The 144,179-nt window shown below is 38.1% G+C and overlaps 1 long non-coding RNA gene across 1 annotated transcript; it reads left to right on the top strand.

Annotated features, from left to right (window-relative positions):
• Positions 1-41,361: 41,361 nt before the first annotated feature.
• On the top strand, positions 41,362-103,246 carry LOC117680236 (uncharacterized). The gene is made up of 4 exons (XR_015729238.1): positions 41,362-41,445; positions 61,383-61,525; positions 95,444-95,536; positions 103,037-103,246. It is a non-coding gene; the product is annotated as an uncharacterized LOC117680236 (long non-coding RNA).
• Positions 103,247-144,179: the final 40,933 nt, after the last annotated feature.

Genomic DNA, 144,179 nt, shown 5'->3' with positions numbered 1-144,179 from the left:
GTATGAAACTGTAAAAATACCACAAGGTAGAACTATACTCGGTAGTAAGTGGATATATAAACTAAAGATTGGTATAAAAGGTGAACCAATATATAAGTTTAGTTTAGTTTAGTTTAGTTTATTATATTTGTATACCGCCCTTCTCCCGAAGGACTCAGGGCAGTGAACAGCCATGATAAAAACAATGTACAACAAAAATTAAAAGCTTATTAAAATAATTAAATTATTCGGCCAAATTTAAAACATCCAACTAAGATCATTTTAAAACCCCTATCAAAATTTAAATTTAAAATTTAAAAACCTTTATCCTGTCAGTCCAGCTTGCTGGAATAATAGGGTCTTCAGAGCGCGCCAAAAGGCACAGAGGTCAGGGATCCTTCGTATGTCTGGGGGCAGTTCATTCCATAGGGCCGGGGCCCCCATAGGGAAGCCCCCCCCTGGGGGTCGCCAGCCTACACTGTTTGGCTGACGGCACCCTGAGGAGGCCCTCTCTGTGGGAGCGTATTGGTCGGTGGAAGGCAATCGGTGGCAGAATGCAGTCCTGTAGATAACCAGGTCCTAAGCCATGGAGCGCTTTAAAGGTGGTAACCAACACCTTGAAGTGCACCCGGAAGACCACCGGGAACCAGTGAGCTCGCTCAAGTTGGGTGTTACATGGGAGCGACGAGTCGCCCCCATTGTTACTTGCGCGGCTGCATTCTGGACCAGCTGGAGCCTCCGGGTGCTCCTCAAGGGGAGCCCCATGTAGAGAGCATTACAATAGTCCAGCTGGGAAGTGACGAGGGCGTGAGTGACTGTGCGCAGGGCATCCCAATCCAGAAAGGGATGCAACTGGGAGATCAGGCGAACCTGATAAAAGGCCCCCCTGGCCACGGCCATCATATGATCCTCCAAGGACAGCCGTGAGTCCAGGAGGATGCCCAAGTTGCGAGCCCTCTCTGAAGGGGGTAAGATCTCATGCCCAATAGCCAGCAATGATGTCAGCTGGCTATATCAGGCTGTCGGGAGCCACAGCCACTCAGTCTTGGAGGGGTTGAGTCTGAGCCTGTTCCTCCCCATCCAGATCCACATGGACTCCAGGCAGCGGGACATCATATCAAGGGCATCATTGGGGTGGCCTGGGGTAGAAATGTACAACTGCGTGTCATCGGCATACAATTGACACTTCACCCCAAAGCCAACGATGATCTCACCCAGCGGCTAGGCTGGTAGCTCAAGGATTTAATCAATCTCCTGAAGATTATGATGAGGTATTCGCTCCAAGTTTAAAAGCTATTACACTAAGAGCAGTGTTGGTATGGGCAGCTAGATATAAATATATAGTTAATCATTTGGATGTAGAGACCGCATACCTACATTCACCACTACAGTACGAAATCTATTTAGAAAAACCTTCAGGATTAGAGAAGAATGGACATCTGACTGTTGGTTATTAAAGAAAAGCCTTTATGGGTTAAAACAGTCAGGGTACGAATGGAACCAGTGTATTGTAAGAACATTAGAGAAGATTGGATTCAAAGCAGGATTAGCAGATCCATGTTTATTTAGAATGGAGAGGGATGGTAAAGTGTCATTATTACTTCTTTTTACTGATGACATAGCTTTGATTACAGAAAATGAACAAGAGACCAGCAGGGTTGTTGATCAATTAAAAACTCATTTCAGAATTAAAAATCTAGGGGAGATACAACAATACCTGGGTTTATGAATTGAAAAAACCAGGGGAGGATTTAAATTATCCCAAACTGATAAAATCAATAATTTATTAAAACAATTTAGGATGGAGTTATGTAAACCATCAAAGACACCTATGGTTCATGACTATTGTAACACTGATGTAAACAGTCTGTTTGATAAAGGGATTTACCAATTGCTGGTTGGCAGCTTATCATATATCAGCAATTGATCTAGGCCCGATATTTCTTATAGTGTTAACCAATTGGCTAGGTTTAACAAGGAACCTACAGAAAGATACTGACAGGGAGCAAAACGTATCCTAAGGTATTTGAAATATACCATGCATCATGCATTATATCTACAACCATCAGAAGATTTACCCGTAATTGCTTATGCAGATGCTAGTTTCGCAACAGATGTGAATACAAGGAAATCAACTTCAGGAATTGCTATATTTCTAGGAAAGTCTTTGATATGGTGGCGTTCAATTAGACAGAAGCATTTGAGTATGTCTACAATGGAGGCAGAATTTTCTTGTTTATCTTTATTATGTACTGATCTGATTAGTATTAAGCAACTGATGCTAAATATAGGAATAAATATAAGAGATCCTATAACAGTATACGAAGATAATCAGGCAGCGATTCAAATGGCGACGAATATAGCTGTGAAAACTAGAACGAAGCATACGGATCTTCGGTATCTAAATGTAAGAGAGTGTATAATGAACAAGATGATAGAACTTGTATATTGTGCATCGGAAGACAATGTGGCTGATCATTTTACGAAAGCACAAGGAAGTAGGAAACATAGAGATACATGTGAACAATATGGTTTGAGATTGTAAATATATTAAGCTACCCAAAGAGGAGAATGTTGGATATTTATCCTACGGTTGGGTAGGTAATATATAGAAAAACTATGTCTGTGACTTTAAATGATATAAGAAAAATGATTGGCTGTGCTATTATCAGGCAGCCATAAAAGTAGACAGGAAGCCCGGGAGCTCCTGCTCCTGCTATTTGATGATTGATCTCCTGAAGAGGGACTGTGTGTGACTGAAAAGAACTGTAAGCAAACTATGTTTTGTGTTGCAGAGTGATTATTCAAAGATGTGTTATCATTGTTTTGAGAAACCAAGTTTATTTTTTCACTAAGAGTAAAGAATGTTTTTTTTTTCCACCGTTCAGAGTCTGTGAGTATCTGTGTGTTTAACCAGCAACGTATCTCTTTGCTGTCCAGTCCGTTGCCTACTATGCAGAGGGAAGTTTTACCCTCAACAAGACAGCCAAGCTGTCTCAGGAATTTTGGGAATTGAAGTCCACAGGTTGTAAAAGGGCCACATTTGCCCACCCCTGTACTACTGTAACATTTCTTCCTATGCTTCAGTTAAGTATAATATGCAAACTGAGTCAGTGACTGGCAGTAGTTTTGCAAGGTTTTAGACTGGAATATTTTTTTAGGCCTTGTTTTTTTAGAAATGAGATACATGTTATTCTGAATTTCCAGCATGTAAAAACCAGCATCACTGAAAAGTTGCTTGTTAAAATAACCATGGCTAGCTAACCTAAACATAGCTAGATCTAAGGAATTCATGCCCTCAGAGTTGTTGATTAACCAGCTCAGCAAGAAAGTCAAATGAAATGCATGAACAAGTAGAAGAGAGGGGGGAAGGAAGGAAGGGAGGGAGGGAGGGAGGGAGGGAGGGAGAGAGAGAGAGAGAGAGGGAGGGAGGGAGGGAGGAAGGAAGGAAGGAAGGAAGGAAGGAAGGAAGGAAGGAAGGAAGGAAGGAAGGAAGGAAGGAAGGAAGGAGGGAAGGGTTTGCAGTGGAGTGTGAGGGGAGATCACAATTGTTACAAATTGCAAGTTCAAAAAAATGAGGGCAGCTCTGGTGTAGCTGATATCACAACCCTTACAAACCATTCAGTATGCACTAATTAATATTTCATTCTTATTTAAATTATGCTGGAGTGTCTCCTAGAACTCTGCTTGAGAGATGTGTGCAAATGAGATTAGAATCATTGATTACAACGCTTATGCATATATCTCAAGGGAAACTTTTCTTTTGATTTTAAATTTCACCCCCTTCCACTTCTGAATATTTTTCATGTCAGCTTGAAGGAATGTCTTTTCTCCTAGATGAGGCACAGAGAAAAAACTATGTGTTAGCCAAATACGTCTCATAAACTAAGAGATTTTTCTCTGTGGGTTTATACTTCAACCTTGTTTGATTCTTCACAAGAGGCTGGCCTTTAACAGCATGACTAAGCTGTGGTTTCTGTGCTGAAACATGTTGCTATGATAATACTTTAATCAAGAAAAGAAAAAGGAACAAATATTGAAGGAAGCACTTTAGAAAGTACTCCGGCCTGATTATTTCTGAACAATGAAAAAAATCATTCATAACAGATAACAGGGTAATGTACTTACCGCTAGCCCTACAATTCTTGGGAGCAAAGAATGATATTAAAAATTGCTGAATTAAATTAATTATTCAGGTTGAAATGTATATAGGAATCCACCATGGATTTAGTCATGAGTTTGTTTGGAAAAAATAGCCTATTTTATTGGATCTTTTCTGCAATGGTTTATTACATTTGTATGCCTCATGTTTCTTCATAGATATGGTAGCTCTCAAAGCAATCTCTTCTATGGTACTATTTTCATATTTACCCATCCTTCCTTAATAACAGAGGTCTCATGATTTTATCAAAAAAAGGAAATAAGCATCTTAGTGTTATGAATCAAGATCTGGCCCCTTATATATACAGTACATGAGTCATGTCATGACACATATAAAGGTGGTGTGATGCCTATTTTCACATTTTCGCACAGACAAACAATCTTGCTATTCAGCAAGATTGATACAAAGTATGTCAACTCCCCTTTTGTCCAAATTCTGTCATTGATCCCAAAGTGCTTTTGGAGATATTATAATTCAGTTCACAATAATAATGGTAGCAAAGCACTCCATAGGTATTAATTTCTAGGGACAGGAGAAAACACTTTCATATGAAAAATGAATGTTTTCAAATGCATATTTTCTTAGTTTCTCAGGACAGATTATCAAAATTCTTATTTTCTGCCCACACATATTTTCAAAAGCAATTCCCATAATAATTATAATAGTAAATCCCCACCAACCATGAGGAACACATATCCTTTTCCTTACTTCAAGCAGAAGAAACAAGTAAGGTGAGCAAATGGAAGGAAGGTTTTTTTGGCCCCTCCATTGGTGTAGTATGCTATGCAAAGATAATAATAACAATAATAATAATAATAATAATAATAATAATAATAATAATAATAATAATAATAATAGGAAGAAAGAAGAAGAAGAAGAAGAGGAAGAGGAGGAAGAGGAGGAAGAGGAAGAAGAAGAGGAAGAAGAAGAAGAAGAAGAAGAAGAAGAAGAAGAAGAAGAAGAAGAAGAAGAAGAAGAAGAAGAAGAAGAAGAAGAAGAAGAAGAAGAAGATTGTAATTGGAACCCTTGGAGCAATACCCAAAGGGCTACCCCGCTATTTAGAAATTCTAAATTTACCAGACTTGAACATTTTGACTCTACAAAAAACCACCTTACTCGGAACAGCTTACATCCTCCGACGATACCTTAACAGTTCCTAGGTCCTTGGTTAGGACTCGAGCTGCTGAGCTATTAACCAGTCTCAAAGGCTGTAAATCTCACTAAAGATTAACCGTAATAATGATAATAACCTTTATTGTCACTGCACAACGTATGTACAATAAAATTGGTGGAGCTCCCTCAGCACACACCCCCAACACAATACAACTCACAATGAAGACAGAAAATCCCTAACCCAATAAATCATATTAACAAACATCCAGTCCTATTGCACCAGTGTGAATATGTTATACATTGCGTCCGCCCTGCAAGTCCATCATACTACGTAGTTATGATGTTATTTCGCATTCAGGAGTCTGGCAGCCCACGGATAAAAACTGAGACAATGAGTGGTGTAATTCTCTGAAAGGCTGTTGCAATTACTCTCAGACTGAACTGGAAAAATTTTCCCACATATTTCATTTTGGAATAATAGCACACAAAATTAAGATTCGGTCTGTGATTTCAAAGAAGAAAAACCAAATAATTGATGGTCCTTGGAATAGGCTTATCAAGTATCCCAGGAATGAGAATTTAGTGATTTTTAATTTGATTAAAAATATTTATATATTTTAAGATTTCTGATTTTGTTGTTTTATTTGCTATTTTCCTTGTCCATTTCACTGTGGCTGGCATTATGTCTCTCCTTTGTTTTACAATTAATGCCATGAGAGAATTTAATCTGGAGGATCCTGAATCCATTTTTTTCCAAGAAGCTTCCATCGGTTCTGGCAACATAGGAAAGCAAACCCATCAGGATTCAGCAGCCCATCTGCATTTGAAAGACAAAGGTCATTCTTTTGAAAACAGCAAAGTCCACATTTTGGATAGAGAGGACCATTGGTATGAAAGAGGGGTAAAAGAGGCTATTTATGTTAACACTGAGCTGCCGCCATGCCTGAATTCGATGGGGTGGACGATTGTTTGTATACTTGGGTATACTGACATGCATTCAGCTTGAAATAGTTTGAAGCTGAAGGGGAGAGATAGAGCCTTCAGTAAAAACAGGATTCCTAACGGGTGAACCAGCCACATTCCAACTCCTGGCTGACCGGAGGAGAAGGAAGAGATATGTAACCGAGCAACCAGCTCCCATCTTGGTTGGACAATGTGACCAATGTTTTGGAAACTTGAGAAACTGAGAACTGATATTGAAGTGAAAAGACCAGGAATGTTAGTACTGGCTTTTCACTAGAAGCACCAACATGATGTATCTAAATAAATTTAATCTTTGAGGAAGAATCATGCCTTGGAATTAGATTTATTATGGGTGCATTATTTGGAGCCTAACAGCTTCCCTCTCTCAACAGAGGGCTAAGACACTGCCTGTCTCCTGTCTACAACACAGTCCTTTTAGCAGTTCAAAGAAAATTCCACACCCATTTGCACTCTGATATAGGTGATACTGAGGAAACAGATAAACCCCCAAGTGACCTCAAGAGCTCTCAGGGAGAGTGCTAAGACCAGATTCCTGAAAAGAAATATGTTCTTTTCAACACCCCCCCCCGCCCCATCCTGTCAGATCCCTCCATAGCCCCCACCATTCTGCCAGAATTGATGAAGCTTATTGGATGAAAAATGAAACTTCTTCTTCTTCCTCAAAGAAAAAACAATCCAGTTGCCTTTTGAAGACAACTTTTGAGACAACTACCTTGTTTCCCCCAAAATAAGCCCAATCAGGCTTTTGAGCGCATGGCAATAAGGCCAAGTGCTTATTTCAGGGTTCAAAAACATATAAGACAGGGTCTTATTTTCGGGAAAACACAGTATGACCTGGATGTAGATGGGCTCATTTTTAACAAAACATGTTATTGTACTGACAATGCAATAAAAATATTGTCAATTGACACCCTGTCTCCAGCTTGATATTCGTAATCTTCAGGATTGAGACAAAATAGGAATGAGAAAAATCAAACACTGGAGCCAACTATGAATGTAAGTTGAAAACTCAGTCTTGAGGTCTGTGCAGATCAGTCACTGTCCCTTTTTGAGGCTCTTCACCATGTTGTGAAGTATGGTGAGGTAAGTGTGCTGTGTGACGTAGGTGTCTCACTTTGCTTCAATATGGTCCAGTGCCTTTTGGAGGCAACTCAATTCACCTCCACAAAACTTTGAGATGAAATAAATATGACTGCATCATTCACTTCTGTGCTACAAAAATGTTTAGCAATACCCATTTTAGTGAGATTGCTACTTAATTTCTTCATTTTTTATTATTAAAACATCCAATTTAGCGTATGTCATGGTCCTTAGAGACAGACAAAAGTGACATCAAACTAAATCTTAATTGCTTTGCAGGAATGGTAGCTGTTACAGCCAGTTGATAGCCAATGAAGGAGAGGGAACAGTAGTTTATAATTTACAGCTATTCAGATTTCAAAGCTTTTGTGTTTTCTTGCAGCATTATAAAAAGATGCTTTGAATTTCTTCTTATCTCCAGTCCTGTTGATGATGGATGCTAATTTTATTTATTTATTACTTTTTTTAAAATTCAGCCTTTATTACTTTATCTCAAGGCAGTGAACATACCTAATACAACTTTCTCCTTCTATGTTCCTACAACAACCGCCTTGTATGGTGAGTTGTAGTGAAAGAAAGCCAGCTTTCATGCCTAAAACAGGACTAGAACCAGGGGTGGGATTCAGCTGGTTCGGACTGGTTTGGGTCAACTGGATGTTAATTTTAATCTGGTTCGCTGAACCAGTAGTTGCAAGGACTGGCTGACCCCACCCACCCCACCCCACCTCCCAGGAGTCTCCACATGGCCCGTTTTGGATGCCAGGTAAGTGCAGGCTCCACACAAAGGCTCTGGGAGGGCAAAAAATGGGCCTACTGGAAGTACCGAAAGTCTGGAAATGGGTCCGTTTCTGGCCTCCCGAGGGCCTTCGGAGCCTGGGGGACACCGTTTTTGCCTTCCTGGAGCCTCGAGGAAAGCCTGCAGAGCTTGGGGAGGGCGAAACCAGGGATGGGTTCTAAATTTTTTTACTACCGGTTCTGTGGGCGTGGCTTATTTTGTGGGCGTGGCTTGATGGTCATATGACAATTATTTAGGATTTAGCAGAGGTACTGGTCTTCCAGGCTTTTAACTGCTTGCAGAGCTGTACCGATCTACCATTTATTTTTTGAAGGCACTGATCTACTCATGTATTTTTGCAGGCACTGATCTACTCATGTATTTTTGCAGGCACTTCTCTACCCATTTATTTTTGCAGGCACTGATCTACTCATGTATTTTTGCAGGCACTGGTCTACTCATGTATTTTTGCAGGCACTTGTCTACCCATTTATTTTTGCAGGCACTGATCTACTCATGTATTTTTGCAGGCACTGGTCTACTCATTTGTTTTCTTTTAACACTGATCAGCTGTAGGGCAGCCCTTTGAAGCCCCGCGGCAAGAGTTTAAACAGTTTTTTTTCCCTCTAGCCATCAGCTAGGACTCAGGAGGCAGCAATAGATTGGGGGTGGGGCCAAATAAAAGGTAAGAATAACGCAAGGGGGGGCAAGGGGTGTGGGATGGCACGGGGGCAGAACCAGTTCGGTGACGTTATATCATCACCGCTACTGGCTCGGGAGAACCGAGCAGAACCGGGAGGAACCCACCACTGGGCAACCCCCTCCCCTCACCATGGTGCAGGAAGCTGACTAGGCCATGCCCCCATGGCCACACCCACCCAGCAACCAGGCAAAGAACTGATTGCTAAAATTTTTCAATCCCACCCCTGACTAGAACTCATGGTTTTCTGGTCTCCAGAGCTGTTCTCCACATTCTTGCTTTCCTATTCAGATTCAATGAGGTGTAATCTTGCACAGTCATGCAAATAAACATGTGGAATGCTATGCTAATGAATAAATGAAGTGGCAGAAGAAAATACTAGTCATTTATAGCACTATAAAAATCCAGCAGTCTGTGCACAATTGAAAATTCAGCCTATGTAAAGTCCTAAGAATAATTGCAAATTTTAGGTTAGGCCAGTTTGCTGAAAGATGAAGATCAAATGAAATTCTCTTCTATCTCTCTCTATGTTTTTCTCATCTAACCACCAGCTGTTCTAAGGATTTGATAGATGATCCTTATGGATTCTTTCAGCACCATAATTTTATGATTCTATGATGGCATGCATAGGTGCAGGTTTCTCTAAAGAAAATCCAGAGATGGCCTTTCAGACTCTCAAATTTTCTTCTATAATCTGAGTATTTCCCCAAATCTCTTTCATACAATATAGAAAAAAGATCCCTAAATACAATAGAAATTTTCCCTATTGATCTAAACAATTAATATGGCACTTGCTCAATCAGAAAAAATTCTCAGTTATAAAAAAAAATGTGCTTTTGTTTTAATTTAGAGTAAGAGGTTATTTTAGTACAGTAGAACCTCTGGTCACGAATGCTTCTGACCACGACCAAATCAGGTTCCGACCAAAAAATTCACATTTTTTTTTTCATGGCCAATTTCCCCTATCGCACCATTTATTTATTTTTTATTTATTTATTTTTGTAAGCACCAAATTTCCAAAATTAGGTTCAGGTTACAACCAAATCAGTTTGTGACTAAACTTATGGAACAAATTATGGTTGTGACCAGAGGTTCTACTGTGTATCTTTCTATGTATACTGAAGAAAGAAGTTCATCTTCTATTTACTGTTTATTTTTCTTGTCACTTTCTAACTTTTCCCCCTTTTTTGATCCCCTCTGCCCATTTTTTCCATTTTTGTTATTTTGTATTTTCTCTTTAAAACTAAATAAAGTTGAATGAAAAAAGAAGAAACACTCAATCATATTTAGCTTACCTACCAAAATGCTTTTTTAAAATGTATTCAGACACATCATACAGAATCATCTTTAAATATAACCATTAACATTGTAGCAGCTGTTCTGTATCAGACTTTAAAATGAGATCAATATATTACCTGTCAAATTCGTCTTGTGTTCTACGAGCCAGTCTGTACAAATTATCAAGTTGAAATGCTGGCAGAATATGAGAATTCTTCAGTAAAAGTTGAATCATGAGTATAGACAGATAGTACCCACCATTGAGCAGAGAGATAATGTTACACTAATATCACTACTTGCTTGGAAAGCTCTATTTCTTTTCAAAAAACTGCATCTTTTTGTACAGCTACCTATAATAACACAATAGTAAGAATCTGTACAAAGATGGCTTGCTGCTTTCTTATACCATCCATTTTGTTGCATTATGTATGGTCAGTGATATATTGAACTGGGTATTTGTTTGTTTGTTTATATTTCATATTTCCAAACCACCCATGTGTCTCAAAAAGATCTCTGGGCAGTGTACGACATAATATAACTAATAAATAAAACAACGTATAAAAATTAACATTGAAATTAAAATTAAATTAGGGGGGAAAAATTAAAATTATAAAATAATGACAATTAAACATCAAAAGGGATGTCATAGGTGGGAGAGACTGTCAAGGAACTAGTCAGCCTCATGGTTGTATGCCACCCCCACCCCCCACCGTGCCTCCCATGGAAGGCTGCAGAGCCAAGTTTTGGCCTCTTTGGGAAAGGCTAAGAGATTGGGGGCTCTCCTAACCTCTGCAAGCAGAATGCTCCACAAAGTGGAGGCAACGGCAAAGAAGGATCTCTTCCTAGACCCAACTACTTAACCAGCATTAACTCCAGGCTGTTAAAACACATGCCATCCTTGGCCTAATTTCAAAACCCCTTTGCAAACAAGTGAGAGGGGCCAGTGGGAAACAGGAACAAGGACTGCATTTAGATTACCAAACAGCAAAAGTGCTGCCCAATTTGATTAAAAGGGCAAAAGTATTCATCTCATGGTAGGAAAGAAATTCAAATGGAGACATTTGGTCAGCCATTAAGCAATTTAGAACCAAGAAACCATGTTGTTGCACCAGCAAATCCATCTGCAAAGAAAAAGCATCTACTAGAATTTGCAAAATCTGTCTTGATGGAACTAAGGAAGCTTTTTGGCATTAAATCTTTCTTCTGTCCATCTTTTTTCAAATTTACCACTCATCCTCTCATCCAAAATTCATGAGACCAACACATTGTCAGGTAAACCTTTCCCCGCTTTCTTACTCTCTCTGCTTGATTTTTACTCAAGCTACTTTCTGTAAAAAAAAAATGCAAGTAGAAAAATACGGATCACCTTTCGTGGGAAGGTAACAGTGTTCCATACACCTTTGGCATTTAGACATGCTGGCCACATGACCGCGGAGATGTCTTCAGACAGCGCTGGCTCTTCGGCTTTGAAATGGAGATGATCACTGCCCCCTAGACTCAGGAATGACTAGCACATATATGAAAGGAGAACCTTTACCTTTACCTTTTAGGGATAGGGATAGGGATAGGGATAGGGGGAAATATCCTTTCCTATCCCATTAAAACCTCCTCAAATAACACCTTCCCCCTGAAATTGCAGTCACGAAATGTGCATCTTTATAACTAAACATCACTTATCTTGTGGGAAGGGAGCACATGTGACCTGCCTATTACGCACTCCTACGTCAAATTCTTAACTCTCTGTTTTAGTTTTTCCTGTCAATGTTATAAATAAGGAATATAATGTAAGGATAAACTGAAATCACAACTAAAAACTCAGAAGATGATCAAAAGATAACAGCTTTCATAAATTGTTAAATGGAAACAACCTGACTTTATTCATTAATCTTGCATACAAAATTGTAATTAAGCAAAAATCAGAGTCACGAAGATAGTTAAACGTAAAGCAGTCAGTATAAACATATACAGGTGAAATATGCAGTGGGGAAATAGAGATGGGAAGAAAACAATTAAATTAGATAAATCAGTAAACAGCACCAGCAAAAAGAAAACATTGATATAAATCAGAATAGACAACCCAAACAGAGACAAAAAGAAAAGTGTAAAATGCCCCAAAAGTACTCAGAAGTACTTTTCAAAAAAGTAATCATAAAAAAAAATTATGATTATCAACAGTTTATTTTAGAAATCAAACAGAATGTTAATTCAAGCTGTAAATCTCCCTCTAAATAATTAAATGTAAAAATGCATACCTTGGCTTACAAAATTTTTCTTCCCTTTGGAATTTTTATGCCATTCAAAGCTAGATAGCCTTTTCATTATTTGGGTTCAAATAATGGGACCCAAATAGAAAGATTTTTTTAAAATTCTTCCTTTAAATGTATAGTGTAGCTTGAATAAAATGTAGCTAATAATCCTAGCAAAAAGTGGGATGGATGTTTTTCTTAAATCAGCACTGCAGCAGTATGGAATGCAAATTGTGAGACACCATTTTTCCTCTGAACTCTTGATATTGCAATAGTACAAAATAATTTTCTACACAAGTTGATACTTAGGCAATTTTAGAATGTGCTAATTTATTTTAAGTGCTGAAGGCAGATTTCACATCTGTTTTCTAACTTTTTTTTTATTAACCCTTAATTTATCGAGAAGTTACTATAAGGACATCTGACTAATGATGCCATAAAAGTCATTAAGATGGCCCAAATAATATGATCAAATTTTCACAGGTAAAAAGGTGTAGGACTTCAGTCACACATAGACATTGAGGTCAACCTCATTTGTTTTCCCACTTCCACAGATGTTTCTGGGTTGTTCTCTCTTCTAACTTAGTCTTCCTGACTTCTAAAAATTATAGATTTTACACATAGTCTGAAATCATTTGGGAGATATTATACTGATCTATTTAATTATCCTCTATCTCCAAGAACTGGTTGGACATAAAATGTTGTAGATGTTTAATTCTGACTGAAATTTCAAAAAACTTTAAAATAAAGCAACCCTACAATAAGTCTCAAATTTCTGTTTTGAGTCTTCCTGAAGTGCCAAGCTGAAGCTGACAATTTCTTTCTCAACCATATTTCAGTAAAAACACAGTGTCGCTTCAAATTTCATAGCAAGTTTGTAAGCTCAGCTCCCAGCTGTGTAATACAACTTGCATGGACTTCTTTTGAGTAGTTGCTGTTTGATGTAATATGGAATCAATGCTAAGAGATTCCTCCCTTCTGTGGGTAAGGTAGAATGTGTTACATGTCTCTTCAATACTTTTAGCATTTTAACATTTGGAACTTACTCTTAATATTTTATTGTGTAAGATGTTACTGTCCTACAAGATTTTTTTTTCTCTTTAAACATTTATAATCCCTGGATAGTATGGAAGGTTTTTATGAGTGTAATTTTTTACTGTCTAATAAAAAGGCAACTCTGAATCAGCGGTGAATTGATACATCTTTTTGTGAGGTTATCATGACAGTAAAATAGACCTTTTGTGTGGATAATACAAATATAAAAAACTTTGTTGTCTGGTATTTTATTGTGAACCACCTAGAGTGGTATTTCATTCATTCATTCATTCATTCATTCATTCATTCATTCATTCATTCATTCATTCCTTATTTATTTATTTGGTTTTTATCCCACCTTTGTAACTTTATAAATAATTCAGGGCAGTGAATATATATAATACTCCATCCTCCTATATTTCCAACAACAACAACTCTGTGAAGTGGGCTGGGCTGAGCAACATTTTAAGATAAGTGGCCACCAAAATCTTTTAAATGAATAAATATATTTTTATTCTGCATTCAATCTGTTAAGAATAGAATTCAAGAGTAAATGGAAGAAACATTGATTGATCGATTGACTAGTTGGTTAGTAGGTTGATTGAATGATTGATTGATTGATTGATTGATTGTCATCAAGTCAGTTTTGAATCTTAGTGACCACATAGATGGATTCTCTCCAGAATGATCTACCTTCAACTTGGTATGTTACATCATTCGTGTCCTAACTAAACCCCACATTATGGACTTCTCAGGGAAACTGGGTCTCTGTATCATATCTCAAAAATGATGCAGATATAAGTGTTTTAAGTGAGAATTCTTGCTTAATAAGCTATCCTATGTTTAAGGATAGACAGTTAAGGATGACTGTCTATCCTTAAAAGTCTTCTCCATCAATAAGAAGGTACATTAATAACCTTGTTCTTCTAAATCTAGCTTCATATCCACAGATTGTCATAAGAAAAAAATCTCATAAACAATTAGAATTCAAAAAGAATTTTTTTTCCATTTAATATTTTGTCCTCTCCTGGTTCTTCCATATCATAGCAATATTTATTGTTTATTGAAAAATCAAAAAGTCTTCTGTTTAGCCTGCAAATAGCATTTTATTTCTATTTACAGGCTAATAGTAAATAGAAAGTCATATATTTCTTTGTAGGCAGGTATTTTCTGAAAACCATCTGCAAATAATAATAATAAAACACTTTTTCCCTGCTTGCTGAATTGAATTTACAAAGTTAAATGAATACAAATAAATCTCTAAACACAATTACTGCTGCATTGTATTGAGTATACGTCATTGTTGCTCATCCGGGTAAATGAAAATGCCTTGCATAATGAAAAAGCACTACTGACCCCATAGCATGCTCCAGGCTTCTAGATATGGCAGGGGTGTCAAATTCAGGTCCCAGGGCTGGATCCGGCCCACGGGGTGCTTAGGTCTGGCCCACAGGGCTGCCCTGCAAGCAGCAAAGGACTGGCCCAGAATGCCTCTGCCAGTAAAAACGAAGCTTAGGAGGGCCTCCTGCAGCCTTCCCGAGCTCCATTTTCACTGGCAGAGGGTTGCAGGAATCTGTCGCAGCTAAAAACAGAGCTCAGGAGCCCATTTTCGCTGGATGAGGACTCTGGCCACCACAGGAGCCCCCAACACTAGTGACATCAAGATGCCCACGCCCACCCTGGCCCCGCCCACCCTGGCCCCCCAAGGTAAACACAACCCTGATGCAGACCTCAATGAAATTGAGTTTGACATCCCTGAGATATGGGGAAATTTTGTCTTTGTGGTGTATAATGTGTATTCCTTGCATATTTTCAGATTGTACCTTCAGTTCACCGAAAAGCAACTGAAATGCTTTTAATCCAATAAGAAGTTTAGGCCTGACCTGGGTGATTGAAACAGAAGACTACCTCATTTACAGGATCTGCTCATGCCTTCCCTGCTTGGCTCTGCATGAATGGGTGATTGGCTCTAGATGAAGAGACAAGGTGTAAAACTGCTGTCATTTGCTAATAAGTTCCCTGAATGCTTTGTTTCTCTGTAGACTTCCTAATTAGCAGAAAACAGTTCAATTAACTTCTCTAAAAAGATTTAATAAAAGGACATGGGCCACTGATTTCTCTTTGCAATTTACAAAACATGCCAACGGGGAACATGACAAGCTCCTTTTAGCCTATCATGGCATCAAGTCCAACTCATAAAGAGACCCAAATAAATAGTTTCTGAATGGAAACCAGCTGCTCACTATTAATACATTTTGTATTTCCCAACCAACAGCTCTAAATGGAGACATGTAATTCAAAAGAAGTGTCCAAATAGACAGTACTACAAATCTGCCAGCATCCTTTGAAAAATTACTGTCTAAGACTTTAAAACCTATTTACCAGCCCCGCAGATGCACATTTTTCAAACATCTTTTACCTATACATTTTTCATGAATTATAGTTTTAGTCAGTGTCAAATTTGTTCATTGTCTTCATTGCAGTAATTACTAAAAACAGGAATTTCCTGGTGCATAGCTCTGACTTGAAAAAACAAACAGGAAAAAAAATTGATTTCTTACTGCCACAATAATTTTTCATCGCAAGAGAAAGAAATGTGTAATTTGACTTTTTAGTGCCATTCTCTTAGGCTTACTAAGTACATAACAGATGAAACTTTACTATGTGTTTGGAAATCAGAAGAAGGAAACAAATCCCTGTGTAAGGACTACTCCCCAAATCAAGAAAGTACGGACTCTTGAAACAGCAGCATTTCAAAAGGAACCTTTTATTGAAAGGAAGTGATTGCAAGACAAAAGCAAAGCAGGCTCTAAGGTCTCCTTAGGCAAATCTGGAGTTAGAAACCCCTCCCCTCAGTTCTATATTGAATGAACCAATCCACAGGTGTGAAGATGTTGTGAAGATGGTCATTCTGGAAAGGAGATAAGGGATTGTTCCCAGGCGCTTCTTTCAGGAGGCTTCATAACTGAGACAAAACAGATGGCCCTCCCCCCCCCCTTACACATTCCACAAAGGTAAATCAAAGCACAGGGCAGATAGGTGTCAGAGTTATAAACTAAGGGATTACAGGATATGTAGGAAACAGGAAGAGGGTAATAAGTGAATAAATGATCCAGGCTCCCTCCCCACAGAAATGGCAGTATCACGATAGGGTACGCTGAATACAGAAATATATAAACAACCCTCTAACAGCTCAAGCATACAGTACATCCTGGTTACCATATCATGTAGAAACCCCACTAGTTGTTTTCCTGAGAACTTGGCTTCAGCATAAGTCTTCAATATCTTCATTAGTCTATGGATCAGGCAAGCTGAAGTTGAGTTCACATGTTCCAGCATGAAACAAATGTTTATCACCTTATGCTGGTGAAAGACTTCCCATACTTGAATTCCCATATTCTCAGTTCTGGCCAGAAAAAGTTGATAGTTCCTGCAAAATTACCCCACTCTCATCAATCCACCAGGAACTGTGTTTCCATGACCATTTTGCTGTGGCTAGTAGAATGGCAGGACATTTCACCAGTGTAACCTTCTCCTCCTTCTCCTTTTTGTGTTCTGATCATGGGAATATCAACCTTGCAGAAGATATAAGATAAGTCTTATAGGAATTCAATATTTTTATTGGAAAATAAAGTCTCTTCATAATGGCCCTTATCTCTCAGCTATTCCACATAGTAAAAATAATTTTTTAAAAAATTTAAAAATGAAAATAAATTTCAAATGAAAATCGGAACAAAATGGCTCAGGTTGCACTCTATAACAATAGTTCCCAGGTTTCTAGTTCAAATAAATCGTGTATTCCAACTTTTTATCCTCTTATCCCCACCTGAGTGCAATTTCCTAAGTTTTCAAGATAAATAAGAATGGTGCCTTTAAAAAATATGTTTCAGATCTATGAGGAATCATTCTTTCAGAGCTGAGATGGTGCAGTGGTTAGAGTGCAGTACTGCAGGCTACTTCAGTTGACTGCTAACTGCAGTTCTGCAGTTCAAATCTCACCGGCTCAAAGTTGACTCAGCCTTCCATCTTTCCGAAGTGGTAAAATGAGAACCCAGATTGTTGGGAGCAATATGCTGACTTTTTAAACCACTGTCAAGTTCCGGATCAAGACAGGAAAGGAAACACCAGACAACTGGGTGGAGGTTATTGTAAATGTTATGTATTGATACTTTTGAGCGGGAGTTTCAAACCTGCCTACGTTTCTGATTGGCTGACAGTCCCTCCAGGATTGTATATAAGGAGGGCTGCAGCCTCTGAGTTTTTGCTGAAGTCTCACTGTAAATTAAAGAGCTGTTGTCACTTGCTTGGTTGTGCCTCTCGTTATTCCCGAACCACTTCATTGGCGACAAAGGTGGGATAGAGGTCACAACAAGCGAACCAGTGAGACCATGAGCTTCAGCTAGGCGACGAGGCGAACTACAGGAGACATACCGAACATGTCTGCCTACGTTCCGCCCAAGCCTTTTGATCCGACCCGCGAAAAATGGGTCTCGTACCTGACGAGGTTCGAATGCTCGCTCGAAGCCAGCGACATGCAAGGGCTCTCCGCTAATCGGAAGAGGGCCCTCTTCCTAAGCCGCTGCGGACCGGACGTGTTCGAGTCACTGTGCGAGCCAACGCCGGTCCAGACCGTTTCTTGGGACACCCTGATGGCCATGCTCCGGGCTCACTACGCTCCCGTGCCCTCCAAGTTCGTGCAACGATACCAACTCAGACAGCGCGTACAGCGAGAGGGAGAACCGGTCAGCGCATACATGGCCAGCCTGAGAAAAGCCGCAAGCCATTGCGACTATAGAGACTTGGACGATGCGTTGCTTGAGCAACTCATCTGTGGTGTCCGGGACATTAGGCTGCAACGGCGCCTGCTCGCCAAGCCTGATTTAACGCTTGCTGGAGCCCTAGACGAGGCCAGGGCTCATGAAGCCTCCACAAAAGCCGCAGAAACGCTGCAGCGTCCGCTGACCAGCAAAGACAACCCCAAGTCTGCCCCGGTGCACAGAGAAGACGCCGGATCCAGCTCGGAGTCCGAGTCGGATGAAGACGTCTTCCGAATGGAGCACCAGAGAAAGGACACTGGCAGCCCCCGGCGAAGCTGTCCCAGCTGTGGAGGGCACCATGACAGACTGTCCTGCAAATATAGGGAGGCTATTTGCAGGCGTTGTGAGAAAAAAGGGCACTTGGCGCGAGTCTGTAGAGCCATTCTGCCCAGAAAACACCAACCACGTGAGCGCCGCAGCCAACCAGAATCAACGCGCCAGAAACAACCAACGAGAGAAGGCGGCGCGAAAAAACGGCGCGAATTTGAACCTCGAGATGGCCGCAGCATTCACATAGACCAGGCCAGCGCGGAAATCGAGGACAAAGTCAGCACGGTGGTCGAAATCAACGGCAAGCCATGCTCAATGGAGATCGACACCGGATCAGCTCTCTCCATAATGTCTTGGGCAACCCTAAAGACCCTCCTGCCGTCGTTCCGGAAGGACCAGCTCTCCAGACAGAGACTGCGCATCCTAGACTACCAGGGGAACCGAGTCCCCCTCGAAGGCATGGGCACGTTCCGAGTCACCTACGGAGACTACGAAAGAGACCTGCCACTGACCATCGTCACGAAGCAGCTTCCCAGCCTTCTCGGCATGGGGTGGTTCCGAGCCCTCGGCATGGGCTTCACCGGCGTCCACCAGATGCTCAAGTCATCGTTAAAAGACAGTCTCCTGACCGAGTTCCAGGACGTTTTCGGGGACACGTTGGGCAAGTATGTGGGGACCCCTATCTCCCTTAATCTAGACCCCAACGTAGCCCAAATAAGACTCAAGGCCAGACGGGTGCCTTTCGCATTGAAACCAAAGATCGATGCGGAACTGGACAAACTGATTAAACAAGGGGTGTTGGTTCCCGTTGACCATGCAAAGTGGGAAACCCCTATAGTGACCCCAGTAAAGTCTGACGGCTCAATTAGAATCTGCGCCGACTACAAGTGCACGATCAACAAGGCTTTGCAGCCGAGCGCCTATCCGGTGCCGATCGTGCATCATCTACTACACTCCCTGGGGCCCGGAAATTTTTTTGCCAAATTAGACCTGGCTCAGGCCTATCAACAATTACCAGTTGATGATGCCACGGCAGAGGCACAAATGATTGTTACTCATAGGGGTGCATTCAAATGCACCAGGCTCCAGTTTGGGGTGAGCGTCGCACCCGGCCTGTTTCAAAGCACCATGGAGCGCCTTCTACAAGGGCTTCCCGGAGTGGTGCCCTATTTTGACGACGTTCTAGTCAGCGCTCAGGACGAATGTCAGTTAGGGGACAGAGTAAGGAACGTCCTGTCTAGATTTAGGGAAGCGGGACTACGGTTAAAGAAAAATAAATGTATGATCGCTGTCCCCTCCATTGAATTTTTGGGGTACAGGGTGGACGGCACAGGCATCCACCCTACCGAAAGCAAGGTGAGAGCAATTAAGAGCGCACCTGCCCCCAAGACCAAAGCTGAGCTCCAAGCCTTCCTTGGACTGCTCAATTTTTACTCAATGTTCCTGAAAGACAAAGCTACCGTCTCAGATCCCCTACACAAACTATTGGGGAGGAATGTACCATGGGTCTGGGGGAAACCACAAGCAGCCGCTTTTGAGGCAGTTAAGAGACTTCTATCAGAAGACAGTTTCCTAATCCAATACAACGCAGCGCTACCGCTTGTATTGGTTTGTGACGCCTCCCCCGTAGGAGTTGGTGCCGTCCTGGGCCATAGACTTCCGAATGGCCTAGAGGCGCCCATTGCGTTTTACTCTCGCACCCTGTCAAGCGCAGAGCGAAACTATAGCCAATTGGACAGAGAGGCTCTGGCTGCAATTGCGGGGGTTAAAAAGTTCCACGAATATCTCTTTGGCCGGCAATTCGAACTTGTGACTGATCACCGGCCCTTGCTAGGACTTTTGGCAGGCGACAGGCCCACCCCCGCTGCTCTGTCCCCACGCTTGACTAGATGGGCAATTTTTCTTTCAGCCTATTCATACCAGCTTGTACATCGACCTGGACGGACCCTGGGTCACGCGGATGCCCTCAGCCGCTGTCCCCTACCTGACTTACTGACCAATCCAACACCTGAGGCCTCCGTCCTTCTACTGGACACATTAACTTTGGGACCTATTTCCTCTGCCGAAGTGGCTAAAGCCTCAGCCAGGGACCCGATCATTCGTACTGTGATGGGGTGGGTGCTAAAAGGGTGGACGGTCAAGGTGGACGGGGGGGACTATCAAGGTTTTGTAAACAAACAAAACGAACTGTTTACGCAAGGTGGTTGTTTGTTGTGGGGTGATCGGGTGGTAGTGCCAACAAAACTACGAACGAGGGTCTTAGAATTGTTGCACGAAGGGCATCCGGGCATTGTCAGAATGAAGAGTTTAGCCCGCAGTTACGTATGGTGGCCCAACATGGACCAAGTTATCTCTGAGTGGGTGGGGAAGTGCAGACCCTGCCAGGAGTCTCGCCCCGATCCCCCGGTAGCGCCCATCCGAGAGTGGGAGAAACCAAAAGGGCCATGGGGGAGGATCCATATTGATTTTGCTGGCCCCTTCCATGGGCAAACGTTTTTAATTGTAGTAGATGCCTTTTCGAAATGGCTTGAAATCATTCGAATGCCGTCTACCACAGCCGAGGCTGTTATTAAAGCCCTTCGCAAGCTGTTTGCCACACATGGCCTACCGGATACCCTAGTATCTGACAACGGCCCTCAGTTCACAGCAACCCTGTTCGAGGGATACTTGGCCGGACTGGGCATCCGCCATGCCCTATCGGCCCCGTTCCACCCGGCTTCTAACGGATTGGCCGAACGTTTTGTAAGAACGGCCAAAGAGGCCCTATCCAGACTAGATAACGGGGACTGGCAGGCCAGGATAGATCAATTCTTAGCTGTCCAGCATGCCACACCATGCACGGCCACAGGGAGAAGCCCAGCAGAGCTCCTCATGGGCAGGAAGCTCCGGTGCGTATTAGATAGGCTTCACCCCAACTATTCGCACGAAAATTTCAAGGGAGAGACCTCCGGACTAAGACAGTTTCAGGTGGGGTCCCCGGTGTTCGCTCGCAACTATGCCAGCGGACCTCTATGGGTTGCAGGAACCATAGTGGGCATAACGGGCCCGAAATCTTATACGGTAGACGTTGGGGTAGACAGACTCTGGAAGCGCCACATAGACCAGCTGAGAAAAAGGGTAGTAGGCGAAGCAAACATAAATTTAGACATATCCGAGCCTAACTATAACAACTTTCCCAAAACAGCTAACTCAAGCCCAGGTTCGCGAGAATACTTAGCTGACAAGCCCTGGTTCCAGCGCCGCCCCAGCGAGTCGCCACTCCCAACCGGGGATAACCACGCCCCGGACAAAATCCAGGAGGTGTAAATTTTTGAATGACAGTGCCTTCTGGGAAGGGAGGGGTGTTATGTATTGATACTTTTGAGCGGGAGTTTCAAACCTGCCTACGTTTCTGATTGGCTGACAGTCCCTCCAGGATTGTATATAAGGAGGGCTGCAGCCTCTGAGTTTTTGCTGAAGTCTCACTGTAAATTAAAGAGCTGTTGTCACTTGCTTGGTTGTGCCTCTCGTTATTCCCGAACCACTTCAGTAAAGTTTTACCTTCTGCGATCCGGCATGCTTCAAGAATCACCCAGTGCAGTTTCAGTGAAATATTGTCAGATCTAGCCTCTCTGTGCTCCCACCACCATTTTAAACCTATCGTGCCCCACTCTGCTTCTCCACCCTTGACTCAACCCCTAACCCCTGCCTCCCATGGAGGGCTCCAGCTGCATCCCTTCTAGGCTAGCAAGTCGCAATCAGTCCTGGGCCAATGGGGCCATTGAGCCATACATACTCTCAGCAAGCCCCAATTAATGCTGGTTAGTTTGGCCGGCTTGGCCTCTGCGCAGGCGTGGTCCTGTCTGTCTCTCAGCTGAGGGGCAGTAGTGTGTTCCAGCATCAGTGGGCAGAAGAGGGGCCCAGCGGCTGTCAGCAGGAAGAAGCAGGAAGAAGCAGTCAGACACAAGGCAAGGCTTCCTGGGCAGCTGGAATATGGAGCGGCATGATCTGTTTGCCTCCATCCCTGCAGGAATGGCAGCCCCGGTGAAGTGGGGCTGACAACCACTTAGAGAGGGCTGTAAAAGCACTATAAAGCAGTATATAAGTCTAAGTGCTATTGCTATTCAGGCAGAGTCGACTTTATGCTTCTTGAATTCCTACCTTTCTCTTGAGAGCTTACCCTCTTGTTCTCTACAAAAGCCCTTAAGCAGCCTTTCTCAACCTTTTTACTCTGGAAAAGCCCTTGAAATAATTTTAAGGTCTCAGGGAACCCCTGCATGAAAACGACAAAAGACATAAAAACTTCACAATACAATTATCTTCTAACTTACAAAATCCACAAGTGGTATAACGGTTTATACCACTTATTAACAAATGGTAACAGCAAAGTAGCAGGCTGGCCACTGAATCATGGCATGTAGATATTCCTACCAATACAAACCCTAGCATTGTGGAATGTGCAAAGTTAAAAGCAACTAAACTTATTCTTTTTTTAAAAGTCAGAATCTCCCATAACACCCCTAGTGACCTTTTATGGAGCATTAGTCAAGAAAGGTTACCCTGAGTAGACCTTAAATAACAAAGATTAAGGTATCTGGTCAAAAGTTCTAGTGCATGGAATTGATTACCATACCACAGCTTGACCCAAAGTAGCCTAGACTGATTAGCTTTCCAAGCACATTTTTCCAGCCTCCAGTCTTTACAGATTATAACCATTTATTCCTTGCTTTTTGGATGTTGCAATGAAAAATCCAGCATTGCCAGGGACTGAGATAGCCTTTCACCATTTCCAGACACCCAGGCCTACTGATCTTACTTACTTTCTTTCGAACTGCCGTTCTCTTCTCCAGCACTGGCTTGCTCTCTGACTATCCTGGCCAAATCAGTTAGTAACTGCCAACACAATAATTTATAATAGAACAGAATTCTTTTAGGGCACCAATTGTATTTGCAGGTAGTAGCATTGAATGGGTCCATTGCATAGAAGCATTACAGATAGGCTTTGAGATAAGTGCTTTTAATACCAACTTACTTCCCTCCAATTTATGAATGAAATTAAAACATATTGCTATGTACTGGTTGCTTCTTGGCCACCTGGAGAACCACTAGATAGAAGTCAACCATACCAAACATATTTTGTTGCTATTAATAATTGGCAGGTTAAACAGTCAAATGATTGGCCTGTTGTTATGATATTTTTTTAAAAAATAAAAATAAATCAATTGATAGTACAGTGGAAAAGAAAGTTGCAATGAGCAACTTTTCTCTACTCATCTGAGTAGAGATAATACAGAACCTGAAGAAACTAGAGAACCTAGTTTAATGTAGTGTGGAAAGTTAGCTGGATCCCTTTACTCTCTGGTTTAATATATTCCTTGAAGCTAGTTGGGTGAAATAAAGTAACATAAAGAACTGCAGAAAAAACAATTACTACCAACCTGCCTTCCATTGAGGACCTGTATACTGCACAAGTCAAATAGAGGGCTGTGAAAATATTTACAGACCCCTCACATCTTGGACATAAACTGTTTCAACTCCTACCCTCAAAACGATGCTATAGAGCACTGCACACCAGAACAACTAGACACAAGAACAGTTTTTTCCTAAACGCCATCACTCTGCTAAGCAAATAATTCCCTCAACACTGTCAAACTATTTACTAAGTCTGCACTACTATTAATCTTCTCATCGTTCCCACCATCCATCTCCTTCCACTTATGACTGTATGACTGTAATTTTGTTACTTGTATCCTTACGATTTATATTGATATTGTTTCCTGATTGCTTATTTGTACCCTATGACTATCATTAAGTATTGTACCTTATGATTCTTGATGAACGTATCTTTTCTTTTATGTACACTGAGAGCATATGCACCAAGACAAATTCCTTGTGTGTCCAATCACACTTGGCCAATAAAAATTCTATCTTCTATCTATCTGTAATGTAAACTTTATATTTACTTATAAAGTTATGTTCTATGAGGAGTCCTTGGTCACTCTGAGCTTGGTTGTTTTCTTGCAGATGTTTCTTTGCCCAAACAGTTATATTCCATTCATTCTAATAGATATGCACAATTTACAAGAATATGAAAGCCTTTTATAGGCTTTCTTCTAGTAACCTTTTACCTTAAATATAATTAAGCCTGGAGATACTGGAAAAGTACACACCAAAGAAAAGTCATAAAATTCATCATATTGGAGATTATTATATGTTTATATAATATAAAATTATTATATTATTAAAATTATTATTTTTACATTTATTATGTACACAACAATATGAAATCACAGCTGCTAGTCCTTAAGCTGGAGTTGTCCTTCATACGCATCAAGTTCTTCCCAAGAACCCAGTGCAGATGTTGTCATGTATCAACATTGTATACGTGCAGATCCAAGCAGTCTTATATACATATACAAGTTTTGTATTTGAGTGATGAAAATGCTGTCAATGCACAGATTTTCTAAGACCTATCTATAGTACTTGGTCTTGCACTCAGTGTGCCAATAACCACTGGGACCACCATGGTTGGTTTGTGACATAATCTTTCAACTTTGATTTTCAGATATTGATACTTTCTTCTCCAGTTCTTTGTCTTCTACTATTCACTGGTATTACCGAATTAATTAATCACATTGGGTTCTTTTTCAACTACTATTAAATCTAGTGTGTTATAACCTAAGACTTTCACAGTTTGTATTTGGACATCCCACAATATTTTAACTTGCTAATTTTTTACTACTTTTTCAACTATATGAAAAAGTAGCACCAATTTTTCATTACTGACAGATGACAATTCCTACAGATGTTGCAATAAATCATTTTGGCAACTATGTTATGTCATTATTTATAAGAAATTTGGGCAATTTTCTTTTACAAGAAACCGTATATGAAATACTGTTTCTTCGGCTTTTCTGAACAATCTGCACTTAAATAATTTGATGATTTTTTTTTCAATTGTGCCTTTTGCTCTTGAGCAGTCAAAATGAAGCATTTAATTTCTTTTCTTAATAATCTAGTTGTTAACCAGTCATAGCCTTTATTTTTAACTAGTTTCTCCTTCATCTTTTGTAGAAATTGATCATATGATGCTTTTCCTTACCAGAATTCAGTTTTGGTTTAACTTATTTTCAATTTCTATGTTTTGTTTCCTGTACATTCAGCAAGTTTTAAACTTGTATCGATGCTTATTCTTGGCTGCCTCATATATAATCAGTCACTGCATGCTTTTCTTCTTCAACAGTTTGTCTGACTTCAAGTAAACCTGTGATTCCATTTGTATGGGGCAAGTATGATCAATCAATAATGCTATGCGAATGTCATGCATGGTGAATAGTCTCAATTTTCTTGTTTTATGGTCTAAATTGTCTAGTTAATAATTCCAGCAGTGTATTGTAACACAGGTATGGCCCATATATTGATGGGTGTGATAGTGTTTCAATCTTGTCTTTAGCAATTTAATCTTGACTTTAACAATCAAAAAGCTTTGACAAAATCCTTACTTCAAGGGATCCTGAACAAGTTTAACAGCCATGGGATAAAAGAAATGGCTGTTTCATGGATCAATGGACAGTTTTTGTTATTTGTTACTATGAAAAGTGCACTTTTATACAATAAAGGCAAGCAGAGATTATATTATAGGAAGGTGGAGCATCTATACAATGTATATACAAAATATCCTAGCTGCTTGCTTACTAACATGATTTCCAATTTGAGCCACTTTTAAACTTTGTCCCTTTGCATTTCTAAATTTTATTATTTTTTTAACCCAAAGAAATTTATCTTAATTTTAGTCTGATTTCAGTTTTAACCTTAAAATTTAGCCTTGAAACTATTAATTAAAGCTTTCTCTACACTTCAGTTTCACTTCCTGTTCTTACTCATTCCTGATTATTTGTGTCTGTTAACATTTTCTTGACTCTTTTATTGAGTTTCAACTTAGCTCTTAAACTTTTATTTGTTAATTTTATTATGTCTCTTTGTCTCCTGCCTCCTCTTTCTGCCGAATCCCTTGACTTAGTTTCCTTTTTCTAGCCTCTGCCTTCAAGCCAGGAAGAACTTTATGGATGTTTCTTTTCTTGTTATATACCCTTCTCATTTTAACATCTCCAGATTAATTCAGACTAATCAGGGAGGCAGAATACAATTTACTGAACACAATTTTGCTAGCATGTATTCCCCTAAGGTTTGCAAAATTTTCAATATTTGTTGGCGTAATTACATTTTATCATTCTGGGTACAAGCCCTTCTCCAGTACTAATTTGGCATAATGGAAAACAAAAAGTTTCTGAGATATATCAGTGAATCTTTTCTTGCAATTGATCCATCACAGCCTACTGAGGAGAAAGTTTGGCAAAACTGAAAACAATACACACATGTGGACAAATGCTTGGATGGGTGGGCAGCACTGGAAACATGTCTGCTTCACTTTTTGTGAAGGGGGAGTGCAACATGTTTTTAATTCATGCATCACTGGATACTCTGAAGGCAATAAACTTACTAATTGACAAATCTGAAAAAGACAAAGTATGCACAGATTGGTTGGCATTCTCTGCCTTAGCTCAGACTGAATATTATTCTGTATTCATAAGAGACAATGCAATACAGAAAGTGTCTTAACTGCCCATAAGGACAATGTGAATAAATTAGAAGTTAAAATTAAATTCCTGGAGACATGATAGAGATATATAAAATGGTACAGAAAATGTGGATAAGCATTTTTTCCTTTTTTCACAATAATAGAATAGGGATGTGTTGACTAAAACTAATTATGAAGAGCTTAAGATCCAATGAAAGACATTTCTTTTACCCAGTGATATTGTAGTTCTATTATGGAATTTGCTGTCATCTAATATAATAAGGAAGGGCAGATTTAATGGTAAAATTCATAGGAAATATTAAAAGTAATCTTGCTAAGTTATATTTTAAATCCCTAAAGCAAATTTAATTAAGACTTCATTGCTAAGGAACAACATAAAAAGAGCTATTAACCTATTGTCTTGTATGTGAGTTTTTGTTTGCATATAGTTTTCCATGAAAAATGTTAAATTAGCTAGGTCTTTGGACTGAGATGGCAAGCAGGAGTCTTGATTTGTTATAATGTTTTCTTAGATGTGCACCTCTACCATTGAATTACAGTACTTCTATCTTATCATCTGCACATTAGCAAAGTAGGAGAATAAAATTTTCAGACTCTGTTATAGATATTATGCAGAATTTTACAGTATTTCTAAAACTACTTTCCAAGATCCAGTCAAAGCTGGTCAACTTAATCGACATATGTTGAAAGCAATGTATTTTTTAATACAATGAGATCTGATTCTTAGATTGATAGAATGTCTGGTTGCTATTTTCAAAACAATTAATAAAAAGTCCGATCCTTCTTTGATTTACCAAAGAAATAGTTCTTCCACTTTAAAAAAAAAAAAAAGCATGAATAAAAAACTAGTCTCTTCCTGACCCAATTTGCTTATGTAGAGATTTTTCATTCGAAAGTAGAGCACTTGCTGGAATTCTTGCATTGTTATTTTAATCTTACTTTGCTCATCAGAATTTTGACAAAGTTGTTTTGGGATTAACTATTAGTCCAGAAGTCTGACCAATTCAACCAGACCTATGAGTTTATTTGTCCCATTTTTGGCATCTGTCAAACACAGGAGGTTGAATACTTGTCAGAAAAAAAAAATCTAAGGATACTTAAATAAATGTTATTTCAAACAAAACTATCAAGAATGTGATATTCAGAGGTACCAGCACATTTCAAAGTATTTCAGGTAACTTAATAATTTTATTGGCAGAACAACCTCTGCAGACTTTTTGCTGCTTCTTCTTTTACAGGCCTGTTGCAGCTAGCAGCTTTGCTTGGGTGACATTCATTTTACAAAATGTCAACTGTTACTCATGTCAGCATCTGTTCACTCATGTGATAACCATTACATTAGAGGAGCAGGATTTCAGCCATTTGGAAATATAATGGCTGTGACATTGAAAATAAGAACTACTGTGATTAATGCCAGGTCACACATGAATATATTATTTTAAAAAGTGCAAGGAAGAAAGTCAGCCAATGGACATAAATTTTATTTGCAATAATGGTGAATATCTGTAGTTCAGATGTAGGATGAGAGTGAAGGTTCATTCTTCGAGCTTGGGGGTTGATTTCTGAACATTTCATTACCAGACTAGGTAACCACTTCAGCAGAGTCTATGGGATGTCAGTGTCAGTGTTCTTCTGTTTATAAGGGCTTCAGATGTGGGCGTGTCAAATAAGGGTCTTGTGATGGGTCAGGTGTGAGTCATCAATGAGGGTCTTGTAATGGGTCTTATGATGGGAGGTTACATCAGGTGAGGGTCATTGGGAGGTGAATTGGTGGTGGGACTTGCATGTGGGTTGGTTGGAGGTCTGTGCTGTCTCTTGTTGGCTGTGCGATTGATTTGGATTCTGAGGAGTTCATAAGCTGGTTGTAGGTCAGTGTATCTGTTGATGGAATTGCTTGTGGAGTATCAGGCTTTGATGAACTCACAACACATTTTTGTGTTCCTCCAGTCAAACTGGTGCTGTTTGGTTGTCCCTTCCAACTCTGTTATTCTGTTATTATAGGGCAGAGACTGAAAAGACATTGAATGGCAGTAGTTTTATATCTTTTACTTTGCCTAGTTTTCTCATCTAATAGTTTGATTTATCTAGAATTAAGCCACAGTTGGATAGTTCTTTTAGCATAACAAACTTTATTTTTTATAAACTGAAAAGTGAGAGATACCAAGTGAGAAAATGCATATATAAATAATGGTAATAATGGTGAGCATTATTGACAGGAACACTGCTCATATTTAATATAGCCTTGGCAAACTAATTATTTCCTAAACTTCCTTTATTCAGCCTTAAAGCTAAGTAGTCATGGGTCCATATGTGGATTTATGTGGAGCTGTGTTACCACTCCAATAATAATCCACTTAATTATTAGTATATATCTGAGCAATCCACATCTTCTTTTTAAAAAAAATAAATACAGGAATCATTTTATGTAGGATAATCAAGGACAATGGTGGTATTGAAAATACAGACAATAAATTGTTTCTAGAATACAATATATTGTTTCTTCCTTCTATAATTCCTTCTGGAATAATTAAGCTACAGTAGTTGTTCTTGGGAAGAGTTACTTGATGGTTTCATCTAATAAAGAGCTTAATCTTACTTCTAACTTGTAGCTCATTAATGTAAGCTAGAGGGAAGCCAAAAGCCTTCTGAAAGTGTGCAGTCAATGTTGATGAAATTATAAATATCATAATCCTAAATTATATTGAAATCAGAATCCAAGAATCTTCATATCTCAGTTTTGTAGTTAAGAGTTAGCCAAACAGTGCCGTGGTTGAAGCTACTGAAACTTCTCAATTTTTAAAATGCATGTTATGCTTTTATTGGAAATTGCCTCAAAAAAATGAACAGAGGTGTTAGAGTTGTGTCTGGCGTCCTAGATAGACATAATTTTCATAATTAATTGCAAAAATGAGGTACTTTATTAGAAGTGTCATATAGTTCCTCCAGATTCTTTCGCAATGAATTTGCTGCTGCAGAAAGCACGTTCTAATGAGCAGGTATTGCACATCTTCTGTAAAAGATGTGGGGAAGAAAATACCTACTTTTTAGTGTATAAGATGCATTCCCCCCCCCAAAAAAGTGGGTGGAAATATGTGTGCATCTTATACAATGAATGTTGCTAAAGCCCCGCCCACTTGCCAGCCCCCACCCTTCAGCTTCTGCCTCCCAGCAATTTGCCTCCTTGCAGCAAACAGCCTAGTCAGCTTCAGTACAGCCTGGTTTATCATGAGCAGCTGATTGGCGGTTGGATCTGCCTCCCAGAATACCGCCTATCAGCTGTTCCAGGCTGCTGGGGTCACCACCGCCCATTGCCGCTGCCGCCTATTGCTGTCTCCATGTGCCCAATTTTCGGGCTCTGCACATCCCTTTTTCAGTGTTCACGTGCCCCATTTTCAGCCTGTTCCAGGTGGTGGAGTTTGCCACTGCTGCCGCCTATACCCACCACCTGGAACAGGCTGAAAATGAGATGCACAGAGGATGAAAAAGGGGCACATGGAGGCCTAAAATGGGATGCATCTTATAGTCCGGAGTGTCTGAAAAATATGATATATAATGTATATTTTCAAAAGGAAGTACATACCTGCCATAAACCAATAAAGCAATCAGTTCAAATCTTTTTTCTTTAATTCAAGTCAAAAGTATAAAAATGTCAGGGTGAAAATTTATTGTGATACAGCAAATAATGTGGGCTAAAGTGGGCTTGATCTATACATTCCTACTTCTGAGTATAAATGATTAGGAATAGTTTATATAGGCATGGAAACTGAACAGAATGGAAAAGATGATCCGACCAGTAGTATTCATCTTTTTAAAAAAGACAAAGATTTCAGTGGATGTGTTTCTAACAAAATGCTTCATTTTCTTTGATATTGGTTTAAGCCCCCAAAGACTCCTTTCACTGATCAAATATATTTGTTATTTCCCCAAACATCCAGAAGTGTTCAGTAACAAGTACTTTTTTCTCTGGATCACCTCAAGAGAATAGTCATAAGCAAGTTTATGTAGAGTTTATCTTAAAGTTTATCATAAAGGAGCTTAAAGGGAGCTATTAGCATTTTAGCACCTTGCAATCTGTCCTCCCTTGCCCAACCTAGCATAAAGGTTAGGCAGTTTGAAAACCAGTGACAGAACTGTGGCTTACTTATCTTTTACTTTCCTAGTAAAAAAAGAGGAACAAGAAACAAAAATTGGCAAGAGGCAGAATAATGCTTTTTTTTTTTCCCAAGTAGGTCTTGTATTTCTAAGCAAGAGGCACGATGACCTCTTTTAAGCCAATTTTCCAGGAAAATTAGTGTAGTTCTTTCTTATTTGTAGTGTTATTCCCTTGGGCCTATTTGCCCGTTTCACTTCAAGTACCTTTACCCTTTCATTATGAGACTGTACTCCTCTCCCAGCACAAGCCATTGAGGTTGTCAGAGGTTAGGATATATCAAGAGTTCCATGCTGAGCCATTAGGTTATCAGGACTTCTGCTATTATGGTTCCTTTCCACATAACATATATTTAGGGTTGTTGGGCATTTTTTTTTTGTTCTCTTTCTCTCTTGTTATTAATGCACATGAGTTCCTGGTGGAGCCATTATCAATTTCTCCAGTTTGGAATTTTTTTCAGCTTGTCAAATGCCACAACCATTATAGTATGCTATTTTCAAGGATATGGACTTCTGAAGTTGCAAGACACCTGCAGAACCTTTAAGAAAAGTACCTGTTAAACAGATGTGTGGCTAACTCCCTTTATATCTGCCTTTCATTCTTTTCTCAAAGAAAATTCTGAAAGCATAATAGTCAAGCAAAGATTACAAAGCAGAATTACAAAGCCGAGTACACAAAGGCATGTACGCATACAAGATGTCTTCTTCTTTCTGTTAAAAATGCATCCCATTTAGAAGGAAAATGCATGCTGTGTTAATAGCTATCAGTACTACTTCTATCAACACATATGCAGTATTTGCTATCTTCATTATAGTACGTAGCAGTATTGATGGTCAGCTGGCAGAGTATGCTAGAATTTTACTGGCAACAGAACAAAAAACAACCAAGAAGAATTAGATGTTCTGACCATCCATTTCTGAATTCACATTTGTCTTGAATTGTTCATATAAGCTTTATTCATGTTTTGCAGCTCATGGGCGCCTGAGGCCTGAGCTGAGTGGATAAATTGAATGAATGACTAAATCTAACTGGGATGTAGATTTTCCATTTATATCCACCAATGTCACTGTACTTCTAGCTACTGACTTGATTTTTACACTTTCAGTTTAAGAATCTACCAAGAGTTCATGAGTGCCAATATGGTGTAATTGTTAGGGAGTGGACCAGAACAAAAAGATCTGAGTTCAAGATCATTGTTAGGCATGAAAAATTGGAGCAGTTATTCTCACACTCAAGAGTTGATGCTATGGGAAAAAATGGATGGTTTGAAAGCCTCTTGAATTCTTAGGAGAAAAGTAAGCTTAAAATAAAAGTGTTGTTAGGCACTTAAAGGTACTTACAGAATACTTACAGAAATGTGCAGTCAGGAATCCTGATGAAGGATACTTTTCAGCCCAATACACCTTTAAAAAATTTTGTAGATAGTCATATTCAACCCATGAAGCAGTTAGGAACACAGAAAACTAAACCACCCTGTTTCCCCCCAAATAAGATATCCCCTGATAAAAAGCCCAATCGGGCTTTTGAGCACGTGGCAATAAGGCCAAACGCTTATTTCAGGGTTCAAAAAAATGTAAGACAGGGTCTTATTTTCAGGGAAACATGGTAAAGGTTCAAAAAGTTCAGAATATATTGAGCGGCACACATGCAACTGACTGTACTTACGGATTACAGATAGTGTTCTTCTGAAATGCAAGACCATATAATATATAAGACCAGAATGTCAGTTTCTTAAAGCAGCTGTGTCTTTCTTTACACATTCATTGGAGCCTACAAAAAGGGTAAGTTTCTTTAAGGCCAGAAAGGAAAGTGATCTGGCTTTTGCCTTAGGCACTAGGTCAGAACAGAAGGTGAACACAGCATTTTGGTCTTATAAATGGGATTGTTATGGTGCTTGATGGTATGAGGGTTTCTTTTAGGATTTTTTCTTTGTATTTTGTTATTTGTATATTTATTGTTAGTCATACACACAGTTATTTTATATAATATGACCATCCATACAAATCTTTTCAATAAATACAGAGATAACAGATTGCTGTTGTGATTTCTACTATAGCTAAGATACTTTTCTAGTATAGCCAGACTGATACACAACACAGTAAGTGTATCAACAAAAGTGCAAACATAAATGTTGGATTCATTGTTTTGCTTATCCCTATTACTTAATTAAAAGGGATGTGGTGGCTCAGTGGCTAAGATGCTGAGCTTGTCAATCGAAAGGTTCAGATCGAAGATTCAGCGGTTCGAATCCCTAGTGCCGCATAACTGGGTGAGCTCCCATTACTTGTCCCAGCTTCTGCCAACCTAGCAGTTCGAAAGCATGTAAAAAATGCAAGTAAAAAAATAGGGACCATCTTTGGTGGGAAGGTAACAGCATTCCATGTGCCTTTGCTGTTTAGTCATGCCGGCCACATGACCATGGAGACGTCTTCAGACAGCGCTGGCTATTCATCTTTGAAAGGGAGATGAGCACTGCCCCCGAGAGTCGGGAACAATTAGCACATATATGAGGGGAATCTTTACTTTTACCTTATTATTTAATTAGTATTTTAAAGCTGCATACATATGGTGCTTTCTGGACAATTAAAAATGTTGCTCAGTCAGTGGAACCATATGGGCTTGAAGCTCTGCCTCTGTTAGACAAATAGAAAAGAAAGCCAGTAGTTGTGTCAGTAGTAGCCAGGTCTTCATATTTAACTGAATGTGTTGGCACACTGCCTGTTGTTATATCTGTTTCTTTGTGCTCCAAAACAATTCACTCCATATTTTTAAAAAGTCAGCATAAGCCAAATGTAATCTGACAACTAATGAATAAAGTAGCTCTTAGAGGCAATATATTTTGCAAGCTATGAAATCTCCATCAGACAGCTAGTCAAAGTAAAATGTATTTTAAATGCCCAGTAAATTCATAAGAATAATTCTCTGTGATATTTTGGTATTTCTGTTATTAGCAAGTTCCCATATAATTCAGCTTGAATTAGACTTCCACATGATTTAAGAGCAATGTTTGGAAATGTTGTATGATGACACTCAATCTTAAAAGCCACTGCAATCTACTTTGAAAATGACTTTTGAAATGTTAAATGGTCAATCCATATTTAAATTCTCTGATGATTGTTATATGATTTGTAACATAGGAAAATATGGTACCACAATAAATCTCAGGGGCCTTATCTTTAGTTGTTACACTTTTAGTATCAACAGAGCTTTAATATTTTGAAAAATGTGAAATTTTATATGTATGGGAAGTATATCAGCCACTAAATATTAAATATTAGATTATATTAAATATTGTTTTAATTTTAATATATTAAATATTATTTTAATTGCAGCCTATGTCAGATTTAGATTTGGTTTCCTGCTCTACTTTATTCTACAATGAAGAATATCTATAGGATAATCATCGATAATGGAAATATCTTACAAGCTCTCATTGATTTCTGGTTGAAAAAAGTTAAATAAGAAAGTCCAATGAGTAAACTTCACAACATGGATCCTTAAGGCCAAACCTCCTTCACATTATCACTGTCAGCTTAAAGCATCTCTTGAGAAGAAGAAGAATCACCAATAACTTTGCTCCCAATCACATGAGTGAAGTCCAGATATCATGACCAATCATATTAAGGGAAGCTGAAAGGTCAAGCAAAGAATAAAAGCTTATCAGAGGGAGTTCCAACCTCAAAAGAAGGAGAATTTCCTGACAATGAGAACAATGAATCAATGGAACAGCTTGCCTGTCCAATTTGTGGATGGTCCCTCACTGGAAGTTCTCAAGAAAAAAATAGACAACCATTGTCTGGGATGGTATAAAGACTTCTGCTTGGGTAGGGGGTTGGACTAGAAGATCTCTAAGTTTCCATCCAGTCCTATTATTCTAGGAAGCAGGACCAGAAGGACCACAACTCCCATCCCATTTTCATCTCAGCTTTATATGCGTCCTTAATCCCACAGTAAACTGTTTCAAGATATGTTAAATCTGACACACTTCATTCCCCATGCTGATGAGAGCCCAGTTTTTGGACCCATAAGGCACGATCAGCTCTGAACCTATTACACTTGAAGTTCATACATGTATGTTCTTTCCTGTACAGGCACTGGGAACCAGTATTTTCCTTCCTTTCTTCCCATCCCCTTCCTTGGAAATATCTAGAAAGATATCAACTTTTCAAAAATCTGCACTTTTCGAATGCAGGAGAATATATCCTATTGATTATTGTTTATTTTGTGATTACAAAACAACAGAAGAATTGGAGAGTATATTTGTCCTCCCTTGTTTTGCATGCAGTAAAACATCAGAGGTCAAATCAAGTCACCTGTAAAAATAAATAAATCATCATCTAACACTATTTAATGCATAGCCTGCATTGTTTTGGAGGCTTTCATGACAATGATGACATTCAAAAGTGTGGACAGTAGCAAAGCTAGAAAGTTAATCCATCTGCTTAGCTTAATACAATCTGACCATGTGAAATCAAGATATCATTGGGTGCATACTTTTCTGCTGCCACCAGGAGCAGCTGCCATCCATCCACCAGGGTGGCTAACAATTTAATCTGCCAATGTAGAAAAGGACTAAAGAGAGCCAGATTTAAAGAAATAGGGCTGTTTTATGAAACCACTAACCATTTACCAAGTAGGTGGCCTATACTTATGTGTGCTTTTAATTATTGAAGGTTGCCTTCTGAACCTCCCTCTCCTCCCAGGGGAACTCTGAAGCAGCCTTGGAGCATAAAAGTGCTATTCTATTACATCATCATTTGCATATTCTGCCAAGGCAGGAAGCCACTTGATGGTCTTGTTAGCAACATCAGGATTATAAAACAACTTAATGAGAAGCTCTGATGCAAAGAATGTTGCCAAGTTCTTTTAATTATATTGATCCTCAAGTACCTTTCTCCCCAACTAGAAAAAGTGGGTTTTCTCACTGTTATAAAATCCATGCCAAGTTTTCAGACAAAAGCTTACTGGCATGAATAGAAAGCCCTTGACTCCCTCGGAGAGACACTGATTTTCTCTCAGTTATTTTATATTTATGATGCAGTCCATAGCCATGAATTAAAATGAACTAGGCTTTGGGGGGCATCAATAGGATGTAAGAGACTGGATAAACTTGTCAGTGTCACCAGCATTTACAAACAGTTTTTATGTCTATGCATTTTGCTAAAGGCTTTATTGGCAGCACTTAATAATTTCTTGGTATCCTACATTTCCTCCAAAGAAAGCATCAGTTTCATATCAGTTTATCTGTCAGACAGGAATGGAAATTTTCATTTCAGAAAGATATTTAAAAGTCACTTTTGGATAATGCAGTCTCGTAGCAAAACAGAGTTTTTGAAAAAAGCATGACAATTGTTTAAAATTGGTTGAAATCTATATATATATATATATATATATCCCAGGGGCCAGAACCAAAGATATGGCTCCTATCCTCCTTGTCAACATATCTTATTCAACAATAACATTTGACCATTTCACAATCAATGTAAGACGATGGGAGTTCATTGCTCCTGACTTTATAAATACTCACCAATTCTATGCAGGAACTGAAAGTACCTAGTTCTTCTATACAGCCTGATTGAGTTTTTAATTAGGCAAACTCTAATAAACATTTAATAAAAGAAAGGCTGAATGCTCTGCAGTATGATGCTTGGAAGTATTAAGGAACTTGTAGACTTCCCTTGACATGTACCTTATAGGATCAAGTGGCTTTGGGTGTGTGGAGTTTTTGGTCTGGAATTTTAACGTATTTAGTTCTGTGTGGGGTTGCACTGCATTATGCAATGCATTATGCATTGTGTGCATTATGCACACAATGCATAATGTAGGAGGTTCTCCTGGACTTACAACTCTTGCTCGAAGAGTCATGGCTAAGAGAGCCTTTGCAGAATTTAATGGTTGTATGTTAGTTATACCCTTATCTGGATTGGAGGTCCTTATGCTCAGTCACTCAAGTGGTCATGTCACAGTTGTACTGTTGCAATGTGCTGTACATGGGCTGACCCTTAAAGAGTATCTGGAAGCTACAGCTGGTGCAGAATGCAGCTGGGCTGATTGTTCTTGGGACTCCTAGGATGATCCATGCTACAGGTTACATGCGCTGCATTAGTTGTCAGGTTGCTTCCAGATCCAATTCAAAATGTTGGTTATCACTTTTAAAAACCTTCATGGCAGGAGGAAAGAGTATCTGAGAAACCATCTTACCTGATGGGGCTCACCTGCCTCACCATACTGATAGAAGTGGCATGCTATGGACTCCATCAGTCAAGGAATTCCAGCTGGTGGGGTCCAGGCAAAGAGCATTTTCTGCCATGGCTTCTGCCCTCTGGAACATCATGCCCCCTTTGCACTCACTATTTTGATCTTCTGAAAGGGCATGAAGACATGGTTCTACCAACTGGCCAGGCCTCAAATGGGGGCATGTCATTCTGGAGGTGGTTAATCAATTAGATAAAAATCCCACATCCTTCCCATGTGCACCCTGCTCCCTTCCTCTCCATGTCTCCATTTTAATTCAAATGTAATGTCTCTATTGTTTTAATGTTTTATTGATGTTTTTGTCTATTGTAAGCCACCTTGCCTTCAATCAAATGCTTGCCTTTACATTAACTTTAAGGGAAATAAGATGACTGGAAACCCTTTATGAACTTTTTCCTGAAATAAAAGAAAAATGAACTTGTGACTTATGGTTTGTGATTTGAAGTTAAAAAAAGGATAGCTCATTGAAAGAAGAAATAATGCTGTAACTTTAGAGAGAGAAGACAATATATAAAGGTATTTATAACTACTGTCAAGAAGATTGGAAGATGCTTCTTTCTTTTTTTTCTTTTTATTTACTTTTCTTTCTCTTTATTGCTTTATTTCTTTCTTCCATTTTATATTTCTTTTTCTCTTTTCTCTTTACACTATTTGTCTTTATTATCATTATTTTATTTATGCTTTACTTTGTTAAAAATTGATTCAATAAAATTATTTTAAAAAATGAAATAAGAAGAGAAGATTTTATTCTTCCTCTTCAATCCTTTTACTACTATACTAGCATTCATTGCAGTATGTGAGGAAAAAAATCTTAAGGTCTATCAGAACACTGAACACATGTCACATTTCAGTCTCATCTACTGCAAGGATTGGAGATTGTAAGCAAGATTTCAAGTCAGGATGTTGTGGACGCCTGCAGAAATTGTTAAGAAAAAGCATATCACTCCAGTATTAGAAGCAAAGGTGCAAATCATATGGCTCACAATAAGCCACTTAAGTCTTAGCACAATATGTAAATCAAGTCAGAACCCAGCTCCAATCCTTGATGAAATCTGATCAAACCTATGAAAGTTCATAGCAATAGACAAGAGACATTGTTTTCCAATATGTGGAATATTAGCCGTGCCTATTTCTAACATAAACTGGAGCAATATTAACCCTATTTGTATCTTAGTCCATTGCATCTCAGCAGGAGCTTTCTGGACCAACATAATGAAACATATTTGCAGAGTGAAATGTACATGGTAGATTCACTGTTAGTGTCAAAGCAGTCCTGAGCATCAAAATCTGCAGCTAGAAATGCAGGTAATGGTGCAAACTGCTGCTCAAAGGAGACAGAAAGGATTAATCATAACCATCCAGTCTTGTTCTCCTTCTGTGAAATGCCAAACCATGGCAACAGCTGTCAATCAATGAAGCAAAATACATTAGCAGATTGATTGGGTTTGATACAGTGGTAGCCATCTAGACTTCAGAGTACTCTTTAAAACAATTTTTATTGTGCGATGCTGGAGAAAGCCAACAAATAATAAACCTGTCAGAGTGCTCACCAAGTGCTCGTAAATATAAAAGCAGCCTTACAGCTGCAAGAGGAAATGGATTCCTGATGCCAGCACCAAAAAAGGCAATTCTGCATCTGATATCCATTCCACTATAACTTTTGTTTTCTTTGTGTAATTTGTTCTCAAAGAACAAATTACAAACTTGCATGGATGAGTTTACAAGGTAAACTTAAATCTTAATAATTTAAAAACAAGGCAAACTTCTAACAATTGATTATTAGAAGCTCAGATTATAACTTTCAGACTATTCCTGCACCTGACAGGCTCATCTATGAAGGAAGTTTCCTAGAACTAAGAAAACTAAGCTTGGGCGACTTCTGCTAGCAAGAGTAGGAAAGATGGGGATTGGTTAGCTGATTGGGATTTTGTTTCTGTTTTTAATTATATAACATTATATTAACAGGAAAGAAATAACTAACCAAGCTATGTTACTAAGATCCTCTGCTACTTTTCTGTGGAATGAAACTGATCCCTCTGCCTACTTTTGGAATTAACTGTTTGGGGATCTTTATTGGGCCTGAGTGGCCCTTATTTTCTGCCACTAAAGAAGCATTTTACCACCAGAGATGCCTACAGTCCATTCTAATTTATATGGAAGGCTTTTAGGGAGTTCGTGATTGCTCTGTTACTTGCCATTTGTCAAGAAATAAAAACTAAAATGGTTGCTAGTTCAACATCAAGAAAAAGACAAATGAATCACACAGAAATTGTTCTCTTTCATATTTCCTTCCAACCTAAAGCATAGCATTTGTTCTCTTATTGGTGATTAAACTAAAGATTTACTGATCAAAGAAGTCAAGTCAAGTAGAAGACTTCCTTCTAGTTTATTGCAGTATGAACTTCCATAGAATCATAAGATCCACACACACACACAAAACACCTTGAAATTTAAATGTAAGTTGAAATTGAGTACAGTATTAGGGTCAGCAAACTTTCAATTTGTTTAAAAATAAAGACCTCTCCAAGATCAAGTTCATTCTGGAGTCATTGCACAGATACAGCCATGTAATTTTCATGACAGTAACACTGAGACTTCTTAACATTTCTTCAAGAGTTAGACTACTAGTTCAATTTTCCCACAACTCTGTAATTTTGTTGGACTAACTGTCCCAAAGTTACCCAATGACCTTCTAAACTAAAGGTGGACTTGATCCAGGATTTATTTAGTTCTAGTCTAGAATTTTAAATACTAAACCATTGCCTTCTTCCAGGATATTTTTTCCAATTTACCTGTTTAGACTAAAGTCCCGGGCTTTTCTAATGGTGTCTCATCCAAATATTACTTTACTTTACTTTTATTTGATTTATATACCGCCCTACTCCCAAAGGACTCAGGGCGGTGAACAGCCAACAATAAAATACATACATACAAAATTTAAAAAGCAGAAATAAAATCAAATTAAATAGTTTGGCCCAAACAGATTAAAACCCCAATCAATTTAAAACAAATTAAACTTTGAATATTAAAAATATTAAAAATATTAAAAATTATTTAAAAAGAGGGAGAAAATTAGGCCAGGCCCGCCTGGTGAAATAAAAAGATGGAAGGTGCGCAGATCCAGGATCCTCCGTATCTCCGGGGGGAGCCCATTCCAGATAGTAGGTGCCCCCACAGAGAAGGCTATCCCCTGGGGGCCGCCAGTCGACATTGTTTGGCCGACAGCACCCAGAGGTGAGATTCCAAAAGAAAAGAGCCTTGATAGCACAGGGGTTTAGTGCACCCTGTAATTAACACAGCTGCCTGCAATTTCTGCTGGTTCGAATCTCTCCAAGGCTCAAGGTTGACTCAGCCTTCCATCCTTTCTAAGGTAGGTGAAATGAGGACCCAGTTTGTGGGGGCAATAAGCTGACTTTGTATAAACATACAAAAGAATGAAGGCTATTGCTTAACGCATTGTAAGCTGCCCTGAGTCTCCGGAGAAGGGCGGCATATAAATCAAAAAAAAAAAAAAAAAAAAAAAAAGCTGGAAGGCAGTTTTGACACTGTTAGAGTGTCTGGCATTTGCTCACAACAGGTAGCCAATAACTCCAGCAATTTCCTAAACAAGGTACTTTTTCTCCCATGTGATGTCCTCTTTCCAACCCCTTGCTCTGCAATACACCCTGGAGATATCTACCATGATGATACAGTAAGCTCAAGTGAGAATTCTCAGTTGTGTTTAAGGCCTGCTTAGAATGTCTAGCAAACTGAAGAGATCACCAAGCAGTAAAGCTGTTTCTTCCTTTTAACTGCCAGTGGGGTGTGAACTGATCGGGTGGGAGCTTGGCTGTGTTCTGATTGGGTGGAGGTGTGTTCTGATTGAATGGGGGGGTTGGCTGTGCTCTGATTGGATGGGTGTGTGTTCTGTTTAGGTGGGGGCTTGGTTGTGCTCAGGTTAGTCTGAGTAGCTGGGGGATTTGAGCTGGTGAGCTGTGTTGCTGTTGTTTGGCTTCGTGTTCGTGGCCGTGCTACCTCTTCGTGGTGGGTGTCAGTCTGCTTCATGTATGGATTGGAGGGGTTTAAAGGGACTAATGATGCAGCTGTGGTCTGGCTTCTGGTCCGCCGTTGTGCCTCATCCTCAGTGTGGATTTGAGTCTGCTTTCTGCATGGATGTGTGGTCTTACATCCTGTGTGGCTCTCGTGAGTGTGGGTCTGGTGTCATTCTTTGTGTTAGGGACTCGTTTGTCAATAAGGGCGGGTTTCCAAATGGCTGGTAGGCGGGAGGTATCATCTCGTTTATTCATGCTGTGTGGACGTTTTTCTATCTCGATGGCTTCTCTGATTATTCTGTTGTTAAAGTGTTCGTTTTGGCGATAGTTCTGGTCTTTTTAAAGTCAATATCATGTCCTGTGGCTTTGAGGTGTTGGACCAGGGAAGAAGTTGGTTCCTCTTTTTTGACTGAGTTCTTGTGTTCTTCAATGTGTGCACTTATTCTTCTGTTGGTTTGTCCGATGTATGTGGTGGGGCAGGCGGTGCATGGGATTTCATATACTCCTTGATTTTCTAACTCAATTTTGTCTTTGGAGTTTCTTAGGATGGTGGATATTTTTCGGTTTGTGCAGAATGCTGTCTTGATGTTGTGTTTGTGGAGGATCTTGCTGATTCTATCTGTGGTGCCTTTTATGTATGGGAGGAGGGCTTTGCCGTTTTCTTGTTCTCTGTCTTGGATTTTAGTGGGGGTTTCTTTTTGGATTAGGTTGGTAATCTTATTTCTTTGGAATCCATTGGATGTTAATACGTTAGTGAGAGTGTGTAGTTCGGTTTTTAGGTGTTGTTCGTCAGCTAAGCGTTTTGTTCTGGAGATGAGTGTCTTGGCTACGGAGTTGATCTGTGCTGGGTGGTGGTGTGAGAGTGCATGCAGATAGCGGTTTGTGTGTGTTTTCTTCTGGTAGATGGTGTGTCCTAGGGAGCCATTAGATTTCCTGTAGACTAAGATATCCAGGAAGGGAAGTTGGTTGTTCTCTTCTGTTTGTGATCACAAACTCAAACACAAACAACTCTGGCTCAGATATGTAGATGACACCTTCATAATCTGGCCACATGGGAAAGAAAAACTGGACAACTTCCTTACACATCTCAACAGCCTACACCCCAAAATACAGTTTACCATGGAAACAGAAGAGAACAACCAACTTCCCTTCCTGGATGTCATCCAATGGATTCCAAAGAAATAGCCAGGTTTTACCTACGTAAGCTAAGATGTTCTACAGCCCTGGTTCTGTGAAATCTCATTCACAAGTTTCTGGGCTTTTTGTTTCTTGCTGACAAACAAGTTGCTGTTGTGGCTCACTGATGACACCTTATGAGGCAGAAATAGCTATCTGAGTCTCCCAAAGAGCAGCACAGAGTTGCTGTTTGTCAGCAAGAAACAAAAAGCCCAGAAACTTGTGAATGAGATTTCACAGAACCAGGGCTGTAGAACATCTTAGCTTATGTAGGTAAAACCTGGCTTTTATGTGCATATTCTTTCTAGCCAGGTTTTACCTACGTAAACTAAGTTGTTTTTCAGCTCTGGTTGTGTGAAATCTCATTCACAAGCTTCAGGGCTTTTTTTCTCTGTTGACAAACTGCAACTCTGTGTTGTTCTCTAGCTATCTGAGTCTCCCAAAGAGCAGCACAGAGTTGCTGTTTGTCAGCAAGAAACAAAAAGCCCTGAAGCTTGTGAATGAGATTTCACACAACCAGAGCTGAAAAACAACTTAGTTTACGTAGGTAAAACCTGGCTAGAAAGAATATGCATATATATATATATATGCCTTTCTCCCGTAGGACTCAAGGCGGTGTACAGTCAAGTAAACTATAGATACACAAACATCATAAAATTGCTAATTAAAATTATTATTATAACATAGTTTGGCCCAATTAAATAGAACCTAAAATTAGATAACATTTTAAAAACATTCACATGTTCATGTGTTTAGCCCCGCTTGTTGGAACATCAGGGTTTTGAGGGCACAGCGGAAAGCATGGAGATCAGGGATATTTCATATCTCAGGGGGCAGTTCATTCCAAAGGGTTGGAACCCTCACAGAGAAGGCCCTCCCCCTGGGAGTCGCCAGTCAGCATAATTTGACTGACAGTACCCTGAGTAGTCCCTCCCTGTGAGAACGAACTGGTCGGTGGGAGGCTATTGGTGGCAAAAGACGGTCTCGTAGGTACCCAGGTCCTAAGCCATGGAGCGCTTTAAAGGTGATAACTAACACCTTGAATCACACCCGGAAGACCACTGGGAGCCAGTGCAGCTCGCAAAGAAGAAGTGTTACATGGGCGCAATGAGCTATGCCCATAATCACCTGCGCAGCTACATTCTGGACCAGTTGGAGCCTCCGGGTGCTTTTCAAGGGAAGCCCCATGTAGAGAGCATTACAGTAGTCCATAAGGGAGGTAACTAGGGCATGAGTGACCGTGCACAAGGCGTCCCGATCCAGAAAGGGATGCAACTGGCGGATCAGGTAAATCTGATAAAAGGCACCCCTGGCCACGGCCATCAAATGATCTTCTAAAGATAGCTGTGAATCCAGGAGGACACCCAAGTTGCGGGCCCTCTCTGTGGGGAGCAAGATCTCATTCCCAATTGTCAGTGATGGTACCAGCTAACTATACCGGGACACCAGAAGCCACAGCCACTCGGTCTTGGAGGGGTTGAGTCTGAGCTTGTTTCTCCCCATCCAGATCCGCACGGCCTCCAGGCAACAGGACATCACAGCAAGGGCATCATTGGGGTGGTCTGGGGTGGAGATGTATAGCTGTGTGTCATCAGCATACTGATGAACACTCACCGCGAAACCACGGATGATCTCGCCTAGCGGTTTTACATAAATGTTGAACAGAAGGGGTGAGAGGACTGACCCTTGAGGCACCCCACAAATAAGGTGCCTCGAGGTCGACCTCTGCCCCCCTGCCAACACAAACTGCGAACGGTCAGAGAGGAAGGAGGAGAACCACCGAAGCACAGTGCCCCCTATTCCTAACCCCTCCAGCCGGTGCACTAAGATACCATGGTCGATGGTATCAAAAGCCGCTGAGAGACCTAATAGGACCAGGATAGAGGAGCAACCTCTACCCCGAGCCCTCCAGAGATCATCCACCGACGCGACCAATGCCATTTCTGTGCTGTATCGTGACCTGAAGCCCGACTGGAACAGATCCAGATAGACAATTTCATCCAGGTATCGGGATAGTTGTCGCGCCACCACACTCTCAACAACCTTCGCAACAAAGCGAAGATTGGAGACTGGACGATAATTTGATAATATAGTCGGGTCCAGGGAAGGCTTCTTGAGGAAGGGCTTCACAACCACCTCTTTGAAGGCAGTGGGAAAGACACCCTCACTCAGACAAGCATTTATAATTCCCTGGAGCCAGCCTCGTGTAACCTCTCGGGAGGCCAGTACCAACCAGGAGGGACACAGGTCCAATAAACATGTGGCAGCATTAAGTTTGCCCAGAATCCTGTCCACGTCCTCAGGAGCCACAGAGTCAAACTCTTCCCAGATAATGCTCTCAAGACCTGACCCCGTCTCCTGCCCTGGATCTACCCAATCAGAGTCCAGGACTTCCCGAATCTGAGTGACTTTATTATGCAGGAATTGTACAAAATCCTCAGCTCGACCCTGTAAGGGATCTTCCCGTACCCCGACCTGAAGTAGGGAGCGGGTCACCCTGAACAGCGCGGCTGGGCGGTTCTCTGCAGATGCAATAAGAGCAGAGAAGTAGCTAGACTTCGCTGCTCTTATCGCCACTAGGTAGGTCTTAATATAAGATCTCACCTGTGTTCGGTCAGATTCAGATCAGCTTGTCCTCCAATCGCTCTCCAGGTGTCTTTTCCGACGCTTCATCTCTCTCAGCTCCTCGGAAAACCAAGGAGCTAGACGCAATCGGCATCGGGTCAGAGGCCGCAAAGGCACGACGCGGTCCAAGGCCCCAGTAGCCACCCTGTCCCAGGTGACCACCAGGTCCTCAGTGGAGTCGTGAGCCAGAGTCTCAGGAAATGGCCCAAGCTCCGTCAGGAACCTTTTGGGGTCCATCAGGTGCCTGGGACGGAACCATTTGGTTGGTTCCGTCTCCCTGCAGTGGGTGGAAGTGACTTGAAAGTATGTATGTATATGTATATAAAATTTATATTTCGCTGATAAAGAAATAAAGGGAGACTAGTATAGATAGATATATACCATATATACACGTGCGCACACAGAGTTACCAAAATTATTTTCATAGTGATATTTATTTGGATTGGAAGAACTGCAAATATTTTCAGTTTACTCTCTCAACCAGCTCTCTACTTAAACCATTCAACATTATAAATCATGTATCTAAGAGAAATATATAAAAGCAGTAGGCAGGAAAGAAAGATTATATCTGTAAAGCTGATATAATTATAATGCTATGTACTCATAATAAATTAAAACTCAGAATATATATAACTATAAAGCAAGAAAATAATAATCTGTAATTCTTGACTAGGAGACATGGACTGCTATTCATAAGCAGAATGTAATGTACTTCAGTTTCATTAATATGTTCAAGAAAAATGCAGTTGGTGAATTATTCTCTGCCATTAATCCCAAAGCAATCCATTGCCTCTGGAATCATTTTTAGCGTATTTCTCCAGTACAATATACTGATTAAACATGCAAAGTCCTTAATGAAACATGAAAAAATATGGTCCTGTCATCAATGAGTATGCCTACCTATTTCTATACAACTCTTTTCTATTGGTTTATAAGATGCATTTGAAGGCGTATATTAGAAAGCTTTCAGGTTTATTTCACAACTTTTAGAGAAAGTGGCTAAATTGAGCAATCAGAGGGTCCCAGAAACAGCAACAAAAGTTCTGTGCTGAATATAGTGAGACTCATTAGGAGCAAAGCAGGTGACAAGCTTGTAGCAGATGTCTGAAGAAAACTCCAGAGAAGGAAACATTGAAAGAATGTGATAAGACAAGGTGTGGGCTGAGGGCATTTTTCTTTATGTCTTTCCATATTTGTCTCTACAGATTTTCAAGGAAACCACAGTTATAAGGGGGGCAGAGAATGCTACGAAAATATTACTGGCCACTAAAAATGGAGCTGGGCCAATATGTGGTAACTGGCCTTGGTGCTTCCAGTTCCTGGTCTCTTCGGACTTTCAGGAAAAGGCTGGGGCATGCACAGAAGCAAATTCCTCTTCCAATCCCCCCTCAATGTAAAATGTCTTCTGGGCTTATTGGATGGATAATCACGAAATAAATAATAAAAAAGGAAATAAATAATAAATAATCATGACATACTCTAGTCTAGAAAAGTAAATAATATTTGGAGAACAGGTCAGGTCAGCAGCACCATTTTTGGGATCAGCTCTCTTCCACATGACAAGTGTAGAAGTTTTGCATTTGCAGCCTATATTTCCAGACTAGGAAAATATGGAGGAAAATGTAAGTCTTTCTGCTTGCATGTGGAGATTTGGCAGACATAACATAACATGATGCAAGTAGAGACTATTGTTAGCCAGGTAGGAATAAAATGTAATTAGCCGCTTCATAAACTGGTCAATGATACTGTTCTATTAATCCTGAAGTGGTAAGAAAAATCAGACAACTATAACTACAGTTCATTAGAAAATTAGAAACTGGGAGAATGATAGGATTCTTCCCTTTACCAGCTGGAATAAAACAAGCAATGTATGTGATTATAGGCTCTGCATGTAGCTACCATTTGATAGATGGTCATTTTATTCACTCATTTCTTATTACATGTATGTTTCTCTTTTTCTCTTTGACATTTTCTATTTCTGCTAGACTCTGTGTGAAATCATATGATAGATAATTTTCCATAAGGATTAGCATTTGCCATTATTTTCCCCAGATAGATGCATAATTCTACCTAACAAAAAACTAAAATGCACACCCCCCATGCACCATTATGAATTATCTGACTCCCAACTGTTAAAAATCTAATTAAGGCAGGTCTTCTTGCCCTTTGCATAAACTATCATGAGCACACAAATCTCATTACACCTTTTTTTTTTTTTTTTGCTTGTAGACTACAATTCTATTATTTTGGCTCAAAAATCATTCTCATGGCAGTTCAGTGCAGTTTGTGAATAGTGAGTGCAGGGATTCCAACCATCTTATCCAAAACCTCTATGATGAAAGTGGCCATCTCATTTATTGTGCAGCTCTGTGCCTACTGAATAGGATCATTAACTCTGGCTTCAAAAGAAGGAAATAGCAAATATTTACAATGTGACCATCAATTGCATCTTTTCTTCAAAAAGGTCTTTGCTTGCTTGCTTGCTTGCTTCACTTTACATAAACAAAGAGATATAGAAAACCTTCCAGAATTCCAGGAGACAATGTAAACTGAGTGACAAGCTATTTCCTATCATCTTTGCAGGAGAAACAGAAAGAATTACATTGTTCTCCTGAGATCACACCTGATCACATCTCATTTTTGCAGAAACCCTAATGTTACCGCTTTGTAGCATGACACCAAACAATAGCACACAGGTATCTGGATCAATGAATGTGGGGGGGAAAAAGTGACAAGAAAATTCAAGTTTCACATATGTTACTCTCATCACGTAACAAAAGAGCATCTTAAATTCTAGCTGAAAAGCTGGCGGCAACGCTAAAATGAAGCCTGTGGGGCTATTCACACAACTTCATCAGCTACTTCAATACTGAGATGAATTCAAAAATCAAACTCAGTCCACCCTGGGGCAGGAAAGGGTGAGTTTTGGCCAAAGCCTGGGTTTAGTTTGAGTTAAATATCCAGTTAGTTGTGCTGTGTATCCAATCAAGACTCCCAAGAAAAAATTGAAGACATAGAAAGATTCAGAAACGTTCCCCATGATGTAATTCACAATCAGGACCTGGAAACCAAGAACACAATCCAAATCCATAGGCAGCCTATATTACCAGGCCAAATCCTTAGCTGTCTGCCTACATAAGGAGTATGTTCTGATCTAGTCAATGTAATAAGGTGCTACCAGGATCACCAATAAGGAAATATACCTAAGTTATGTTTGTTATTGTCACACCTTTCCCAGATTGGACTCCTAAGAAAGAAAGACTCTCAACTTCATTTTTGCCAAGGCAGCGGTGGGTTGCCCCAGTTCAGACCAATTCTATAGAACCGGTAGTAAAACTGGTGGAAGGCTCCACCCACTGACCCTGATGTCATCAGAAGCGATCTGCACATGGGCAGAAGCAAGGTGCGTGCGCAAGCAAAGCAAGCATGCGCACACGATCCCGTTGCGAACCGGTAGTAAAGGTAAGTAGAACCCACCGTTGTGCCAAGGGTATACTTTTACTAAAAGCCAAATGATTACAATACAGTACAGCAAAGCCAGAACAAAAAAAAAATACCTGTGAAGGTTTCCTAGTTAACTTTCTCCTTCCCCTTTCCCTCCCCCCTCTGTTATCTCCCTATTGTCCAATTATATTCAAAAGACTTGTTTTGATACAGTCCCTGCATCGGCAGACTAGATGGTGAACCATTACATTCTACTCCCAGGCATCTGGCCTCGGGATGCTGAACCAATGTCATGGGAAAGCACATTGAGTAGTTTCTGTTTCCCCCTCCCAGCAACTTCCTCCTTCCTCCATGGCAGGCTGGCATCTAGCAAAGTGAGGCTGAAGTGCAGGATGACAGTTGTGACAGTTGTGCACTCAGGACCTGGGAGATTTGGCACAGGTGCTCCAAGTGATGAGCTGTTGAACACTTTTTGCATGATAGTTTAGAATGTTTAGTCCTTATAGGATGGTTGGTAGGTTTTCCTGAACAGGAAGGACTGCTAGCATGCTTCTTATTCAGATAAACCAACAAGAATTTCCTGAATTCTGTGTTTCTTTACAAATAAGCTTGAGAGCATTACATTTTTAAAAATGTAATATAGCTTATTTAAAATAATAATACAACTTTCCCCTCTCAAGTCTGTGTCTCCCAAGTCATGCTTCTTTTCTTTCTTGATTTTTCTTTGCTGTATAACATTGTTCCTTTCATATTCAGTATTATGAATTAATCAAGTTGATAGATGAAGGACCATGCAAATCACTTGATGTGGACAAGGTAGAAAAAGAAGAAAAAGTTATTACAGCCATTAAAGATGAGAATTATATGTAATTCTGAATATATAATTGACTACTTTTTAAATGTGTACTCTTACCTATATTATAATCTCAAAAAACTACATGATGGATTTATAAAGTCCCTGGCCCCAGAGGTGAGGAAGCCCCCAGTCTTTTGGCTTTCCACAAAGGGATTAAAATTTAGCTCTGCAACCTTGCATTAGGGGCACAGAAGACCACACAATGATGGGGATGGCTAGCCCTTTGAGAGCTACCCTCACTTGTAATACTCCAACATTAAACTGCCATCATAGGATTTTTGATGTTTATTTATTCTATAAATTTATTCTTAATTTGAATTAAATTTTAATTCAATTAAATTTTAATGTTCATTTTATATGTATTTTATATTTATTTATTTATTATTTATTATTCGAATTTCTATACCGCCCTTCTCCTTTCAGACTCAGGGCGGTGAACAGCCAAAATAAAAACATTTATACATAAATACGATTAAAAATAGATTTAAAATAATTAAATTTGGCCCATAGTTTAAAATTTATCAATTTAAAATCCATATCAAAATTTAAAACCAACCATAAAATCATAAAATCAAGAGAGACCGGCTAACTGAAAGAGATGAGTTTTTAGGGCCCAACGAAAGGTCCGGAGGTCGGAGATCACTCGTATCTCTGGGGGTAGATTGTTCCAAAGGGTAGGTGCCACCACAGAGAAGGCTCTCCTCCTGGGGGTCGCCAGCCGGCATTGTCTAGCCGACGGCACCCTGAGGAGGCCCTCTCTGTGGGAGCGAACTGGCCGGTGGGAGGCAATTGGTGGCAGAAGGCGGTCCCGTAAGTACCCCAGCCCTAAGCCATGGAGCGCTTTAAAGGTGGTCACCAACACCTTGAAGCGCACCCGGAAGTCCACCGGAAGCCAATGCAGCTCGCGCAGGAGAGGAGTCACATGGGAGCGCCCAGTCGCTCCCATAATCCCCCGCGTGGCCGCATTCTGCACCAGTTGGAGCCTCCGGGTGTACCCCAAGGGGAGCCCCATGTAGAGAGCGTTACAATAGTCCAGACGAGAAGTGACGAGTGCTTGAGTGACTGTGCGTAGGGAGTCCCGATCCAGAAAGGGGCGCAACTGGCGTATCAGGCGAACCTGATAAAAAGCCCCCCTGGCCACGGCCGTCAGATGCCCTTCTAAGGACAGCCGTGCATCCAGGAGGACGCCCAAGTTGCGGGCCCTTTCCGTGGGGGCCAATGATTCACCCCCAATAACCAGCGATGGTGTCAGCTGGCTATACCGGGACGCCGGCAGCCACAGCCACTCGGTCTTGGAAGGGTTGAGTCGAAGCCTGTTTCTCCCCATCCAGACCCGCACGGCCTCCAGGCACTGGGACATCACTTCCAAGGCATCGTTGGGATGGTCTGGGGTGGAGATGTACAGCTGAGTATCATCAGCGTACTGATGGAACTCCACCCCAAAACCACGGATGATCTCACCCAGCGGCTTCACATAAATGTTGAACAGGAGGGGCGAGAGGACCGACCCTTGTGGCACCCCACAAACAAGGCGCCTCAGGGTCGACCGCTGCCCCCCTGTCAACACGGATTGCGACCGGTCGGAGAGATAGGAGGACAACCACTGCAAAACGGTGCCCCCCACTCCCAGTCCCTCCAGCCGGCGCAACATGATACCATGGCCGATGGTATCAAAAGCCGCTGAGAGGTCTAACAGGACCAGGATAGAGGAGTAACCCCTATCCCGAGCCCTCCAGAGATCATCCACCAATGCGACCAATGCCGTTTCCGTGCTGTACCCAGGTCTGAAACTGGACTGGAGCGGATCCAAATAGACAGCTTCATCCAGGTACTGTGGAAGCTGTCGCGCCACCACACTCTCAACAACCTTCGCAATAAAGCGAAGGTTGGAGACTGGACGATAGTTAGCCAAAACAGCTGGATCCAGGGATGGCTTCTTGAGGAGAGGCCTCACCACCGCCTCTTTCAAGGCGGCCGGCAGGACACCCTCACTCAAAGAAGCGTTGATAATTCCCTGGAGCCAGCCTCGTGTAACCTCCCGGGAAGCCAGCACCAACCAGGAGGGACACGGGTCCAATAAACATGTGGTGGCGTTCAGCCGTCCCAAGATCCTGTCCACGTCCTCGGGAGCCACAGGATCGAACTCCTCCCAGATAACATTCTCAAGGCCTGCCTCAGTCATCTCGTCTGAACTAACCCAGTCAGTGGCCAAGTTTTCCCGAATCTGAGTTATTTTATCATCCAGATACTGTACAAAATCCTCAGCTCGGCCCTGCAAGGGGTCCTCCCGCGCTCCCAGATGGAGAAGGGAGCGGGTCACCCTGAACATGGCGGCTGGGCGGTTATCTGATGACGCGATAAGAGCAGCAAAATAGCTAGATTTCGCCGCTTTTATCGCCACTAGGTAGGTCTTAATATGAGACCTTACCAGTGTCAAGTCAGATTCGGAACGACTGGCCCTCCAACCGCTCTCTAGACGTCTTTTCCGGCGCTTCATCTCTCTCAGCTCCTCGGAGAACCAAGGAGCTAAGTGAGTTCGGTGCCGGGTCAGAGGCCGCAAAGGCACGACCCGGTCCAAAGCCCCGGCAGCCGCACTATCCCAGGCGGCCACCAGGTCATCAGCCGAGTCGTGAGCTAGAGTTTCAGGAAATGGCCCAAGCTCCATCTGGAACCTATCAGGATCCATCAGGCGCCTGGGGCGGAACCACCTGGTCGGCTCCGCCTCCCTGCGACGGGGTGCGGCGGTCAGAAAGTCAAGTCGAAGGAGCGAGTGGTCAGACCATGACAAGGGTTCAGTATCTATATCCCCTATATCAAGGCCACTCAACCACTGACCAGAGACAAAAACTAAGTCCAGAGTGTGTCCCCCCATGTGAGTAGGGCCGTGAATTACTTGGGTCAGGTCCATGGCCGTCATGGAAGCCATGAACTCCCGAGCTACCTCAGAAGTTTCACCAATGGATGGCAAGTTGAAATCCCCCATGACCAGAAGTCTGGGGGTATCAGCCGCCACCTCGGCTATAACATTGAGGAGTTCGGGCAGGGTCGTCGCCACGTGGCAGGGAGCCAGGTACGTGATCAACAGACCCATCTGCACCCCACGACCCCACTTCACGAAAAGGGACTCACATCCGGCTATCTGAGGCACAGTGGTCTCCCTCGGATCAAGACCCTCTCTTATAATGACCGCCACCACCCCCCGCCCCTGCCCTGAGCTCTCGGCTGATGAAATGCACGGAAGCCTGATGGGCACATCTCCACGAGGGGAACCCCTCCCTCATGGCCCAACCAGGTCTCCGTAATACCTGCCAGGTCCGCTCCCCCCTCCTGAATAAGATCACAAATGAGGGGGGCTTTATTTACTACGGACCTGGCATTACACAACATCAGCCGGAAACTCGGGCCCTGAGACTCTAAGCAGCCTGAGGAACGGGAAGAGCTAAGGGGACCGGGGCACGCAATCGCTCGGAGATAGCGAGTGCGTGCCCCCACCACATGATGCGGCCCCCTGCTCCCGCCATACCTGCCCCTCCCACTCAGCGTATTGATGGAAAAGCCCTCAATAGAGGGCATTCTAACAGTCCCCTTTCCCCCAGAGTCCGTACCCCCTATGGCACCATTAACAGCCAGACTGGCCTCCCTCCCCACCCCCCTCCCCAAACCCCTTAAAAATTTACACAAAGACAATTTTAAAAAACCCCTCATCCCCCTCTTTGCGGCATGCCACCTCTCGGGATTCCAAAATCCGTCATCGAGGTAGGCCCTCGATAACGTGGGGGGCCAAGCCTGCGAGAGGGGGGAATCTCGCAGACCAAGAAGCTCCGCTGCTGTGTACGTCTTGCCACAGGGATGGGGTGACCGTCCCCTAAAGGGTCCATACAGAAAAGTCCGAGGGAGAACATAAAAAGACAGGAGCCACAAAAGGATTCAAGACCCAGTCCACTGTTCTCTCACAACAGAGGCCAAGTCCGTCTCCAGGTCGACACAGTCCAAGGGGGGAGGAAGAATAAATCATACCGCCCTCTCACAGCGGCTTGGCTCGATGGTCTACCCCCTTTACTGGTGAGATGGAAGTAATGGTTCAACTTGCGCACTTGGCACCCATAATATAGGTCCATAATATAGGTCCATATATTACATTACATTACATTACTATACTAATTATATATTATATTATATTATATTATATTATATTATTATATTATATTATATTATATTATATTATATTATATTATATTATATTATATTATATTATATTATATTATATTATATTATATTATATTATATTATATTATATTATATTATATTATATATTTATTATTTATTATATTAATGTAGATTGCCCAAAGCTGCTCTTTGAGGGAGATGGGTGGTTTAGAAATATGAAAAATAAACAAACAAACAAATAGGTAAATAAATTTTATTGATAAAATTATTGTGTCACAAATTCTTTACAGCAATCATTAATTGCTACTTTGTTAATAAGATTAAAAAAATAATTCTGGACATGAGTAGTAGTAGTAAAGAATCAAAATTTGATGGGTTTCACCAAATGGCAAGCGCACATGCTCCATTTCCATGAGCAGTGGGCTCACGCAAATGAAGCTGGGCGTATGTGCTTCCCACTACTCACACAGAAGTATCCCACCCCAGAGCCAGAAAGTCTGGGGAACTCTGTTCTATAGCATAAGAAACAGGCAAAGATGTTCATGGAAAAAAATATTTTGATATTTACCATCAAATAACTGCTGAGTGCAGCAAACTTAACTAGCACAAATGTTCTTAAATCTGTATGATTGTTTAAGGAATGGCAACAATCACATGGTTTAATAATAAGGGAAAGTCTCCAAAAATTTTGTACCATACCAATAGCTCGCTGTCATGAATCTTCTCTTTCAATAACCATTTTTGCTTGATTATTTACCAATTAAAAATGGGGGATTATTTACTAATTAAAAATAAAACAGTTTTCTGTTATCTTAAATTGTAACCTTATGTATAACTTGTAGTACAAAATTTGGAATGGCTATACTCAATATAAATTCTCCATCCTGGACTGTCTGAAATATTAACATGAACACCTGGACTATTCTTTGTTCAAAGTAGACTAGATTACACATTCCTATCACTGCTACATCCATTTGAATAATGCAGTCTATTATTTCTGAAAAATCTGATCTTTTTTCCTCATGCTAAATTGATGTTATGAGCTAATCCAGAATCTAAAACTGAATTTAAAAAACATTGTATTATATGGATGTTGGGCATTATTTTTATGGATGTTGGGCTTTTTACCGTGGTCTAAGCAGTCTACTTAGTGAATTATAATGCTATGTTTTTATTATTTTGTATGTTAAAGAACAAACATTAATTTACCTTTTCTCACCTACTGGCAATATTTATAGAGATAACATTGGTAAGACATGTATTTTTCAATATAGATGTTTAAGAACCAATATTACTTACGGTAATTGAGCAAGTTAGGAAAAGTTTCTTACAGTTGTAGGATCCATAAGGATGATTATAATGAAATGCATTAAACATCCATTCATTATACAAGCACATTAATACTTTTATGTAAAACCTAAATACCTACATATATGCATGTATTATATATTTTTTTCTTTTTGGTTTGATCTATTAAGCTAAATAATTAAAGATAGAGATAGACAGTTTTATTTAATATATAGATTAAGGATTTAGATTAGCAAGCAAGATAGAATATTAAAAATACAAGCATCTTGGAGAATTGCTTATAAAGTCTCTATTGGATGTGTAAAGGTGAAGATCAACATCTTATATTGTGTCTGTTAAAGAAATGGCAACCCCCAGCACAGATCTTTTGATATGGGCCTAATACAATCCCAGTGTAATGTACACATTAGCAACCTGATCAAATGTTTTGGAAATCTGAAGTTTCCAGTTACCCCTCAGATTACTCCATTAGGTAACAAAATGAAGAACTTCTTCTTCAGTGCTTATTTACCTCTGAAGCTTTCAGCTTGCATATTTTGCAAAGAATGTCTGTCAGCGAATATAATAACTGCAGAAGCATAGTCTCAATTAATATGGGGTATTAGACATATTTCTAAACACAATACGATTATAAGCTTCTGACATGACCTTGTAGTTGTTGGGTAGACAGCACCACCTGTTGAAAAATGCTCATGAACTGTAACTGTAACCTAAATTACTTTGAGAGAATCAAATCCATTGGGTTAAAATTTGGGTGCTCAAAAGACATTAAAGCTAGAATGCACCTTATGTATTCTTAATTTCGTAATTGTTATATTAAGAAGTACCATTTCTAGAATAATTGAAGTAAGTGGTGACCTTATTTTCTCCCCTTTTCAAAATGAGAAAATAATTTCTTGGAACTGTCAACATAGCACAATTTACTGAGGAAGTTGTTTTACTTAGTAATTAAAAGAAAAGAAAAAATAATGCAGTAAGGTGGGGGGGGGTTGTACAGTAATAAATAAATATAATTTACAAATAAGAAGAAAATAATTTCCATGTATGACTTTCATGAAAATCCTTGCCTACTTTTAATCGGCAGTCACTCTTTTATAAGGAGGAAAAAATCCCCAAATAATCTGATCTCAGAAAGAACTGAAACATTTTGAATTTATCCTGCCTTTATAAAACCATTTTGAGTGGGAATATCTTCTGTTTTACAGCTATAAGCACCAGATGATATTTTTGTTCATAGTCATTTCAGATAAAACTCAGAGAAAAACAAGTTATCCTCCAATGGTGCTTAAAAGTCCTGAAGTTTTTATAGTATGAAATTAAAGACAACAATAGACTGGCCTTGTTTTCCTTGGCTGCTCAGGTTCATCATTTTGTTTCATTGCTTTTGATAACAGCAACCTTTGAAAACACAGATCAAAAACAGACAAAAGAAAGCAAATAATATTTAAAAGCAACAATGTATGGATATCATACAGGCAGCACTTAGAAAAGATTCTGCTACAAGATCATCCTAGTTTAATGATTAGCCATAAGGTGAACTGGTGGAAAACCTTTCATATAAATCTTTCAATAGAAAAGAATATGTGTAGCTCAGGGTTGAATTGTGGGGTTCTAGGTGTTCAAGTTAGGTTGTTTGCTTGTGGACGTTTCATTACCCAGTTCAGTAACATCATCAGTGTGAGTCCAGTGTGAATTAGTTAATGAAATGTCTCAAACCAAATAACCAAGCTCAGAATTCAGCAGAAAACCTCTGATACAAAGGTTTGTAATGTTTACTTATGAAAAGTCATAAATATTTTCACAGATACAGGTTCCACTATATTCAACAGATCTCATATCTCAGTTTAGTACTATATGAGTATTCTTTTTATTTACATAAATTCAAAATGTTATAGCAGCAGAACTGGATCCCTACTACTGTTCTCACCTCATTTTGTGGAGGATGGTAAATTATTCAGAGGCAAACAGAAGAATTCAGGTTTGCTAGTGAGAGTTTGCATTAATTATCACCCCACTGCCATTTTAACATAGTGATGATCTCTTTCACATTTTTCTAGAATTCAAATGTTGTCTAATGACCAATGTAATAGTATGTAAATGTATCAGCAAGCTGTCCCACAGAAAACTGCTTGCTGATATGTGTTAATGAGAAAGGGTGTTGCCTAGCAAAGCACTCTTTTCCATTTCATTTATTACCAAGAAGATAAAAATCAGTTCCATTTTTCTTCCCTCAGTTTTATCACAAACAGATTCTAAATGTTATACCTTTTCATTAAACATGTGCTGCTGCCATGACCTATTTCTGTGTACTCTAGTTAGGGTATCTAACCATTTTTCTTTGCCTATCTATGGTTTTCATGATTTATAAGTACCGTATTTTTCAGAGTATAAGATGCACCTACCTTTTTTGGTGAGGAAAAGAAGAAAAAGAAATCTCCCTCTGCCTCTGAGCAATTTTGCCTCGTTGCAGCAAACAGCAAACGGCCTGTTTTACTTTCATTTTCGTTTTCAGCATAGTTTGATTAGTACAAGGGGGGAAAAATCTGCTCCAGGAATTTACCTCTTTGCAGCAAGCAGCAGAGCCCTGTATAAAACAGCTGAGAGCAAATCAGCTGAGAGTCGGGAGGCCAATCCAATCAACTTGTGCTAATTAGGTTGTGCTGAAGCTGAAAGGAGCTGTTTTTTCTTGCTGTTAGCTTGCAAGGAGGTAACTGCTGCAAGGCTGAGGCCAAAGGGTGGGGGCCAGTGGGTGGGCAGGGGTACATTCGGTGTATAAGAGACACCTAAATTTTCACCCCCTTTTAGGGGAAAAGGTGTCTTATACTCCAAAAAATACGGTAAATGGTAAAGCACTCTGTATATGTGTGTGTTTGAATACAAAGGATGGATAAAGCCTTTTGCTAAGTCAATTTGGGCATAATGATGTCCATTATCACAATGTGTGACACATGCTTCTCAGCCTCCTTGCCCTACTTATTCTTTTCCCCCAAAAATAAAAAGCTTCAGGCAAAACTAAAATTGGATTCTGATAACCTGCAAACCAGCAAACAGCTTCTTACATCATTTTTATTTACAAGAATGCATTGGAGGTTTATGTGGGCCCCATAGATAAAAGTTGGTAGCTCACTTTCACACCTTTGTTGGACTGGTTCATCTGCCTACAGGAAAAAAAATACTACACCAGGAAAATATGAAAAAGTTTGGATTAAACAGATGACGTAGTATTTAATACAATCAACCATTTAATATATTTTCAGAATCCAAATTTGCCCACTCTTCTAAGATGAATACACACGTTTAGATTAACAAATGCCCACATAATTTCTCCACCATCTAGTTAGAGCTGAAGAAGCTTCCATATGACACGTTTAGTTAAACCATTTAAGTCCACTTAAAATCCACATTTAATCCACTTAAAATAAAAAGAGGCTATGTGGATTACACATTCCCAGCAGGTGATAAATTCATTTTATCCTAGCTCTTGTTTCTTAACCTAAATTGTTCTTATCAGCTCCTTTCTCTCTCTCTTTGTCAACATTCATGTATAAAACATCAGGTATGAAATGAATCTTGGAATAATGCTATAATAACTATAGCATGGACATAATGATATATGTCATATGGTGATCTGGGAATTTTCTTGGACCATTATAGACAAGCAGCTACGTCCATAAATATTGTCTCAAATGTGCTTTTTCAAGAAGCAACTGAACTTTCTTGTTTTTCTTTAAGATGTTTCCCTTCTCATCCATGAAGCTTCTTCAGCTATGACTGGATGGTGGGGAATAGGATTTATACTCCTTTCAGACAGCTGGTCATTTGCATTGTTTTAGAGAGTAATTGAAGACACTTGGAGCTTTTTCTCTGTCCTCAGGGTCACTTGAAAAGTGCAAATGGGTGTAGAACCTTCTTGGAACTGCCGAAAGATTTCCCCACTATCCAGTTAGAGCTGAAGAAACTTTTTAGATGAGAAGCGAAATTTCTTCAAAGAAAAATGAGAAAGTCCAGTTGCCTCTTGAAAATGCTCCTTCGTGACAACCATGAGTTGAATGACTGAAATATTGCAAAAAATAATTAATTTATAGAGTTAACTGCCACAAATTTTGAATGGTATTGAGTCATTGGGATGACTGCCATCAGTTCTCACACCATTACAAAACAGCTAGATAAAGTTCACAAAGTATAAATCTGTTCACGAACAACAAAAAATATCTCAAAATCTGCCTTGATTTTTTTTCAAGTTTTCTTCCACTAAAAAAGACATTCCTGTTTTTCTACATTTATTTTCAGGAAGCTAAAGAATTTCTTTATAATTCTTTCCGTATTGTTTTGTTAACTAATTATACTCTGCAAGGTGGCAGAAAATCTTCCTTCTAAAGTTGTCATTTTTTGCTTTACTTCTTTCAATTATCTTGAAGGCACTGGTCTCAGATTGCTGACTGAAAACCGACTAGCTTTAGGTGGCCCTTCATGATGGTTTTATCTGAGATAGGACTCTATATCTAGCTTATAAATTTTCACAAAGTGTTTGGAAGACTTTTGAGACTTTTTTCCCCTGATACAAGTGAGTGATTCTGATAGGCCCATTGCTGCTGACCAGCTATAAAAATCTAGAAACTCTTTGCAACTGGTCAAACTTTTCTATTTTTAATGTAAGAACTTTCATTAATGAGATATGATGAAACCGGTACTTCACGATTGTGTTATCAGTTCCTCCAGCCTTATTGAAGCCAAAATGTGTCAAAAGGGAGACTGTTCAGCAAGAAACAAACAGAATTAGACAAAATGTGGGCAAACTAAATTTCAGCACTGTCAGAAACAAAGATACTTTGTCTGAATCATATGCTGATATTCAGCTACTACACAGATTCCTTTTTTCACATTACTATATGGGTACAATTTTCTTCTCAAGAATTTAGTTTCAAGTGACCCAGGCAACCTTTATTTTGACTGATGCAGCAAATTTGCTTTAGGCATTTCTAACCTATCAACATCTAATAAACACTCAGAACATCAGCTACTATGTTCTAAAGGGAAAAACACTCAAAGAGTTTGTATAGTTGCAGATTCAATGTTTTTTCTCCAGGTCTTATTTCACTTACAGCAAGCCACAGTAGGTATCATTCTTATCAAGAAAGTTATATTCCTAATACAGAATTCAACATTTTGTAAAAACATTAACAGATTTCATTTTATATACTGTATCTTTGTTGTATTATCACAAACTTCAAAATGACCCTAGCACTATACATCATAGAAACATAAATACCATGCTGTTATCATAAACATCATGAATAAACTTAAATCTGTAATAATTATAGGTGTGGTGATAAACATTCACAAACTATAGACCAAAGTTTACGGAAGCTTTGTACAGACCACCTGTACAGAAGGTGAGTACAGCCTAACTAATTGGCCTGCTGATGGGGTTGCATAATATATCATGAAAGATCCTTGATGATCTCTGAGCTTGATTGTTTTCTTGCAAATGTTTCATTACCCAAACTAGGTAACATCAGTGCTAGTAGAAAGCGGGGTTTGCTCCCAGTTTATATTCTAGTGGTTGATGGGAATGGTCTTGGTGATTTTGTGTTTGGGCTGTTTACTGTTAACTTGTTTGGCACTTCCTTGATTCGGGTATTGTTTACTTCTTGATTGTTGGTCTGATGTTAATTTTGATGTTAATCTATACTCATCTGGAAGTTGGTTGCTGTTGAGGAGGTGTTTTCATCTTTTTTTTCCCTTTTGACTTGTTGATTGTCTCTTTCACACTATAGATGCTGTTTATATCTAAGTCTATGGCTAATTTGTCAGAATGCCAGGCTTCCCAAAATTGTCTAGTGTTTTTGGACTTGGCTTGTCTAAGATGGTTTCTATTAAAATAGTCTTCTAGTGGAACATATTCACAAACACCAACTAGCAATTAGAGGAAATGATGAAAACTCTTTAATCTGATTCTCTCAGATATTGCCTTTGCTTGTTATAGAAGCTACTGAGATTCTTCTATGGTAAACTCATAGCAGGTGTAGTGGCAAAAAACTTCCCATCTGAAAGATGCCTTTTCTCTTTCTTCTACATTTAAAGTTATCTTACAAGTTGTGAAGGTAACAAGATAATACTTTGGGAGATTTCCCAAGAAGGCATTTTTCTGAATACTTTTACCCATGGTTGATGATCCTGAGGCAGGAAAAGGGGAGATACATATGAAGTAAAGCTTAAAGATACAACAAAGAGATAATTGAACCTGAGGTAGATAGAACAAAATAAGACTACTGGAAACAGGGAAATTACTAGTCTAGAAATCCTGCATGACTATATATATTAAAAAAAGACCAATTTTGTTTCTGTTTCAGATAAGTCAGCCTGGATATAGAGAAAATGATCCAGTCCTTGAAAAATCAACACCATTTTGGAAATGCTGGGATTCGAAACTTATGCTGAACTGGGAAAGAACTTTTGAAAGAGCTAGACAGAGAAGATCACTTAAGCTCCAAAAGTACAAATTATTTATTTTGTCAATCTGGGATTCAGTCTTATGTTGCATACATTGTATAAATTTCATTATATGTCAGTTGGTAATGAGGTTAGTAGAGTTACATTGTAGCAAGAAACTGAACATTATTATAGTTCAATATGTGTGTTGATGTACATTTTCCTCCCATGCCTGGAATAGCTAATAGTCTTAAAGGCAAAATCAGACCTTTAGTTTTCAAGCAGCATGGCTCAAATTTTAATAAACTGTGACTTTAGACCTCTTTTGGAGATCAGAAAGCTACTGAAGGAAATATACTGAAAGTGAATGCTAAGAATAATTTGTATTATGGAGTACATGTCTATGGAGATTCCGAGTCATCCAGGTCATGGTTTTCCCAAAGGTGCTTTTTTTTTTTTTATTGCAAAAGTTTTACAATTACATTTTCACCCCTTTTTCCCCCCCCACCTCCCCCGCCCAGACTTCCCAACCTCCCTAACCCTCCCCTCCCCCCAGACTTCCCTATGATATACTCATACTCATAAAAAACCCTTAATATAACACTTATATATAAACTTGAACCCCTCCCTCCCCTGTATAATTTTTCTCTTTACCTCATTACATTAAAATATTTCCAATACATTATTTTCAAATAAAAGCTATTTGATACTTTCTAGTTTGATATTTGTTCTGTACATATTCTATCCACCTTTTCCATTCCCGTTCATAAGTCTCTTGTGAACAATATTTTAAATATGCTGAAATCTTCGCCATCTCTGCAAAACTGGCCATCTTCAAAGTCCATTCCTCGATAGTGGGCAAAGCTTCATTCTTCCAATATTTACCTATCAACAATCTTGCTGCTGTTATCATATACAATATCAATTTTGTTTCACCCAATGTAAAACCCTTAACTATACCCAGTAAAAACAGTTGTGGAGAGAATTGAATTTTTTTCTTCAAAACATTCTGCATGACCCACCAAATTTTTATCCAAAAAGCCTTAACTTTCCTACAGGTCCACCAAACATGATAATATGTAGCATCCAAACATTCACATCTCCAACATTTTGGCTGAACATTAGGGTACATACATGACAACTTTTTGGGATCTAAATGCCATCTATAAAACATTTTATAGAAATTTTCCCTCAGGTTCTGCGACTGTGTAAATTTAACATTCTGAACCCAAATTTTTTCCCATGTTTCCAACATCACTGGTTCTTCAAAATTTTGTGCCCACTTAATCATACAATCTTTAACTAATTCAGTTTCTGAGTCCCTTTCTAGCAAAACATTATAAAGCCTCTTGATATGCATTGGACCTTTCTCTCTTATATGTCTAACCAATTCTTCCTCGTGCATCATAATACCAGTTTTTTGGTCCTCTTTCCATCTCAATTGTAATTGATTATATTGTAACCAAGTTAAATTAATCCCTTCATCCAACAGTGTCTGCAATGTCTTCAACTGCCATCTGCCCGCATCTGTAAAAAGAACCTCTTTGTATAAAAAACCCCCGAGTGACATTATATTTGTATTCCACAAAGTATGACCAAGATCCAACCATAGCGGTATTTTATAATCCCATTTGAGTCGGTGCTTCTTCCAAACTCTCATCAAAGAGTCTCTAAGTATATGACTTTTAAATACTTTATCAACTTTGTCATCATAAAATAAATAAGCATGCCATCCAAATTCAAGATCAAAACTTTCTACATTCAATATTCCAGCCTTTTTACTTCCAAACCAATCACTTGTTAAAGTTAAAGCTGCTGCATCATAATATAACTGTAGGTTTGGAAGTTTAAGACCTCCTCTTTCTGGAACATCTTGCATAATTTTCAATTTCACTCTCGGCTTTTTCTCGTTCCAGACAAACTTATTGAGTCCAGTTTGCCAGACTTTCAATTGTTTATCACTTTTAAGCACCGGAATCATTTGAAACAGAAAAAGAAATCTTGGCAAAATGTTCATCTTAACTGCTGCTATTCTTCCAAGTAGAGACAGCTGCAGTTTTTTCCACGTCTCCATGTCTTTCTGCACCTCTTGCCACAACACCTCATAGTTATTTTGAAACAATTTCATGTTTGATTCTGCAACCTGAACTCCTAGATATTTTACCTTAGGTACAGTCTCAAAACCTGCCCTCCTTTCAAGCTCATGTTTACGATCTTGTGTCGTGTTTTTAGCTATCATTTTAGTCTTTTTTGGATTCAGTCTAAAACCTGAAACTTTACCATAGTCTTGTATAATGTCCTTCATCAAGATTATTGATTCCATTGGTTGTGATAGGGTAACAACCAGATCATCTGCAAATGCCTTTATTCTGTAATCCTCTTGCCTAATCTTTATACCTTTCAAGATATTAGAGTCCCGTATTGTATTTAGCAAGACTTCTAGTGTTAAAATAAATAAAAGTGGGGACAACGGACATCCCTGTCTTGTTCCTTTTTCAATTTTAAACTCTGTTGTCAGACTTCCATTAATAATGATCTGTGCCTTTTGCTCTTGATAAATTGCTGAAATCGCCTGTATAAATTGATCCCCAAAGTCCATCTTTTTTAAAGTCTTTAGTAGAAAATTCCAATCCACTCTATCAAAGGCCTTCTCTGCGTCCAAAAAGACCAGCACTGCAGGAATCTGTTTATTCTTCTCAAGATATTCCAATAAATCTATTACTTGCCTTATATTGTCCTTCATGTATCTACCCTCGATAAATCCCGCTTGATCATCATGAATCACCTTTTGAATTACTGGCATCAGCCTGTTGGCTAGTACTTTCGCAAAGATTTTATAATCTGTATTCAAAAGAGATATTGGTCTATAGTTCTCTGGTTTTTTAGGACCGATTTGTTCTTTTGGTATCAAAGATATGTAAGCTGTTGTCCATGATGGGGGTATTTTACCCCCTTGCTGAATATTGCAAAATAAATCTCTAAGTTGTTCCACCATTTCAGCTTGCAAAGTTTTGTAATACACTGCGGTCAAACCATCCATGCCAGGAGCTTTGGCTGTTTTTAACTGTTTAATTGCTACTATTATCTCCTCCTCTGTTATAGGATAATTCATTCTTTCCTTTTGTTGATCAGTAATTTTTGTAACTCTTTTATCGTTTAAATATTTTTCTATAAGTCCATTCTGCACCTCCTCTTTAGCATATAATTTAGTATAATAGTCCACAAAAGCTTCTTTAATTAATTTTTGTTGAAAGATTTCTTTCCCTCCAATATCAATACTATCAATAGTCCGTATACTTTGTTTTTTCCTCAGTGTGTAAGCCAACCATCTGCCCGGTTTATTAGCGTTACAAAATGTATTATGCTTCGCATATTGTAAGTTTGTTGCAACTTGTTCCGCCATAAGCATTTGAAATTGGTCTTTCAAAAGTTTTATAGCACTACGTATTCTTTCATCTGTTGGATTTTTAATAAGTAACTGTTCTTTATTCTTTATTTCTATTTCCAGTCAGATCTTTTCTTTTGTCGGAACAGTCTATGTTTAGAGTTCATGTAGATAAGTACCCCTCTCATATAAGCTTTACTTGCGTCCCACACAATTTCAATTGGGGTACCTTTATTCAAATTTATTTCAAAAAATTCTTTCAAATGCTTTTTAAGTTCTGTTGTATTTTTTTCATATCTAAACAAATTCTCATTTAATCTCCAAGAACGTCTCTCAACCTTGTCCATCTCAATTTCTATCCATACTGGGCTATGGTCAGTCAAAGTTCTTGGAAAAATCTTTGTTCTTTTTGTCTTAACAAGTAAATCATCTGTCAACAAAATGAAGTCAATCCTAGAGAAGGATCTGTGTCTGTCAGAAAAAAAAGTGTAGTCCAATTCTTTTGAATTATGTATTCTCCAAACATCTTTTAGTTCCATATCTTCTTTCATGTCAAAAAAGGTCTGTGGTAATCTGATCCTAGACTTTGCCAAACTCTTTTTATCTAATTTAGAGTCGATTACTCCATTCCAGTCTCCCATAATTAAAATAGATCTGTAATCCCATTGCAATATTTTAGTATGTAACATCTTATAAAAACAATCCTGTTGTTGGTTGGGAGCATAAATTCCAATCAAAAGAATTTGGCCATTTGCTGTAAGCAATTCAATTGCTACAAACCTACCATCTTCATCTGCTTCTATAACTTTAGCTGTTAACTTTTTATTTACATAAATAACCACACCATTCTTTTTTTGCGAAGTTGAAGATATAAAATGTGTTCCTAGTTTGGAGTTTATCAAATATTTTTGATCTTGAGTTGTGATATGCGTTTCTTGTAAACAAATTATATCATTATTAAATTGTTTCAAATATGTAAATAATTTCTTCCTTTTCTGTGCTGAATTCAACCCATTAACATTCCAAGATAAACACTTAAACATCATCTCCCTCTTTCTGGAGCAAAGAGCAAAATAATTGAAGGTCATCCGAAAGCTTCGATCTCGCTCCCCCCATGGCTCCAATCTCTTGTGCAGTACTCTTAACTGCCTCCTTGTCTTGTCTTTCCTGTTGTTGTTGTTGCTTTTGTTTAAGTAACTTAGATTGAGCTCGAGTTATACGTTGATCCTTAACTTCAATCATCCGAACCGGGTCCAAAATTGGAGAAGATTCCAGCAAGGGCTCATCCAGAAAACCTCCTTCTGCACCTTGCACTTCCTCTAATTCCTGCTTAGACTGTTCTTGCAATTCTCGTTGAGGTTGCTTCTCTTCACTCTCTTTAATCTCCAAAACTGTAGATGTACGTGGAGATGGTGTTCTTTCCTTAAGAATAGTAGTATAGAAGTGCTGTGCCTTCTCCACGGTATTCAAACGGTATCTTTCTCCCTTGTATCTGAAAATTATGCCAACTGGTGCGTCCCACCGGAAAGGTATCTGTAAATTTTGCAATTCCTTAACAAGAAAGCTAAATTCTTTTCTAGCTTTCAACATTTTAGGAGGCAATTTTTTATAAATTCCAATTCGTGAGTCCCCCACTTGTACAGAAGTGTAAAAGGATTTTTGCAGGATATCGTTTCTTATTTCTCTATCTGTAAAATATATGACCACATCTCTAGGTAATTGTCTTTGTCTGGCCACCCAGGAATTGACTCTGTAAATTTTGTCTATTTTGTGAAAAACCACATCAGGATTAACTTGTAGAATCTTGGCCAGGGCCTCAGAACAAACTTGTCTCAAATCCTGTCTTTCCTCCTCTCGAATTCCTCGAAGCCGTATAGCAAACTCCATTGCCGTGAATTGTATCATGACAATCTCGTTTTCAACTCTTTGCATTTTATTGTCAACATCAGCAATTTTATAATCATTGTCTTTCATCTTAATATTAACTTCTGATTTAAGTTCTTCAACTTTAAAATCAACTTTCCCAATAAATTCTGCCAGGCCAGATGCCACTTCTGATATTTTTTTGGTCACCTTGTTTTGGTTCTGTTTCACCATATCTTTAACTTCATTAATTTCCTGCATAAATTCCTGATGTGATTTTTGAAGTTTATCATCTATCTCCTGTTGAGATTTTTGAAATTTATCATCCAAAGTTTTAGAAATAAATTCTTTTAAATCTCCCACATCAAATTCTTTTTTCTGAGTCTGTAGCTGTTGAGCAGGGGGAAGCTGCGTTTCATGTTTGTGTGTGGGGGATCCCCCCCCTGTTGCCTTCCCTTCCTGCTTCTTTGAAGCCATCCTGCCACGTGATCTAGTTTTTCTAAAGAGGGAAGTTCCTTTTCCTTTCCCTCCTGCACAAAGACTTCTAAAAAAGTCCCCCAGATTTGATCAAATAAAGGTTGAAGTAAAGCAAAGTCAAGTATTGAAAAGGGAGAAATTTTCCACTTGTTTCTCTTATTACAAACAAGGCAACTTTGTAGCAACTTGGAAACTTTGTAACAAAGCAAGATAACTTCACCAATCCACACTCGCTGGCTCGTTAACTCTAAGGCTGAGCGCCATGTTTTTTCAAAGCACTTTCACTCATTCGCATTTTTCTCAGATTAAAAAGTCAACAAAGCGCTAATACTTGCGTTTCCAAGTTTCAGGATTCAGGTAGTTTCGCTATTTATTAAGGCTGGTTCTTTTCGCTTTGAGTTTCCTGCAGCCGGCTTGTTCTGCAAAAGCAGAATCATCCCACGTCGCCCGGAGTTTCAGCAGGTTGGGAGGGAGCCACGCCTGTTCTCTCCCCAGAAACTTCCCTGGGGGGCTACAGGGGCTCGACCTGTGCCCTGCGATCTCTACTTCGTCAATCCTGTGGATTTTGAAGTTTTCGAGCCGCTTCTTTGTCGCGAAGCGGCTCTACAGGTGGCGGGGCTGGCGGAGCTTCAAAAGGCACCGCCGTCGCCGAAGACAGGAAAACCGGAAGTCCCCAAAGGTGCTTTTTCAACATGTTATATGCAGTACAGTGCAGTGAGCCATGTGCAGATCTGTAACATTGTGGAAACAAAACAACCACTGCATAAACACATGGCACAACATAGGAGAAAAAACCCATCAGGACTAGATTCAGCATTTTAAATCTGCATTTAAAAGACAAAGGCTACTCTTGAAGAGAGCAAAGTCCACATTTTGGACAGAGAGGACTGCTGGTTTGAAAAAGGGGTCAGAGGTCATTTATGTCAAAATTGAACAGCTACCTCTCAACAGAGGGGGAAGGATATGACATCATCTATCTCCAGTCTACAACACAGTCCTTTCAACAGTTCCAAGAAGGCTCAACACCCATTACCACCATTCAGGTGACCTCCAGGGGGCCTTAATGACTGGTTAAAAGAATGCAAATGACCAGCTGTCTGCAAGGAGTATAAATCCTTCCATTCCCCACCATCCAGTCAGAGCTGAAGAGTTTCTTGGATGAGAAGCAAAATGTCTTTTTTTAAAAAAACAAAACAAAACATTTTTTTTAATTTTTCCAACAAAAACTCTTAAATATAAAATACATCTTTTGAGTGCAAGGTTTGGTCCGGTCATAGGTAGGTACAGTTGCACGCACTTCTTTAACAAATTTGATTCCCAATTTCATCCATTTACATCTTTAAAATAAAAATCAAACCACAAATTTTTTATCACAAATTCTAACACTTAATCTAAACATTTAGCATTGTATTATATCACCATAAATCTTAATTCCCAAATAAGCACATAGACTGGGTCAAAACTTTTGGTCGTTTTAAAAGTATGGAAACTACAGTATTGTCTTTTATCTAGCACTTAGAATGGAATATAGCAAGTGGTGGGCATTGTTTGTTTGTTTGTTTGTTTGTCAAGCATATATAAGATAACAGGTAAAAGTATAAACATAATTTGAATACATGAAAAGAGTGAGTAAAAAAGGAATTTTAGGACAGGGATGGTAGGCACGCTGGTGCACTTGTGCATGTCCCTTACATACCTCTTAGGAATTGGGTAGGTCAACAGTAGACAGTTTAAGGTTTAAGTTTTAGGGGTTTGGGGAAGAAACGACAGAGTCAGGTAGTGCATTCCAGGCATTGACCACTCTGTTACTGAAGTCATATTTTCTGCAATCAAGTTTGGAACGGTTTACCTTGAATCGGTGTAGTTCTAAGTTGTCTAAGCCCAAAATTTGAAGTCTGGTGGCATAAGGTATTTTATTGCGGTTAGAGGAATGGAAACTCTTCTCGTAAAATATCTCTGGATATTCCACCACAAGTCTTCTGGAATTCAAACTCAGCCTAGCTAACCAAATATAAATTCAGTTTTTAATTCAGAAAATGAACAAGAATAGTAGTGAACCTGCATTTGTTTCTAACTGCCCCAGTTCTCTGTATTTTAAAAACCTCAAATATCATTGGAGGCATGGTGGCATAGTGGTTAGAATGCAGTATTGCAAGCTAATTCTGCCAACTGCCAGGAGTTCAATCCTGACTGGCTCAAAGTTCTGCAGACTCAGCCTTCCATCCTTCTGATGTCAGTAAAATGAGGATCCAAATTGTTGGGGACAATATACTAATTCTGGAAATTGCTGTTAAATAATGCTGTAAAACACCATGAAGCAATTTATAAGTCTAAATGCTATATTTTCAGCCCTCAGGTATGCACATTGTTGCATCATCCTCTATCAGTGATAGGGACACTGGACTATTGGGTCTTGTATCTTGATTCCAGGGGTGAGCACCAGCTGCAATACTACAATGACTGAATTGATATAGTCTCCTACTTGGCACAAAGGATTTATTTATTTAAACATTTATAGAGCCATCCATCTTGTACCAAACTCTGGAATGTTATAAACCAAAGAAAAAAGAACCCCAGGTTACAATAAAAATATTAAGAAGACTTGTCACCATAGCCAAACTTTTACATGCCGCCCAGCCCACAATAAATTCATCTCAACAATGTCATACTGTTGCAGAACTTGGGTGGAAACTGAGGTCTTGAATGTTTTTGGGAGGGTTAAAACTGTAGAGGGTTAGAAGAGCCTCTGGGAGAAATAAGTTGCATAGGGCGAGGACTATTATGGAAAGTATGCATGCTTCCTGCGTCTCATAAGATGGCAACACTTAAGGGAGGGGATTAGGCAGGTACCCACCCTATCCAATTTGGTAGGAAACCCTAATGCTCTTAGGGAGAAGTTATCCCACAGTTAACCTGATCTATGAATGCTAACATGCTTGTGAAGAAGGCACAGAAGAGGCTGTACTTCCTGAGAATACTCAGGGAGATGAATCTATCGCAGCATCTACTTCTGTCTTACTATCGCAGCACCATTGAGAGTGTCTTGATATACGGCATTCTTGCAGGGTATGGGAGCAGCTCTGTAGCAGACAAAAAAGCTCTACAGAGAATCATTAAAACTGCCCAGAATATCATTGGACTCCAGCTACCAGCCCTGGACAACATCTTCGAATCTCGCAGTTTGAGAAAGTTGCATAATATTCTCAGAGACTCTTCCCATCCTGCTTACAATCTTTTGGGACTGTTGCCTTCAATTACAGAACAATTACAGATACAGAACAATTGCATCCCTTTCTGGATCGGGACTCGTTACGCATGCCCTTGTCACCTCCCGCCTGGACTATTGCAACGCTCTCTACATGGGGCTCCCCTTGAGGAGCACCCGGAGGCTCCAACTGGTGCAGAGTGCGGCCGCGCGGGTGGTAATGGGAGCGACATGGCGTTCCCATGTAACACCCCTCCTGCGCGAGCTGCACTGGCTCCCAGTGGTCTTCCGGGTGCGCTTCAAGGTTTTGGTTACCACCTTTAAAACGCTCCATGGCTTAGGACCTGGGTACTTGCAGGACCGCCTACTACCACCAATAGCCTCCCACCAGCCGGTATGCTCCCATAGAGAGGGGCTCCTCCGGGTGCCGTCAGCCAAACATGCCGACTGGCGGCCCCCAGGGGGAGAGCCTTCTCTGTGGGGGCACCTACTATCTGGAACAAGCTCCCCCCAGAGATACGGAGGATCCCGGATCTGCGCACCTTCCGCCGCGCTTTAAAGACCTTACTATTTCACCAGGCCGGCCTGGCCTAATTTTCCCCCTCTTTTATAAAAGATTTTTAATTTTTAAATATCTTTTAGTATTTTATATATTCAATTTTAAATTGGTTTTAAAAGTTTGGGTTTTTAAATTTGTCGAGGCCAAAATTATTTAATTTGATTTTATTCTACTTTTAAATTTTGTATGTATGTGTTTTATTGTTTGGCTGTGCACCGCCCTGAGTCCTTCGGGAGTAGGGCGGTATAGAAATCAAATCAAATAAAATAAAATAAATAAAATAAATATAACTTTTTCTACTTTATGCTCCCATGACTTTTTGGATACAGGTAAGTTGTATTTTTTACATAATGACCAGTAGACTAATTTAGCAACTCAATCATGTCTAGCTTTGTAATCAGTTTGCAGAATTTTGCTGCACTTACATATTAAGTGTGAAACACTTTCAACTTTGTCGTTGCAAAGTTGGCAGTTTGAATTGTCAGTCGATTTTTGTATCTTCGCTTTCATGGCATTAGTTTGTAATGCTTGTTCTTGAGCAGCAAGTTTTAAATCTTCCATTTCTTTCTTGACGGCACGTCTCTTAAGCCATGCCCATGTCAAGTTGTTATCACATTTTCCTTCAATGTTTTTCAAGTGCTGTCCATGCAGAGCTTTGGTTTCCCATCCATTTAATCTGTCATTCAACTGTTTTTCCTTATATTCTGCCTTTGTTTCTGTTGTTTTTATAATGCTCTCCGTTTTCACAGCCTGCAGCAATCTTCCTGTACTTTGGTTCACATAATCATTCAAACTTCATTTTTCTTCTTCTACAGTTTGATGGATTTGCAATAGCCCTCTGCCGTTATTATTTTTGTGTTTCCCCCAAAATAAGACCCTGTCTTATATTTTTTTTGACCCCTGAAATAAGCCCTTGGCCTTATTGCCATGCGTTCAAAAGCCCAATTGGGCTTATTATCAGGGGATGTCTTATTTTGGGGAAACAGGGTATTATTATTATTATTATTATTATTATTATTATTATTATTATTATTAATGAAACTCAGTCAACTGAACATTTACAGATGTTTAAAGATATTATCATCATCATCATCATCATCATCATCATCTGTTTCAACTGTCAAGAATGTGAGATAGTCATAAATGTATAATAGAAAATATTCTATTATAGAAAGTATAATAGAAAATAGGTCAATATGGCCAATGTTTTGATTGCATAGTAACATCCCTGTGCATCCCTAGGAAGATGAACACCAACTTTAACTTCACTTTAAATTGTATGGGAAGGGAGGGAAAGTTCCCTGTTGCTAAGACAACCGTGCTTCCTTGGCAGTAAATGTGCTTCCTGCCTTGTTACATACAGTAGTATAGTGTGTTCCTTGTTCCTTTTGAATCTTCTTCCTTACTCTTTAGAAGGCACAACATTCATTTCTGAAGGCACACCATTCCAATTAAACTGCTTTCTGATTCTCACTGATAATTGCCATACATCTCTTAAGTCATAGCAAACAGGTTACTTTAAAACAGAAAAAAAAAAGATTCCATGGACCTTGGAATTTGTCAGAACCATTACTACCAATTTGTTTGCTTTTAACACATACCTTTTCTACGAATCAAGGAATGCCATAATGTAGACTTTTGGATTTTAAAAAGGTAAAGACTACCATAAACAAGTCAAAGTTGACTTTTGGTTACAACACTGAGTACATTCACATAGTTTTCTTTACAATAATACAGAAATGATGTTTCCCATTACTTTTGTTCCAAACATATTTTTTTTTCAATCCAGTCTAACTCTGGTAGTATCCCAAACAAGCATTCCCAGATCCAGGCCTTTTACAAAAATTTCAGGGTTTTTCAAACAATATTCTTTGGATCCCTCTGCAGTCTGGAGTATAAGTGCAATATGTAAGACACACCTCTTGGGACATAAGTACCTGGAATTATGTTTTGTGAATTTTAAAAAAAATGTTAACCATTGCTTTTGGGGGTTTCAGAACAAAACAAACTGGTAATATTCATTTGCCCTGAAAGGGAAAAGTTTCATCAATAAAACTTATTTTTCATGACTTACATAAGGCCCATATTTTTAGAAATATTGGGAGTAGGATTTGCTGAACTGTTATTTCCACTGAATACAGGCAGAATGCCTGCCTTGGCTGTAGTTCATTGCCATTTTACAAGCACCTTTGTCTACAGAAAATATTCTAACCTGGAGGATTTTCTTTTTTCTGCCAAAATGTTTTGGCATGCAAACCAGGCATCTGGTACATAACAAATGCAGTAGTTTTTGAATACTATTCATATGTTCAGAACTATTCATTATGCAAGTGATTGCTATCATGTGGAAAGGAATAAAAGAGATTATGCTAGATATTTTATTAATATCATGAAATGAAGCATTACCACTACTGGAAACATCTATTTTCTTGAGGTTTCATAACAACTACTACTACTACTATTACTCTCCCTTCTCTGACATCCTAGTGATTGGCTTCATTGTGATTGTGCATTAGAAGCCAAACTGAGAGATTCTTTAGTTACTTGAAGTCATGTTGGTGACAAATCATTCTAATAAGCATTCAAGCAATGCAGCAAGAAATGGACACAGCTGCTGGAATAGATGAACACAGCTGCCTCTGAAGATGAGATGTCTCCATTAACACTTAGTGAGCTTGGTGAAGACCAAACATCACAGAGATACAATACTTGCATGTATGCGGATATATGACTGACTCCTTCATCTTTGGATCAACATAACAATTCTCTCAAAGGCATTTTCATTATTACAAGTGAAATCTACCACAAAATATTTCAATGCAATAGAAGCCATGTCATTCAGGTTCCAGATATCCACCAATAAAATCAAACAAAATAGATAATTCTCTTCTTATTGCCTTCTTTTGTACAGTGTTTCTGTTTTGATTGACGCTTAATATTCTCATCTCCTGAAATGTTCCCTGTGGCTCTTTTATAAACCCAGAATTTCCTCCAACATTCAGATACTTTCCTCTTATTTGTCAATGGAGCAGTGTTGGTTTACACTCATCCTTAGAATTTACTAAGAGGAGGCTATTATCACAATGTTCACTATTATTCTAAATCTAATATCTATATAATTGTTTAGCAGTAAAATCAGAGTAGACCAAAAAAAACCTTCCTTCTTAACATGTTACTTTACTTCCATAAGATGTAAAGATAGTTTCATACACTGGTGCCTTTGAAAAAAGATTAAAATATAATTGATCAATAATATTGATAAAACTCTGCACCACGGTAATGATTTGTTTTGGGATGATGCACCACCAGAGAGCATGAAAACAACAATTTATTTAATTCCAGTAAACAATGCAATCTTGTAAAAGCAACAATTCAGTACATATACCAAAATTTAAAAATATTAAGGACAGAGATTAGGAAGAAGAAAAGATTGTCATCAATTGCCAAAAAGACACAAGGATCATTTCCAGATAAGCTTGAAAAGAGAGTTGTACAGTTGACGCATCACAATAAAGGTCCTATCTCATTCATTAATATATATAATTAGTCATGGGAAGGAAGGAAGGAAGGAAGGAAGGAAGGAAGGAAGGAAGGAAGGAAGGAAGGAAGGAAGGAAGGAAGGAAGGAAGGAAATTGTAAATAGGAGTTTGAGACCTATGGAACTGTCCTTTTCCCTGAACAATGAGGATAGAGCTTCACATACTCAAAGATCACAGGGACAAGAATTGGTGTCAGAAAATAAGTTGGTAAAATCTTCAACTATTTTCATGGTGTGTCCCCTTGTTTGATGGTACATCAGCTTGAAACCAAGGAAGTAAGAGTCATACAATATTTTGGATAAATTAAAGAAAGAAAGATACACATTATTTGTAAACTTTGGGATATGAATTTGATATGCATCTGAGAGCACAACACTACTGAAGCAATGTAATTTTGAGTTCTTAAGTAATAAAATGGCTTATTCGGAAGTTTATATTGTTTAGAAGTGCAAAGAAGTTTCCAGTGTTTTTGTACCCATGCATAAAGCTCTGGTATTCTTTTTAAGTTGCATTTGCTATTGGAATTAGCAACCTGAGAGCCTTCCATTCACTCTCAACTAAAATGCAAGAGAACAGAAATTGGTACAATTAACCACGTCCATTGCTTTTATAGATCAATGATTCCTTGACATTATTTCCCTTCTTGCTTTTTAGATCAAATTAAGGTTTTTGCCTTGCATTTATTCTGGTGTGTGGCCTTCTTAGCACCAAGTCCATAAATCTCTGATCATATCTTCTATATCCATCCCTACTCATTCCCTTTTCCCTTTTTTCTTTTTCTTTTTTTTTTTTAAATACTTTATTGAGTTTTCCAAAACAAAAAAGAAAATATACAATCTATCTCTCTTTTCGGAGGTGCAGTGTTTATACAATATAGTGAAACAAAAGTTAAAAAAAAGACTTCATCCTTAACTATACATTATTTTATACAATATAACTATAATACATGTGCCAAGTCAAATTCTAAGGTCATGTTTTCATCTTATTGTTCAACCAGTGATACCAAATACCCCATACATCATAATATTTTGAGTTGTCCTCGTTTTTTAACTCACTTGTCAGTTTCGCCATTTCTGCGCACTCTAGGATCTTATTTATTAGAGTTTCTTCTGAGGGCATAAGTTTGTTTTTCCAGCATTTTGCGAAGGCTAATCTAGCCGTAGTTATAATCTGGATTATCAGTTGGGTTTTATTGTTGTTAAAGCCTTCTTCGGTTATGCCTAGGAGGAAAAGCTCTGGGGCTAGGACTACCTCCTGTCCCGTTATTTCACAGAGCCAGTGTCGGATTTTGGACCAGAACTTTTTAGTCTCAGGGCAGGTCCACCATAGGTGATAGAAGGTGCCGACCGTTTTTCCACATTTCCAACATGTGGGAGAGAGATTTGGAAACATCTTGGCTAGCCTCGCTGGGGCTAGATACCACCTGTGTAACAATTTGTAATGATTTTCCCTAAACGTTGTCGATTTAGTTATTTTGTAGTTTCTATTCCAAGCTATCTCCCAATCATTAAAATTTAGTCTATGTCCTAGATTTTTTTCCCAGATGTTCAGTTGATTTCTTGCTATGGACTCTGCCCTATCTTCATCTAATAGAAAATTATACATTTTTGATAACATTTTCTTATCTGTTCCCCAAATAATTTTGTCAAAGTTCCCATATTTCGTTGCTATACCAAATTTGTCTCTGTCTTTTTGGAATCTTGAGTTGATCTGAAAATAGTTCCACCAATCCAAGTTTAGGCCCTGATCTCTCAATAGATCCAGCGATTTAAGTTTCCCTTCTTCATCGAGGATGTCCTTGTATGTACCCCATTTGTACTCATCTCTCCTGTTTGGTGCCGCCAACGCTTCCATGATGGAAAGCCAGTTGGGTATTTTCGTATAGATCTTCTGTCTAATTTCGACCCACGTGCGAATAAGGGTCTCCCTAATTTTATGTTTATGAAAATAGGATTTTTTCTTATTCTTTATATCCCAAAGGTAGGAGTGCCATCCTTCTAGAAGGTCATGTCCTTCCAAGATCAGGGTTCTCCTATCTTGTAACTTGATCCACTCCTTAATCCAGATTATTTTTGCCGCCTTTTGATATAGTTCCCAGTCAGGGAGCCCAAAACCTCCCAAATTCCTTTTCCCTTGGAGTATCTTAAAAGAAATCCGCGATTTCTTGCCCTCCCACAGAAAGTTTCTGATATATTTGTTCAAGTCCAAAAAGAATTTTTTATCTAAAGATAACGGAATGTTTTGGAATAGGAACAAAATTTTTGGTAGGATATTCATTTTAATCGCTGCAATTTTACCAATCAGAGACAATTTGAGCTTTTTCCATCTTTCAAGGTCTTGGTGTGTTTTCTGCAGAAGGGGGATATAGTTATCATCTTTTAATGAGGAGAATCTCGCAGTGATCCATATTCCCAAGTATTTTATTTTCCTAACTGTCTGGAGGCCTAATAAATCTTCCAATTCTTCCTTTTGAAGGTCTGTCATGTTTTTCACTATTAATTTAGTTTTATCCTTATTGAGTTTAAGGCCCGCCACCTCTCCATATTCCTGTATTTCCTGCATTAATTTTCCACCGGATTCTAATGGGTCTTCCATTATGAGGGCTACGTCGTCAGCAAAAGCTTGGGTTTTGAATAATTCGTTCCTAATCTTTAATCCTTTAATATCATTGTTAGCTCTTATCTTTCTAAGTAGCACCTCTAGCGCCAAAATATATAATAAGGGAGACAGGGGGCATCCCTGCCTCACTCCTTTTTGAATCTGAAACAATTGGGTTCTGTCTCCATTCACTAGTATATTTGCCCTCTGGTTTTTATAGATATTCTCAATCATCTTCCTAAAGTTAGTACCGAATCCCATTAGGTCAATTTGATTTATCATAAACGTCCAATTCAAGTTGTCTAATGCCTTTTGGGCATCGACAAACATTAAGGCCAGCTGTTTTTCAGGATGTTGTTCGTAGTATTCAAAGGTGTTTAAAACTATTCTCAGATTATCTCTGATCTGTCTCCCTGGGAGAAAGCCATTTTGATCTTTATGTATCCACCGATTTAAAAATTTTTTGAACCTCTCCGCAATTATATTCATGAACAATTTATAATCTGCGTTCAACAATGAGATAGGTCTGTAGTTGGATATCTGTTTCGGGTTGGCACCCTCTTTCAAAATAAGTGTCAAATACGCTTCCCTCCGCTTCCCTGGAATTGTGATACCCGCCAGAGCCTCATTCAGTATTTCTAGTAACTCTAATTTTAGGGCATCATCAAATTTTTGGTATAATTCCCCGGGGAGACCATCTGGGCCTGGAGTTTTATTCTTCTTTATTTTAGAAAGGGCCGTTTTTAATTCCTCTATAGTGATCTTTTCATTTAACCTTTCCTTTTCTTCTTCAGGGATTAACGGTAGATTAGCATCCAACAAGTACTGTTCTACCTTGTTTGACGCAATTCCTTCACTTTTGTATAGGCCTTCATAAAACTTTCTTATACTCTCTAATTTATCTTCTTCCTTCGTCAGCAAGTTACCCTGGGAGTCTTCTAATACTAATATTTGGTTTTTTTCCTTCTCTTTTTTTAGTTTATATGCCAGCCATCTCCCTGACTTGTTAGCGTTCTCAAAACAATAATGCTTGGATCTTTTTATTTTTTGCGCCATTTCCTCTTGGTCCAATAAATTCAATCTATGTCTCGTCATCGACCACTGTTGTTTGATCGCCTCATCTCCCGGGCATTGCTGGAGTTTATCTTCAGCTTGCGATAACTTATTGGTGAGCTCTTCTCTAGTCTTTCTTTTTTCCTTGTTTTTGAAGGCGGCATATGAGATGGCAACCCCTCTCACATATGCCTTCATAGTATCCCACACAATTTCTTTGGCTGTCTCTCGGTTTCCATTTTCTCTGAAGAAGCGTTTGACTTCTTCGTTCAATTTCAGTATAAACTCTTCTTCATATAGCAGCTTAGTCCTTAGGCGCCATCTCTGTTGTATTTTCTTTGTATCGTGGTGCCAGCTAATTTCAAGGAACTTATGGTCTGCCCAAGCATTTATGCACATGTTGACCTTTTTAATTTCTAGGCCCAGTTTTCTGGTAGCCCAGACCATATCTATTCTAGACCAAGAGTTTTGTGGCATTGAATAGAAAGTAAATTGTCTGTCATGGGGGTGTAGGATACGCCACATATCGACTAGGTTTATCTCGTCCACTAAATCAAAAAAGGACTTTGGTAAGGGAGATCTTTTATTCTTTTTAGTTATATCACATTTGTAATCGTATTTTGGATCTATTATTCCATTAAAGTTCCCTAACATACATATTTCATTATTTGCCCAATTTGCCAGCTGTTCATGCAATTTCCGGTAAAATTTCCCTTGTTTTTTATTCGGGGCATAAACCCCAACCAATAACACTCTCAAATAACCTCTCGTTATTTCTACTATAAGTATTCTCCCTTTTTCATCTTTATATTTACATTCTGCCTCTATTCCTTTCTTAACATAGATAGCCACCCCCCTTTTTCTTTTCTCAGCTAATGAAAAAAATACTTTACCAAATTTAGTATAATTTAAATAGTTGGCTTCTTCTTTTTTTATGTGAACCTCTTGGATACAAATTATGTCGGGATTTTGTTTCGCCAATTTCGACAATACTATCCTCCTTTTTTTGTAATCATTTAAACCGTTCACATTTAACAATAAGATCTTAGTATCATTCATTCCTGTAACTGTTCTCTAGTCTCTGGTTCTTATTTACCTTTTAATGTTACTGCTCTCACTGGTCTAGTTTTTTTCCCCCTTTCTTCTGTGTCTTCCTTTTTCTTCTCCTCTTCTATATCTTCTGTTGTGATTTGTTCTTGAGATGTCTCTTCTTCCGTATTTACTATTTCGTTTTCCTCCTTACTAATTTGTTCCTCTTCACCTCCCCTTAATTGCTCTAGGAAGTCTTGGGCATCGCTTACACAATCGATTTTTATTTTCCTCCCTTGCCAGGATATAAGCATTCCTTCTGGCAAAAGCCACCTAAATATTATACTTCTCCTGTTTAGTTGGTTTGTCAAAAATCTATAGTTTTTCCTCCTCTCCCTCACTCTCCTTGGAATTTGTTTTAAGATGTTCACTTCTTTTCCCCCAAAGATAATTTTTTCCTCCCTGGCAATATTATACAAAATGTCTCTCACTTTTTTCCTAGCGAACCGAACATGGACTTCTCTAGGGAGCCTATTCCTTCTCACGTAGTTTGTTTGGACTCTGTAGATTTCGTCGATCTCTCGAATTATTTCTTGCTTATCCTGTTGGAGAGTCACTGCAATCAACTCGGCCATCTTATCTCCTAAGTCCTCTTCTTTGTCTTCCACTATGTTTTGGAATCGCAAGTAAAATGAGGCCTTGTCCATCTCGAGTTGAATTAGGGCATCTTCCGTTTCTTTATTCTGCGCCAACAGGGTTTGGTCAACCATGTCCAGTTTCTTCTCGTTTTTTTCTATTCTTTGTTCCGCTTTTTGAATTCTGTTCTCATTACTAGCGATCGAAATTTGAATCTCATTCATTTTAGCATCAAGTCCATGTATATCCAATTTCAATTCAGAGTGGCTATTCAAAAGTTTTTCTTGCATCGCCAGCATGGTTTCTTGTATTGTTAACAGAGACGATTGTACCGTCTGCAGCGTTGGAGTTGCTGGGGGTTTGTCTGTTTTCTGTAGACCTTCTACTAATTTCTGGGTGGCTGGAGATGACATTGCTAACGGGGGGATGGATGGCACTTTTTTATTGGTTTTTGCGATTGTTGATGTCAAACTTGCCATTTCTTTCAAAAGCGCTTTTTGATCTCTAATTATATTTTCTATCTTTCTCCAAATAATCATCCAATGGCGCTTGCCACCTTTTACTCCGGGGCACTATCTTAAGTCCCAACCTCCTTAATTGGTTCCCACTAATCTCTTAATAAGTTTCAGGTAGAACTTGATTTATAGATTACTATGATACGATAATTCTACGTTGCAGCTAACCGCAATATGTAAAAGTAGGGTTCTTATAAGGCTAAGTACAGTCTTGATATAATTTGTTAATGTAAATGAATTAATAAGTTAATAAGTTGAGCAGTTAATAAATTACATTAATAGATTAGTTAATAAAATTTATCAATTCTCTCAATAATTCTTATATATCTAAGTTTAGCCCTTAATATAAAATACAATATTACTATAAAGTGAATATCAATGAAATAACTATTACCAATAGGAATAAATATTTAAGATTAAATAGATTCAGTAGATAAGATAAATATATCTAGATAAATATATATAAAATATCAATATTATATCAAATCAATTCAATAAATACAAGTCTATATCCTAATATAAAGCTTTATCCAATAACTATTAAATAAGATCAATACTTAATTAATTAATCAATTTTATGAATTCAATATTTCTTAACACTAAGGAAATCTACTTGATAGGAAATCTACTTGATAGTATAGTGTAATTTTTTTGGGGGGGTAATTTTAAAAATACTTATCAGGGACAGAATCAAAGTTCTGAGTATTAAAGTCACAGATACTCGAAAGAGCAGGAAGGGAAATGAGTAGAAGTATATCTATGATGTAAAACGGTGATCGCCCAGCTTTAAGTCTTCGCCTCTCAGCTCTGCTAGGTTCCGACGCTTCTCAGTGGTAAACACTCACGACTAGAGCGTCTCCTTGTCAGTCCTCCGCTGTTTCAGTCTTCCACTTCAATGGACGCACTTCCTGTTTCTCCAACACTCTCTAGAACTCTCAAAGGCAGATCACAAATTTCTCCTTCTTCTTTTTCACTTTGTTCGCCAAACAGAACCCAACCGCCTCAATAGACCTTCCCTTTGCTTTTCCTTCTCACCACACCATCTGGAGCTCTTTAAAAAGACAATCTGCTCCCTCCGTGACTCTCGTAAGCTCGTCGGGTTGTCGGGTCTCTGTAGTTGCAATCCGCTTTACCCTCTCCATCGCCACCTCACATCGGATCAAAACACTCCTCTCCCGACTCCACCAACCTCCTCTTTCGGCGCTAGATCACTCCAGGGTATGGGAATAAGGTTTTAGAACTAACACCGCACCTCCGATCTCCTTCTTAACTCCCCGTCACTTGCCGGCTATTGCAGCTTCAGGCCGGCCATTAGCGGCCAGCTCACCACGTTGGATTGACAGAGCCACTGGGTCCAGCGAGAAGTGGTTGCGCCCCACTTTCCCACTCGCCTGGCTTCCCCTCTTGTCCGCAGGGCTCTCCGGGTCCCGCGCCCCCCCAAGGGATCCCCAAAACGTGATGAAAAGAGGTGAAGAGGAGCAGCGAGCACTCACTCCACACCCTGTCGCTGCAAGTTAGTTAGTTAGTTAGTTTAGTTTATTTGATTTGTATACCGCCCTACTCCCGAAGGACTCAGGGCGGTGAACAGCCAACAATAAAATACATAAATACACAAAATTTAAAAACCCGATAAAATCAAATTAAATTATTTGGCCCAGACAAATTAAAATACCCCAATAATTTAAAAACAGATTAAAATTTACGTATTTAAAAAGGGAAGAGATCAGGCCAAGCCCGCTTGATGGAATAAAAAGGTCTTCACAGCACGGCGGAAGGAGCACAGATCCGGGATCCTCCGTATCTCCGGGGGGAGCTCATTCCAGATGGTAGGTGCCCCCACAGAGAAGGCTCTCCCCCTAGGGGCCGCCAGTCGACACTGTTTGGCTGACGGCACCCAGAGGAGTCCCTCTCTATGAGAGCGTACTGGCCGGTGGGAGGCTATTGGTGGTAGTAGGCAGTCCCGTAAATAACCAGGCCCTAAGCCATGGAGCGCTTTAAAGGTGGTAACCAAAACCTTGAAGCGCACCCGGAAGACCACCGGGAGCCAGTGCAGCTCGCGCAGGAGAGGTGTCACATGGGAGTGCCATGTTGCTCCCATTACCACCCGCGCGGCCGCACTCTGCGCCAGTTGGAGCCTCCGGGTGCTCCTCAAGGGGAGCCCCATGTAGAGAGCATTACAATAGTCCAGGCGGGAGGTGACGAGGGCATGAGTGACCGTGCGTAACGAGTCCCGATCCAGAAAGGGACGCAACTGGCGAATCAGGCGGACCTGATAAAAAATCCTCCCGGTCACGGCCGTCAAGTGCTCTTCTAAAGACAGCCGTGAATCCAGGAGGACGCCCAAGTTGCGAGCCCTCTCCGTGGGGGCCAATGATTCACCCCCAATAGTCAGTGATGGCGTCAACTGGCTATATCGGGACGTCGGAAACCACAGCCACTCGGTCTTGGATGGGTTGAGCCTGAGCCTGTTCCTCCCCATCCAGATCCGTACGGCCTCCAGGCACCGGGACATCACTTCAAGGGCATCGTTGGGGTGATCCGGGGTGGAGATGTACAGCTGGGTGTCATCAGCGTACTGATGGTACTCCACCCCGAAACCACGGATGATCTCGCCCAGCGGCTTCACATAAATGTTGAACAGGAGAGGTGAGAGTCACCAACCGGAAGTCTCCCTTTTCCCTTTTTTCATATATTTGGTTGCAAAGTAGGTATAATGAGTGTTTTCTTTCCAGAATTTTCCAGATTCTGTATTCAGATGGTTTTTAAAATTAAAATTGAGGATGGCAGGAATACCAAGAACAGATGAGTAATATCATTACTATGGGAAATTCATTGCAAGGTATCCGAGTTAAATTTGTTCAGTAGCTGAATAAATTTGGTTTTGAAATAATAGCATGTTTTCTGCATACTGTTAAAGATGTAGAATAAGAATCACCCTAGACATTAGATATTGGGAAAAAAATTACAAAGGCAGGAGGCAGAGGAGATAGAACAGTATGCCCTCAATTGTCCATTTTAGTAGTTCAATACCAATTCCCTATTCTACCCTAGTTGCTTCATTCCTACGACTTGAATATCACAATGCTTGATCCCATTCATTCCTGGGTTATTACAACAGATTGGGATTACTTTTGAAGACTATAGCCTGCACCAGCAAAAAAGAAATAAAAAATCCCTAAGCATGTTGGTTTGTATAAACTTGCCTGATTTGGCTAGGGAAGAAACATAGCCATAGAAATCGATAAGGAATTGTCTATAGGCAGGTGTTCTGTACTGGGGATAACACTGAATTTGATCAGGATTCAAATCTATGTAAACATTAGGCTTCAATAGACTTTTCATCTGAATGCAGTAACATACAGTACTTAAGAGTGCTCAGAAACTCTCAGATGGCACTTGTCTACAGCTTCTGGATCATGAGCAGATACCACATGATTTTGAGAAAATATTCAGTTTATGAAGTTACAAGCAGGGCGTGCTCAGTCCATCTGTGCTCTAAAGCACCTTTTTGTTTTCAAATTCAAATCCATCTCCAGCCCTAGGAAATAACGCCAATTAATAATGTATAGAATTAAGCTCAATTCTGCATATATAAAACACTCATGATTGCCCCATCCATTCCTCATAAGAAATAAAGAAACTTCAGGCAGGTAATGCTCTTGTCACCTTCTTCCTAGCATCATCAACATCCTACTGTTGATCCTATTCAACTCTTCCTGATAATGTCCAAAACTTGCTCCTGGAAAATAAATTGCTCATGTATAGACCTGAACTCTTTATAAGTTTGGATACAAGTGCCAACTCATTGTATGGTCATTAATTCTGATATTTTATGTGAACTGTCACCACAAATAACCCTCATTGTTAACCTGAAGGCATTAAATAACCATTTAGGGCAATGTTTTTGGACTGTCACCAAAACAAAACACTTTATTCTGGAAAGTGTTCTGGAATCTATTTACATTCATTTGATGTCAGTTCTATCATTCTTCCTGGGAAAAAATGCACTATCTTAATTTATACATTTATAGCTACAATGTAGATTTAGTTTAAGTACAAATCTATAGAGCATAATTCCACAGTAAATGGCTCAAGTTTAGGCTATAGATTTGGATGGTCAACAGAAAACTGATGAAAATTACATGCAGCTAGTACATTGTTCCCCAGTCATGGCAAGCAAAACTCCTCTCCCTCCCCACCCCAACACATACACATAGACATGCACACACAAACGCACAGCCAGACTCACACACTATAGCATGTACACACATATATACACACATATATACACACAAACATACACATATTCACACACACAATGTACGCCCATTTGTCATTTAGTGGGTATATAAGAAGACTTGCCTGATTAATTTCAGAACAATTGTATTGCTTCTACCCATATTTTGAGCACTTAGTAATGGACGACCTACAGTATGCTACCCCAACTTCTTTTGGGCTTTCCCCTCAGCCCCATCTAGAAGAATCAGTGGTCAAAAGAGAAGGCAATCATAGCACAACATGAATTAAAGAAATATTAGTTTAAAGGAATTCTGAAAGAAAATATCTTAGCTATTACGACTGTAGGAAGCAATATCACCATCATCTGAGAATGAAACAGATAATTGGTGCAAGTGAAAAAGATCTGAGAAATCTGATAAATAATTCTCAGCAACCTTCAGGATTAATTTAAACTTTTTTTTGTTTGATTACCTCATTTTAATCTCACACTAGTAAGAAAATTTAAAGCTAATGTTGATGAAACCATCAACATTAGATAGGCAGGTCCTTCTATTTCCAGCCTGTGTTAAAATTCAGGTATTCATTATGAATGAAAGTGCTCATTCATAACTCATTCCATCTTATTCAGCATGCATCTGCCATTTGGAAAAATAGCTGCATAAAGATTCTATCTAGTTTATAGCCTGGAATCTAATTTTTTCTACGATATGTATATTTCTAAATAAATCTCTGTAAACTTTTAAGAGATATCTCCTAAAACACACATATTTTTTTCATTCTTCATTTTCTCAGCCAAATGTTCCATTGCAACATCCAGAGAAGTGCCAAACCTAAAGCATAAACTTATTCTGATCCATACTTTAGTCCACAGTGTGTTGGCCGGGTTAGCTGAATCAGAATTCACAAAGAATGTGTCTCTCAAACTTTCCCATCACAACAAAATTATTCTTAGGTCATTTGGAGAAAAAGGTCTACAGCAAAGTTCATAACCTCACTCCCATATGCTATTCTTCAAATCCCAATTAAAAACTTATATTGGCAAAAATTTCTTATTGCCATTCCTTGTTCAATTTCCATTTTTCCTTCTGGCAGCCTGTCTGCATTACTTTTTTTTTTTTTTTAATTTGATTTATATGCCGCCCTTCTCCGGAGACTCAGGGCGGCTTACAGTGCGTTAAGCAATAGCCTTCATACTTTTGTATATTTATACAAAGTCAGCTTATTGCCCCCACAAACTGGGTCCTCATTTCACCTACCTTAGAAAGGATGGAAGGCTGAGTCAACCTTGAGCCTTGGAGAGATTCGAACCAGCAGTAAATTGCAGGCAGCTGTGTTAATAACAGGGTGCTTTAAACCACTGTAGTACCAAGGCTCTTTTGCCATCAGCAACAATACCACACAGGCTACTGGTTGGAAAGCATGAAACCTCCATTATAGTGCTTTTCGGTATTCAATGGAAAGTGCCATTGGTTGTATATAAATAGATAGCTTGAATTCAGAAGGAAAAAAATAGGATTGCAATAATGCAAAAATATCTCCAGGAATAAGTTTCATTTTTGAAATCTGAAGGAGGCGTTTTATTACATACCTCTGGAATTTTTCTTCATTTTAGTACAAATTCTGGAATGCTGGGAAGTGGCAAGTCATCTGGATAATTCCACACCGAAAAAGTCTTACCATTGTCCTTAACAGGACCTAAGCAAATATCTATAGCTGGCAATTCTAATAGATTTGTTTTTCATGTTTTATAGATTTTTTTTCTATGAAACTATTTCTTATACTTCACAATTCATTTTATCATTGTAGATTTTATTTGTCAGTGAATTTTGGAAATAAAGAGTATTAAAAGGGCTAAAACAATAGTCTCCAAAATCTCAACCTGGTTATCTGCTAAATTATTTGCTAAATTATCATCTCCAATCATTTGAAGTGCTTTGCTACTATATCTGGCTATCTGGGTTTCTGTCTGTCTACTCTATCTATCATCAGATAGATGATATCTATCTGTCTATCCAGCCAGCCAGCCATCATCTATCAATATATCATCATCTTGTCTATGCTGGTAGATCACATAAGTATTACAATATTTCAAGTTTTTTTCTATTCTATTATTTCAATTCTATTTTTCATTCTGTTGTTCAGTGGTGTCTGTTTCTTGGTTATTTGTTTTCTAAGTATTTGGAATCATGATTTGTTCCACTAATTTTTAAAAGAAATAAAGCATAAACAGAAAAAAACTGTTATCACTCTTAAGCTTATGTACACATGTACTATGACTTTGATTTCTTGTCCTGTTTACATCTTTATAGCTTTATGGCAACTTCTTTTGACAAGGATTTTTAGCCAAGTCATTATCCTGCACTTAAAAATATTCTTTTATTTATTGTGGCTTTTTGTTTTACTTTGCTTAATCAGACCCCTGAATAAGTATAGTTTAAACCCCTAAACTGTACTTTTTGGTTAGCTTCCCACCAGAGGCATAGCAAATTGCTACACTTTTCTTTTGTATTCTGCATTCTTCTGAATGTTAATATGAATTCAGCTCTAGACTTGGGTACCAATCTGTATGCATTAAGAGAAGTTAACCGGCAACCATTGTGAACAAAGATGCATTTATTAGGACATTTGCAGAAGAAAATAAATTTAAAAACTTACCACAAATTCTAAACATACAACTTGCAGGATATCTGACTTGAGTTCATAGTCAATTGAAACGGGGCAGATTTTAACTAGTATGGAGCATGACTACATGATGCCTACATGAAAAATGTTTCTGGAAGAGAAAGCAGGGGTGAAATGCTCCTGGTTCGGACGGTAGCGATGGCAGTGGGTGGTTTGAAGAACCGGTAGCAAAAATCCCTCCCCCCTCCCCATGCCCAGCTGAGCCGGGTGATCATCAGAGGCTTTTTTTTTTTTTTTACTTTTAAAAGCATTTTTTCTACAACCTCTTCAGCCGAAAAAATGCTTTTAAAAGTTAAAAAAAAAAAGCCTCTGATGATCACGTGGATCAGCTGGGATTGTCAGAGGCTTCCAAAAGCATTTTTTTTCTGCAACCTCTTCGGCCGAAGAGATTGCAGGAAAAAAATGCTTTTGGAAGCCTCTGGTGATCCCAGCTGAGTTGCCTGATGTCAGAGGCTTCTAAAAGCATTTTTTTCTGCAACCTCTTAAGGTTGCAGAAAAAATGCTTTTCAAAGTTAAAAAAAAAAAAGTTGGCCACGCCCACCCACCACCACCAAGCCACGCCCACAGAACCAGTAGTAACAAATTTTACATTTCACCACTGAGAGAAAGTAATACTGGCACATTGCCAAGACCTTTGAAAATCTGAGAAAACAGAGAAGAAGAAGAAGAAAAATAATGAGATGGTTTGCTGAGCTAATGTAAACATCAGATATATACAAATATATAACTTCTAGACACACTGGAATCTATGTCCCATAACTTGTGGTTGAGATGGTCAATACACAGATATTCTGGAAACTGCAGTCCAAAGCATCTGAGGGTATTTTTATTGTTTTCTATGTTTTTATCTGAAGTAAAATTTTATTTATACAATTTGTTCCTATCCCTTTTTAAAGGAGTATTAGAATTTAAAATTATTCTACATCTTATTGTAAAAATAAATGAAAAGATTTATTGGGAAAGTATAAACTCCTTTCTCTTTAAGTTACCTGACCTCAAACTTTCTTCTTTTTAACTTTCCTATAGCTTTTATCACAATATTTTCAAACATTTATGAATGTTTTCTTTTTATATATAAAAATAACCATTTGGAGCTTGACAAGTCTTCTAAATTTAATTGTGCCCATATGATCCCAGCTTTTCTTTGTGCGTCACAAGGAAGAAACTAGGGGAAAAATCATCCTTATGAGAGAAATATATATTATTTGCTCATGTATTTTCCTGACCTCCTACCCTTGTCTTTAGTTGTCCTTTTTTCAATATCTGTCAAAAAAAAAAAAAAACCTTCTCTTATGCACTTCTTGAGCTCTACTTCAGTTTTATATGAGAAAAGAAACATATGAAGAATATAATTCCCTTTTCTTACTCTGTACATTGACAATGGACACAAGCACTGGCTTGTGGCCACTTACCTATTAATATTCCAGAAGTGAGCAGTTTTGCATATAACAGAAAAAGGTGCTTTAAACCATCTGTATAGAAAGACAGTGTTACCCCAAATCATCAATCTGTGATTGATAATAGATGTTCACTCTATGCTAATAAACTTTGTCTTTATCAAGGTAATGGAAAAGCTGAGCAGTGCTGTTTCATGTGGTAAAAGGTTTCATGCAGTGCTTGAAAATTAAATTAAATTGGTTTTTATATAGTTTTTATTTTTTTTCTTTAGTTGACCATGTTTTCTTCTTTCTTTCAATATATTAAAGCAATGAAAATCATCATAGATAATAATGTAATACAATAATAGTAAAATAATAATACAGGTGCTTTTTCTAAGGCCTGTAAGTAGTACTGTTATTTATTTATAGGTTTGTTTTTACCCAGCACAATTTTTTATTTCTGTATTTCAGAATAAAGAAAGAGTCTTCAATTTTGGCAACTAACAAAAAAGTGGATGAATTAAAATGCTACCCTGTTTTCCCAAAAATAAGACATCTCCTGATAAATAAACCCAATCTGGCTTTTGAGCATATGGCAATAAGCGCTTATTTCAGGATTAAAAAAAATATAAGACAGGGTCTTATTTTCGGGGAAAACACGGTAATTCTAGTAAGTCAAGATGAAGTCATTCAAAGTACAGAGTTTAAATGGAAAAATCGATTAAATATTACAAGTCTATGTTATGCAAATTAGCTGCCAGAGAACAAAAGTACTAACAGAGCCAATAGAATGGAGATAATAAGTAATGAACTATTCAGAAAGTAATAATAGTCACTTGGTCTACATCTGGATGGCATAGAATAAGCAGTGGGTGGATTAATCATCTTGTTACATTTTTCACTGAGCACACTCTTGACCCAACTTAGGGCTCTAAGCATAATTAATAAAGAAAAATAGCAAAGCGACAGAAGGAACTGAAATTTCAAATTAAGTAATAGGTTGTCTTATAGATGATAAATCATGGGAGAGAGTGTTGCACTTAAACATGTGTACAAAGAGAACAAAGCAGAATTAAAGTTGTATTTGTACTGATGAGGTATCAGCAGTTAAACATGCATTTTGAAGAAGATGGCTTCACCATGCGCTTCCTAAAATGTTGGACTAACTTATATCCTACTTTACTCTTTTATTTTAGCAATAGATTAAACTAAAAAGTCAGTTCTGAAATATGATAAATAAAAACAGTCCATTTATTCTAAAATGTAGAATAATATTTACTCGGTAATATCACCAATCCAGCTGAACATTTTAACACTTTCATTCAAAACAGTCCATTATACTCAGTGGTTATTGTTGGGGAACAAAATGGAAGGATTTCCTTTAAGCTCTTAGGATAAGGACAAATATGATCTAACAAATAAAATGCATTGCAAAGTGAAGGAAATGGTACTAACTTTAATTTGAACTAACCTGGATTTGAGCTGAAATTTCTCACATCTTTTTTTGTGAGAAATTTTTTGAGGTTTTCTTTTTCTCACTATCCTGCAGTAAATAGAAGACGCAAACTAGGGACCAGTTGCAGTAGCAACAGAATGAAAAGCCAAAACTCATGGTACTATCGTCATAGCTAGTAATATAAACCGCTCAAAAGCAACCATTAAAAATTACCATTATTAGAGAACTTGAGAACTTCCCCCTTGATCCTTGCTGCTTTAGAGTTGCATTGTACAACTCTAAAGCCCACACATCTATGAGATATCCAGTTTGATATAAATTGCTTAGGATTTTATATCTGTACTCTGATATTTACCAATCTGGTGGGGAAAAATCAATATGGGTTTTTTCCAAATTGTGCTTAAATCCCTTTTATTGATGCAAGCTATCAATTGTTACTTTATTTATTTTTAGGGAGTAACCATTTTTAAGGTCTATTTGTACACTGAAAGAAGGAGGTAGAGGAAGAAGAGGAGGAGGAGGAAAAGTGGGAGGAGGGGAAGGAGGAGGAGGAAAAAGAAAGAGAGGGAGGGCGGAAGGAAGGAAGGAAGGAAGGAAGGAAGGAAGGAAGGAAGGAAGGAAGGAAGGAAGGAAGGAAGGAAGGAAAGAATAGCCTAGAAAAAGTAATGTCTACATTGTGCAATGCTTTATAGTCATATTAAATTTATGAAGTAGTGAAAAACTTTTTAAAGTTCTAAGAAAAAGAAAAACCGGGGATAAAATGGGGAAAGTGAGGATGGACTACAAATTTGAAGCATTTAAGTCTCAATCAACTTAGACAGACTGAAAGATTCTCAAGATATATAAATTGGGTCTTAGAAGGTACAAATAGAGTTCTATGATGACCGGGGCCTTTCCAAACCCTGATTGAAAAAAATAAAGAAATAATTATTGTATCTCTATATTTTGAAATATGAATTCCAGCTGTGAAAATTAAAACTGTTTTCCTCCATATAGGTGGAAGGAGGAGACAATAAGTGCAACTTTTACACTAACAAAGCTGGATATAATTTAAGCTGTTGTCAGCTCTTTAAAAAGTGGGTGGGAGGCAGTGATGAATTCTGTCCAGGGAATCCTTCATTAAGTGAAGTTTATTTAGATATCCTATAAGTGGGAACAATGTTTAGAATAAATCTTGCTTAATAACACCTATTATTAATCCATAATGTGTCAATTTCTTTGCAAGAACCATCTGCCAGCTTTTAGGAGTATCATTTCCAAACTGTTATCTGCATGTCTGTTTTCTGCAGTACTGACAGTTTCCATTATAACTGGATCATTTTCTTTTGAAAAATCTTCTCTTGAGATACTTTGAAGACAGAAAGGTGTGATGATAGAGAGGTCTCACTTAACAGGCTGTTGAACTGTGTCTTCAGGTATCTGAAAAACAGATTTTCAAAACAGTGTCTCTTTATAAAATATTATTAATTTATTAATATCACTATAAATGTTGAGGAAAGTATATTCAGAAAAGATCATGAATCTTGAAATTTCCCAGGCTTAAAATAAAACTAGATGCTATTATGTATTAATTTATTCATATTTAATTAGGCCAACTAAATATGTTATCAATCAAAGACAGAAAATTGGTCGCATGTGCCAAACGTTTTTCACATCACTAGGGAAAAAAAAGTAATGACATTTTTAAAAATCTCAGCCCAGCTGTCTAAAGAAGGCTTCAGTTCAGCTTCAGGCTTAGCTTCAGGAACTTAATCTCTTCATTTTCTATTTTATATTCCCCCATTCCACCACAAATCCCAAATTCTGCTTGTTTACCTCCTTTGTGATTGTTCGTCATTTAATTTCTAGAATTGGCAACACTGCACTTGATAATGCTAAGATATAATGAAGGTGTAGAGAAAGTGTAGACATCTACTATTCAGTCTGGTTCATGACAGCTGACTGTTAAATTGTTCCACCCTTTATAGCGAAGCCCAAAACTCATATTTTCCCTGTTCTGTGTGCTGATTGGAGTGTTTTTGACAGAGATCATATTGCACATGAATAGACAAACTTAGAGCATGACAGGATTCAGCTCCTGGTTTTTCTCCGCATGTATCTTAATTCTAATTACATTGAAAATACTGGGACTTAAAATGTTTGAATTAATATAACTTACATTGATTCATTTTAACAAAGCCTGATGTGTATAAAATTGTAGTTTATGCATGAAAATATTTCTCAAACCTGTGCATGTACATATATGCCTATCTTGTTCAATAATATTCTAACTACAGAATTATATTTTGTGAACCTAGTTCTAATCAAGATTGTGGTCAGTGAATTTAGGATTAGAACTGATAGTTCTTTAACTAGTAAAGCTTTTAATGTTACCATTACCATTAGCTTTAGTGACCATTTTATTTGTTAGTTTAAATTTAGAGACTGTCCATCTCACTCACAGAATGACTCTTTGTAGTGTATAATTAAAAGATAAAAACCATATAAATATTGTATTCCAATAGAAGGCAATTAAAATGACGATATAATTAATGAAGTTAAAAGGGCAGGAGAAAGGCATTCAAGGCTCTAACCAACCCCAAGGTTGTATGCTCCTCTGTGGGCCCCAAGTTAGATGGTGGTGAATCCCAATGTGGCCACTGGACACAGGACAGAGTAGACATTAGCAATAGTGGAGTCATTTTAAAATGTCACTGAGTCCTGGACCCCCAGGCCTGCTGATATAGCCAGGTCTTGAGGGAAATTCAGAACAATAAAAGCATGGAGTTAACCTCTCTTTTGTGATGGATTGTGCCTATGAAAGGGAAAGGTGATATGATAGACTACAGTAATGTGGCAGTTTCCCAGGAAGGCAGAAAACAGGGAAAAACAAGAGACATCTCAGTCCTAAACTGGATCAGAGACAGAGGAACAATGTTAGGATAGCCATTCCCTAGAATTTCCCAGGAGGAGAGTAGTATAAGTTTAATTTGGCAAGATTCTAGCTATATCATATGAGCAATGAAAGAACTGAACTTTGGTTGGATTGTTCTATGTTATCCTTGGGCTGGAACTGACACTTTGGGGGCAGTCATCATGTGGACTGCCTAGGACTCGCCAAGTGTAAATCTGTAGCATATGGAACCATCTACTCCACACAGAATAAGTATTTCAAGCTTTCCTTTGAGTAAATCAATCCCAACCAAATTTTCTAATCTTTTATTATCAAAATGTGTCATTCAGGTCAAAGAGAATTCTTTATATGGCAGATTTTTTTTCTCTATGACATTCCAAAACCATTGTATTACTCTGTTTAACTTAGTTAAGTTCTGTTGTTTTGATCATTTTCCTGAATTTGTGATACTAAGTTGATGAGAAAAGTTATTCCCATTTGGAATTTTAGTAATTCAGAACCCCTATGTTGTTAGCATTTTTCTAACTCATTCACTTTTTTATCCTGGTAAAATAACAGAGCTTTCAGAAGTACTTTCTGACTTTACTCTTGATGAATTGCCAGAACTGGTTGCTGTTAAATTTAGATTACACCCTGGTGTAGATGGCATTAAATTTGGTTTATTTATTTTTCAAAACCACCTTGTTATTGATCAGAGAGGATTATTCAAGAAGCAGATTTTGACAGATGGTACCTAGTTCTTCCAAAAAGCTGAATGCCATTTGACCTTTAATTCACCTGCCTTCCCATCACCATTGATAAAGTTCAATTTATATGCCTCTTACCAAAAAAAAACCCCACCTTGTGTTATCTCTACAAGCTCCCAAGATGCATTATGTTTTCAGTAGTTTCATTTTTCCAATTACTTCATTAAAACTCTATTTTGTGTTTCTCAATGGTTACTAAACAAGAATATTCACTTTTTTTTAACCATAGAACAAAAAAAACTATTCTTTCCAAGTTAAAAAAAAAATCATAACATTTAGAAACAATATTTAGCTGCAGAAAATCCTGAGTCAAATTAACCATCCTAAATAAACAATTTGCTTGTCCATTTTTAATATTAAAAGCAAGTGTTTCATAGTATTAAACACTCTTTAACAACAGTTTCATTAAGATATATTTTTTACAGATGCCATTTTGCTTTTCAAACACAAGTTCCCAGTCAAACTTTTGAATGTCCTGAGAGACTAGTTCATAAATGAAGTAAAATCAGCTGTATCAGAATTCATTGTTCTCATTTTTTTTTTCCTTCAGAAACTAATGTACAAATTTAATATACAGTTTGGTTCCTATGTGGCACATTGTTTCCAATGTACACTGAGCAGATTGAAATATCTTTTGAACTATGTTTTTTAGAAAATTAAAGAGCCACAGAACAAAATCTACAAGCTGGAACAATGGACAATGATATATTAATGTTTAATATTAATATACTATCAACAAAAGTCAGAGAAATGGTGTTTAAGAGGTAAAGAAATTGCAGACAAAAATACAAGCATTAGACTATTATAAATAATATTAGACAATATTTTAAAATAATAGTATTCAGTCTTGTGCAGTCCCTTTTAACATTTCAGAAGCAAATCTCAACTAATTTTAAATCTCAATGACTAATTTTGATATAACGACCATACATCTTTTTATTTAATATTTTGGCCATGGTATTTAGTTTTATGATTGTTGCTGTTGGGATCTATATTGTTTAAAATAATTATCATTTCCATGGATGTTTTAATTGTTTGGATGTTTTTTCTGATTTCAGGAAACCACCAGCAGTGTGTATACAAGAGAAAGTAGCCTGAAGCTGTCTTAATTATTATTCATGAGCAGAAAAATATTTGGAAGACTTTAATAATAGGGAGAACTATTTACTGAGCCTGGGCAAAATGATTGCACTCAGAATTGGCAAAGAAAGTTATGCCATGGAGGCAACACTATTCTTTCCTTTAAGGCACAGAAGCAACACGATTTTCTTCCTGGAGTCACTTTGTCTCCCTCATTATCTGTCAATTTCTGTAGTTGACCAGGACTTTCATTTACACCACATGCTGAAATTAAAATACTGTTTATTCCGTTAATAAATAGCAAAATTTGATAAAAGATATTGCCAAAGTAAAATCAAAGAGATGAGATAAAATACTAGCACAACAAAGATAAAACAAATACAAATGTTACATAGACTACTATAATGATGTGTTAATTACCTGTGCAAGTGTAGATCTAATATATTACAATATGAAACAAATATATATATATTGCCTAATACTATCAGATATATATTGATGGTCGTGCTCATTTGGTTCTATGAGGAAGTTATTTGGTTAATACAGCTTCAGGTTCAAAAGGTTGATTTTATTATTTACAAATATATACATGCATACGATAATGAACAGGGTGTCCTGTTCATTTTTTACCCTAACTGTATGACTCAGATGTTGAGAGGAGAGAGAAGTTCACGTGTTGTCCCGCTGAGAGATAGATGAGAGAGAGAGAAAGAAAAGGGAAGATATCCAAGTGGTTTCTAGGTAAGAGTCCAATAAGAGAATTCATTGGCTGATATAGTCACATGTGATGTCTGTAAAGGCTTAACCCCTTCTAGTCTCTGGTGCATCATATGCAGGCAATATCTGACAAATACAAGATATTAGCATGCATTAAACCTAAAATGATGGATAAAACGTAAATAGTTATTTTTGTGACCAGTTATGCTTCATTTTCATTGTGGAAACACAGAATTTGGCTACTGCCACTGATTTTAAATCTTCCAGAAGGTGGCTCACATATTTCGTTCCTGGAAATGTATATATTGCCAGCAGAATATAAACAGGTCTGGTGGTCTTTGTAGAATTTACAGTGTAATAATAATAATACATTACTCTTTAACAGTTATTTTCTGTAATTAGTAGTAGTCATCTAAATACAGTGAAATGCTCCTTTATCCAAAATAGTATCTTCAGCATCTTACTCTTCTACTGTATCAAAGCAGGAATCTAACCAAATGCGCTATGGAACAACATTCAATTCCCTGCATTCAGCAGGGCATTTATAAGGAAATGAATACTTTTGTAAAATATATGCTTGTGATTTCTTAACTTTCTATAATGAAATTCTTTAATTAAAGAGGTATTATGGAACTACCATCCATAGGACAAATGCAGGTTTTTTTTAAAGAACAAAATTAAAATGTTTTGAATTCTGATGAGATCTTGGTCCAATCCACACAGTCCAGTGACAGAGCAATGAATGCAAACATACCTTTTTTTTGAGGAGATACGCAGGTGATCTGCATCATTGTTTCACATTAGTAGTATAAATTGAACGGCTTTTTCAGTAAACAGTTTGGCAAAAGATTTCCAAAGTATGAAGTGGTTAAACAACATATATAGCAATGCATAAAACCAGTCACCACACTGACAAATAGAACATACTGCAATTACTACCAATTACTGCATACTGCAAAGTGATTTAAAAGAAAGACAAAGAATATTTTTCATAGAATATTTCACAGATGGAAGTTCAGATTCTTTTGTCACACTTACAAGACTTCCAAAACTCAGTGAGGACTCACTTTCTGGATATGCCTCCAATAAAAGATGGTGAATATAGAGCCAAGGCCATTGAAAAAATAATGCTCAGATTTTATTCAGCTTTGAGAATTGTGTGGCTATTATCTCAGACAATAGTTCTGTAATGACTGGAAGCATCTGGAGTTCTGAGCTTTTTCTGAAGAAATGAACTGTTAAAAAGGTATTGGTTATATGTACCATTTAGCATACCGAGCAGTAAAAGGCTCATTCTTTTCATCCGCATGATTTTCTAATAGATTTTGATTATAGTACAATTTGGGGAAAAATAATCCCAAAATTTCAAGGCACTCTAGTCCACTGATTTTTCAATGAAACAATATACAAGATCATGTTTCTAGCATGATGGTAAGCAAGTTTTACACAGTTCAATGAGGCCTCGACAGTCAAATAGCCTAATGATTTTCATATATAACTCTAATAATAATAGCAAGTATATTTTGCCAAAGTGTCACAGAGGAACAAATTACTGATCTGAAACCTAGGACAGTATATTAAGTATTCGTTCAAAAAATTGGTACATACATTGGACGCACTTTCTACATTCAGCTATACTTCAGTATACTTTACATTTATTATTATTATTATTCCAACAGAAGGATTTTATAATTAACTATCATTCTACACTGATATGACATACTTTCCTAAAATACTGGTTATTTTTTATATGAAGATGATACATTGTCAGTTGATAGTATTCAGCAACACTTTTAGATGTCAGACCAAGATTTACTTACAGCTTCACTGCTTAATAGTTGATGAAGAAATTTGAGCTCAAATCATTACCTGAAATTGGTAAATTCCATATTAGGGTATAAGAAATTCCACTGGAATTTGTGTATGAAGCAAATTTTCAATGGCCCATACTGAAGGAAACTATTGCATTTAATTCTATAGGGAGAGATAATCTCAACTGTAATTGACCACAGGTAGTCCTTGACTTGTGACCACAATTGGGATCAGAATTTCTGTTACTAAGCAAGGAACTTTTTAAGTGACAATTTCACAGACAATTTTTTGCCATGGTTAAGCAACTCACTGCAGTTGTTACACGGTTGCTAAGTGAACCTGGCTTCCACAGTTGACTTTACTTGTTGGAAGCTCTCTGAGAGGGTCATAAATGGCAATCATGTGAGCCTGGAACACTGCAACTGTTGTAAATACAAATTCTGATTACTTGACCATGAGGATGAAGCAACAGTCATGACTTTTTTTCAGTGCTATAATAACTATGAAGTTGTAAGTCAAGAACTAGCTGCATTTTAAAATATAGGTACGGATATATTATCACAGAGAATAAAGAATTCTATTTGTATGTAAATCTTATAATGGCAAATTTTTATCATGTATGCACATGAGCTTTCACAAAGTTAGGGTTAATCAGTTTTATTATTATTATGGTTGGTTGATCAGACAGATGTTAGGCTGGATTTTGCATTTTTATCCACCTAGCCAATGTTGTGGTTTGAAGGTGTTAAAATATTGTTGCAGGATGTAAGCTGTTCCAAGTAAAGCTGTCTTTTGCAGTTGACTAATGTTGACTTTGTCAGTGCCGGTGGTGTTCAAGTAGTACTCCAGATGTTTTGGGATTGTACCCAAGGCTCCTATTACTTTGCTTTCTTTTGCCACAGTTGTTCTACTTCTGTTTGCAGGTATTTCTCTTTCTATTCTGCTGTCTCCAGTACTGAAATTTCTACTATCTAGACCAGTGTTCCCAACTTTTTTTTGGCCATGCCCCACCTAAGCATCTCTAAAATCCTGATGCCCCTCCTGTGACATATAATTCTTACTTTACTCAAAAAGTGAACTCTACTCACACGGAGGAAGCCTAAAAGGCCATTAACTTGGTTTAAACAAGATTCAAATTGCCCCCATTAAAAATCAAATTGCTCCCCTGTGGGGCGTGGGCCCCACGTTGGGAGCCACTGATCTAGACTTTTTTATCTTCCTTCCTTATCAGTAATGTCAAGTTTGGGGCATTATGAGGCAACTTCTGGTTTGTTTGTATTCTAAAATCCCAGAGTACTTTAGTTTCTTTATTTTTTATTACTTTGTCTATATTCTGGTCCCACCAGTTCTTGTTTGCAGGCAGCTGGTATTTCTTGAAAACCTGGGTCTCCCAGTCCTTGAATGCTACTACAATATATTGAATTTCTGTCTAAAGTATAACATTCAACTACTTGGCAATGAGTTTCCATCACTAGCCTACACATTAAACTTCTGTAAAAGCACTTTCAAGCATGGATAGAAAAAATATAATCAACATTATAAGTTCCTGAAATAAATCAGCCAAAAAATATCCTGGAGCCAGAGCTGATGCTGAATACACAGTTATTAGGAAGAGTCTTTCTCTATAATGATAACATCCAAAATCAATAATATTTAAGAAATACAAACTATTACTGCTTTAAAAGCAAAGTCTGCTCTCTATAAAAACTTGTAGACAAGTAAAAAGCTTAAGAGTTTGGATAGATGACCATGATGAGTTATGCTTCAGATTTAGTTAAACTTTCCATCATTATACCAGTCCCTCTATGCTTCTCCCACACTGGCCACTTGCACATTCCCTTGTTCCCTCCTTCACCTGGCAGCAGTCACTTACATACCAGAATGAAAGGGAAGGGAAGGGAAGGGAAGGGAAGGGAACGGAAGGGAAGGGAAGGGAAGGGAAAATTTCCAATACCCACTGCTAGTCTTCTGCAAGGAAACTGAATGGGGAAGCCAATAGAAAGTCAGAAGTCTCTCCCACTTTCATTGATTTTTTGCTCACCCATGGTCATTCTGTTTCTTCGATACACATTACACATGTGGAACCCATTACCCTAAAGTACCCCAACAACTGCAGGGCATATTTTCCAAGCAGGCTCTGATCCAGTGGTGGGTTTCTACCAGCTCACCTGAACTGGGACGAACCAGTAGCGGCAGCAGGAGGAGGCTCCACCCACCCACCCAGATGTCATCACGGATGCTCTGTGCATGCGCACTCGCACTCACAGTTCTGAACCAGTAGCAAAGGTAAGTGAAACCCACTACTGCTCTGATCTAAGTAGTCAGGTTTATACAGTCAGAGGAAAACAGTCAGAGGAAGAACTCAGGTTTATACAGTCAGAGAAAGATGATGTTATGTGGCATGACCTTGGGAGACAGAGGAAAGAGCTGCAACCACAGCAATGATCAGAGAAAAATCAGCTTAGTCTGTAAAGGAATGTGGGCATGACAAACATTTCAGAAGGGGCCCTCTCTAGTTTCTTGAGATATAAGGGCAACAGGGAGAAATGTACTTTTAGACTTGCAAGATTATATTAATGTAACCTTACAATTAAGTAGAGCTAGTAATTTTGTTTGTACTTCTTGTCTGTCTGCCTGCCTAATAAGGCTAACAGATTAGGGATGGGTTCTACTTACCTTTACTACTGGTTTGCATCGCGCCCGCATGCACATGTGCAGGTCAGTGGGCAGAGCCTGCCGCCGGTTTTACTACCGGTTCTACAGAACAGATCCGAACCAGAGGCAACCCACCATTGTAACAGATACTTGGGCCTTAAGGATTTTAAAGATCAGTTCCTGGTAGGCAACTCAAACCTTTCAGTATAGATATCCTGTGATTTCTGCACCTGTAACTGCCTGACAGTTGCAAATTTTAAATCATTTTAAAATCATTTTTCAAGGATAGCGCTATACATACATATATACAGGATAGGCTGCTACTGGATCCAACTGGTTCAGGAAGGGTTGCAATTTGTTCCACATTATGCTCCATATTATGCAAAAAATACCTTTTGTCACAGATTCCACTTGCAAATCTAGGAAGGATGATTCAAGAAATGGTGAACTTACTCTTTCTGAAAGAATACAATCCTTGAAGGAACAGGGGTTACTTCAAATCCCAATTGATCATCCTTTTTATCTACAGTATTAGAACCTGTATCTTTTCTGAATTTTAACCTGTTCTGCCTCACACATCCATTATTTGTTTTTAATTTGTCTGAATCCTTTTTACATGGTTTAATTGTATCTAATTGTATCTGTATCTAATTATGGTTTAGGTAAAACCATAATTAGATACAGTTCTTAAAACAGTATCTCACTAGTGCAGAATAGAATGGAATTATTACTTCTTGTTATTTAGAAATTATATTTCTACTCATCCAACTGAAAATGCTTTTGATCAGCTCTAATTTTAATACCAAGAACCATTTTACATGGGCCATTACCAATCTGTATATTCTCTTATCCTAAAGCTGTGTGTCTTTATGCAGTCTGCTAACACTCAATCATTCTGAACTCATATTTTGGGATAGGTGGCATTCCTTCTATTAGGTTAGTGCCATTTCTTTACATAAGTCACGATGTTGGGACTTATCTTCTTTTACTGAATTCTACAGGATTCTGCTAATCCGTTTTACCATTAAAGAGTTATGCAGCTTTTAAGATGTTTCCTGTTTTCTTTTTACTTATAGTGAAGGAATAATATTTCTTCTTTTGGGTCTTTTTCAAACAACATGTTCCTCAAAAAAAAAATTAAGAAAATCCATCTATGTAGTCATTAAAGTCCATTGAGGTACTTGAAAGCACAAACATTTAATTTATATTTTTGATGTCAATAGATTTCAATTTGCTAGAATCACTATAATAGCCTCTCTAAGTGCTTTATAGCCTAAAGGATTTTGCTTGTTTAGCTAATGTGTAATGTTGCCTTGTTGTTGTTGTTGTTGTTGTTGTTCTTGTTCTTGTTCTTGTTGTTTTTGGTATAAGGATTTGCCCCAAATAGCATTCTGTCTATTTACTGAAAAATATAATTAAAACTGCATATAATTTGATGGTTATTTTGTTTGCTTCTTGTTAAATTGAAGTATACCCTTGAGCTATAGGATAAATTAATCTCCCTTCTCTTGAGATTACAAAGATATTTCTTACCAACATTTCAAGATATTTTTAAGGATAAACTGAAAGTTGTTGGTCATGCCAAACATGTACAACAGTCTCAAATCCACCCTGAAATGAGGAAACCTGAACTACCAATATATTTGGTAAAGTAAATGCAGCTTGAAGTGCTGACATCTGCTTCCTTGTCATTTATTAATTAACCAACCTTCCCAAAAATAGGCTTGCTCTAGATACGTAGAGCTTCCATTCTCAGAATTCTCAGCAATTGCCCTGCTAGCTAGAGAATTCTAAAATCCACACGATCTAGAACAGTGGTTCTCAACCTGTGGGTCGGGACCCCTTTGGGGGTCGAACAACCCTTTCAAAGAGGTCATCTAAGACCATCGGAAAACACATATTTTCAATGGTCTTAGGAATAATTTTATGATTGGGGGTCATCACAACATGAGAAACTGTATTAAAGGGTCACGGCATTAGGAAGGTTGAGACCCACTGCTCTAGAAGGTGCCAATATTATTATATATTTCTGGCATGTAACATATTTTTCTTGATGGCATCAACACTGGCATTAGTTGCTATAACTCACCTCACAGAATTGTCATTGTGGGGGAAAGAGGAGAAGGAAGGAATTTTATGTGTTGATTGCCTTGATAAAAAATATATGTATAAAAATGTATAAAATGTATAAAAATGTATAAAAATAATACAGGTGGGATTAAATAAACTCTAATAAAATCTAAACAACTTTCATATTAATTCATAATGATAGTTCATCTCTGTGAAAGAGGAAATGTTCTTTCTCTCTTTGTGTGTGTGTCTGTGCCTACATGCATACCTATCCAGGTGAAATGTTTTTCCATCTGGGAAAAAGCCTTTTGAGTTATTCCTGTCGGTAGGCTGTTTGCCTGTCTGTTGTAAAATATGTTTTAAGGCTCATCTGGTGAAAAGCAGAGCTTTTGCATGTGTTTGTATAACATTTATCACAGTAAGGTCACATCCAAAAGAGAACTTCTGCTATATAAATATTAAACTACAATAGAATATTAAACTACCATTATTCAGTATAAGGACATTCATTTTTCTTTTTCCTGTGTATTTGCAACCTTGACAGACCTCACTGGCAATGACATTTCTCTGTATCAATCTCATTAATCAGATACCCAGGTTGCATTTCAAGTCAGTAATAGTTTTTCAAGTCATTATGGGGTTCCTTAAAACATGAAAAGACATTGCTCTAAAATGAAATACACACAAAAAAAAGAGATCTTTACATGAAAAAAAGTCTGCAAAGCTGCTTCTTACAAACTAATCTTTGTTTTTGGGATGAGATTGTCCATACTTAGCTATCTGCACACTTAATGAATGGAAATAATTAGCATGTCTGCCTTAGCTTGTATTATCTATGCAGCATTTGGCAGTAGGAATACATAATGACTCACACATCTAATAATGTGCAATGCTACAGTACATTTTTTCTGAGCCACTCCAAGTTGTTTTGGAGAGCATTCTCACTTTTATTATTATGCTGTCTTCCTTCTTTCTCTTCTTTGTTAGCATAGCAAAGGCAATCATCCAAACAGTGCAAACCAGATGGCATTATGAATGGACAACACATTAGTAATAGCTGTGCACAGAAGAGGAGTAATTTTGAACAGAATGAACAACATTGCTGGGGGGAAAATTGCAGCCACAGTCCATGGAACACAATAGGAAAGTACCAAGGCACACCTGGCAAGTCAAAATAAAGAATAATTACATCTTAAATATTTTGTGTAAATATGTTGCATTACTAATGTATAAAATGAAAGAATACTTGAGAGATAGCATAAGTCACATTAATTCCAAAGCCTAATTTGTTACAACAAAAAGAATGCAAGTATTTTCAGTCCCATAGAAAAAACAGCATCATCGATTTTGCACAATAAATATATTGCCACATCTGTTTTATCATCTGAAAAAAAAAATAATTTTGGCACTTGCATGCATCATCTTGTGATATTATTGTCATTTCAGAAATTGATATAAGAAATTAACAATACAAAAGTTTGTGTCCAAGTTTAATTTTACCACGAAACTGATTCAGAAAGCCTCCTGTATGACTTCTCTCATTTAAAATGGATGTGAAAATATTTCTGCCTTTAATAAGCTTTTGTAACTACTAGTATTGATACTGAAATATTACAACCTTTTCCTTAACTTAAGCTGTTCAAGATAAGTTGTCACTCATGTCCTTATTAGATCATACCATTGTAACAAAAGGGATATGTTTTTCATGTCCTCAAATATCATCTTTGGTATTTGAAAAAAAGGTTGTTTATAAACTATTAGCCTTGAACAACTTGGATAAAACAATTTCAGTTCTTTAGCCATCAAAATGAAATAACATGCATCCTGACATCCTGACCAGACGTGGTATTCAGCAGGTTCTGATCAGTTCTGGAAAACAGGTAGTGGAAATTTTGAGTAGTTTAGAGAACTGGTAAATACCACCTCTGTCTGGTCCCGCCCCCATCTATTCTCTGCCTCCCAAGTCTAAGCTGATCGGGAGGAAATGGGGATTTTGCAGTAACTTTCCCCTGGAGTGGGGAGGGAATGGAGATTTTACAGTATCCTTCCCCTGCCACGCCCACCAATCCATGACCACCAAGCCATGCCACGCCAACCAAACCATGCCCACAGAACCGGTAGTAAAAAAATTTGAATCCCACCACTGATCCTGACCTAAGCCCCACCCTTTAGTACGGTTGTTACTTTTTTTTTGTCATGGTGCATCTTTGTTCTTCTTGCCCTCCTATGAACATCCTTGTGTGAAAGTGGCCTGATTTACTTTCTTTCTAAAGATCAGAATACCAAAATGGAACTTCTCAGCCTGGCTACACCAAAAAAACCCCCGTCATATTTGCTGGAAAGACTTTTTGTAATTATTGAGAGGTCACCAATGCAACCCTACTTTCAATCCCAACAACAAGGATCTACTTCAGAGAACACTGGGAAGATGAATCATCTCAACCTTTTCCTGCAATATTCCTTGAAAAAGCTTGTTTACTGTTACCTTAGATCAGTGGTTCTCAACCTCCTTAATGCCGCCATCCTTTAATACAGTTCCTCATGTTGGTGACCCCCAACCAGGGGTGGGTTCTAAATTATTTTACTACCGGTTCTGTGGGCGTGGCTTATTTTGTGGGTGTGGCTTGGAGGTCATGTGACTGGGTGGGCGTGGCTAGCTGGTCATGTGACCAGGTGGCCATGGCTCTGTGTATAGGGACTACTCAGAGGGCTGAAAAAAGTCATTTCTGACAGGTCCTCGCACTTTTGACTGGTCCTCACACTTATGACCATCCTCACATTTATGCCCGTGCAGCATTCTTAACAACCATGTCACTCATTTCACAACTGCTTCTTTTCACCATAGTGATAAGATAGGGCAAAAAACGTAAAATGTGAGGATAGTCGTAAATTCGAGATCTGGTCAAAAGTGCGAGGACCAGTCAAAAATAAATTTTTCAGCCCTCTGAGTAGTCCATATGCACAAAAGGACTACCCAGAGGGCTGAAAAAAGTGATTTCTGACAGGTCCTCATACTTTTGACCGGTTTTCGCACTTATGACTGGTCATCATTTATGCCCATTGTAGCATTCTTAACAACCATGTCACTCATTTCACAACTGCTTCTCTTCACCATGGTGACAAGATAGGGCAAAAACGTAAAATGTGAGGACAGTCGTAAGTTCAAGGACTGGTCAAAAGTGCGAGGACCAGTCAGAAATAAATTTTTCAGCCCTCTGAGTAGTCCATATGCATAAAAGGATACAGCAATAGAGAGGGATGAAGGAAGGGAAGGGAAATTAGAGTAGGAGTGAGGGTAAGAGAGGGAGGAAGAGATGAGGAGAAGGAGAAAGGAAGAGGAAGTAGGGAGGAGAAGAAGAGGGGGAGGAAGAGAAAGTAAGAAGGAAAGAAAAGAAAGAGGTGGTAGGTTTGAGGAGAAAGATTGCTGTACAATAAAAAAGATGAAAGGGAAGAAAGCCAACCCCAAACAAATATAAAGATATTAAGATAAAGAATGAATTGTTAAACTTTAAAGAATAAAAGAGAACAAATATGAATAAATAGCAATAATTAGAAACACACATACAAACATACAATGTATTTTCTTTTGTAGGAAGTTAGCTCCCACCCCTTTCCTGGAAGAGTGAAATATTTTAGGAAATATGAAAAAGGCAGAATATTATATTTCCCTGGGATAAGCATGTTTTGAAGCAGCTCCCATCTTCCTGCCCGCACCCTTTGTCAATGGGCCATTAAGGCCTGGGCCAGTCTATTCTACATAACAAAGATCTATCTCCTTCAGGCAGAGCCATAGTAGAAATTGCCAAAGATCCAATAAAGATAGGATTAGCCCTCTACCCATCTAGCAACAGAAAATTTTAAACTCTTGAACTCTCCTCTTTCCCCCTAAATTTCCCATTGTTTGCACCTACCTTTTTTAGTGAGGAAAAAAAAAAGAAATCTGCCTGCCTAATTTTCCAACGTTGCAGCAACAGCAAAGCCAACAGCCTGCTTTACTTTCAGTTTCATGTTTCAGCATAGCTAGGGGAAAAAAAATCTGCTCCGGCAAGCAGCAGAGCCCTGAGCAAAACAGCTGAGAGCAAATCAGCTGAGAGTCAGGAGCCAATCTAATCAAGGGCTAATTAGCCTATGCTGAAGCTCCGTGGGCCAATAAAATTACAAAAAAACACCGAACCGTTTGTTAAATTGCTGGCTCGCCCGCCCCTCGCCCACCACTATTTATTGGCAATAAATAGTGGTGCAGAGGGGCGGGGCAAGCCAGCAATTTAACAAATGCAGAATCTCACCACTGGCTATAGGGCAGCCCTTTGAAGCCCCGCGGCAAGAATTTAAACTATTTTTTTTCCTCTAGCCATCAGCTGGGACTCAGGAGGCAGCAATAGATTGGGAGTGGGTGGGGTAAGCGAACAGCCGGCGATCCAACAGAGCAGAGAGTGAGGGTGAGTGAAGGCGTGGGGGGCGAGAGAGGGCTTTGGCAACCCCTGTGAAATGGCCGTTCGACCCCCAAAGGGGTCGCGACCCCCAGGTTGAGAACCGCTGCCTTAGATGGAAAAAGATGAGCATCCTCTCCTGCCATTGGGCTCTCCCAACTTATTTCTCTACCACTACTCAGTTGGAAGGAGTGGCAGAGCCCAACCACATGAAATCAGCTTTTTTTATCGCGAGCCATTCTTAGCCACTGGCCAGCAGGAGAATTAGTGGGATACAAAAGGAGCTTTTTTATGTTCATCTACTGATGGAGGTGGGGGAAAATATGCCATGCAATAGGACACATCCTTCTTTGCATCTGAAGCTGAGAAGTAGTTAGAGAGTCCAGTATATGAAAGGAGCTTTTCTGCACTGAATACCAAGCTCACCTGTTACCAGTACTGAAGGATTTCCTATAGCCTGTACTGAAGCTATTGAGCCGCAAGGAACTCTCAGATGCTCTCTAGCAGGCTCCAAGGGATTTTTGGAAGCACTTAATCTGGGAGCACCCTTTGGCCAATCCTATAGGAGAGGGATTCTATTAGCCTTTTCCTTCAGCACTCACCAAATAAAATTCCTTTCTTAATGTAAGCCTGAGAGAAAATTTAATTTGCTTCAAGTAACATGGATGTTTTACTTCAGTCTTAGAAGAAAAGATACCATTTTTGCACCATAATCAACCTCAAGTAGGTATTTAATTCAAAGGTTTATTGAAGCAAAGCATGTCTTCCAAGCTTCCCACCATCTTGCAACCTACATTATGCATCTTTTAAAATCCTCATGTCTTTCTTCAGATTCATAAACAAATGATCAGCCACAGTGATAGGTAGGTAGCAGAGAATGTCTGGATTTGTCTTATGGATCTCTTTGGATCATGGCCCCAAGCCATACCCTAATCTACCCTCATCTAGCCTACCCTGAATTAAGGTAGAATAACAAGGTATAAAACTAGGCATACTAGCCTGTGTGCCATAATTGAAAATAGGGGCACAACTATTTCTGTGTGACTTGCTTATTCTTTCTTCCCCATACAACATAAATTTGTATTTCGCATAAATTCTGCATATCAAAGGAATAGATTACAAGAGGAATATATTACACAAAACCATACATTAATGACTGAAACCAAAGCAGTGTTTGTGTCAAGCCCTGCAACTGCTAAGTACAGACAAGAAAACTCTGTCAAGGACCTTGGAGTACTCATATCAAATGATCTAAGTGCCAGAGCCCACTGTAACAACATCGCCAAAAAGGCATTAATGATTGTAAACCTTATCTTGCATAGCTTCTTCTCCAGTAATATTACACTACTAGCCAGAACATACAAAACATTTGCTAGACCAGTTCTCAAATACAGCTCATCTGTCTGGAACCTGCATTGCATATTGGACATTAATACAATTGAACATATCCAAAAATATTTCACAAGAAGAGTCCTCCACTTCTCTGCTTGCAACAAAATACCTTATGCCACCAGACTTGAAATTTTGGGCTTAGAAAATTTAGAACTACGCCACCTTCGGTATGACATAAAATCATCTGCTACAATGTCCTACCTGTCAATGACTACTTCAGCTTCAACCACAACAATACACGAGCACACAATAGATACAAACTTAAAGTGAACCACTCCAAACTCGATTGCAGAAAATACGACTTCACCAACAGAGTGGTCAATGCCTGGAATGCACTACCTGACTCTGTGGTTTCATCCCCCAACCCCCAAAATTTTAACAGTAGACTGGCTACTGTTGACCCATTCCTAAGAGGTCTGTAACGGGCATGCATAAGACCACCAGCATGCCTACTGTCCCTGTCCTAATGTTCCCTTTAATTGTATTCATTGTATGTACTCAATTCATGCTTATACTTATATATATTATCTAATAAGTACTCGACAAATAAAATAAAATAAAATAAAATAAATAAAATAAAATAAAATAAAATAAAATAAAATAAAATAAAATAAAATAAAATAAAATAAAATAAAATAAAATAAAATAAAATAAAGATTCATACTGAATACTTTAATGATTTTTAAAGTTCCAAATTAGTAATCAGAGTACAGGTTCTTGAGAACTGAGATGGGAACCTTCCAGATCTCCTTTATAATGAGTTCATTAAGGGAAGGTCTCTTTGACTCTTCTGAATCTCTTTTTCGCAGAATGTCTCCAAGACAGACCAAGACTCCATTTCTTTAATAAGCCTATAACAAGATCGCTTGCTTGGTGATTATTTGTGTTTAGAGATACAGTATTATTTCTTTCTCAGCCTCAGCTAAATCTATTATTTTAGAGAAATAGTGCAGCATCTCAGATTTAAAGGCAAAAAAGATGCATAGCATCATTCACATCACATCTGTTTTTAAGCCATAGATATGTCTCTTTTTCCAGTACTATACAGTTATTTCTGCACTCAAGCATTCTCCCAGGAAAAGACAGCTTATTTAAACAATTGCAGGTAGTTATTGCATGCATGCTCCCATGTGTTCGAATGCCCTATTTTGCATTTAAATAAAAACCATCCTATTGTCCTAACTTTTGACAATGTGAAACAACTTTCCCTCCCCCTTGTCCTTCATTTTGCTGAAAAAAATCAAGTAGCTTTATTCCTGAAAATTGCTGGAGAAGAAACCACATCAATATTCAACACCAACACCTTCTGGGTTAATGATGAATCAGATAAACAAAATCTCTCAGTTTTGTTTGTCATTACCGGCAGCTTATTTTTTTTTTAATTTGATTTATATGCCGCCCTTCTCCGGAGACTCAGGGTGGCTTAGTGCGTTAAGCAATAGCCTTCATACTTTTGTATATTGTATACAAAGTCAGCTTATTGCCCCCACAAACTGGGTCCTCAATTTACCTACCTTAGAAGGGATGGAAGGCTGAGTCAACCTTGAGCCTGGCAAGATTCGAATTTACTTTAATTGCAGAGAGCTGGTGTTAAATTACAGTGCTATAGTCTGCAGAGCTATCCAGGCTCATTGGATTAATAAATTGTTTTAATAAATGTTACTTATGAGAGGCATATATTTTTCACAAGAATGCAATAGGAAGAAGAAAAAGAGGGTTCTGATATGACAGTTTTTAAATTGTTATCAGAGTCTTATGGATTTGGATGATTGAAATATTCTGTTATCAAGAATTGAATTGTTTGTGAAATTAGGTTAGGAAAATATACAAACAAGGTTACTGAATATGTGTGATTCCATTCTGGAAAAGTGATAGTTACTTGCCAACCAGAAGACATAACAGTAAATCAAATGAAGTGGCTTGGGACTTTAAAAAAAATCTTGGTATTATAAATGATAAATGTTATCAAAATAAACTGATAAACAATCTCAAATGCCCCAATTGAACAGAACCTAAGAAATCTTGCAGCAAGTATAGTATTGACCATGAAATTTAAGCATTACAAAAAGATTAAAAATATGGGGAATTTAAGCATTTTGGTAAAAAGACCTAAGAGTGGGAAATTGCCATTTAAAAAGAATTCTACACAATGAAAGAAGGAATAAAATAGAGGACTAGGAAGAAGAAGAAGAAAAGTATTGTATCTAGGACTTTAATTTCAAATAATTTGGGAAAAGATGGAATGTTGCTTTGCATGTGTTGGTTGTAAGATAATAAGTTGTAAAATGGATATAATTTAATTATTGGCTATAAACGTTTCTAAGACTTGAAAACCTCTCAAAGGCTATACTGAAAACTCACTTTAACTAGGAATTAAGGGTACAGGGAAATATGATGTTTGTTGTGAAGCCAGAGAAACAAGTTGGAAGATTGAATTGTGGAATTGCTTCTCAGCCTTTTGGCTAAGATCAAATGTGTGAATTGTAGAATTTGCTGCAAAGCTTTATGTTTGAATACAGTAACTGAAATGAATGTAGTGCACTGTGCAAAGTTAGTAAAAAAAAAAAAAGAGCAAAAATAAAAATAAAAAGCTAGAGCAATAAAGTAAAAACATGAGTCCAGGAAAAAAAACATGCAAAAACAAAACCACCCAAAACTTTGATTAATTATGAAATGGTAGTGGGAAACAGGAGAAACAGTCACAGATTAGGCAATGATCAGACAAGTGGCAATTGAATCTGCAGAAGGAATGGGGATATGACAAAGGTCTCAGAAGGAACCTCTCTAGTTTCTTAGTCTGTAGAGGTGAGGGATAAAAGATGTACTTTCAGAATTGGCTATCTATCTAATACATACAAAAAGGGCACATTCTGTGTGGCTCTGATGCTATGGAAATTCAATTTTAAGGAATGCACTAGAGTGTCTCTCAGTATTTAAGCAAATGACAAAACTATATTTCTTTCACCAAGCTTTTACCTGTTAATTAGTCTGTTGATAATGTTTTTTATTTTTATTTTAAATATTTTGTATTTTTGTTGTAATATTGGAAATTGCACAAGGCTTACACAAAGAGAAGGAAGGAGTGTAAATTTAATAATAAATAAAAATAAATCTGTCATGAACATGAAAGCTTAAATGACCTAAAAGTAGATTTGCTGAACTCTTGCTTATCAAAGCAAAATGCATTAGCTTTCTTACCTTTTTTCTACAAATTACCTTTTATATACAATCACCTATACAGTAACTCTTACTTTTCTTCTATAACCCTCACCACCATCACCATTTCGTTTCAAATGAAGAGGTAAAAATTAGATGAGCTATTCAAGTTACTCTAAGTATGTATGATTGGTTTTACTATTACTGGTATTTATGTTTAGAATGAGAAAACATTTCACCTATGAATCTGCTCTCCATGGTATTGGAAGCCCTTGGACAAAATTCAAAGGTTTTAGGTTTATATCATAAAATTTGTGTATAAAACATCATCATCGATAGTAAAAAAAAAAAAGTTATTTTATCTAAAGTCATGTATTTGAACATAAAAGGCAAAGGGGAAAGAATTAAGGTGACCAGATTTTAACATTGGTAAAGAGGGACATTGTGGGCGTGGCTTATTTTGTGGGCGTGGCTAGCTGGTCATGTGACTGGGTGGGCGTGGCTAGCTGGTCATGTGACTGGGTGGGCGTGGCTAGCTGGTCATGTGACCGGGTGGCCATGGCTATGTGTATAGGGTAAGGTGAACAGATTTTAACATTGGTAAGAAGGACACCATTGTGGGCGTGACTTATTGTGTGGGCGTGGCTTGGAGGCCATGTGACTGGGTGGGCGTGGCTAGCTGGTCATGTGACCGGGTGGCCATGGCTATGTGTATAGGGACTACTCAGAGGGCTGAAAAGTCATTTCTGACAGGTCCTCACACATTTGACTGGTCCTCACACTTATGACCATCCTCACATTTATGCCCGTGCAGTATTCTTAACAACCATGTCACTCATTTCACAACTGCTTCTCTTCACCATGGTGACAAGATAGGGCAAAAATGTAAAATGTGAGGACAGTCGTAAGTTCGAGGACTGGTCAAAAGTGTGAGGACCAGTCAAAAATAACTTTTTCAGCCCTCTGAGTAGTCCATATGCACAAAAGGACTAACCAGAGGGCTGAAAAAAGTCATTTCTGACAGGTCCTCGCACTTTTGACTGGTCCTCACACTTATGACCATCCTCATATTTATGCCCATGCAGCATTCTTAACAACCATGTCACTCATTTCACAACTGCTTCTCTTCACCATGATGACAAGATAGGGCAAAAATGTAAAATGTGAGGACAGTCGTAAGTTCGAGGACTGGTCAAAAGTGTGAGGACCAGTCAAAAATAACTTTTTCAGCCCTCTGAGTAGTCCATATGCATAAAAGGATACAGCAATAGAGAGGGATGAAGGAAGGGAAGGGAAATTAGAGTAGGAGTGAAGGTAAGAGGGGGAGGAAGAGAGGAGGAGAAGGAGAAAGGAAGAGGAAGTAGGGAGGAGAAGAAGAAGGGGAGGAAGAGAAAGTAAGAAGGAAAGAAAAGAGAGAGGTGGTAGGTTTGAGGAGAAAGATTGCTGTACAATAAAAAAGATGAAAGGGAAGAAAGCCAACCCCAAACAAATATAAAGATATTAAGATAAAGAATGAATTGTTAAACTTTAAAGAATAAAAAAGAACAAATATGAATAAATAACAATAATTAGAAATACACATACAAACATACAATGTATTTTCTTTGAACAGAGTATTTGGCCGGTTCACAAATTAAAACAGTATTTAGTCACTTCAATTAAATTTACAATTTCTATATTTCCTTTTTGCCATATTTATTCCTCATCTATTTTTTAAAAAAACCAATATTACCCTTCATCCTCATCTCTAATCTTAATCAAATTCAATTTTTCCCTTCTATTCTATATTATACCCCTTCCCATTGTCATCTATTTTTATATCCATCCTCACATTGTTTAATTATGTAATTATGTAATACAGTTGTTTAATACAAATTCAACATTTTAATATAAATCAATTAGTTATAAAACTATCTTTTTTGTATATTAATCAATATGAACATGAATATTCCAATTATTTCCATGCAATCCAATTTCTTACAAATCAATTAATTATATTTACCAATAATAATAAACCAAATAATTTCCCCCATATATTCCTCTGAACCACAACTTAACCATTTCTGCTTTCAACACAATATACAATTAATAGTATCTCAATTATTACAATTTCCTAGTTAAATACAGCTTTTTTTTCTTTTGTGTTTTAAAATCTTGAACTCTCCTCCTAAATTTCCCATTGTTTGCAGTTTTTCACCTACCTTTTTTGGGGAGGAAAAATAAAAATAAAAATAAATCTCTCTCTGCCTCATTTTGTCACGTTGCACCAAAGATCCTGGTTTCGGTTTCGTTTCTGCAGCTTAGCTAGGGGAAAAAAAACTGCTTCAGGAACTCTTTACACTGATTGCCTGTAGGGCGGCCCTTTGAAGCCCCGGGCAAGAGTTTAAACAGTTTTTTTTTCTTCTAGCCATCAGCTGGGGCTTAAGAGGCAGCGGGACTCAGGAGGCAGAATGAAAAATCGGGACTTTTTTGAAACACCGCGGGACGCGGGACAAATTGCTAAAAATCGGGACTGTCCTGCCAAAAGCGGGACGTCTGGTCACCTTACTCTACATCCTTTCCTATAAACACATAAATATAAGGAATTTTATGTTACCCAGATGAATTAATCTTTCCTCCTGCCCTTTGTTATGACAGTTTGGTATCTAATTTAATTTTTTATGTAATGGTACTGCATTTAATTGGACTGTAAATTTAACACCCATTCTGCATTTCACCTGTCAGAACTGCTTAGTTTCAAAATTTAGCAGATATTTAAAGCAGATTGCATTACATTTTGCTCTGGTGATAATTTTAATTCATAAAAGCAGATACTATTTAGCATTTTGGTAACAACACTTACTTAGTGTTCCTTAGATAACTTAAAAAGCGTTGAACTAAAAGTAGTCAAAAGAATTATTCATACAGTATATCAAAGAAGGAAAGCTAATTGCATACATTGATCAGCTCCCGAGTGAAGATTGTCTGTGATCTATGCTATGCAACAACTGTTTTGTAAAAGGCCACTACACTAGATAATAAAACTGTGTGGCACTTCAAAATGTATTTCAGCATGCATGTAAGTACATCCACCTGCAGTTCCCTAAACCAAATATGTCACTTCCTCAGATCGTGCTATAAACAGCAACTGAGATATGACCCCAGAAAAGAGGCTGCCTTTTGCCTTTGAATCAAAAAACATTTTTGAATTATTAAAAATCCAGTGCCCTTTTCTATACCAATGAAGTTCTTTGCTTTTGTTCACACCTGCACATTCCAAAGAATCTTTTTGAAAGATTTTAGCAATGCTGGTAGGTAATTTCCTCCTTCATTTCATTTCTTCCTTCTTGTTCTGGATGTGTAAGAGAAAATAAATATATAAATATGATTTCCTTCTCCTTCATAGTTGGGAAATAAAACATCTGCAAGAAACAAATCAAGCTCAGAGAGCAGCAGGGACCTCTGCTCTTGGATTGCTTCAACAAGGATCTTTGCAGAACTACAACTGTATCCTCTTTCAGATCAAAAGACCCTGCTTACAATCATTTATGTCTTAGTTACCTTGAAATTAGATCCCTCTAATGCATGTGACATGCAGCTGTCCTTGATGATCACTCAGAAGCTGTGGTTTGGTTCAGAATGCACTGGTATGGCTCCTTATGGACATTCTTGGTGTAGTCAATTCTATAGGTCTAAGAAATCAATGCCATATGGCTCCAAATCTATTTTAATTAGGACAGCTATAGTAAGAGAGACTTCCAAATCCTTCACTTTATCTTCATGTGAATAAGGAAGAGTCTTTCTCGAGGAAGTTTCTTAGAATGTACTTAAGCTGTGCTTGATTGATCGTTGCATTTTCACACTATCCTTTAAGGCCTTCTCTAAGGGTTTATTCTCTATGCCTTCTACATAAGGAACTCATACCTCTACTTCAGTGGTGAAATCCAAATTTTTTTACTACCAGTTCTGTGGATGTGGCTTGGTGGACGTGGTTTGGCATGATAGGCGTGGTGTGGTGGGCATGGCAGGGGAAGGATACTGCAAAATCTCCATTCCCACCCACTCCAGGGAAAGGATATTGCAAAATCTCCATTCCGTCCCCACTCCTGGGGGAAGGATATTGCAAATCTCCATTCCCATCCTACTCTGAAGCCAGGTGGTATTTGCCGGTTCTCCAAACTACTAAAAATTTCCGCTACCAGTTCTCCAGAACCTGTCAGAACCTGCTGGATTTTACCCCTGCTCTACATCATGAACTGTGCTGGTGCTGCTAAGCAAGTCAAATGGCTTGAACCTAGCTTTTTTTGGGTAATATCACTGCCCCTTTGTACTGTTTTGTACAAAGCATAACAAAATGGGGCTCCAAGTATTTTCTGCAGGACATGATTTCCTGTTGAATATTTTGTTAATATAAAAACTACACTATCACTTTATTATTCAGAAAGTTTTAAAAGATGATTTTTTTCCAGTGTGTTGTGGGACTAAAATAAGAGTGGACAGGAGTATCTAATTTTGCCATCAATTTTGGGGGATTTTCTGATATGAGTATAGCATTATAATTATATTTGCTGTGTATATTTTATGGCTGGATATGTTGATAATTTATTCTCTGTTCAAAACAATTGAAGTCACAGCTACCAATTCTTTAGCTGGTATTAGCCTTCATACATATTATGCATTTGTATATTCCTGCTTGTAAGGCCTCCAGAGTCAAGTGCTTGAAGCAGCATAAAGTCTTTCATAATATATAAATTTTAAAAAATTGTAGAACTATTACTGAAATGTATTTACTGAACATGTGAATCTTCCAAGAATTGCCTCAGTTTGTATTCTCAACACTTAAATAAATGTATTGGGAAAAGATTTTCTTTTGATATTTCATTAAAGTCATATGAGTTTAACATTAGTGAAAATAGCTTGGTGTAATTTCACCCTTACAGTTGTTTAATTGAATCTTAACAGGGCAAAGGTGTCCTTGAATATTTCTGTCCATGGTCTAGTATATACATCATTCAACTACTGAGCAGTCTACAAGAACAATAATGCAATAAACTTTTAAGTTTACTGCTAGCTCCATCAGCACCATTAAGATGAGGCACGGCTGATGATCATAGTTCAATAATCTTTTCTCATATGATTTTCCCTTTGTAAGTTTAAATAGACTCAAGAGAGGTTGATATGTACTGAATACATGACTTGGGTCTCAGAGCAAGTTTCTCTTTCCTGATTGAGTCATTTGCCTTAAAAATTAATGTATGTTGTATCATTCTCTGAGGAACTCAAGAGATACATTTGCTTAGACTTTCCACAGAAAGAAATGATTATTTTAGGACATCTCATTATATTACATGTCAAGAGCCTAGGAGAACTTTTATGATAACCATTTCATTAGATAAAGCTAACCTTTTACCTTATCATTACTAAGTTACTAAATAAAAAAGGAATTGATGGATTACTTTTAGAAAAATAGAGAACATAAAATAAAAAGTGCTAATGAACGGTTCTCAATAACTGGCAAATGGATTTAAATATTTTAATAGGCCTCTTTTTTCCTATTAAGCCATTAAATATTTATTTTTTCTCAAATCATTTTGAGACAAGGAGATAAACCTCAAATAAAGAAGACATACCGTGTTACCATAAATTGCTACTTATTTATAGACTACCAAGAATATGGGCAATACAGGAAATTAATGCCTCATTTACATGTTTTATCAATATCATGGCAAGGTTTTATAGAACAAGCACAACAGCTGCAAATTATGTAATTATGTATCTGTATGCAAATTCACTGACTTCCCATAAATGGCGAAACTCTATTTCCAATGCTAATGAGGTGCCTGTTATTGCTTAATCATTCCTAAATGTGATTCTGTGCCAGATGTCATTGTAGCTGGTGGAACCTTTATTGTCAGGTTAGCTGAGGTAGCACCATTAACATGATCATAAAAACTCCATTTGTAATTAAATTACTTCCAGTATTTCCATGATATTTCCACTGTCCTCCTGTCCAAGACAAGCATGTTAGTTACTTTCATTAGTTAATCGTAACTTCTGAAGTCCAACTTTCAGTCATCATACAGAGGGGCTAACCTCTTGCAGCAGTGAAGTTCCAATCAATCCAGAGTTGGAATCCATTCCCATATGCACTATGCTAAGGAATGGATAGAGCTGTGTTTATGATACAGTGTTTAGAAGCAAATACAAATACTTAGGCAGCATAGAATGCCTACCCTTAATATACCTATTTATATTTTGGCATGTAAACATTTATATCCCAAATCTTTATTTATATATAGTATTTATTCTTTCTTTGTGATGCTTAACTATGACAATATGTACTACCTACTTAGGACAATCATTTATAATACCAACATTAATTTTTAAAAACTAATTAACCCATCAATTTTCTGCTTTCTATTTGGCTGGTCAACCTGCCACCCCCCTACCCCCCCCCCCCCCCGGTATCATGGAAAGGACTCCAAGATAGAAACCTCTACAACTATATCTCAGCATTCACAAAGTACTCAAATGGGATACCTATTGATATTCTAAACTGTTAGTAATGCTGATAAAACATTTACTTTCGTCTTTTTATCTTCAGAATGTTAAGCTTTCTACATAATAGCATAATTATGAATTATAGTTCATAATTTTAACCATACAACATAAATATTGCTGCATTGAAATCTGCATTGAAATAATTAAATATACCAAGATTTATAACATTAAAAGAAGATAAAGATAAAATGAGATTCTTTCAATGTACAAATCAGAGAAAAACCCCCATGAATTTGCTACTATTTTGCAAGCTGTAATAACTGCAGACACAATAATAAGATAATTTAACAGATAATTCCGTGTATGTGTGTTTATGTGTGTGCATAGACCCTATTATTTACCTCTCATTGTGGTAGATCTGTTACTGCTGAGATTCTCAGTTTCTGGATCCACCTGTCTTTCTCCTTGACCTTTTCTACTGAAGAGAGAGGACCTTAAAAGTAGGACCTCAAGCCCAACTGCCAAACTTAATGTGCTCAGATCATTTTCATCAGGGACGGAACAAGAAGCTTTTGAATCAGAAATTTGTTCTAGCTTCATGAACTACCTAGGATTGTTCTCCAATCTTCACCAGGAGTAGAATTTGTGCAACCTCTGGGTGCAACTTCTGGATTTTCTTGACTTCAGTCCAGGCACCAATGGTTGTAATTTTCACACAGTATATCAATTATGAGGAATACAAAAAAAGATAGACATGTCAGTCTAAAAGGAAGAGTCAGATATGTCACATTTAGTTTAACTAAGTCTTTCCTACTTGAAGAGGAATCCCTGGATTACACATGGAAAAGTATCATTTTATATTTATTGAAATATCCTTCTCTTGGAGTTTAAACTTTATTTTAGTCTTATGAATTATCCTCATGCTCTTGGCAGTTCAAGAGAAAAGATAGACCTTGTTTTAACCTTTTAAAATGCTAAAAGTAAGTTTTTTAATGAGATTGATTGATTTATTATTTATTTATTAATTCAATTTATATGCGCCCCTCTCCGAAGACACAGGGCAGCTCACAATACATTTAAAATCATTATAAAAAACATTTTAAAATTAAAAACATTAAAAACATTAAAACTCATTCACACCATTCATGGCCGTATCTCGCCGGATCGCAAGAGCGAGATCAATGGCCCCAGGCCTGCCGGAAAAGCCAGGTCTTCACCGCTTGTTGGAAGGCCAATAGGGTGGGGATGGTCCGGACCTCAGGAGTTGTATATATAATTAATAATATAATATTAAATGGTATATATAATGTTATTAATTTCTAAATTATCAAAATAATTAATTATCTAAATAATGAAGCAATGAAGGCACAAAAGAAAAGTCATGGCCATGTTTAAAGTAAGATGAAGAATGAATATGACCAATCACAGGTAAAGGTAGCAGTGTCCATGACAGGAATCACAACAGTCAAGATGATGATTATGAACAAACATATGATCCACCTCCCACTTTTTATATATGCACATAAATAACATCAAAGCCCAAACAAAGGAGGTAGGACTTCAGTCTCATGGTTGGGTCTAACCATATCTTTTTAAAACACAACACATCATGTTTTGCTCCAGATATCCCTGATAAGAACTGTGATGCTTGAGCGAATACCATGGCAGTAAGGACAATGAAGCCAGTGCTTATTACAGAAAACCAAGCTGGAAGCTTATTTGCTGGGTTGTTGGAATGAATTTGCTAGGCATCAACATTAACATCTCTTACACTTGCTCCAAGTTAGACACCAACTATCCAAAAGCAGCTGAGATGTCATACATTACATGTTGCAGAGATATCCAAAATCAGTGTACTAATCTTTGGAAAGTATATCACACTGTTTGCTACCTGTAGATATGATCCCCGTTATATCTGGCAGATAGGTGAAAAGGCTGAGCATGGCTGATGGTAAATGCATCTTTCAGAGAAGGAATGCTACCTCTCCCCTTGTTAATCCCTGAAAGGCTGGCAAATTCAGGTAACAAGAAGCATTTGGATTTATGCAGATATTTAATATTTAACCAAATATTAAAAGGGTCTCAGAGTAACATTCCCACCCAACTTCAACCTAGTGCAATTACCGTATTTTTTGGACTATAAGACGCACCAGGGTATAAGACGCACCTTAGTTTTTGGGGAAGAAAATAAGAAAAAAGCTGATTGGGGGTGGATTGGCCTCCCGGAATACCTCCAATCAGCTGTTCCCAGAAGTGAACTTTAGCAACAGGTTCATTGGTTGTGAGCTCTGCGCCTTGCTTTTTTTTCAGCCTCTGAAACCTCAATTTCAGAGGCTGGGCAGGGCTACATTTGGTGTATAAGACACATCCAAATTTTCACCCTCTTTTAATGGGGGGGGGGGGAAAGGTGCATCTTATACTCCAAAAAATACGGTAACAGCCCACTTTCTCAGTTAGTGAAACAGAAGTAAAGATGGCACATCATCTGACAATTAATATTGTGCTGCACAACAGACAGATCATGTACACATGAGATATATGTTTTAATTCTCCAAGGAAAGCTGACTAGAAGAAGATTTCTAAAAAGTCTATCTACAAGAAGAAATCTACCAAAATGCAAAAATATTCTTTTCAGAGAAACATGTTATGACTTGAATTGACTGAGGGCTTTTAATAAATATTAATTAGTCCACCAACCACCCCTGTTTTTTGTTTGTTTTTCCTGGCATTCTGAATACATGTGTAGATATATTAACATAAAACTCATAGAGCAGCAGTTTCAAAGGTCATTAAATAAAAGAGAAGCTAAAAATGTATATGAGTCTTCCCAAGGGAGAAATAAGCCTCAAGATGTTTCTTAAAACAAATTTTAGTGTCATCAAATAATAATCTCTTCATGGAATAGCATGTAATTAGAGTAAAAATGTTAACTGAAAATTGATAAATGACTGAATATAATAAGGAGATGCCTTTTGTTCATAATGTAACTTTAGTGGCACCAACTCTTTAGCAACTAACAACCTTCTGACCACAACATTAAATAGGGCATCTCGATAGAGCATCAGGGATTTGCTTTATGTCCTTTTTTGTTTTGTATTCTGCCTATTCCTTATCCATGTGGATGCTAATCTCAAGATATTTTCTTTTTGTCTTTTTCTCCCCAATTATATTTACTCTTCCATTCTGCCTGATAAATTGTAGGCTTTGAACTCTTCATGTATTTTGTTAAAGAAAACATTGTTCTTAACTTGCTTCACTAATATTTATCAAACTAAATTCCAGTTCTCTGAAACACACTCATACACAAATATATTTCTCCAATACTTTTAAACCATTTTTTTGTTATTCAAAGCTTATTTCTTTTCACAAGCTCTCTATCAGCTTCTCACCCCAATCTATTACACTAGCCATCAGGTGATAATCATGGTGGTCTTTCAGATGAATCATTAATTTGTGTTCCCCCTTTTCTTGATGATGATTGTTCAGGGAAAAGTAGATTTTCTCATATTCTAAGAAACTGGTAGTATTAGAAACTGTCCAAAGAGATGAGGTACCTTGGTGGCTCAGCAGACTAAAGTGCTGTTAAGTAACACCAGCTGCCTGTAATTACTGCAAGTTCAAATCTCACCAGGCTCAAGGTTGACTCAGCCTTCCATCCTTTCAAGGTAGGTAAAATGAGGACCCGGATTGTGAGGGCAATAAGGTGACTTTGTATAAAAAAGAACACTGCTTGGGGGGGGGGGCAAAAGCCCTACTAAGCAGGTATATACAAAAGTATGAAGGCTATTGCTTAACACATTGTAAGCCACCCTGAATCTCCGGAGAAGGGCGGCATATAAATTAAATAAATAAATAAATAAATAAATAAATAAATAAATAAATAAATAAATAAATAAATAAGAAAGAAAGAAAGAAAGAAAGAAAGAAAGAAAGAAAGAAAGAAAGAAAGAGATAATATGAGAGATTCTTGGAAATATAGACGTACTACCTTTTTTTATAAAGAAAAAGTGCCAACATTCTTGAAAAAAAACCAGGGAAACTCACAAAATCTTAAAATATGACGGAACTCCAAAACAAACATGCTGTTGAATAAGTCTTGCAAGTTTCCAGAAACACTGAATAAATCCTTGAACTCCACCTTGAGAATAAGAAGTCAATTCTTCCCTGTCTCTAAGTGGGATATCACAAAGCTTAGTTCCCTGGTGAAATGAAAGATCTGACAGATGGTGAACAAATTCATGACTGGTATATTTTTAAAGCTAGAAATAAACTTTGAAACATTCTTCTTATGGTCTACAGATTCTTTCCAGATGCTTTTATAATTTAATGAAAACTACACTGTTTTCTTCCTTTTAACATAATTAATGTTAGCGGCACTAAAGGGAAAAAAAATAAGTAAACCAAACCTGCCATGGAATTAAAAACCTAGTTTCTCTGTGCTAATGTTATTGCAATAATTATAGGAAAATGTGTGAATTGTGAATGATTTGCCCAAAAATTAATATAAGGTTTATGAACAAATTAAGCAAAGTATTTCTTTTCTGTTTAAATGGTTCTTTATGTATTTGGTTATCTTTACACTTAAGTACCTTAATCTAAATTGAAGAGGCTATACAATGACCTGTTTTGAAATTATAGTACTCCACAATGCAACACTTCACTAATGGACTAAAAAAAAAAAACGGAGAGAGTCTGTAATCCAACTGCTTCTTATTTTGGTGAGTCCAGATATTAGCATATAATTACAACATGCTAAGGCATTTTAAAATCATATTTAAGGTAAGGTAAAATGCGTAAAATGCTTATATTCAAAATGTAATCTTAACACTGTATACATTGATAGTATTGTCACTAGAATATGTTCATTATTCCGTTCCTCTTCCATCAGTAGTGAACTTCATGAAGCCAATTTCAATTGAAGTCTTTAACTGTTTATCTTCTATACACACTTCAATTGGAAATGCTGTTTTAAGAAATTCCTGCTTCATTTCAATCTCTTCTTCCTCTTCCGCCAGTTGTTCTCTCTGGATTATGGTTATTTAAGATCCAGAGTTGATAAATTTCCATATTCATTCCTTACTCCCTATTTTTCTCTCCTATCCATGCCAGGAAAGAAGCACCAGCCCTTTTCTGAGAAAAGCTCAAGTACTGTTAGTTCATCCATTTAAAAAAAGGAGTGAGGGAAAGATTCCCCTGCTGAATTAGAAAAAATCTTAGCAGCAAGCAGGGTAGGCATGGGCTGTTGGGAGCAGAAATGAAGCATGGGGGATGGGGGCATTTGTCCTTAAAGTTCACACAGCTGGATCAGAGATACAGAGACATCTGTATAAAACAGAATGAATTGCATAGTCTGAGGAAAATTATCAGATCTATGCCCATCACAATTGGTATCCATCTCAGCTTTGAACCTTTCTGTCCAGTTCCTAAATGCCTGCCGATTTTTCTTCTAATACATGTAACACATTACAAAGACCTAGCAAGAATGGGAGAAGAAAGACAGGATTGGTTTGTGTATTTGGACTGATTTTATTAACATTATTTAGGTGTTTCAAAACTAAAATTTATTGTCCTAAAATATAGTGTGCTATACAAAATTGTATGATTCTGTGTATTCCGTAGCACAGAATACAATTGGGAAGAATAAAAATTAAAGGTCAGATGCCAAAGAGGAGTTAGGCCTTTGATGCCTTTCCTGCTTTTTAGCAGGAATAAGATTATGCTACTTGGAAATCAGGTAGAAATACCACCAATTTCATATGATGGAGAAGGCTGATTATTGGATATGGTACCTTCCCAGTTGGAATAAATGTCAATTCAATTTTTAACAAGCTTTTAATTTATGCAGTAATTAACAATGATAATATATTCAAATGCATGATTTCTCACATATTAATGTGCACAACTGACCCCCCTACATCACACATTTAATCTAATTCAAATCACGTTTAGTGGAATTTGTTTTAGACAGTTTAATAAAGAAGATCTGTAGAAACCACAATAAAGATCTCTAATGAGTTTTCCCTGCCATGCAAAAATTACTCTCTGTCAGTAGAAAGAGCACACAAATTAAAACAAATACTTAATAAAGAAGACAACTGATTCTCATCTTATTTAATAGGATGTCTTGAAGCATTACTAGGCTGAAACACCAGAATAACTAAATATTTCTCTACATTGAACAAAAAAAAGGAATGGGATTCCAAGTATATCAGGTGAAGAGTTTTTGTTCAGATTGATGGCAATATGAAGTAACTTTAAAAACCATTTTTAGAAAATGTTGATAGCTTTTGCTCTAAAGTTATTTTAGCATCACATGCTAATACCTAGAAATATCAGAGAAGTCTGTTGGAAACTGTTTCTTTTAATTGACTATTCTTATAAATGAAACCTAAATATTTATTGAGGCTTATCTTGTAACTGTCCTTAAAACCACTAAAGTCTTACACTTAATGAAATAAATATTGCCTTAGTTTTATTTTAAAAAATTAAAATATGTAATCAGTTATTTATAATTTCCTTTTGATTTCCTGTCTGCAGACAGACAGGCAGACACACCCACCCACACGTGTGTATGTTTACGTGTGCGTGTGTGTATACACACACAGTGTGTGTGTGTGTGTGTGTGTGTGTGTGTGTGTGTCTATCTGTCTGTCTGCCTATCTGTCTGCCTACCTGCAGATCAGCTATTTTTTTTTCATATCAAAACATGTTTTGATGTTGGTCATCACCTTTAAAGCACTCCATGGCATAGAACCTGGATACCTTCGAGACCGTCTGCTGCCACCAACGACTCCCACCGACTGGTGCGCTCCCACAGAGAGGGCCTCCTCAGAGTGCCATCGGCCAAGCAATGTAGACTGGTGGCCCCCTGGGGCAGGGCCTTCTCTGTGGGGGCACCTGCTCTCTGGAATCAACTGCCCCCAGAGATACGAAGAATTCAAACCTCGGTGCCTTCCGCCATGCCCTGAAGACCTTCCTTTTTCAGCAAGCCGGGCTGGCTTAATGCTTTTTAAATGTTTTTAATATGTTTTGCTATTGTTTTTTAACTTTGGGGCCAAATTTATATATTTCTTTTTAAATTGTTTTTAATGTTTGTATTCATGTTTTTTACTTTGGTTGTACACCGCCCTGAGTCCTTTGGGAGAAGGGCGGTCTATAAATTTAATAATAAATAATAAATAAAAAATGTGGTATATAATCAGGTAGATATCAAAAAAAGAATTATATTGTCCCTTTCTCCTAATTACTAGTTTACTATATGTCAGGAATTCATATGTGCTATAAATATTTAAACTTATAGACTCCTAAATCAAGAGTCCTCTGACCCAAGTTTGGTGACTTCAGTGTGCTGTCCTATTTCAAATATGCAGCCAACATTCATTATCTTGAATGTAGTTGGTGTGATAGTAGCCAGGATTTCTGAACTTTTTAATATATTATATAAATACAATTGAATGAAAACATCCATCCATCCATATGTTGATGAACTGTTGATGCATATCTAACCATTGGCCATATTGGTTGAGACACTGGGAGTTGACGTTCAGTAACTTAAGGGAGACACCTCTAGGAAAAAAAATGTTAATGGTAGGAGGACTAATTAGGAGCTTGAGAACAAGATTTTCTTGCTTCTACCAGCTGTCCCATTTGCCCATGTCAGGGGGAATGTTGTGTTTAATCTTGTTCTTCCAGCTGTTCAGCTGTCTAGAGAAATTGCCATGCGAATGAGGGTGACCAGTTAGTTCAGTATGTGGGACTTGGAGAAGACGATTTTCTTCTGATAGGTTGTATAAAGTGCCTTGTGATTACTGCTTCATCTGTCTAGCAACTAATTTATTTTTTATTTAGTTAGGACAAAGAGTTTTATTGTTGGAACTGTTGTATTATCAAATATTGAAGGACATGTTTAGTGATGTAATGTGGATATCGTTGGTACTGCATATTGTTACACAGTTGCTTTCTGCTCATTTGAATTACAAGGTGTTGTAAATGAACTGCAGGAGAGTTAATACAATCTGATGGATTTGTTTTGCTGGAATTTAAATTGCCTATTCTACTCAAAAGTGGTTCACACAGTATACAAGTAGAAAATGTGGCATGTAAATAAATTGACTAGGACATGCTGAGCCAATTGATCCCCATTTTTAACTAAAGTAACATATACAGCTAGTTTATTTTTTTTCTTCATATTAGATGAGAAGATAAGCAAAGAAAAATACAAAGTTTTTAAAGGAAATATAAGAGTAAATTTCAAATAATGAGATAACAAAGTTTAAAATAGTTTAAAATATCATAAATTCTGCTTTTATCTAAAATACTATTAATCACTTGTAATATTGTAAAATATATGTTTTCAATACTATTAATCACTTGTAATATTGTAAAATACTAAAACAGAAATCAAAAACTTTTATTGAATTTTAAACTAAAATATCTGATTAACATAATATAAATCACTATTCAAGGCAATAAACTACAATACATTAAGATTACAGAAGAGATGTATTTTTCTATAAAATTAAAGCGTTGAAGCTAAAAAAAATTCTCAATTTTCAGGTATGATTTTTGTCCATGTATTCTGTAGGAAGGATAATCCATCTGGTTCAGTTCCTAAACTGGAGTTTGTGGGTTCAAGTCCCAAATTGTAGGAAGGAAAATGTATCTGGTTCAGTTCCAAGCTGGGAGAAAGATGCTGGAAACAACATGGAGGCTGATTGGAAAGAAAGTTTATTGATGACCAGATTTTGTGGTTCTGAATCAGCTGAACCATCAGTTTGATGAGTACATGGATTTTTATAAATTTCAGAGATGCTGCTGAGGGATTGTGCTATGCCTGAAATGCCCTTAGGAGATGGTGCAGTGTAATGGACTCTGGGTCTTCTGCAAAATGGTAGTGGGTTAATCCTATTATGTCCTGAAGATTCATGTACTGTTCTTCTTAATCCCATCATCCTGGAGCTGAAAGTCTTGTTTGTAGCTAGGATGGCTACAATGGGCACAAAATATCTGCCAGGTGGGGGTATTATTAAGAAAGACTGAGTTTGCTTTTTGTCTTTAAGAACATGTTTCTCCATTTCTCCCTTTGGGGAAATATAATATTCTGCCTTTTTAATATTTCCCAAATATTTCATTCTTCTAGAGAGGGGGACTTCCCACAATACAATTATAATCAAATTAGAATTGAGTTCTTCATTAGATTTGCTTTTTAAGTGCCAATTTATAGCAATTTTAAAAGTTTATTTAGCCATTGCCAATTCTTAGCAATGATTACAATTAAAAAAAAGTATGACAGTGCACAAATTTTCACCAAATTGTTTTGGCATAGAGAAAACAGAAGAACTACATAAAATTGCTAATGGAACTATGTTTGTTGATATTGCTTCCATACAAATAAAGGATCAATAAGGTGGCATAATTATATATTATAGTAAATTTTCCCTGAACTTCAAAAATATCACATGTATGGAAATCATTCTAAAGATTGGCATTTATCTGAATACTTTGTCCTGGCATTCAAATCATTTAATACATTAACAGAGATTCAAATCTCTGCTTATCTTCCAAACTGATAAATGCCATTATTTGCCAGCAATGCCCAAACATGTCCATTTCAAAAGAAATAGGGACATCAATTTGATAAAGATGAATTTTAAAATGAAAGATTTTAATATTGTTCATCAAAGATTGTCTCCTGAGACATGAACATGAATAGCAATTTCTTTTTTTTTTTTGCAAATGTAAATTAATGCACTAGAAAAATACCTGTGCCCAAAAACTTTTTTATAGTCACTTTTAATAATCTAATTATCACTGTCTTGTTTTTTCTCAATTTCATTTCTTACTGCTCATATTACATGCCTTCCCCAGCTGTACTTGCAACCTGTGATAACACACTGTGTATCTCAACAGAAAATGTGTGCTGAAATAAATGTTCCAGCTTCTAAATTGTAATAAAGCCAACTTAATATGAGCACTTTTCCAGATCCTGTTCAGGAGATATGAATTGGTTTCCCTGTCTTAAATCCAAAGTTTGTTCCACAAACATATGAGGAAAAACTATGAAATTTGGAGAAAATGTATGTTTCAAAGACCATCTCTTCTAATCTTCAAGCAGTCCAAGAAAGGAAAATGAGATTGTCTGATTTAAAATATGGGCTGAACAAGATTTTTTTAAAAAAAAATCCTTTCTCCTTGCCTATGCCTAACTAACTAGATTGAAAATACTGCCCAAATAAATTTATTGAATCTTACTTTTGTGATCTGATCTCTTCATTTACCATTTTTGGGCAAATAAAAAAGTAGCTTCAGGATTCATTCTCATATAAGATTAAGAAGACCAAGGTGATACATTTTCCCATTATTCCATGAATAGATTTGTACATATTTTGTAATTGTAAGAGTAAAGGTATGAATTTATAAACATTTACATAAATTAATTTTCATAGGTGGTGTGTCTATAATTAACATTAGCACAATTTGTAGTATACATGCATAAAATCTGGTCATTACTAAGTATATATATACTATATGTTCTTTAATCCAAGAAAGATACATGTAGAGAAAAACAAAGATTGATTCATGGTCTGGAGCAGGGGTGGGCTGCTGGGAGTTTGTAGGGATTCGGGAGAACCTCTAGTTAAAATTCTGTGCAGTTCGGAGAACCCCCAAATCCCACTCCTGTCTGGAACTGCTCACCCTGCCCCCCCCTCTCCCAGGAGTCTCCACGTGGCCCGTTTGGATGCAGGTAAGTGCAGGGAATGTGTGGAGGCTCGGGCAGGGTGAAAAACGGGAAGTTTGGGAAGGGCCTCCAGAGAGCCTCCAAAGCCTGGAGAGACTGTTTTCGCATTCCCGGAAACTCGAGGAAAGCCTTCAGAGCCCAGGGAGGACAAAAATGCCCTCCCCTGCTATAGTGCAGGAGGCCGACTAGGCCATACCCACCATGGCCACACCCACCCAGCAACCGGGCAGAAAACCCCTTGCTAAAAATTTTTGAAGTCCACCCCTGGTCTGGAACCTAGAAATGTTTTGCTATAATTCTTAGATTAACTCCTTGATTTGATGAAAGGTTCACCTTCATTTAAAAGATGATAAACATTTTGAAACAGATTTATGAAGAGACAAAAAAAAAAGAATTGATTAGTCTTGATTAGTCCTGCCCAAAGTCTCTTTTTTTTCTTGGTTTCCTTTGGAAGACTAATCAATGGAAAATTATAGGGTTTATATTGGTAGCCCTAGACTAGTCGTTCCCAACCTTTTTTTGGCCATGCCCCACCTAAGCATCTCGAAAATCCTGATGCCCCACCCCCATGACATATAATTCTTATTATTTAAAAAGTAAATTCCTACTTACAGGAGGAAGCCTAAAAGGCCATTAACTTGGTTTAAACAAGGTTCCAATTGCCCCCATTAAAAATCAAATTTCCTCCCTGTGGGGCATGGGCCCCACATTGGGAACCACTGCCCTAGACCTACCATTTAGCCTAATCAGTTAAATAGATTACAGAGTTTTGCTGTCATAAAAGTAAAACAAATTGTTGCTTACTCATTTCAGTAAGTTGCTTACTTACCCATATTTCAAATATGGGAATAGAAAAACTGACTGCAATTTTCTGCTTAAAATACTAAAATAATTTCCCTGGCTTTAGTTTCTCTGCATAGATGGAAGTGTAAGGAATCATTTTAAGTTCTACTTTAGAGGCTAAGATGTCTTTGGAGATCCCTGAATATTTGGGTTTATCTCAAAAGATATAAAATACAAAAGATATAAAAAACAAAAAGCAGCCATTTCTACAATATAACAGGATAAATGCTTCATAAGAAGGACCAGTCCAAAAATGACTTCCCATCTTTTAAACCATCCTTATTTATTTTGGTCCCAATATCTTCTTTGTTCTACTTCCCCAAAAGACCTGACTTATATCATCCAAGGTGTCTTCCAGGAAGAACTCTGTATAATTTCTTTCATAAACAGAAACCAATCAACCCAAGAATTTGGCCAGTAGAATAAGTCTTTTCCATATTCCATAAGTATCCTATCTGATGCTAACAAGAATTTTGCTATTCAATATTCACATTGGATCCTGCACCATTAAACATTTAGTCTGACTCTCTTTGCTGTTACAATTGTGGAAATTTATCTTAATACAACAAAAGAATGTATATACCAAAATTAATTAAATATAGTTGGGAGAAAGCTAATTAGAGATAATATGTCATGTTCCATTTTTTTTGCCCACTGATAGAAATAAGAAAAAAAAAATAATGTCCTTCTTTTTGATAATTCATTAAATATCTTCTAAGTATGGTTATGAAAGGAAAGATGGGATGTTGTTCAGAGGAAGGAAGATATAACTCCATCTGTGCTAAAAGCAGCACAATGACCCATAACTATCTTATGTGAACTGAAGGTCTGAATCAGATTACCATGTAAGAAACAGCTGCTGCATCTTTAGATAAAAGAATTGGGACAGAGAAATAAGTTAAAACAAAACAAAACCTCAAAATGAATAAAGTATCGTGGTACTTTCTATTTGTTTCTGTCAGAACTGTCAGCCAGTAGATTTTAAAAGGAGAATTGGAAGTTACACTGTATGGCAGATAATTGTATGTTACTGGCAGAAACCTATGGAATTTATTTTCACTATTTTCTGATGAGTTTTTATGGACCTGTTTGGGAAATGTACAACCCATGTAGATCTTAAAGAAATCTGGTGTGCAATGTCACAGTAGGCTCCTTCAAAAGCTATTTTATTTTCTGTTTTCGTACTTCATGCCCTTTGTGTATGTGCTTTAATTTCTTTGAAGGTTATATTGTCGTGAGTTAATTGTAAACAAGTATTAAATATTGTACATATGCATACACCTGAAGGACTGAAACTGATCCTTTAAAACTTCCTAACCAAAAAAAATCATAAAAATAGCCAAAAGTTTGCCTTCATTGGATAGCTTAAAATAACCATAATTCTAACATTCATCTTATAGTATTCATAAATTTCAAAAATGCTTTCCAGGTACAATGTGCAATGAAAAGCAATGCAGTATTGTTGAAGCTATTTCTCAAGACTGGATATGGTAGTTCTATAAAACTAACCTTTCAGTAAATTAAAGCATATCTAACTGGAAGTTAAGGTATTTTAAAATATTAACTACATAAAACAATTCATAAAAACTGCAGATTCATAAAAATTGTGTCCCTTCTTCTCTCACCATGAGAGGGAATGGTTAATAGCATATGAAAATGTATATTCAGTTTTGAAACAAGGCATGCTTGATCTTTAAAAGTTGCATTTTATTGGTAAGCATATTTATGCAAATTTAATCAAATTTTCTATATGATCAGTCAACTGAGATATCTTTGATTGAATGAAATATCATGCATTAGAAAAGAGTAGAATAGAGAATATCATTAATCTTTTCCACCATAACATCAACTGATTATGCTTTATTAGAAATAAATCCTTTTCAGTGTGGTTGCTGATTGTTCTAGCTTTCTTGTAGTTTATTTATAGAAATAAGACATGTATATGCCAACTTTTGCTCTGAATGTCTTACAGTATATCATTAATAAAATGATTAATTACAAATAAAATTGACATCATCAAATTATATTAAGCAATAAGTGCATGCATAATAAAACCCAAATCTATCAAAATTCAGTGACATAATGATAACTTTAAAAAATATTCAATTTAATATTTAAATTTATCCTTGTCAAATTTCATTTTCTTGTTTTCTACAATTTCTTGATTTTTATATGGATTGCTTTCCTTAGTTTACTAATTTCTTCAGTAATGTTTATGTTAAAACACTCCCATTTTTTTCCATTATCTGTTTATGAGTTTCATGCAGATATCGCAATCTTACTAGAAAGAAATATTCATATGAATTAAACATTTTTGTTTTATAATAAACAAAACAGAGGTGGGGGTCACTGCTAAGCTCCAGAGAAGCAGCCTAATTTTACATGATAAGCAAAATAAAAAGTTGATAATCTGCAACATCAAAGTTTTGTTGTTTATAATGTTTGTAAAACATTGACATTAATTCCACTCTTATCCATTTATATATCTTCTACCCACAAATGAATTGGCCAAGTTCAACCTGGGTTTGGAAACTCAGCCAAATGGCACAGGTAAAGATCTGGATGAAGGGATTTTATAATAGAAATTTCTACAGCTTGTTCTTTTTATTCTTTGCCAATCAGCAGCATCTGCCATACATTCCTTGCCATATCACCTCAGCCTTTAAAGTTTCTGAATCAAATGTAACTTACTGCCTGAATTAACTAATATTTGCATTTCCAGTTTGTTGTTCTCCAGTCTTTCTCTGATCTGGTTTGATGAATTGTTTCCTGCTATTATGCATCAGTGCATAAACGTAGCATGCACCCAGCTGCAAATCCTTTTCTTCCATTCCCAGTTAGTGATAAAGCTGTTTTATTTTTCCATTCCAGTTTCCTTTGAGTATAATTATTATTGGTGCCAGGTTGCTTATTGTCTCCCAAAGTCCAAGAAGAGTTGAAATACAATTTCTTCCAGCCAAACTTTTAGCAACAAGTATTCAATTTTTTTTTCACTCTAGAATTTTTTATATGTTCCTTACCATGAACCTGCAGCCAAAACTCTAATTCTAAATAATGTCGTAAGAAGTGGAGTCCTGACTGTGACTTCAAACAGCAAAATACAAATCATTGTATTATGAGACACATCTAGTTTTTTCCAGAGCCAGAATAACTCTTAAATTAGGACAAAGAAATAAGAAAGTTTACATACAGAATAATCACTACATGCCCAAAGATAAATGATTGCAGTTACAAAAAGAATGCATTAGAAGCTTCTAAATGCACTACTTTCATATTGAAAAACAATTGAGTTCCTAAAACTATAAGAGAAACTCCCTCTTAAACTAGCTCTCCTTTTAAACCTTTATTTCCCTGCTAATTCAAGCCTGACAGCATGTAAAGGGAATAAGGAAAAGCAGTCTTTTTACAGGTGCAGTTGTGAGAATTTTAAAAAGTGAAGTGCAGTTGTGACTTTCAATGCTTGGGACAAATTTGATGAACAATAGAAAGGATTAGAGCAGCAAATGATCACATTTCTGCTGAGACAGGAGAAGGGTTTATCAGTTCAAAGAAGCAGAAACTAATATGGGCAGCTGTCCATATGAAGATAATCAAATAGAGAAGCAAGACTGATGGATGAGAACCACAACCAAAAGCATAAATAATAAAAAATATTTTCATTTTACTGGAACTCAAACTTTTTTTTTACACCTCTTGTAGGTGAAACAGGTTCTGATGCTCCAGAAGAGAATAAAAGGTCATGAAGAATGAGACGTAATGGATTCATAATGTTCCTGACTGGTCAGAATTTGGAATAAATCCAAGTTCTCTTGATGTTCCAAAAATAAAACTAATTTTGTAGTCTAGAACTCATCAGAAGTTTCAGATACAGTTTGGTCATATAAGAATTTTTATGAATAAACAGTCACTGACAATAAAAGAATGTGCCTCTTTTATTTTGAGTGGTTCAAACGCACACCTTTTTCATCCTACTCTTTCCATTAATCAAATAACTATTTTCATGTCTCTTGTTGACCTTGAAGCTGAGAAACAGTTAAGTGCTTACATGATTTCCAACTAATGCCTATGAATGGCTGCCACTCAACATATTTCTGTTGCATAAAGGGAAGAGTGAATGCATCTAGGCCCTATAAGACAACAAAATCATGATAACTAATGACCACAACTATATATGTGTACAACCATATCGACTGACTTGTGAAGTATGCTGTCTGCCAGGAACATGGAGCAGGGAGATGACAGAAAACTTATAACTATTATCTAAAGAAAAGACCTTGGACAAACAGAGAAAATAATAGAAAGAAACTCATATTAGCACTGCCTTAATTTCCTGGGGTAAAACAGGGTAAAACGGAAAACACAGGTTTCAAGATTTTGTTACATCAATAAAGCAGAGCTCCACTCTTTATGGATCGGTCTGTTTCTTGATCTGGCCTACTTGAAAGGATTAACATTATGGATATGTAGATAAATAATTCATTTGTATCATTCACACACTTTCAAAACTGTAGAAAAAAGCTTAGTATTTCAACCAATTGATGGAAAAGATCCAGGAAATGAAAGATGACAATGTCAGGCTGCTGTGTTCACAGAGATTTGGTGTCTGGGATTAGTCTACTGTAGATGGTAGCCTGGTGTTCTGTTAAAGCCTGCCAACCTTATTTGTACATCTTTAAGTCAGACCTTGGTTGTGGAGAATTGGAAATAAAAACCCTGAAGTACAGACCTTTCATAAAGACATGAGCACTGTAGAAAGTGGATGTGTCACTGAAACTTATTAAATCAGAAAAATATTATCTCATAAACTTCATAGTGTTAATTATCGATACACTAATGTTCAGAATATGAAATATGAGTTGGATAATCTGGAGCTCTTGGAAAGCAAATGTGATTTAATAACTGGAACGAAACTTTGCAAGATGGCTCCCATGACTAGAATATTTCAGTTGAAAAATACAATTTGTTCCAAATGGATAGAAACTATAGAAAATGAAGAAGAATTTTATTGTGTGTTAAAATATTTGTTCCTGTTCAGAAATCCATATGATGAACTTGGCAATGTGATAGAGAGGATCTGGGTTAAAACAAGCAGAGGAACAAATGTAAGCAATATTGTTGTCAGTGTATACTTTCACTTGCCCAGCCAAGAAGAAGATGTGGATAATGCCTTCCAAAAGCAAATTGCAAATCTTTCCAAGAAGCATAAAGTAATAGTGGATGCAGATTTTAATTACCCAAACATCTGTCAGGTGATAAATTCCATCAAGCATGATTCTTCCAGAAAATTCCTGAGTTATCTTGCTGACAAATTTCTCCTTCTGAGAATGGAAGCACAAGGAGGATCCCATGAAAGGCAAAGCTAAAGGGGGAGAAAGGATATCAAGACGAATGCAAGTATGTCCAATGTAGACATGCAGAACAGCAGAAAAAGCCAACTTGGCTACACAGAAAGCTTACTGAAGAACACTACAGGAAATAGAAAGAAGAACTTGTCTTCTCGTGGTTATTCAGTTTCCAGGCCTTAACTACTATGTCAAACTAGCTCTTTATGTTAAACAATAGCTACATATATAAAAGCTACAGATTGTATAATGTCTATTGTGTAGAGACTTGGAGCTCAAAACACTCCATGCATCCTCCAATTTATTATCTGTTCAGGGTTTACTGAGTCTGTGTCATCTGAATTGCTTCCAAGAGAGAGATAAGCAAACATAACGTGTTCCTTCCTTTAGTTATTGTCACATTTACGCAGCTGCACCTCAATAATAGAAATTTTGATATGTGAACTGTTAGCATAAATCCTTGAAGATTAAGACTTTTCAGAGTTTTCTGAAACAGAAACTATAATGTATGTATCCAGCTAGTTATTTGTTGCAAAATTATATATGGCAATTGTAAAAGACAGGAGTGAGTGAAAAAAACCTTAAGTTGCTTAGAGGCTGATTTTTTTTTTTTATTAAATTTCAGCAGCAGCAGAGCCAGTAATTGCAAACCTTAATCATTGGTGTCTATCAGTGAAAGTAAGAAAATAGGCTTACTTCATCAGCTCTATTGTAAAAGGAAATTGTTATGCCCTTTTAAGACCATGATTACATACTTACTATTTTCCGCGGTTACATTAACAACTATAACGATTGATGATCCAGGTTTATTTTAAGAAATGTTTCCTACATACTAGTCTCAGCCCAAACCCTTACCTATGATTATATCCTATACTAAAATTCATGAATTTATTAGGCAAAGAAAAAAAAATTAATGCCATGATAACATAACAGCCCTTTTCAGAGTATAATTCCTTTAAAAAAAAATCTATTCTGATAATTGAAGATTGTGATTCTGCAGTGTTGGTAACTATTTTTTTCTGGTTTTTAATAATTGCAGTCCAGATGGTTTGTTTACTGGAAGAGGTGGAGGTTTAACCTGGGGTAGTATTCCTGAGGGCATTTTATTGAAACTAATGTTAATGTAGGTTAATGCATTCAGACCCACATCTTGGAGTCTTGTCCTAATAGCTTTTTTCAAAGATTTTCATTAGTTTTAATTCCTATTCCATGTTATAGAATTTTTTAATGATTTTCAGCTTGGTACAGTATCAAGTTAAAGATGGCATTGTATTTATATGTTATTTATTTGCAGTTTTTTAATCATCTATAGTTTTAATAAAATCTATGATAATGGTTAACCGTCATGGACTGGTTATGCCATGACTAGACTCACATGATATCCAGGCTCAATAAATGAGCAAATATAAGTACATAAAATTACAGTCACTGCATCAGAGAATTTACCAGCTGAAATAGAGATTGTATTCAAGCACATGGCAATTTGTTCTTTGAGGCATTGCATATTTTATATTCTCTAAAACACATTACTCTGTAAGGTTCTCTATCATTCAACTATGTGTTAAAGAAAGTTTTATGAATCAATTTTACAATAATGCCATTTGGTTTATATATGATATTGCATTGCCACTTCAAAACAAGCACATCAAATAATTAACTTTTAAAAGGATTTGGATCAAATGGTTCCTCAACAAAGATATGGTGTTCACCAAGATCTAGAAGTTTATTTCTTGTACTTATATCCCACACTTTCTCCAGAAATTTAAGACTCCTCAGTGTGACTAAGGAATAATGAGCTAACGTTCTAATCCAATACCCTGATGACTACAATATTATATCTTGCAATGGGCACTAGGAACAGAAAATGAGCATGGGGGCATTTTATTCACTAAAGACCTTATTTTCTCAATGAAGAAACTGCAGCACAAGTCTAACATTTAATGTGATATTTGTGATATCTAGCAGAAAGTTGTAGAGGAAGAGAGGAAGGAAAGAAAGAAAGAAAGAAAGAAAGAAAGAAAGAAAGAAAGAAAGAAAGAAAGAAAGAAAGAAGGAAGGAAGGAAGGAAGGAAGGAAGGAAGGAAGGAAGGAAGGAAGGAAGTCATTGTAGGAAATAAAAACAAACATGTGAAAGGATTACTAAAAGACAGAAATTTGTCTAAGAACAAATGCATGGGTGATCTCTTACCAGGCACTGGATTACCAGACATTCTGTATATTTTTCATGCTTACAAGTCCATATGCCTTGATCTCATATTGCTGAGTAGTATTCAGCATGAGTTGGTGTAATCAGTGTAGCAGCTTTTCCAACCTGGTTATTTTAAATTAACCTGATTAATTTCACTACCACCATTTTGAGAACAAAAGAGAAAAGCTTACCAACCCTGCTACTATTGAATCATGGAGAAAGAAAACTTGCCACTGTTTTATTGAGCATACACTTACTTAGTCACACAAACCAACAAACCACTGCTTCCCACAAAGTAGGGATTGAATTGTCCAGGCTAAATCCATCAAAATTATTTCCTCCCAAATGAGCCAATATCAAATGATCAGATAGGTCCTGAACTAATTTTGAACTGTCCCAATGTTTTCATATGAAAGTACAAGTAAGGAATTCATAACTACAAGAGTTGCAAATTCAGTTTAGAAAATTTTCAAAACAATGCGGGCCACAAACTTCCATAATCACTTGAGCTGTATCTGGTGTCAAAAATGGGGAATAGAATTTTACAGATCATTACAGATCATTCATTTTAATGAACCTTTCCTCTTCCCATTTTGTGCAAAACATACCCAACCTACAAGAAGGAGAAGTTTCTTCTGATATTCCTTTTGGCGTTTCCTACTGCGGTAATATTACATCAGTTGCTCTTCTAAAAGATATAACAATCTAAAATGGGGTCTAATTTCTTTACTTTCTGAAATTAGCAACAATCACACTTGTGGACAAACTACACAAAGGAGGGGGCAGTCTTCATTGCACTCACACGTCAACTGAAAAAATACAATTATCAAGGGCAGGGATATCAATTTCTTCTGAGGCATTTCTTTATTCTTCCCAGCCTTTTGTGGTAAAGAAAAACAATCACAGAATGCAGAGCATTTTCTCTGCAGGTTTTTCTTCATATAAATCCTTATCATCTGTCACTAGCATAAGACGCGGAAGCGAGGTGAGATAATGCAAATGCTCAAATGCTGTCAGTTCAAATGTGAGCAGGCATTGGGTGAGAAGATGAAAAAGGCTCTTTTGCACTGGGGCTTAAGTAGAAACAGTCTAACTGGGAAAAAGAATAATATTCTAATCCTGACATAAGGAATCAAATTAAATCTGCTGCAACCAGCTAGGCTACTGCAGTATACTGTATATCAGAGGGTATCTTTTTTAAAAAAAAGTTTGCTTGCTTTTTTATGAAAAATCCAAAAGCTTCAGAGTGTATTTGCCTTATGAGATTTTTTTTATCACTATTAAAATAATAATAATAATAATCAAGGAGCAAGGGAAAATATAAAAGATATAACAAAGATATCAGCAAGGGAAGATGAGGAAGAAATTGGCAGGCAAAGCAAGAGAAAGAACAGGGGAATTGAATAAAATGTGATATTGAAGACAGACTGTCAAGTGTGAAAAGACTCTAGGAATGATAACATTTTTGTCTTTGGCATAATTACTTCTTTTATTTAGTTGTTTGTTTGTTTTCAGTCTGGCCCAGATCCAGCCATCCATCCACAAGTATCAAGTAGTCCTGGGCACTTTTCATTAAGCATTCAGCTGCTTTGCAGACTTAAAATTATCAGATAGCAGAGTTTTTCTCACTTTTGGTTGCATTTAAATAAAAAAAACCCATCAGTTAAAAATATGTGCACAATGCAGACAATATCACCAATACATTTACTCCATAACAGTTTGCACAAAAATGTGGAGGCTTCTTTCCTTGATAAATAAATTATTCATTCTGTTCCACCACTTTAGATATATTGAAGCAAATGTTTTTGAAGATTCTGGAGAATTCCAATCCACAGGTATTATTAATCATTGACTATATATACATTTTCTGGGGGAGTTTATTCAACAGTTCTTGCCACTGAAGCAATATTCTGCCTTTTCAGTGCATGAAATATTAACAGTCTAGAACAGACAATGCTGCTAGCTGCATGCAATGTTAACAAAGTCCTCTTTTTTTTTTTTTTTGGCCAATGAATAAAATTTTATTACGATCCTTGACCAGCAATAGACATACAATAAATTAAAAATAATACTGATATTAATCATGAATAGTAACATCCCTGTTATGAAAATACATAATCTCAAATCGTTAGGGTCATTCCCTAATTTACATGCGTGGAGAGCCGATAAGTATGTGAGTAAATATATTTTTCCAACAATTATTGGAAAAAAATCCAATTTTTTATATATCTCCAAAAAATTGGCACCAGTTGACATCTATAATTCTGTAACCAGTTTTTTCTTGTGGACATTGCAGTGACACAGAATTTTGCCACTGCCCGCGTGGTAGCCGGATTTGAGTCTTGGAAGAGAAAGCCTACATAAAAGTCATCTATCCTCCCTGGCGATCTCTCTAGTAAGGGGAGAATATATATTGGCCTACATACTCTGTATAACTCACAGTACAATAAAATATGTGAGATATTTTTGACGTCTCCTTTTCCACATATGCATACCCGTTCTGCTATTGGTGTTCTCTTGTACCTATCCTAGAGAAGTGCTGAGGAGAGAATATTAAATCTGACTCTGAAGAAAGCTATTCTTTGGCCAAGAAAAGTGTTATGTATAGATACATAACGTAGATGTATCTATTTTGTGCGGGAAATTCAAATGTGAAGTGAATTCTGATTGGTTCATGGTTGCCTCTGAAAAGTATATAAAGAGGGCTGTTGCCTGTGTTTCTTTGCTGAAGTCTCAACCTGAATTAAAGAGCTGTTTTCACTAGCTTGCTTGTGCCTCTCATTATTCCCGCACTACAACATTGGCGACGAAGGTGGGATTGAGGCCACAAGAAGCAAATCAAAAAGAGCTCTGAGTTTTAGCCAGGGTGACTAGCGAACACGGAGACACGGCATGTCTGCCTACGTTCCGCCAAAACCCTTCGACCTGACCCGAGAAAAGTGGGGATCGTATCTGACCAGGTTTGAGTGCTCCCTGGAAGCTAGCGAGATGCAAGGGCTATCAGCAAACCAAAAACGAGCCCTGTTCTTAAGCCACTGTGGGCCAGATGTTTTTGAGATGGCCGAGTCCCTCTGCGAGCCAACCCCAGTCCAGACGGTCCCCTGGGACGTCCTGCAAGCAAACCTGAGAGCCCACTATGCTCCAGTTCCTTCGAAATTCGTACAGCGCTACGAGCTCCGACATCGTGTACAAAAAAAAGGAGAACCAGTCAGCGCATACGTGGCCGCACTTCGAAAAGCTGCAACACATTGTGACTACAGAGACTTAGATGATGCGTTACTTGAGCAATTGATTTGCGGGGTTCGAGATACCCGGTTACAGAGGCGACTTCTAGCCAAGCCAGACCTAACGCTAGCCGGCGCGCTAAATGAAGCCTGAGCACACGAGGCATCAATGAAGGCTTCTGAAGCACTGCAGTGATCACTACCAAGCAAAGACGGGCCGAAAACAGCTTCCATCCACAAAGAAGAGGCGCGAACCAGCACAGAGGAAGAGTCGGATGAGGACGTCTTCCATACAGAAAAGAAGAAGAGTGAGCAAAACCACCGCCACGAGAACTGTTCCAGCTGTGGCGGAGATCACGAGAGACAATCGTGTAAATACAGAGACGCCATTTGCAGGCGTTGCAAGAGGAAAGGCCACCTAGCACGAGTTTGCAGAGCTCAATTTCCGCTTAGTCGCAAGCCACGTGACTACCGCGACCAACCAGAACCGGCGCATTCAAACAGCCAATCAAAGATGACGGCACGAGAAAACGGCACGAATCTCAGAAGCGGGAGACCTACAGCACGAAAATCGGCCAAGCCAGCACAACCGACGATGAGAAAGTCTACACAAAAGTAGAAATCGAAGGCAGACCGTGCGAAATGGAAATCGACACCGGATCTACACTATCGATCATGTCCTGGACAACACTCAAAGCGCTCCTGCCTAAGTTCCAAAAAACCGAGTTCCCGTAGAAGGCGTGGGCACATTCCGGGTCACCTACGACGAGTTCCAGAGTGAGCTGCCCCTGACCATCGTAAGCAAGCCGCTACCGAGTCTCCTGGGCATGAAATGGCTCGGAGCCCTCGGCATGGGCTTCACAGGCGTTCACAGCATCGGCAGCCCATCCCTCAAGGAAACCCTCCTTCACGAGTTTCGGGACGTTTTTGAAGAGACTTTAGGCAAGTATGTGGGGACCCCCTATTTCTTTTAATTTAGACCCCAACGTAGCGCCAATTAGACTGAAAGCAAGACGGGTTCCATTTGCTTTAAAGGCCAAAATTGATGCAGAGCTCGACAAGCTCATTAAGCAAGGGGTGCTAATTCCTGTAGATCACGCTAAGTGGGAAACCCCAATAGTCACGCCAGTCAAATCAGACGGTTCAATTAGAATTTGCGCTGACTATAAGTGTTCGATCAATAAGGCGTTGCAGCAGAGCGCCTATCCCATTCCGATAGTCCACCATCTACTACACTCCCTGGGGCCTGGCAAGCTATTCACAAAACTAGACCTTGCACAGGCGTACCAGCAGCTGCCAGTAGATGACGCTACAGCAGAATCAAGACCATAGTAACTCACAGAGGTGCCTTTAAAGGCACCAGACTACAGTTTGGGGTTAGCATCGCCCCAGGGCTCTTCCAGAGTACCATGGAGCGCCTTCTACAAGGTCTCCCAGGTGTCGTCCCTTATATCGATGATTTTCTAATTAGTGGCCAAGATGAGACTCAGTTAGGACAGAGGGTTAGACAAGTCCTAACCAGATTCAGAGAAGCGGGTCTCAAACTCAAACGAGCAAAATGCAAAATAGCGGTTCCATCAGTGGAGTTCTTAGGCTACCAAATCAACGGCACAGGCATTCACCCCACAGAAAGCAAAGTCAGGGCCATCCAAAATGCGTCCACCCCAAAATTGAAGACCGAGCTACAGGCCTTTTTGGGGCTGCTCAATTTCTACACCATGTTTTTGAAACACAAAGCCACTATTGCAGAGCCACTGCACAGGCTCCTTGGAAAAAACGTTCCTTGGGTGTAGGGCAAACAAGAGGCAGCCACATTCAATGCAGTAAAGAAACTTTTGTCTGAGGACAGTTTCCTCATCCAGTACAATTCTGAACTACCTCTAGTGTTGGTGTGTGACGCTTCCCCCTTTGGCATAGGTGCAGTTTTAAGCCATAGACTGCCAAACGGGTTAGAGGCGCCCATCACCTATTACTCTCGCACTTTGTCTAGTGCTGAAAGGAACTATAGCCAGCTGGACAGGGAGGCCTTAGCGGCTGTAGCTGGGGTCAAGAAATTTCACGAGTACTTGTTTGGCCATACCTTTGAACTCATTACGGACCACCAGCCTCTTTTGGGTCTTTTGGCTGGAGATAAGCCGACCCCAGCTGCTCTTTCCCCCCGGATGACCAGATGGTCCACTTTCTTAGCCGCCTATTCTTACAAACTGCTCCACCAACCGGGCAGAACTCTGGGACATGCTGACGCCCTCAGCCGATGCCCCTTGCCCAAACTGTTGGACAACCCGACCCCAGAAGCCCCAGTTTTACTTATTGACGTTGTATCTCCGGGCCCCATTTCTTCAAACGAGGTGGCAAAGGTTTCTGCCAGAGACTCTGTTTTGCGCACTGTAATGGGCTGGGTTATGTGGGGTTGGCCTACCAAGGTGGACAGTGGGGATTTTCAATTGTATTTTAACAAGAAGAATGAACTGTCAATGTTGGGGGGGGTGTTTATTGTGGGGTGACAGGGTGGTCATTCCTTCGCGGTTGAGGCACAGGGTTCTAGAAATGCTGCATGAGGGACACTCTGGTATTGTTCACATGAAAGGCCTAGCTCACATTTATATTTAGTGGCCACATCTCGACCAAGACGTCACTGAGTGGGTGGGGAAGTGCAGGCCCTGCCAGGAATCCCGCCCTGATTCTCCTATAGCCCCCATTCGGGAATGGGAAAAACCCAAGGGCCCTTGGGGGAGGATTCACATCGATTTCGCTGGGCCATTCCACGGCCAGAATTTTCTAATCATTGTAGATGCATATTCTAAGTGGCTCGAGATTGCCCTAATGCCATCTACCACTTCTGAGGCCGTAATCAAAGTCCTCAGAAAACTCTTTATAACACACGTGTTGCCGGACACCCTGGTATCTGACAATGGGCCCCAATTCACGGCGACTCAATTTGAGGGTTTCCTAGCCGAATTAGGCATAAGACATGCATTATCAGCTCCTTTTCATCCGGCTTCGAATGGCCTTGCAGAGAGATTTGTAAGAACAGCCAACGAAGCCCTTTCCAGACTCAATGCAGGAGACTGGCAGGCCAGAATAGATGAGTTCTTAGCTGTACAGCACACCACCCCGTGTCCAACCTTGGGCCGCCGCCCAGCCAAGCTTTTAATGGGCCGAAAGCTAAGGTGCATTCTCGATCGATTGCATCCCAATTACTCCCCTGTTAACTTCAAGGGGGAAGGGGGAGGACTAAGGCAATTCTAAGTGGGAACACCAGTATTTGCCAGAAACTATACCAATGGGCCCTTATGGATAGAGGGAACCATTGTAGGAATTACCGGCCCAAAGTCATACACAGTTGATATAGGGCATGGTAAAATTTGGAGGAGACATATTGATCAATTGCGTAAACGATTACAACACGAAAATGCAATTGCTGTAAATCCTAACTATCAAAGTCTTCCTGACACAGCTACCTCAAGCCCGAGTAAGCCGGAATACTTATCTGGCAACCCAGAGTTCCAGCGCCGCCCCAGCAAGTCGACACTCCCAGCCGGGGAAAGCCACACCTCCGGAGAAATCCAGGAGGTTCCATTGGCGGAGCCGGGAGAGACAGGAGGTCCCTCCGACTGGCTCGATGCCTCACCAACAACTGAACTGCGCAGGTCAACCAGGACTAAGACACGCCCTGGTCACCTGCGTGATTTTGTATGTAAATATGTAAATAGATAGGATAAGTGCCTTCTGGGAGTGGAGGGGTGTTATGTATGTATCTATTTTGTGTGGGAAATTCAAATGTGAAGTGAATTCTGATTGGTTCATGGTTGCCTCTGAAAAGTATATAAAGAGGGCTGTTGCCTGTGTTTCTTTGCTGGAGTCTCATCTTGAATTAAAGAGCTGTTTTCACTAGCTTGCTTGTGCCTCTCATTATTCCCACGCTACAACAAAAAGTATAACAGACACTATCAAAGAATTAAATTAATAAACAACTGGGTTGTTGTTTTTTTACTTTTCTCTTAGAGAGCTAAAGGACAACTTGAGCAGAACATGTGAAATTCTTATTTATCAACTGTTTTTTGTGATCTCAAATATCTTTTGGATAATGGCTGTGTAGTCTGCAGCTCATCCTCCTGTCTCCCAACATACCATTATAATTAGCCAGGATTTCTATTTTGTCATGTATTCCACATTTGCAGTGCAATCAAGTACCTTCCACATGCAATGAGCTTTTGCAGCAGAATTTCTGATAGAACATTTAATTACCCAGTATTCTCCACCTGATATCTTATTTTCAGTGCAAAATATAGCATTCTCTTCTCAGGGCCTAATAGCTCTATTATTTCAGGACACCT

The sequence above is a fragment of the Pantherophis guttatus genome, chromosome 8 (genome assembly GCF_059756535.1).
Source record: "Pantherophis guttatus breed Tessera chromosome 8, ASM5975653v1, whole genome shotgun sequence".
Taxonomy (NCBI): Eukaryota; Metazoa; Chordata; class Lepidosauria; order Squamata; family Colubridae; genus Pantherophis; species Pantherophis guttatus.
The sequence above is the reverse complement of the archived record's forward strand: the minus strand, read 5'-3'. Positions and strand labels throughout refer to the sequence as shown.